At 36.9% G+C, this 144,179-nt stretch overlaps 1 protein-coding gene across 1 annotated transcript; it reads right to left on the reverse strand.

The window, feature by feature from the left end:
- Nucleotides 1-4,521: 4,521 nt before the first annotated feature.
- On the reverse strand, nucleotides 4,522-96,152 carry MDFIC (MyoD family inhibitor domain containing). The gene is made up of 5 exons (XM_050785143.1): nucleotides 96,079-96,152; nucleotides 95,588-95,785; nucleotides 75,734-75,856; nucleotides 38,040-38,315; nucleotides 4,522-7,544 (listed from the first exon to the last, which is right to left on the reverse strand). The coding sequence occupies exons 2-5, from the start codon at nucleotides 95,679-95,681 to the stop codon at nucleotides 7,297-7,299; spliced, it is 741 nt and encodes a 246-aa protein (XP_050641100.1). The 5' UTR covers nucleotides 95,682-95,785; nucleotides 96,079-96,152; the 3' UTR covers nucleotides 4,522-7,296.
- Between the last annotated feature and the right edge of the window lie 48,027 nt (nucleotides 96,153-144,179).

A 144,179-nucleotide genomic window follows, 5' to 3' on the forward strand; every position in this document is an offset into this window, starting at 1 on the left:
CTCTCCTTTCCATAGGTCCTATTAACTTCAAAGGGAGCTCCGTGCATGTAAATGATTATATTTATTGGATGCGCCAACTCTTTCTTATCCTCCGGGCACAATTAGAAATATCATAGAAAAATGAACGTCAGAGACTTGGATCCATATTTGATATTCTATGGGAAATTCCCCATAGTTACAGATGTTAAAAATCCTGCCCAATGGTCCAGTTATAAATTTATAGTATTTCCTTTTCTATATCCTTGGAATTATTTTTCTCTGATTTCCTTTTTACATTAAAGGAAAAATATTCCCTTTAGGTCCAGATAAACTAGTGATAAAACCTTGGCTTGTTGTACAGCTTGATATAGTAATACAAATTTAGACTGTGTAACCCCTCTCTTTCAAGGAACTGTTAGTGCTTCCCTGAGATTATCCCGTTAATAGTTACAGGAACTCTTCCTACTTCAAGTTCACTCTGGGAACTGCTCTTAGAGTCAGTGTCTAGGAACTCAATTCTTGGATGTTCAGCTTAATATCATATCCACTAAACCACACTGTAATTTCAGTGTTCCTTGTAAATTCAGGCCATTATCAATATTTTTGTTAGGTGGCTAATAAACTTAGCGTTCTGTAGCTGAAGTCGCCACAATAAATTAAATTTGCATGGAGCCCTGTGCTTTTCACACCACTTTGGTGTTTGTTCACTTTAAATTTAGTAGTTTCATAGCTCACAGTGGAAGCGTCCCTAGTACTGACTCTGACAAAATAATGCCCTCATTCGGTGCTATCAGTGAATATAAAGACCTTGAAAATGTTATAGACATGGCTCCTCAGCAATATTACGTATTATATATTTTATATATAATCTAAGGGTAGGTTAACTCTTTAGCTGCATATTTTTTAAAGTGACAAAAAAGGAGAAAAATAGAAGAAATCTTTCCAATTAAATATTTAGAGCTACTATAAAAGAGAACATGCTACTATTAAATGATGAAAAACATTGCTGGAAATGTACCCACATCTGATGGATGGTTGGGAAGATACAAAGGCTTTTTAAAATAATGTTTTGATAAGCAATATGACTTACAAAAGATTCATTTTAACTAGCCTTACAGACAAATAAACCATATCATATTAATTTGAACCCATTTTTAATTATTTGTAAAAAATAAGTAAGCAAGGGCAGTCTAATTGTTGTAAATATTTATAGAGCAAAACAATCCAAACTAAATATAACAATCAAATTTCTAGTGAAAATGTGTGTAAGTAGGTTTATTTTGAAAGGAAAAGTCCTACTCCCAGTGTCATAACCAATTAAATTCTCCAGGTAATGACCCCATTTGCATAGCGAGCGGAACCCACAAGTGGGAATTTTAATGGGTACACCACCTGAGTACAGTAATTGAGAGTGACACAACTTGAACTAGTTTTGTGCTTACCCCACTGAAAATTCTACTCATATTATTTTTAATGTCAAGCTACAAGTCAAATTTCAAGATGATGGATTTGTTCTTTTTTAAGCACTGAGTTTGAATAAAAGAAATGCTTTAATTCTGTTATGCACTGCATATCTTTGCTTTAACTAATCTGTACTTCTGATTCTCACCATTGCTTCATTTTCTTCAGTGATTGGAATTTAATTTTATTCATTAATTTGTGAATAATTAGATAAAAAAATAATGTCCTCAGCAGCTAAATTGCTTTTGGATTGCGATTTAATGTACTTTTACCAGAATATGTATTATAGTTAAGCTGGCATAACAGTTTACTAAAATGTAATTGTGTAAATATGCCCAGTTATTCTTTTTGATGATCTAACAAAATCTAATATAATATGTATTCATGGGTATTTTACTCCTCCTTCACCTCAGCACCAATAAAACACAGTTTCTGCAGAGCTGATCAGAGACACCTTGTCATCTAAAGATGTTACTTTTAAAAGATATTCTCCTTATCTCTCAGGCACTATTCATGTCCTTGAAAGAATTGTGCATTCTGATTGAGGGATCATATGACGTCCACATGAAATTATATAATAAAGGTGATTTCAAGACTCTAAAAGTCAAACACACACGATGAACTAGGTTTTGAGGTGACATTCTAAAACTTCTTTTGTTTCACTCTAAGATTGCTTGCGATCTAACTATTTGTAGGTGTTTGACACCACTCTGCCACATCTGTAATTGGCATAGCATCCAGCAGACAGGCTCTGTACATCTTTACACTGCAACCTACCAAGTTAAGAAATGTATTGGTTCAATATAAAACAGCAGGCTGTTTTTAGACATAGTTACTAGTGCACAAGCTTTAATATGGCTTGGCTTCATCCTATAATGAGATCTTTTGGTTCCCTGCTCAACAGGCTTTTATTCCTTTGCAAAAGGCTATGAACTATGTCAAGTGGATCAGCTGCTTTTGTACACCCTCTTTCTTGGCTTTGGAGCATAATTCCTTTGCTTCTACCCCTTTATGCATCAGACAGAACTTAAGAACCTTTTCCATTTTTCAAGCTAAACTTAGAATTTGTTTGAATTTGCTTTTCACCATTTTCCTAATAATTACATTCTCAACTAAACCTCACACAAAGACCTGCCTGGAAGTGAACACCTAATTGCAGAGCTATACTTTGTCTTTAACACACATATCTATACCCCATGTTGGTAATGTGTCAAAGGATGGTTATCTGAAATGATTTCTTCACGGTCACCTCACAGCTAAATTAATGCTTCCTTTTCAGTGAGCACTAAATGGGATGTGGTAAGGAATTGAGCGCATAAATAGACAAACAAACAATGGAAGCAGCACTACTAGCCACAGTTCAGTCAGAAGGCAGGAAGCTACTTAACTTGACATCTGGCTGCTTAAGAGTTATAGTTGAGGCTCTAGTGGAAAGTGTCATGCTATTGTGACAGTTTGGTGAAGAATGGGTGGTGCAGATTCTGTTTGCATAGAGACACTGCTTTCCAGGTGGGGCTCGGCTGTGGTTTTATTTCATTTCCAGATTGTCTATTGTCTTCATTAAAATTTGGTCATAAATATGATATTTTGAGTTATAGTGCTTTAAAAGGAGCAGTCGTGGTCCACCGAGAATTTTGCAAAGTATGTAGAAGATTTAGTCATCAATGATAGCTTTTGTAACACCCACCCTCCATGTTAGGGCTGCATTACAATAGTATCCCCTCTCCACAACTTCTTCCATTTTAAGCAAACTCTAAAAGCAATCTTAAATAAGGAAGTAAACACTGGCAGGTTCACTGTTGAAACTGTTTTCTCACGGGAGGTGCCAAACTTCTTCCCTGGGTTGAAACTTCTTAAGGGTTATGTGACTTTCTTGAGGTGCCTAGTACCAATCCAAGCACAAAGAAAACACTCATCGCGGTTTATTGTATGGGCATATTGGAGATGAAGGGTTGAAAGGATTTTGTTTTAATACCCAATGCTTGATTATAAAAACTATAAATAGTAAGTGTGGAACAAACCCTGTTAATATATTACCCATTGTTTAAAACAAAAATGATATGTTCTGCTGTATTAGTGTAAAAGAAAACAAACTGGATATTATGGTATTTGATGAAATTTTCTGTCACCAGTCAGATTAGATATAACAATCCTACAGACCTACAAATCACAAGTAATTGGAAGGGGCATAAAGGTCTTGAATAATCTGAAAAATAGTCTTATGAATAAATAACTTGGTTAATTAGGCAGTTAGGTAAATCTAAACATTTAAGTATCATTCAAGAAGGCAAGATACAGAGTCTCTGGGCTCAAGTCTTATTTATGTTAGGCAGTGATGTTTGACTCTTATAACATTAGAATCTAGGGCACTGACAGAGTTTGTATGGATAAAGAATGGAAAGTTATTACATAAGGTTGCCTTGGTTACTCCTTGAACTGCTCAGATAACATTGACTACCCAGGTGAGGAAAATGGATACAGTTGATACACTGTAAAAATGAAAAAATAACTTTCTAAATAAAAAGTCTTCTCCTAAATAAAGTCATACTGTACTGTTTTAGTTAGATGCTAACTGCAAAGCATTTACAAAAATTGTGCCACTATATGCCCTACATGGAAATTCTTCTGATTTATTTTTGAGTGAAATTCATTAAATCTAAGACTCAATTTCATAGATGTTCGAGCGTTTTTGCATTGGTTTTTAATCTCGGCACATATTGTAAAATTACCTTAGTTTTTCTAAGTGGAAATATAGTTCCAAAGTAAATAAATGAAATTAATTTACTAAAACGATGTAAAAAACTTGTATTTTGACATATTATAAATTTTTAAAAGAACACTATGTTTTGAAATCACATGTCAATGATCATTTACACCATAAACTGATGGATATTTTTCATAGTTCATTTATGGACATGAGTCATGTGATTTACATAAGAAGACTCGGAAATCTTCAGACAGGGATGAAACGGGATAAAGACAACATACAGGTTTTAACTTATGGTTGAATTCTTTCAAATATTAGTCAATATGTCAATTAGATATAAACATATGGTAAAGCAAAATAAAGAACTCATTTTAAAAAATTTTCAAAATAGTGTATTCAGGATAATACAAGTCCAGTTTTAAAACATTTTAAAAGCCTTTCCACATTTAAAAGGACACTGCCTATAACTATAAATTCTAGCACTTAGTCATGATAGCCATACAGTTCAACAAAACATTTTACATTAAGAAATCATAAGATATATTGAAACTATTTTCACATTTGCCTACTTTTCCTTTTTCTGTCTTCCTTTTAATTATACAAGATATTTTATGGAATGACTGTCTGGAGAAGACAAGAGGAAACGTACTATGAACATAAATACAAAAATAAAATTCTGGTATCCATTAACATTCTCTGTTATGGAGAAACATTATTTCAAATGTGCTAATATTTTCATCACAAATTGTGGCAGTATATGTTTAAATATTAGACTAATCACTTGGTTGAAAAACTGCATATAAAAAGCCAAATATTCTAACAATTCCAGGTCATTAGGAGGTTTCATGTGTCTATAAACAGATGATATTCTCACATCCTAACATATGAGCATAAGTTAATTTTGGGTATATGTAAATATTTAGATTGTGGCTACTGTAAAATAGTACAAAGATTTCCTTATATTTTATGTAACAAATGAATTAAGTTCTTTAGAGGAGAAAAATGAAGACAGTTATTTACCAGAATTATATTCAGATCCCCAAATTTAAAGGTTTTGTATGTGTGTATGTACGTATAAGTAGCAATAAAAGAAAGATTCAAAAGTTTGCTAAGTTTTTTCTTTTTTAAGCCCTTTAAGTAATGATATAACTAGAAACTAGGTTTCATCTCAAAGGAAAAACCACAGGTGATATTCTCATGCTTCAGGTTAAAAACCTCTCTTAAAAGGCTAGGTTTGTGAAAGGCTTCCTAAAATTATGCTTCTGTTGTTACTATCAATGTGATATTCAGCCAGAAAAATTAAAAATAATTATTAATCTCAAAGCATACTTTCAAAATTTCTACAAAGAAGTATATTAAATCAAACCAAACTACAATTTTAGAGAGATCAAACTGAGTAGGAGAGTGCATGGTATGAAAATTTACTCTCCCTTTCATCTAAGCCACACAGTCTCTACGTCTCAATAACTATATAATTAGTCTTGTAATTGACTGATTTCTTTGCACTTAAGGATCATTATAACCTGCCATATTAGTTTAATTTAACATAAAGTTGTAATACAGGAATCTGGTCACAGTAGTGGATGTCTAGATTTCTTCTGCTTTGAAAAGAATGATTTCCATTTATCTGTGTTTACAAAAAATAGCAATGCTTAAGAAACAAACCAAAGTAAACAACTAAAATGCTCTCATCCCAAAAAGACCTAAAGCTCTCAAATAAATGAGAGCCTTTGAATAACTCAGAACACTGGGATTTTAATATTAAAAATTTCCCAATTTAAATGAAATGTGTCAGAGTACTCAATCTTCTTTATTAAATAGAGCTATTTTACTAAGGCATTATGTTTTCATCAAAAAAGTATGATAACATTTAAATTATGTGTAAGAAAATGCATACTTTTATTAATTTAAACTTTATAGCTTTTTTAAAAAGCTGTATTACTGCAACTAATAACAAAGGATGCTGAAGGCACTGTTCTTTTAACTGGTTAAGTGCAGGCACGATTTAGGGTGTCCATCTAAAACTTTGTCAAAAATTGAAATAATTCATTTAAATACCAGATGAATCACTCATTCTAAGAGCGTCTTCAAATGCCACATTCTCCCTGAAGCCTTCCTGAATATTCTGGTAGCAATTTTCTGCGTATTCCAACAGCTTTTTGAGTTTATGTCTCTTATAATCCTCACTTCAGTATGCCTTGTGGTATGGTTCATTCTTTACAGACCTCCTTAGTCTGCTAAATCTCATGTTTCTGTGGACAGGAGTGGAACTGTATCTATCTCCACAGTCTGAGGAAGAGAGTCTACACAGTAGGCATTCAGCATCTGTTAAACAAGCGGAGAAGGTAAGGGAGAGAGATCAGCACTGGTTCCCAACTATTATGTGGATTTGTTTCCTAAAGTTTCTTTTAAAATAAAGACTGGTTTATTTATTTACATATTTATTTATTTATTTAGAGATGAAGTCTCGCTCTGTCACCCAGGCTGGAGTACAGTGGCACAATCTCAGCTCACTGCAACCTTCAACTCTTGGTTCAAGCAATTCTCCTGCCTCAGCCCCCCAAGTAGCTGGGATTACAGGCACCTGCCACCACATCCGGCTAATTTTTTGTATTTTAGTAGAGACGGGGTTTCACCATGTTGCCCTCGCTAGTCTCGAACTCTGAGCTCAGGCAGTCTGCACACCTTGGCCTCCCAAAGTGCCAGGATTACAGGCGTAAGCCACTATGCCTGGCCAAGACTGCTTTCTTTTAATCACGAATAGATACATATCAAATAAACTGCCAGGTTTAAATACTCACTGAAAAATAATATATTTGGAGCAAAGGGCTCCTGAGAATGGTTAGAAGAAACAGAAATACCAGTAAAAAGGAGAAGACATTTAACATTTGGGGAGGGGGGTGTCAAAATGTCCCTAAGTTATTGTAACATATTAAGAAGTTTGTAAAACTAGTTAAAGTAGTTAAAATTTCACATATTAAACCATGTAGATTCAGTTAAAGTAAAAAGGCTTTCAGAGATTATTACAATAATGAGTTAACAGTGCAAATTCCATGTTGTTTCATGAGAATCTTACAATGTGCTTTTCTTCCCCCCAAAAGTAAATTTTTAAACACTCTCCAGTTTTAACACAAACAAAAGATAAATATTTATGAAGGAAAACAAATTCCACAGCATTCCATACAGATTTCCAAGCAGTCTGATGATTCACAACAGGCATCCATGATGCCACAGTCCATATCACAAGGGCAGTTACAGTCATCCCCCATCTCATCTCCACAGCAACAGCAGCAGGCTTCTGAGGTGCAGATGCCACAAGACGCTTGTCCCAGGACAATATTGCAAAGGGTCAGGAATTCGCAGAACAAGCAAGCCAGGATACAGTGGACGCAACAATCTTCATTTTCAGTGGTAAGGAGACCATGTAGTGAGAAAAAGGAGGAACACAACATGGTTATCAATAGATTCAGTAAGAATTGAGCAAAATAGTTAAGTCATCCACAACCCAAATGAAGTTTGCTTTGTGAGCTGGAAGCTCAAAAAGGAGCTTAAGTTAAACTCTAGATGAGTGATCTTTAGAAGTAGATACTTAGTTCGAAAAAAAAAAAAAAAGTATTGTGTGTATGCACATGTGTTCACATGTGTTAATTACTCTCACAAACTGTGCAATGGCTCTTGGTCCTAGATACCACTTCTCTATGCTTCTTATCCACCTTTCTATATGCTATTGCTCTTTATAACACTGGACTAAAACAATTGCATTTTAGTTATTAAAGTCCTTCAGAAATAGAAATTTCCTTCAATTGCTCCACCCCACCTGCTCTAAAATTGAAAAAGAACAAATTTACATATGAAATATTTGATGTATTATTGAAAAATTAATTCAATAGTTAAACCAGAATCCATTAAGACTTCACTTTCCAATACAAATGATTCAATATCATGGTTTTAGGCCTTTTATTTCACAAATATTAAATAAAAACAGTGAGACTCTCTGGTTGGGTCCAACTATTGTTTCTAGAAGGGTTCTTCTGCCTACTTCTGACAAAGGAATTTATACCTTAGCAAATGTGAATAATGACACAGTAACATTGCTTTCCCACTTCCTTTGGTGGCAAAGAACTTTAACATCTCTGTTACCTCCTGACACATCTCTAATAATGCCTCTCTAAACAACAATGTTCACTAAACTTCATAAACTGATAAAGTTGAGAAATCAAACAGATTATAATTTAATAAATTTACATTCTAATGTTCTAATGTCCATTTCTTTATAATTCTGGGGCAAGTGAAAGGAGTAATGGAAGGAAATTTCTATTTCTAGATAACTTTAACACATGTAATAACATCATTTAAAACCAATGTTATAAGACAATTGCCTCATATCAGAAATAGTTGTGAATTTTTACCAGAATTAATTCTGGGTTATTTTGTGTGGGTTCCTTGTTTTTTGTTTTTGTATTTTGTATAATATAAGTTTTAATAAGAAGATTCCACTTCCTACAATAGCGATAAGGCACAACCACCCCACCCTCTTCCCATTGTCACATGTCCTTTGTGTTTCTGTATTTGGCATTAAAATTAAGTGCCTTTGATGGAGTGTCAGCAAACTGTGAAAACCAAAGATGAAGGAAAGAAAACCAGCTTGTTGCATGGCAGCCATGCTATAATACAAAATCATGCACTTCTCTATAGAATGCCATATAACTGCATGTAGATGAGAATTGACAGAATTCCTCTACTACAGATTCCTCGGCTACAAATGCTTCAGGTAAGGAAAAACCAACACCAGCGTACCTACGGCAGTCTCTTAACTCTACAGGCCTATACCTAAGCATCCCATCATAAACTCCCTAACTCCTTGAACACCTCTCTGTTTCTCTGCAGATTCTAACTTTGTAGAGAATTCAGAGGATGAAAGGAGAAAATGTGGAAACACAGTCATACACTCCACCTGCCAGATGGTGAAAAGGAGGAAGGGGCAGAGAGAACTCAAAAGGGAATTTCCAGAGTTGTGTTTGCAGAATTAAAGGCTAAAAGGACACACTGTTCTTTCCTTTTTTTTTAGTGCCAAGCCCACTTTTACATATGATGGTCCATGCAGCAATTGGAAAAACAAAAACAGAGTTGTGAGAGTTTTCAGGTTTCTCCATCTTCCCCTAATATTGATTTCTGGTAGTAACAAATCATTTCAGGGGAACTCTAAAATCAGCCTACATGAATAAAGGCCCATGACCTTACAACGTTCTGGATTTGTAGACAGTGTCCGTGGTTTCCCTTTATCAACACTATTTCCATACTTTCATCTCAGCATCTGTCTTATATGACTCAATTCAGTTGAGTTTTTCCAGAATTACATTATCATAATGATTTGTAAAATATTTGAAATGTTATAAACAGCTAGCTTCATTATGACTTAGAAGATATTGTTTAACTGGCATCAAGCCAGTTTTATTCAATGTACCTTCAAGTGAATATCCATATTATCTAATTCCAATAATACCTCACTGAGACCTTAACTTTCTATTCCACCATGCAATGCTTAAATATCAAGATTGAGAGAGGGACTCAACAAAAACCCACTTGACATTGAAGAACCTTTAACAGAATGTTTTTAAAAGCCTAAGAGTAGTTATTGATTATGTAAATTATTTATATACTAGTCATAAAATTTATCAGACATAGAACTACATATAATGGGTCTATCCATTTTAAAGGGGAAAGAATGTCTTGTCCAGTCTTAGAAATAGATGGTTACAATATTTTTGAAGCCTCCTTTAGTCCCTTCCTGAATCCACTTTCCTCTCCATAGAAGTAACCACTGTCTTAAATATTAAATATTAAATGATCTTTCCCTTGCTCTTTATTGTATTTTTCACAGCAGTACATGTGTACACACCCCTAAAAAATATACCAGAATGGAAAGTATACTTTACAAATTGCTGTGAGTAGCATCTTCTGCTCAACATCCTGCATTTGAGATTTATCTATGTTGATTCGTGTAGCTGTAGTTCACTCATTTTCCAGGTGCATAGTATTCCACTGAATTAATAGCCAATGATTGATTTATCCATTCTATTATTTTTTATTTTTCTTTTTTGAGACAGAGTCTCACTCTGTCACCCAGGCTGGAGTACAGTGGCACAATCTTGGCTCATTGCAACCTCTGCCTCCCAGATTCAAGCGATTTTCCTGCCTCAGTCTCCCCAGTAGCTGGGACTACAGGTGCCTGCCACTATGCCTGGTTAATTTTTTGTATTTTTAGTACAGACAGGGTTTTACCATGTTGGACAGGCTTATCTCAGACTCTTGACCTCAGGTGATCCACCCGCCTTGGCCTCCCAAAGTGTTGGGATTACAGGCGTGAGCCATTGTGCCCAGCCTCATTCTACTATTTATGGATATTTTGGTCATCACCAGTGTTGTTGCTGTTCCTAACATGGCTGTTCTTAACATTGCTGTTTGAAACAATCTTATCCAGGTCTCCTAACATACATGTTACGTAGCCAGCAGTAGGATGGTTGGGTCACAGGCTTGCTCATCTTTAATCTTATTAGATAATGCCAAATTTGTTCCCAAGATTGTTGCTCCAAAATTTAGTCCCACAAACTAAGTATGAGAGTGCTCATTCTCCACATTCTCACCAATCTTTGAAACCATCACAATTTAACATGTGCAAGTTGTGTGTGAAATGGTATCTCATGGTGGTTTTATTTTGCCTTTCCTTGTTTCCTAATAGGTTTGGACATTTTTTCATGTTCATCGGCCATTCATGTTTTCTCTTCTTTGAAGTGGGTGTTCGGCATGTTCATGTTTTTCCCTAACTTTTATATTGGGTTGCCTCCTTTTTCTTACTAATTTGTAAAAGTTTTTCAGATATTCAAGATACTGGTCCTTTGTTAAATATGACCGTCTTCTATCAGAATGTGACTTAATTACAATAAACTAACAAAAGGGAGATAAGTTAACTTTTGGACTCAGAGAGTTTAAGGTGAGGAAGGGAAAGCCAAATTAAATCTTGTTTGATAACACTGGATATGGGATTACATGGCTGAGGAAGTTAAGTGGCAAAGAGAAAAATCTGATAGCTGATCAGCAAAAAGGAGGAGAGGTGTTAGTAAGATTTGATAGCAGAATGAAACAAAAAAGTTTTAGTGTCTGATTCAAAACAAGGAACTCAGCTATGCCAATGACAGAAAGGGGGAAGAAACCAATAAGCAATCAGAAGAGAGAGATTGGATGTGATTGGTGTGAGATCAATAGCCTTGAGGATGAAGAGAGATGGGCGTGACATTCCAAACTAAACCACTAGTTGCCTCCCATAGGATATATTCATTTGAGAATTAATATTTCTTCCAGATTTTACACTATAATGACACATGTCATGAAGATTTTAAAAGTCTTAAGCCAAGAAATGAATCTGTTATAACTCCTACTTTAGTAAACAAGATTTACAAATTAATTTGCCTGTTAAAATATCATTTTATTTTTAGTAGACAAAGAATATTTTTTAAGTTCTTAGGTCTAAATAGATCAAACACTCCTTTGCTAACTTCTCTTCTTCAACAAAACCTGTTTTCTATAACTGATTGGTGTAAGTGGTTACTTTACTAGAATGGGAGCTCTAGCTTTAATGCAGGAGAAGTATTTACTTGCTGTTTTCAAAATTGAGAAACATATTATCTTAAAAGTAGAGATGTTTTCATCAATTTTTCATTTTTTTTTAAAATGGAAACTTACTTTGTACTAAACTCCCTTTTAAGGTCTTTATAAATATTGATTAATTTTATTCTAATAATACTCCTAAGAAGTCATACCAGTATTATGCGTATTTTACCAACACAGAGACTGATTCACAGAAAATTTAGGAAATTTTCCCAAGGTCATAGAGCGAGTGAGTAGCAGAAACAGGATCAGGACCCAGACAGTTAACCTCCTGAGACCATGCTCTCAGTCAGCAAGCTATGCTGCTGTTACAGGAGTGGGTCACTTCTGACACTGGGATAATGCTCCTTGGAGGAAGATCAGTTACAAATCCAAAATTTTCTGCTGATTTGTTTTGTTCATCTATCTGTTTGTAGCCTTGGTTCATGTTCCTTTTCTTTTTTAAAAATTATTCTGAATTTTAGTTTTAACAAAAAGTTGAAAGTAAATGTTACCCTTCAATATGTAAGAACAAAGTCATCACTAAGTTGAAGAATTAATAAACTGCCAGTTGCATTGTTAAAATAGACATAAGAGAGAAGGCAGTGTGGAGAGAGATGATGTCTCAATCAAAAGAAACAAATCTATAAATTTAAAACATAAATTTAAGGACTGTAGCTACATGATCAAGAGCTCCATATGCAATAGCTCTTCATGTAAATATTAAAACTTACAAAATGGAGACATTGTTTTAAAACATAAGTCCTTTATAATTTACTAGAAAAGTACTCTGGGTTACTCTGAAAAACCAAATCTATTAACAGGCATCTAAAGAAGCCGCAAACCAAAATGCATTTACAAGCTCATAGAGATGTTAAACAAGATGTACCAGAAACACATTCATATTCTTATTTTTTAAATAGAGAAATATCTAGAAATTACAACAAAAATTAGCCAAAAAAGGTTCCTTAAATCCTACCAAATCTTTAAATGATCTGATTGTTATTCCTTGCCAAAAATCTTTTTTTTTTTTTTTTTTTTTTTTGTGGGTCTCTTTATAAAACCCTTCTATTTGTAACCTTCTATTTCTGTCATAGTTTGACTGTGACTCAGGGTAATGAAAAGGTTAAAATAAACTAAGAAAAAACAGTTGTTATAGTTTCTATCCCTGCCACTGCCAACAGGAATCAAGAATCATAAAAGGCATGATAATGATGGTTCTATTTGAGGCAAAGAGAAGATCATAAGAATGATCAAACTTAAGAAGGCTTGAATAGAGAAACAAACTTTTTTTTAAAAAAATGGGTCCTCTGCATCCATGTGGCTTGCAGTCAGGAATCATCTTTTTCCCCGTTCTTGAGATTTCAGTTTTTATGGTTTTATTCAGTCAGTATTTACAGTTTTTGCCAAGACTGTTTAACCTCTGAGAAGTCCACTGGGTTCTGGGAAAGGTGCCTGTCCAAAACTGGGCCAAGCAAGAATTGCACAATTCAGTGTACTTAGAGGAGAACTCAGCACAAGACTGGCAGCTACTGTAAATTTAGGAAAACAAAGTAACACTTCAGAAGCCAAGTAGCTAAAAGGAGAGCATAAAAGGAAATCTTTACCATGTTTGATTTAAAAAGCAAAACAAAACCACAAAAGCTGTGATGAATTACTGAAGACACAACCCCAAACAACATCTTTGAGTGCTACAAAAGGTCATCAATGTTATGCTCAGGCAGCTGGCCTATTACCTGGAGAGCTCCTAGCTCCTCCACAGCATTAAAGTAACAATTGGAACTGACTTCAACAGCATCTTAGAAGTCTGGTGACAATGTCTGTGACTGATCCCAGGAACTCTGTGCTGCTTAAAATGAGAGTGAAGACTAGCTTTTGTAAAAACAAGTAAGTTGATAATGAAATTATCCCAAATGATACTGATACCTGATCAATATGTGGCCAAATTACACCAGGGGATATGAAGAATGCAGTTTATCAAAGTGAAAGGAACCCTGATTGAGTCACCAGAAAACTACACAATAAACTCAGCTCTCCTCTAAACAAGCCTCTTTTATCTCTTTCATTTCCTCCTTTTAAGATGTGGTATGACAGGTGCTCTGAATTTCCTGGAACAGAGATACCAAACAGCTACAGTGGAGTACAGGAAAGCACAGACAGCAGAGAATTCGGAGAATAACCCACAACCCATTTTTAAGAGAATACAGATTGAATGGGTCTTATCTCATTTCTAATAAAGTTTCCTATGAAATAAGATGCTTGAAAGTACTTTCTTAATCAAATCCCCATCATGTAAGTTACATGCTGAGAAACAATGGTTTATTAGCATTTATCAGGCCAATAATATGCCAAACAAAGACCGCGGATTAGAACATGAGCAATAAGAGTTACGTGTATTTAATAATTTAGGAAATTGCTTTGAGGTCAAACCTGACTCTGTAGCTTTAAGATCAATGCCACAGAGCACCCCCAGTTGTTCCCCATTCTTTAGCTGCTATGACTATCATCTGCCCAGTGGTGGTATAACAGGACTCTGTGCAAAAGTCTGACTAGGTGAAGGCTTTCCTCTTCCTAGATACTGCTTTACTGCGACTGTTCTTTCCCAATAGGAAAATCAAAAAGCAAGCTAGAAGCGGGCTGTGGTTATCCTGAATCACAGCCGAGATGGCTAAGTGAGCATCTAGCCTCTGTAAAAACCCAGCTGCGAGGGACCAGACACAGACATCTCTGGGGAGTTCTGCTCCTCAAGTGTGTGTGGGGGTGGGAAATGTTTACTAATACCACACGGTAGCTCAGCTCCAAGTAGCTCTGTGTCTCCAAGACAGAGGACGTACAGCACTTCTGGCCAACAGCCCTAGCCTGACCTGCTGCCTGAATAAACTGGCCTAAAGTGAGCCTCCTACACAGAACGCTCTGGCACAAAACTCTCCCGAGAGGCCACACATCTTAGCCAGAATCCAGTCAACATTTTCCTAGTGGGGAACAAAGTGAGCTGGGTCAGGAGGTAAAAAGAAAGTTAGAGAAGAGCTACGTTTTCCACTGCAAGACAAAGAAAACCATACTTTGGGAAATTGAACAATAATCTTTACTATTATCTTTCCTCTCAACAAAGTCAAAAAGAAACTAGGAAAAAACACAGCACTGCTCTCCCACACCCCACAAAGTGACTCCTCAATTAGTTTCCTACCACATGTGCAAATCCTAGAATCCATCTCCATCCTATGGGAGGTGATTTTGTATTTTAAATGACAGCAAGTGGATAGCACAGATTTTTTTCCTTCTATATGTTTACCTTGTTGCCTGATCTGTGGTTGATTCCTTAAATATTCCAAACTCTCAGAGAGATCGAATCCAGTAATTGTTGGTCATGACTTAACTCTAGCACTGGTTAAGTAGTCCTTTCTAAAGAGATGCATTTTACAAAGTCTAGGAAGCTAGACTGGGGGGAGGTAGTTCACGCCTGGAATCCCGAGGTGGGCAGAATCCCAAGGCGGGCAGACCCCTTGAGCCCAGGAGTTTGACTACCGTGGGCAACATGACAAAACTGTTTCTATCAAAAAAAAAAGAAAAAAAAATAGCTGAGTATGGTGGCGAGTATCTGTAGTCTCAGCTATTTTGGGGAGCGGGTAGGGATGGCGGGGGGTGGGGTGCTAAGGTAGGAAGATCACCTGAGCCCCAGGAGGTCGAGGCTGTAGTGAGTCATAATCATGCCACTGCACTCCAGCCTGGTGTCAGAATGAGACCCCATCTCAAAAGCAAAACAAAGTCCAGGAAATATGTATATACACACATACACTAGATAGGTAGATCTCAGAAAATATTTTAATTCTTAGAAGCTTAACACAGAAATCTGAAGAGAGGTAAAAGTTTAGTTATTGGAAGTGCTTATTTAAATTCTTTTACCTAGAAAGTCAGTTTTTGGGCAGAAAGGAGGGAAACAAAGACTAGAAAATATCAATGGTGCAAATAATATTTACATTCACTTACTGAATCTCTACATTTTAAGATCACAAGCTTAATAGCTGGTAATAACATTACTGTCCTCATAGGGTTATGATGAAGATTAAAAGAGATAATGCACATTAAGTACTTAATAAAGGATTTAACATGCAAGTGCTTACTAAATATTATTACTGTGACAGCTGTGAAGTTGATAGCAAAATATTTATTCCAGGAAAACCACACCTCTCCACCTACCTATGTTCCATTTACTCTGGTTACCACACTGACATAGGGCCATTCTATTTTAACCTAAGGAGGTTTGTAAAAGACTCTGACCACAGCTCAAACACTTGAAAGAATGAACCAAGAAGGCAACTCTAAGAAACAGAATTTGCAGAGGAGTGAAGCATCAACCTACCCAGAGAGACTTAGTAACCTTGTGTTTGGCTACAGCAGATGATTTAAAAATAATAACCTATTTTTTCCATATTTCAATTATTATCTATTTATCTTTTCCAGAGACTAGAAAGCAAAAACAGTAAAACTATACTTTACTGGAACCTATTCGGTGCTGGCTATTTTCAGTTGGCCAGTTGAAATACTTCTAATATAACAAGTTTAAATAATAACAAAGTTGAATATAATTTCTGGATAATAAAATATACTTTAGATCTTAAACACATTTTCCTAGAAAGGATCAATGTGCAACAGTTCACTCAAGTTGGTAACAATACCATTTATGGCTACGACAAAAATACATGCAAGTACATCGTCTAGTTTTAATGAAAATGCATATTGGGGTCAAAATAATCCAAAATATCTCTCCCAAATGCTTAATATATTTTCCAATTTTATTTTCCCAACTGTGTTTATTGCACAGTTCACATTTCAGCTTCATCTCTTTTTCATTTGTCCTTGGCATATACATTGTGCAAGTTACAAATGAAAATAAACCAGTTTTGTCTTGTTAACAAAACTTAAACCATAATGTACCCACTGGGTGATTCTGTAAAACGTGATGATGATGATGATGATGATGATGATGATGATGATGATGATGAGTAAAATAACACCCTGGTCATATCCAATGTTTTCCATCACTGATATTAGCCTATTATAGAGATGCACAGGGTTGGCTAGGCCACCTAGGACATAAGGTCTTTATGGCAGCATGGGAGGAAACAAATACACTAAAAGAAGGCTGACTGATGCTGACAATATTCACACGACTGGGATCATACACAACAATTCTCCAGGCACTTGACCAGCCAGGGCTCAGCAAGAGTCCAAAGGGCACTTTTGCAATCCAAAGGGCTGAGAGGTCCCCAGCAGTGACTGTTCCTGTAGGACCCCTGGAGGCAGGGGCAGCATCCCCAGCAGGAGGTGCAGACCTCACACAGGCAGGAGGAGCCTCGCCTGAGAAGACCCAGGATGCACTCCCCAGCCCCTACAGAAGAGACAGGCCCCAACCAAAGAAGCACAGCGGTCTAACAGACAGGCCAGGCAAGATGAAGCGAAGCAAGCAGAGTGAAATGTTACAGCGAAATGAGACACCAGAGCACGTTTCAAAGCAGTGCACAGGAGGTAAATCCTATTATTTATGGAATTAATTTGTGAATCAACGATGGCATTGTTACTCTTTGCACATCCCTCCCTCTCCACCCATGTTATCTACTAATACCATTTGATTTTTTTAAGGCACTATTGCAAGCCTCAGATGAACAGGACAGCATGACATTGAAATTATAAGGTATAAATACCTCCGCCTTCATTTAGTGTACAAACAATTCCAGAGCCAAAAACAATCTATGAACATGTTGTTTGCAAGTATACTCTAAAATTGTTGAAAACAGATAAACCTAGTTTTCTCATGCAATAAAAATTTTGTGGCCTGGTGTATTACTACTTTAAACTGGGGAAAATAAGATAAAAATTAAAACCCTCTTCCTGAGGTGCTTCCAAATTCCCTGCGTTTCATCTGAGCCACCCCCTAACTGAGTTATTCCTGTCACAGCTCATTACCTCCTATTACATTTAGGCAAGCTAATTCCAGAACTACAAAAAGAAAGGGTTGTAAGTGTCTGTGGTTGTTACTGCTGTTTGTTTGGTTTAAATAAGGCTATTAGCAACAGGGACACAACATAGTGGGGGCACAAAAACAAAGGTATTTCAATTAATGATCACCCTTCCATCTTCATAAGTGGCAAAGACAGCCAAGTATTAGTGTATGTATAGGGACTGTGATGCTGGAAACTTAAAACCAGCTTTTTGGTCTTGGCTCTGTCACTACTTGGCTGAGTGAGTATTTTGAACAGGTCATTTCACTTGGTGTCGACACACATACAAGGAAAGGGAAAATGCTCTCTAAGTCTGTGTCAAGCTCTAAAGTTCTAGGAATATATAATCTATTTTCTATAACCAACAGATAGTTAAATCTAGCACAGGGCATTTTCTTGGCCTTGAACAGGACCATTACTGGGTTTAATGCAATATTCAAAACAGAACGGAAAGTTAATTAATGCTGAATACAAGTTGACTGTAAGTTGGCTAAGCCCCAGGAGCAAATAGCCATACTGTGCAGAACCCCACAAAGACAGGGCCTTGCCTGCCTTGTCGTAGATACTGAATGTGGGCCTGGAAAGTAGGCGTCAGATAAATGATGGCTAATGGTCAAAGTGTAAACTGTGTACTCTGGTCCATTAAAGACATTAGAGGCACATGGAATTAGCCACAGAAGACTCTCTAAGAGTGCTGAGTTTATAGGAAGTGGAAAAAAAAATGGAATAAATACAGTCTTCATTCCTAACCAGCACAGGAGCCTGAAGACAATGCCTTCATAGTCAAATGTTCATTCAACAAGTCTTCATTGAGCATTTGACTACAAGTCAGATTCTGCCCAAACTTTAGAGACAAAGATTAAGGAACGTAAAGTGTAGGTAAATAAAAATATAGTTACGATACAGTGTGATAACTGTTGTGATTTGGACAAACACATCGTGCTGGTGGAGTAAGTAATGAGTACATTTATTTCGTTTTTTGGTCCTTTTTTTCTTTTCTCTTTGTGGAGAACAGCTTCTCACTACATTGCCCAGACAGGTCTTCAACTCCTTGGGTTCAGGCTATCCTTTTGCCTCTGCCTCCCTAAGTGCTGGGATTACAGGCATGAGCTACTAGGAGTATAGGCGTGAGCCACCATGCCCAACTGGAGTAAATAATGAGCAAGGAGTGTTACATAGTAAGTGCTTCGCAGGCATTACCTCTGCATCACAGACAATCTCATAAGGTGAACATTTGGCTCATTTTATAGGTGAGAAACCTGAGGTTCAAAATCCTTATATAGTGGCTTGAGGTGCAAAGCTACTAAGGGGAGTTCTGGTATTCAAATTTAGATCTATGTGATTCCAAAGGTTGTTCTCATCACCAATATATAGTTTCCCATATTTTATTGTATTTTTAAAATTTTTATTTAGCAACATTTTATATAGTGCTTACTATATTTCAGGCACTGCTATAAGTAGTTTATAAATATTTACTCACTAAACTCTTAGAATAATTGTATGAGATAAATGCTATTATTAACCCCATTTTACAGATGAAAGACTGAGGCACAAATGGATGGAATATCCAATATCCAATTCAGACCTGTAAGATGGACCTCTGAAAGGGGAGAGGAGAGAGCATAGGGTAGAAGGAGAAAGTAAGGGTGATTCCTGGGCTATGTCTTAAAGAAGAAGACTATGTTAGATGAAATAAAAGCAAAGATTGTTCCAGTCAGTGGGGAAGTTGTGCAAAGACACAGAGGCAAGCAGACAGTTTTAGAGATGCCAGTGGCTCCATATTTTTGTTGGATCTAAAGACACCAGGTAAACATCTTCAACTTTCCATGTCAGAAATGAGGAAGCAGGAATGGCATGCAGCGATAATACAGTACCAATGGGATCAGGCAGGAGGACTCTGAGGAAATACCAAGAAAGTGGGATTAGCATGCCTTGGTAAGACCTCAGATGAAGCAGTGATGAGAAGAGTGAAGCTTGACTCCCCTGGTTTCTGAAGCCATTTACTAAGGAAGAAATCCAGGAGGAAAAAGAGTTTGGTTTAAAATACATTGAGTGTGAGACTTGCTAAGTCTGGGGATACTCAAATGGAAATGTTCAAGAGGCAGCCAGAGACCATGATCTGGAGTTTGGAGGGTAGTTAGTCCGGGGCTAGGGGATGAAACATGGCTGAAACTGTCATAGTGAATGGGCTTATTCAGCCGCCCAGGGAGAATGTACTCAGTGATGAGGGATTCAAGGTAACAAAAGCATCTAAGGAAGGGAGGAGCTGGCAGAGGAGATAGAGGAGTAAACATGGAAGTAGAAACTCTAGGAAAGGGAGATCCCATGGAAGTGAAAGATAACAATATTTCAAGGTGGTTGTGTCAGATACTGTGTTTGGCCAGATAAATTATAGTGATGTGTTCGGGCTAGAAATGAATAGCAGTGACGTGAAGAGTACTGAAAAGTGAGGGAACAGGGACCACACATGCAGCTATCTTTCCAAGACATCTATTTGTAAACAGAGGGAGAAAACTGAGGATGCAGAGTCCATGAAGAGATACACTCCCACCTATACACACTCTCTACACATACATTTTTAGACAGGAAAGACTTACATATGTTCACTGTTCTCCAGAAGAAAGTTCAAACTGAATGCAGAAAGGGCCACTCAATGGAGTGAGTGTATGAAAAGATGGGCAGTGATGGGGTGTGTACTACAACAGGAAGAGCTGTATCTCCTCCTTTGAATGGAAGGTAAAAACAGGCTCAGAATTAGGTAAGTTTGTGGGTAGGGCCCAGGGTGGAGAGACCCTGAGGAAAAGCTGGATGGCCTCTTCTCCCCCTGGAGAGGGAGGGAAAGTTGCCAAGTGCTTCTTTAAAGAAAACAGCACCAAAATGAGATGGCCGCTGTGGAAAATGGGAGAGGGCAGGTCTGCTTGTCTTTGTAGTTCTCTGCTGTGTCCCCAAACTGTACCTAGAAGATTGTGGCACTTATCTGCCACAGAGTAAGTGCTCGAGAATGATTTGTTGCAGGAATGTGGGACATATTGAAGTTCTGTGGAGGGATTCTGAGGCTCTGTTGAGACCCAAGACCACACATGTGTAGTGATAGTGATTTTTACAGTTATCAAGGTTTTTTCAGGAATGTTTAGCTCCCTAGTATAGACAGGAGTTGAAAAGACAGATAATCCAGATTTTTGGTTCTGAAAGGATGGTATGCAGAATGACAGGGTCATAAGTAAGTCCAATGCTGGATAACGGGAAAAAAAATAACATATGGGAGGCCAGTTTTTTCTGTTTTTTTTTTTTTTTTTTTTTTTTTTTTTGAGACAGAGTCTTGCTCTGTCATCCAGGCTGGAGTGCAGTGGCACAATCTCGGCTCACTGCAACCTCCGCCTCCTGGGCTCAAGCGATTCTCCTGCCTCAGCCTCCCAAGTATCTGGGATTACAGGCATGTGCCACCACACCTGGTTAATTTTTGTATTTTTAGTAGAGACAGGGTTTCGCCATGTTGGCCAGGTTGGTCTCGAACTCCCGACCTCAGGTGATCTGCCCACCTTGGCCTCCCAAAATGCTGGGGTTACAGGCGTAAGTCAGTGTGCCGGGCTGGGAGGCCAGTTTTAAACATATTTATACACATACATATATATATTTTTTCATGATTAATTAGAGTTCAAGAGCCAGTAGCTTCATACTTATTTCTAACTAAGGGTATAATTTTTAAAAGCAACAGGAACAAAAAAACCAAAGGCACTTGATTAAGAAACAAAACAGGACTTCTCTACAAACTCCAGCACACTGGCCTGGGCATACAGCAGACCCTTAATAAACACCTGTTGACTCCATGCAATTCAGTTTTATGGCCTAAGGTAATGATGGCTTTTGGTTTTAGCTTCTCCTGTCACTCCACAGTACACATTTCCTAGGAGATATCTACCATAGATGTTAAAATGTTCTTTCTAAAATAACTACTTTTCTGTCATTCCAAAAATGCAATTTCTGCATCCTTCCCTGAGCATAATTATTAGGAAAAAAATAAACTTCAACTTCTAGTGTCAACTTCAAATTATGTTATGTTATGGTGATATTATTCCCCAAGAGGTCCAGTTCCTCCAGTTTGATTTCCCAAGAGAAGTTATAGTGGAAATTTGGGCAGGTTTAATATTTCTTTGGAAAACTAGTATATTAATCCATTTTGCTCTTTTCTTTCAATTATCTTCACATTTGCCCCAAACTCCTGGATTTCTCAGTCTTCTAAGAGACAACTACTATTTATTTGTATGAATATTTTTTCTCCTTCAAAGTGAGCAGAATGATTAATATCCTTGAGCAAACTACTTAATAATTATTCAATTTTATTCTTCTAATTGCCTCCTACATCCACTTGAGAGGATGTCTACCATCTTCAATTTTTCCCTTCAGTCAAGTATATGAGAGGAAGGAAAGCTGGTACAAATTACCAGAGTCCTGTGTTTGGATGGGGGCCTGAGGCCACACTATGTTGCATATCAATTAAAATCCCATGGGAAGATTTGCCTGAAAACCCTGAAAAATATGTGTCACCAGGTTGTTGACTTCGAAGTACTTCCTCTGTTTTCTCTTGTACTTATTCATGGAAATTTAAATTAAGACTATCTAAATTGTGGCATATAAAACCCAATAAGTTCATTTTCTCCGTTCTTCTGCATCCTGGCATTGCTGGCTATGCATTGGTAAAAGCATCACATTAAAATGCAAACATGAAAACAAGTTACTTAGGGATTTAATATTTAACACAGTTTTTTAAGGTGAGAAATTGAATATGTCCTTTATTATCATTTCAATTTAATGTAAGCAAAAAGAAGCTGTTCAAAAAAAAAAAAATCTGTGTTCTCTGCATTGTGAAAATTACATACAGAAATGCAAATTTATAAAATGTGTATGTTACAAAATAAATTACTTTTACTATAAAGAATGCTTTGGCTTCTGAGGGGCAAGAGCAGGTATTTTTAGTTTTCTGTGGTGTGCCACGGAGATAAAGTATTTTTAAATCCATAAAATAGAATACATAGGATTTTGAAGGAAACCAATTATGTTTAAATACAGGGACACATTCTGAGGAAGGAATCATTAGGTGATTTCATCATTGTATGAACATCAGAGAGTGCACTTACACAAATCTGGATGGTATAGTCAATGACATACTTAGGCTATATGGTATGGCCTATCATTCCTAGGCTACAAAGTTGTTCAGCATGTTACTGTACTGAGTACTGTAGGTACCTGTAACACAATGGTATTTGTATATGTAAACATAGAAAAGGTATGGTAAAAATACAGTGTTCTAATTTTATGGGACCACCATGCTATATGCGGTTCATAATTGAATGAAATGTTATGTGGCCCTATGACTATAGTTGACAATATTAAAGTTGACGTAGAATAAACATGTGCTTCTTTCTAAACACATTAATAACAAGTTCTAGTGGTGATCTGATAAGTACTATTTTAAAAGTAGCAATTGGTATAAATGATACTTCATGATTTCTGCAACAACTTTAATACATGAAAATGTCATCAACAAAGCCACAGGTACTATTAATACCACTGAAGTTTATTGCCTATGGGTATAATTGAGAGAAATACTAAATTTAATTTAAAGTTTATAAATTAGTGAAATTAAGTTGGTTATCTTTTCTCAGACTTAGCATTGGACCCTCCCCCAGTGCTAAGGCCCCGGAGCTGGAGGTTCATAAGTGAATCTTCCTAATACCTTCCTGGTGTATTCAACTTAAACCATCCATATTTTTAAAAATTCCCCTTACAAGAGTTTTTAAGAAATATGTCAACTTTAAACTATGAGGTTCCTTCTATACTATTTTACAATATATTAGTTGAGAATTATACCTATTAATTATAAAAGATTCTCAAAACTATAATAGTTTTAACACTATATGTAAGTAATTTAAATAGCAAAAGCATTTCTAAGAGAATTTAGTATTTCTAAGTTGCTTCAGTTAGTTTTGGGAGTCAGGATGGGTCATCTTGGAATGTAATTAAAAAAACAGCAAATAGCTAAATAAGTATGTATTTTGAAAGAATAATAATCAATTCAAATACCATGAGAATCTAATTGAATCTGGAAAGAAAAAATCATTGTTGAAAAATCCCGGGTGTTTATGGAGATTTTTGGAGCTATTTCTTTTAAGCTATGTACTTATAACTCACAAACATATAGGCTAAGAATAAAACTAAAAAAAAATTAAAATATTATTATGGAAAATGTCATTAATCACTGCCATAGGGTTTCCATAAATGGTAGTTAATAATTGAATGAAATCATGTAAAATTTGCAAGTGAAACAGGTAAGGGGAGGGGAGGGAGAGAAAGTATGAAATAGAGAAATGAGAGAAAAGAGGAAGGAGAGATGAAGAAGAGACATGGGGAACAGAGACAGTCAGACAGAGATATGGAAGGTGTACTTTGGAGTAACAACCAAAATGAGATAACCAAAACTCTGGAAGTGGCAGGCTTGATCTGCAAAGGTAGATGCTCCTCCTACTAGAGCATAAAACAGTCACGCCCCTCGACATGAGTGGTACCCTTCTGTTCTTATTCCTTCGAAATCTTCTTTTTTAAAAACTTCATGTTCAAAATTAATTTTCCCCCAATATTAGCATACTCTATTCTTAAACATTTTGGTGTCAATTCAGCCAGGCAAACAACCGATATTTTAAGTATATATAGAGATGGAAGCACACAAAAAGAAATGGAAAGAATATAGTAACAAAACGTTGGGGGAAAAACAGGTAATTTATAAAGGCACCAAAGGCAATAATGAAAAATACAGAATATAGTATCGTAAGAAGTAGTTTCAGTTAATGACAAAGAATATAAATATAATCCATCTAAGCTTGAAATTTAGAATGTTCTCCATTCTGCAGATTTCCAAAAGATCATGCGGCATTTGGACATGAATTAAGGCATGCATTACCCATCAGTATATTTCTTTAGTCCAGCTGATTTAAATATACTCACTCTTCCACCCTCAACAATGCAACTCATTTTTCTAAATGGTAAAATATTTTAGCTAAAGTAAAATTCAGGCTAAAGCAAAATGCAAAATATAAAGAAAATATTTTTATTTAACATGAGCATCTGAGATAAGGTTTTACTATAGGTGGTTATCTCAAATAACTGAAGTTGAAAGCTATATTCAATGAATAATACTCTAATACTATTTTTCTCTATGAATACCCTTTATAAACTACAAGACACTCATGAGTCATTAGACAGTTTTTGTCAGAAAATTCAAACATCCGGCACAACCTGTATTTTTCCCCAAAACTTCCTCCTCTGAATTGTAGTATTATGCAGTGTCTAGTGCTATTATTGTAACTAAGAAATAATTTATTGAAATGGTTCTAAAATGAAATGGAAACTTTTAGTGTATTTTCCTCATCCCAAATGATAAAATATTTTCTTAGGTGGAAAGTCTCCAAAACTTGTAAAACTACTATGCCATATTCTACTGGTCATTTGAAAGAGCTCCATTTAAACAAATTGAAAGTGCCTCATGTGTGTAAGACACAGAAATGAAGGAGTCACTGTAAAAAACAGTGCTCTGCAGGCATGGGCCCTTTCTTTTCTCTTTTCCTTTCCTTTCCTTTTCTTTTCTTTTCTTTCTTCCTTCCTTCCTTCCTTCCTTCCTTCCTTCCTTCCTTCCTTCCTTCCTTCCTTCCTGTCTTTTCTTTCTTTCTTTTTTTTTTTTTTTCTATTTAGATGCAGGGTCATGCTTTCCCACTCTGTTGCCCAGCCTGGAGTGCAGAGGCACAACCATAACTCACCACAGCCTCAGGCTCCTGGATTCAAGGGATGCTCCTGTCTCCGCCTCCTAAGTGAAGTAGCTAGGACCACAGGCATGCAGCACCATGTCTGCATAATTTTCTTTTTTTTTTTTTTTTTCCTGTAGAGATGAGGTCCAGACTGGTCTCGAATTCCTAACCTCAAGCCATTCTCCCGCCTTGGCCCCCCAAAGTGCCAGGATTACAGATGTGAGCCACTGCCCTGGTGACCCTTTCTTTAAAATCTGAGAGAGATAAAACACACACACACACACACACACACACACACACACACACACACACACTCCCCTACAACACCACAGGGTACTTTGTAATGAATTTCCTCCCCTCTCACCTTCTCAAAAACATCATGCTCCTGCATCGTCAGTGTCTCCTCTCCTAGTTCATTACCAATAGCACTCAACCATGTACCCCATTTCTAAAAAAATTCACTTTTATATCCCAGACTTTTTACTTACTCCCCTTTTGGAAAACTCCTTGATAGAGTAATCCAGATTTGCAATTTTCAATTTTTCTTTTCATATTTTCTCTGGAATCCATCTCAATCAGACTCTATCCCCATCACAACACCAAAAGTATGAAGGTCACCAATGACTTCTACATGACAATTTCAATGGTCACTTCTCATTCATCTTACTGGATTTCTCAGTTGCTTTTGAAACATGATCACTCCATCTGTTTTAAAATACTTCCTTCATTTGGTTTCCAAGCTGCCCCTCTTTATCCCTGCTCCATTACTAGTTACTCATCCTCACTTTTTTGATGGTTTCTCTTTGTTTTCTACTGTCTGCATAATGGCCCAGGGCTCAGTTTTTGGAGTACCTTTGCACTTTATCTATGTTCTGGGCAAGAGTTCTTAATCCTGCATTCAAATTAGAATCATATAGGGAGCTTCTAAAGGATGCTGACACCTTGGATCTACTCCATTGCAAATGAATCATAATTGTTGATTTGTATTTTACTTCCTATTCCCTTTGCCCTAAAGCTTTTTCTCCAAATATCCAGAGGCCAGGGTTGAGAACCCCAGTTGCCAGTGGTCTCATCCACTGTACATTCTGTACCTTGAAAACTCACAAAACATATCTCAAGCTGCAGACCTTTCCTTTGAACTCCAGACTCCCTTATCCAAACACCTTGTCCACATCACCACTTGTACAGATAATGGGTATCTCAAATTCAATGTATTCAAAACCAAACATGACCTTCCTCCATGAACCAAACCCCATGCTTCCTATAGTCTTCTCATCTCAGTTAACGGCCACTCCATACTTTCAAATGCTCAGGCCCATAAACTTGGAGTCATCCTTAATCCCTGTCTTTCACACCAAAGTCTCATTCTTCAGCAAATCTTGTTCTGCCTTCAAAATACAGCCAAATGCAACATCTCGTCACCTCCATCACTGTCACCCCGATCCAATCCTATTACCTCCCACGTGAATCACAGCAATAGTATCACGGCAGGTCTCCCTTTTTTGGACCTTGTGTACCTGTAGTCCACTCTCAGCACAAAAGGCAAAGTGATGTTTAAAAATGGTAAGTCAGATCGTGTCGGCCATCTGCTCATAGCCTTATGCAGTTTTCCTACCTCAAAATTAAAAACATTACAATGGCTCATTAGGCACCTCATAATCTGGTCAGTTCGTAGAGATGTTTGATTTTAGATCTGAAATTATCCAATCTCTTCAGTTACCTTCAAGAATAACACAGTGCTAACAGGATCTTGTTGTCTGTCTTTAAAACTTTGCAGGGGGAAATAATAACTCTTGTCAGATTCTCAAAGAAGCCCGTATGATCAAAAATGATCAGAATCATTGTGTAAAAGATTATCACAATTAATCAAAACTCCTTTTTATTACAGATTAAGCTTTAACCTTTTCAAGCCTTTGTTTGTGATAGTGATTCAATGATGAGTAGGGCATACTAAAGCATAAATTTACTTTAAATATATTTTAAAATTAACCTACTGTTTTCCCATTTGTACGGATTTTGCAGTGGTTTCTTTACTTATCTTTTCTTCTCTTTAACTGCTTAACTATGTTTGTTTTACTTCTTACACTATACTATGTGTAAAAGCTATGACTAAATTCAATTAAGAGCCTTATGAACATAAAGTATAAGATGCTATTGATTTTCATCAATTTGTGATCCAAAACACAAAAGTCAGAGATTTGGAACTCAGAATCATAAGGCCCTATCCATCCCCTCCATTCAAACTCGATGAATGCTCATGGAATGAGGTAGGAGTAGGGATTTGAGAAAGGCTTTTTAATTACCAAAGGTTACATGTCCTCATACCAAATCATTCCATAGAGGTTACTCAGAAGTCTTCTAAAATTAATCAACCACATAACCCCTACACAGCAGAGCCATCGAGGTTAACAATTTGGTAAATGCTTCTCTGGTTGCTCAATTCTCTTGCTTTGACAATGTAAATGCATTCATTTAGTTCAGTGTATTAAACTATAGATCTAAAGTCTAAAGACACTATATGCTGGCTTGTCAAGAAGGTATCATTATTGCCTTCTCATAATTTCAAATGTTTCTTCTCTCCTGGATCTTTTCCAGCTGAATGTAAACATACTGAAATCGTTCCTATCTTAAAACAAAATAATACACACCAAACAAACAACCCTTATGGACTTGCACTTCTGCCCTGAATTTTGGCCTTTCTAGAACTGTTTTCATATTCCACAACCCACATCATTGTGGCTTCTCCATGAAAACGACTCTTAATAAGGTCACTAAATGATGTCCACGTTGTGGACTCTTATTAAGAGTCGACAACCAACAGAAATATTTCAGTGCTCATCTTACTGAACCTGTCATCAATATCTGGTACACCTTGATATAGTTCTCTTCCTCTTTTTAAAACATTCTTTCCCTGCCTCATGATATCATTCTCTCCAGTCTGTCTCTCCTCTCACATTTCTTGTTTCCTCTCAGCCAGATAATCATCCTCTTCTCTTTGCACTGTGACCTCTCCTCTAAGCTATCTTATCAGTATGGTCTTACTCTGACTTACTGCCTATCTGATATTACCTCTGGAGAAAAATCTGAACTTTCCATGGGATTGCCTCCCAAGCACACAAGCTGAACCCACACTCCCATCCCACCAAACTGGCTGGCCTCCAGTGATTGCTGAGTCACTCAGTTCTCAGCCATCTGACCTTTTCTCTGAAATCTCTACTTTAAAAAAACTCATCCAGATTTATAGTGAAATGTCTCCTCTATGAGAACAAATATAAATAAGTATATTTGCCTCTAAATTCCTTCTCTCCAGCTCCAATTGTATATTTCCAAGTGCATTTTGGAATTATCCTCTTGAATTATGTATAATCATACACAACTAAACAGATCTAAAACTCAACTCATGATCATCTCCAAACTACATTCAGCTATTCCTCCTAATTTCCTAATCTCTATTCAATTTCCAAACTAATTGAACTAAAATGTTAATGACAGTCCTGCTCAGAATAATACATACCTGACTGCTCTTTCAAGTCTACCCAGATTTAGCTCTGGACCTCATTTAATCCTGAAACTCTAAAGCAAGTCTTCAATTCCTCTATTGCCTGCCCTTGACACAGCTCTAGGGGTTGAATCCTTCACAAACAAACTTCCATCTCCAGCCTGGCTGCTGCACCTACATATTATGTTTGACCTAAAAAAATCACCTAACATTTCATCACTGTACTAAAAAACAAAACAAAACAAAACAAAACTTTGGTGCATTAATAGAGTCATAGGATTTATTCAATTCTTTCCATTATTCTGAAGCCTGGTTTCTAAATAGTCTCCTCATCCAACTACCCCGCACCCCAAAGCTTCCTGGCCAATCTATCTGTATCTCCATTGTTTTATTTCCTCTCCACCCATCTCCTGAGTGAATGCTGAGCTAATTTAGTTTGCTAGAGCAGTGACCTAAGATAGCTTGTCTACAAACCCAAAAAACCAACAGTGAAGTCCATACATAGCTGGTAGCTTCTAGCTCTTCTTTAAGATGGCCGATAAATTGTTGGTTATTACAAAAGAAGAGCTCTGGGGCTTGAGACATATTTTGAGTTATCTCTATGTTTCAATATTAAGTTATATATTTTTCAGAACCTTGAAATTTTTTATTTGCTCCTCACCAAATACATAGGTATGAGAACAAACTAGTTAACTTATTTTCCTAAACTCTAAAGAAAAGGTACTTAAATGTTTACTTTTGACCCTACAGAAACCTACAGAAACACTTACTATTTATAAATACTTCTGATGGATAATTGCTTTATTTTTTTTAAAAAAAACAGCTAATTAAAATATTTCAAGTAAACAAAAATTAATGATTTGTATGTGCAGAATAATTTATACTTTGATATAGTCAACTTTGATCATGCCTACTCTCCACACACACACTCCTCATTGTATTACTATTTTTCCATTTAATGTGTTGGCTGAGCAGTGACATTTCTTCAAGTCCTATTTTCCAAAGAACTAGCAAATATTGCATTGGAAAGGAGAATTCTAAACCTTTCGCCCACACCATTATTGTGACATGGGATGGAAGGCACTGTGCCTGAGAAAACAGAACATAACAAAACAAAACATCATCCAAGCAAATTAAATATTTTGAGGAATGCAGTGACATATCTTGCCAAAGTCACAGAAAATTTGTTTCTGGAAGCCCTGATTATAACTTTATGGTCATATCATGAGCTCCTATTATTATCTTTGCACTAAAATACTACTGTAGTACTTCTACAATTACAGGCAAAACGGAAAAGCTTTTTATGGGAAAAAATGAATATAAGACTTTACAATACTGTAGAAACTAACAGCAAACAACTCAATTTCTTTTCTTTTTCCTTTTATTATTATTTTTTGTATTTTTAGTAGAGACAGGATCTTACCATGTTGGCCAAGCTGGTCTCGAATTCTTGACCTCAGGTGATCCACCTGCCTCAGCCTCCCAAAGTGCTGGGATCACAGGTGTGAGCCACCACACCCGGCTCAAACAACTCAATTTCAATTTTACCTTTCTAATTTCTTTTCACAGCTTCAGGATTCAAGAACATATAGTTGTTTGAAACCCATATGGAATAGTGAGAAAAGTTGATGAGCTGGGAGGTAGGACCTCTGAGTTACAGTCCTCCCTCTGCTGGGTCTCTTTTTGTATTTCTTTTAGCTCAAATATTTGCCCTTCCTTTCATTCCTTCACATTCTCTCCCTTAAGGATTACAGCCATTCCTGTCCTTTCAACCACAATGTCTATGGAGTGATAAAGAAAAAGTCTAGTTCTCCAGTTGACACTCCTAACTCACTTTTTACTGAACTTGTATAAGCCAGGCACTAGGCTGGATGCGAAACATTAAAAAATAAGTAAGATGGAATCTTGCTTTCAATGAGATTACATTTTAATACAGAAAGGAAGATTAATAGATCAACTTCAGTACAATTTTGTGCCCCAAGCATGCTGTGGAGACCAAAAAAAAGGGGCAATTTGCCCAAAATGGGGCATCAGGAGATGATGACTAAGAGGAGTTCTGAAAAAAATATGTAGAGATTAAGAATGCAAAGAGTTATGAGACCATTCCAGGCTGAGGGGAGAGAAGAAACAAAGGCACTCAGCAGTTTCACCTGACCATGTGTACAGACATGTCTATGCATTACAGTGGAGGCACAATTCCAAGTGCAAGGAGTTAGACCTGGAGTTTGCAAACGGTGAAAGGAAGGGGAAATAGTGAGGTCAAGGAAAGATATTTTTACCATTTTACCAGTGATTCACAAGGAAGGAGGGGAAATCACTTTATGAGCTTTTCTAATTGTCCTGCCCAGTTCTGGTTAATCCCTTTTTAACGCTGTGTACCCTACACAGACTGTCTCCTGGAGAATCTTGGCTATACTCCTACTGGTGGGGAGTATGCACTATCCCTCTGGTATATTCTGAAAAACTGCTCTGCTATAAATGCAAGAGAAAATGCATCAAAAAGACAAAGAAGCGAAGCCTAAAAAGAAAACAAAGAAAGGTCATAGACCTCAGAAACCACAAAATAGCTTTAAAAAAAAGAAAGCAGATAAAGCCTGTAAAATACAAACTGGGTTTCAGTCCTTCCATAGGTCCAAATGTCTCCTGTATAGCTCATTAGCATCCCAAGCTCAACACCTCTAAAATCAATTAATCATTTCCTTTTTGATAACAGTTCATTATTAACGTACAAAAAAAACTGCAAAGATAATCAGGGTGCAGATGGTAGGGCACGTTAATACATAGCAGTATTGGCTACAGGTGAGAAAGCACCCTGATTCTATATAATTCCAACCATGGAATTTTTGTATTACAGAGAGAAAAGAAAACATAATTTTTCAAAAAAGTATATATGGGATATGATGTCCTTTAGATAAATCATACAGATCTGTGTGGTATTAATAGCTGCAGAAGAATGGGGCATCACAGGCTCCATAGAATGGTTCATTCCTACTCATCTAGTATTTTCTCTACTAATTTAGCTTTTCAGCAACAGCAAACTGTTTGTGGTTCTCTGAATAAATTCAGGAATTTACATAGAGGGGAGCAACACACACTGGGAACTTTCAGAGAAGGGGGTGGTGAGAGGACGAATAACCAGTGGGCACTAGGCTTAATACCTGGGGGATGAATAATCTGTACAACAAACCCTCATAACACATGTTTACTTATCTAACAAACCTTACTTATCAAACAAACAAAAAGAGGAGCGTGCGCGCGCACACACACACACACACACACAAAAAAAAAAAAAAAAAAAAAAAAAAAAAAGAAAAGAAAAAAAAAAGAAAAACAAAATCCTTTGGCTTTGAATGCTTCCCTCTATTCTCAACTCCCTAAACTATCTTTGTCTTGTCTTTCAGGTCCCCAGCCAGGCATTGACTTTTCCAAGAAGCTAACATTCCTGACCCCTCTATGAACCTTAATACTAATGATCATAACAGCAGCTAACACATATTGAACACTTCATCTGAGCCAGTCTGTATTCTAAGCACTAAGCAGTACCAATTCAAGGCTTCTTCATAACAATCCTATGAAGTAGGTACTAATAATATCCCCATTTTAGAGATGAGACACTGATGCAAAAAGAGGCTAAGTAACCTGCCTAAAGACACATCACTGGTGAGTAGCAAAGCCAATATTTGATCCCAATCAGGCTAGTTTCAGAGTCTGTCCTCTAATTACTACACCACACTGCTTCTATGTGATTAAAAATGAGATGACTGTAGTTACTTCCATCCACATAATGCTCTGCACTGTCTTGTTCAGCATTTAGGTTCAATGATATACTAGGACTGGATACATATTTCTCTATGCATACTAAATGTAGAATATCAAGTATGGAGTGTAAATTAACTATCAAAAATTCCTAAAAAGCATAAAATCTCTTTAAAAGTATTTTGCTAGAACTTAATTTTTACAGAACTATATAGATGTAACTGGCACATGTAAAACATATTAGGATTTACCATTCCTATGATAAGAAAAGTGTCTTTGAGTCTAATGAAAACCCTTGGCAATTTGAATATTATATGATACTAAATTATACTATAATTATTTCAAAGGTCAAGAATCTTAAACATTTAGTCTTAAAACTCTCCACCTGAGTGATGCAATCAGAAAATTAAAGTATGTATGAAAATATTTAATTATATAAAACAAGTAGAAATCTACAAATTTAATAACCTTTAAATAAAATGTGCAATTTTTTTCCCACATGGATTTTTTTCCTCCATTGCAAAAATGGAACTTTTTAAAAGAACATTTTTTTGTGTGTGACCATGAGCAAACATTTTATTTTCCAGGGCTGGTTTCAAGGAAGGGTAGGATAAAATGATTTGGAATAGAGTATTGTATTACTTACTAACTCATGAGAAACTCTATGATGCTTTTATGCTGGGCACCACTGTACAATTAAAAAAAAAAAAAAAAAATTGACTCAGATTCAATCCAGCCTTTTCAGGAATTCACAGTCTAGTAGGAAAAGGAAAACAGACAGCACAGGTGTGAGAGTTGTTTTTAAAACTGTGGTAAGAAGGGCTTTAAGAGGCAAATGTATACTAAGAAGAAGATCCCTGCTTGGTCCACAGCTGTAACTTTAGTCACACAAAATAGCACAGAGGTTAGGAACATGGACTGTGGAACCAGAATTTTGAGTTTGAGTCTCAATTTTACCATGTACCAGTTGCCTTTGGTGGTTTCCTTTAACTTCTCTGTGCCTCGGTTTCCTCATTCATAATTAGATACTTTCATAGAATTCATAGAATTGCAGTGTTGTTGCAAGGACTAGATAAGTTCATGTGAGAGAAGCAAGTAGCACATAGAAGGCACTCTAATAATATGAATCAACATCGCTTAAAAAGTACCTGATGGGGAGGCTGAGGTGGGTGGATCACCTGAGGTCAGGAGTTCAAGACCAGCCTGGCCAACAGGGTGAAATCCCATCTCTACTAAAAATACAAAAAAGTTAGCTAGGCTTGATGGTGGGCACCTGTAATTCCAGCTACTCAGGAGGCTGGGGCAGGAGAATCGCCTGAATCTGGGCGGCAGAGGTTTCAGTGAGCTGAGATCACACCATTGCCCTTCAGCCTGGGCAACAGAGTAAGACGCCGCCTCAAAAAAAAAAAAAAAAAAAAAAAAAAGGACCTGATGAAGTGCAGCCTTCTTTGTTCTCAGGCTTTGGGACATTGGGACATTCACAGTTAAAGACATGTTAAAACATCTTGCCAACCCCCCACAGACCCAATTATGGCTGGTTCAAACCTTACCTCTGTATAAGCAATGGATCATGTCTTAGCAGAGTTTTTGCTATCCTGCTTAGAAAATAAGCCCTTAGTGTTCTTAATCAAACACTAGAAAATTTGTAAATATTTTATTCCATTATCTGAACCAAAAAAAAAGTTATTCCAGTTGTTGATATAATTTGTATGCAGTACAAAAATCACAACCACAAGCACCATGTACCCAGACAAACAAAACATTGTCGAAGTGGGCATGATTAGCTGCTTTGAGAATTTCAGTTAATATTATTTTGCTACTTGTTTGCTCATTTGCCCTTGGAAGAACAGGCATAGAAGATGACGATTTAACAAAAATGTGAAGCAGAACAGTCATAAAACTGAGAAAAGCCTTGTGCTATGGTTTGAATGTCACCTCTCCAAAACTCAGATGTTGAAACGTCATGGCCAGTGTGATGGTATTAAGAGGTCAATCCTTTAAGAGGTGATTTGGCCATAAGGGCTTCTCCCTCATTAATGAGATTGAGGCCATTATAAAGAGGCTTCATGCAGTTTTTGATCTCTTGCCCTTCTGCTTTCTGCCATGTGAGAACACAGTGCTCCTCCCTTTCCAAGGATGTAGCAACAAGGCATCATCTTAGAAGCAGAGAATGGTCATCACCAGAAAACCTAACCTGCCAGCACCTTGATCTTGCTCTTCCCAGCCTCCAGAACTGAGAGAAAATAAACTTCTGATCTTTATCAAATACACAGTCTCAGATGTTTTATTTATTTATTTACTTTAGAGACGGGGTCTCTGTCACCCAGGCTGGAATATAGTGGCACAATCACAGTTCACTGTAATCTCAAACTCCTGGGCTCAAATGATCCTCCCACTTCAGTCTCCTGAGTAGTTAAGACCACAGATGCATGCCACTGTGCCCAGCTATATTTTTTTTTCTTTTTTGTAGAGATGAGATCTTGCTATGTAGCCAGGCTGGTCTTGAACTCCTGGTCTCATACGATCCTCCGCAATGGCCCTTTCAAAGTGCTGGGATTACAGGTATGAGCCAACCTGACCAACCTTTAGTCTCAGGTATTTTGTTACAGCAGCACAAATAGACTAAGATACCTAGCCACTAAATCTCCTCATTCTTATTGCTTTATAAAAAATCATTTCCATCCACTTTTATTTGCACAATAAATCATGCCGCCTATTCAAGGCCTACTGTTCTGACATATGTGCCTCCTGAAATTCAGGTGCTATTTCTGTTCACCACAACTGTTTCTGCCACTGCCCCACTCTGCACATCAGGTTTTAGGTGTTTCCTCAACAAGAGATCACATATTCTATATAGCAAGAGATCTATCCTGAGAGTAAAGCAAGTGCTGTAAAAAGAGACTCATAGAATCTTGGAACCAAACTTAATTTTTAAAATTATCTAATCCAAATCTTTCATTTCACAGAAAAAGCAGGCCCATAGAAACTCAAGTACCCCAACAAGCTGGTGGCAGAATTGAGAATGTTTTTCCTTTTAATTTGCCATCTACCACTTCTGTGGATTTTTTGTTTTGGTTTGATTTTGATTTTTATTACAGTACATTGCCAGAGAATAAACATAACTTCAAAACTGATAGTCAGAAGAAACACAAAATTTTAGGGCACAACCTTAAATAGTGACAAATCATGAAGACATAGAACTTTGAGAAAAATATGGACAATGGAATTTTAATCTAGACTCAAGCAATCACAATAAAACAAACCTATACTTGTCTAAATTCTACGGTCTTACAATGAAGATATGGATAAGACTTTGCAAAATATATTTATACATTTAAATTTGTATTTTATGTTCCTCTTTTCCCCAATCCAATCTGGAACATATTTTGTGATAAAAGCAGATTACACAGATTACAAGGGACTTCCCTTATCCAGAGCTCTGTGGTAGGCCATAAGTGTGAATGTGAGCATGAGAGGAGAAGAGAAAGAAAAAGAAAAAGAGGGAGGGAAGAGGGAGAAGGAAGGAGAAGGGAGAGAAAGAGGAAGAGTAAAACTATATCGCATTCATATACTGATGATTTTCTTCCTCCTTCATATGTTACTTATGAAGCTGCATTCCTACATTACAAATAAATTCAGACATGGTATTAAAGGCAAGCAATAATAAAAAATTTTATAAACAATCCATAAGCTATTTCAAGTTAGGATTGATATGCAAATGTTACCATTCTTTAATACAAAAATAAGTAAATATCAAATGCAAAATAAGAGGTTAGGGACATAATAAGTAAATTCAAATGTATAAAACAAGTAGATTTCAATTGCATTCAATTATTTCACCCAATCACCTAGAAGCGAAGATCCTCTAAAGAAAATTGCATTGCCTTCCCAACTCCTTGGAGAGCCAGTTTAGTTAACAGCCTACCTATGCTTCAGAGATGACCATGCAGCTTACATGTCAAACTCATTTTAAAGTGTCAATCAAGTCCCTTTCAATCTAATTAGTTTGGAAAGTAGTGTCACTGACCTGGAACTATGCAGACCACTTATTATCATATCATTTGATCAACCTAACACTTTATCTCAGTTGAGTTTGAGACACCTGTAGCCAAAATGTAATATCCTTTCTCCCACTCATTACTGGTAATTCTCAATACAATTTCCTATTTACAACTCAATTTGTCTCTATGAATAAGCATGACCAACTTCAGAGGCATTCCACAGAATTTCTCTTACTTAAGATTTCATAGCAAAATAGAAAGGAAAAGGGAATAAGGAGAAATATATGTATATCAGATACATATAACAGATTCAAGACTTTAGACATCCAATAACTGCTAAAAGGAGAAAGGAGGAAAACCAGAGGACCGTGGATACATGGAAAGAAATTCAGATCCTTAAATATAGGAGGAGATTTTTATTTTTTAAATGTAATACAATGACTTATATAAAGGGAGTCTGTTTTAATTATCACCATGTGCAATTTGTTTAATAAAGAAAAACTTTCTCAGGTTCATAGTATTTAACCTGTTTTTAACCCAGCCAAGGGCAGGATGAGATATAACTAGTTCCTCAGGGGACAGAGAACACAGCCAAGTGCCTCTAAAGGAGGAGCTGAAGACCAGACCAGTGAGGCTGGAATGGGATGGGAATGAAGATGGTTGAGGTGCTGACCAACATGGCGGCTGGAAGATGCTGGTCAATCAAGCAACAGAAATCACCTGGCCTATTCCCTGGCAAGAGCATGAAAGTTACCTAATCTTTCTCTCATTTTAGCTTTGTCTATTTAAGGACTGATTTGCAAGACAAAAATACAAGCAGGTAATCTTATCTCTGAACTATAGAATAACATATTGCATCAGGGAGAGATAAAAATACACACATACACTCATGTATGCCATCAAAATGTTGTATTTATATTTTTAAATGTGGCATTAAAAAAAGAAGTATAGCAGTTATATTTAAAGTAATGACTATTCACTCTAGAAGACGATTATCTAAAAGCAGGATGTCAGCTGCCACTGCTTCCTTTTCTATCTTGTGCTTTCCTTTGGGGAAGTTAATCTGCATTTTACCAAAATTCCTGTTTGTCTGAAGGATAAGCAAGATTCTTCAATTATATTTGCTTGATCAAATAATTACCAGGAAATATTATTTTACATCTGGTCAAATAAAATCTACATATATCTCAAACTTACCTTCAGGTGAAGAGCCTGTCTTTTGGGAAAAGACAGCATTTACTTTGCTCTTCTTACTGATATCGCTGTTTACAGACAAGCTGGACTGAATTTTTCTATGCATTTTTTGCGAAACAGGTGCTGAAAGTTTGCGATTATCTGCAGATCCGTGTTTGGCCCCATGGTGAATTCCATTTCCATTGCTCAGACCTGTGTGGCCATTCTTTATCTTGCCTATTTCCTCATCACTCGACACCTGTGCTGAAGTCTGAAGCTGAGGCAAGCGCTGAGGTTGGGCTAAATTAAAAACAGGAAAAAGTCAGCCAGTTAAAGAAAAAGAAATTAATATTTTAAAATAATGAAAATACATTCAGTAGCAGAGATTTGGGGTTTTACCCATGATATTAACACTGAAGAGGCAACAAAGAAGAGAAAGAAAAATACTAACATAGACATAGAGAAAGTATAATTTACTAAAACAGAAAATGGGAACAGGGTCGTCAAAAGTGGGTTTGTGCAAGGATATAAAAAGTAGACCAGAGAAATACTGTTTTGGGAGGTTTTAAAGAAAATTTAAGTTAGAAATCTGAAAAGGTAATTTAAGACTCATTCAGAGAATGCTGATTGTTTTCTATGTGCTGAGCCCTCTTTGTGCATAGACACAACAGTGTTATTTCAATACTACTACTAATAACAAACTACTCAATTGTCTTTTCAAATAAAAGGAAAGAAATGATAAGTTCTGGTATTCAAAGCTGAACAATACAAAGAAAAATACGGTGTTTTTAAAAAAAATCCCATTGTGAATCCTGCAGAAAAAAATCTTTTCTATATTTATTCTTTAATTTGATTTTGAAATAAACCAGTTATGAAAAGTTAGGAATACAAGATAATTTCTTTAATAAAACATATCTACCAAAATTAAATGTCAGGACTTTAGAAGTACATCAAATGCCCATTCTTACGTGACTTATGTAACATTATGCAGAAGATCATAGTACAAGCAATAAACAAGACAAAGAAATGTAATAGGTCTGACTTCTAGAAGGAATATACAAAATTTTTGAGCTGTGCACAGAGTTGAATGTTCTGGGGAACATTCAAATATATAGTATACATATAATCTAAGTTTAAGACTATAAATACTGAAAGTCTAAAAATGTAGCAAGACTGATACACAACCATACAAAATCAACAATGCTCCTGTAAGCAGACAGTAAAACCAATTAAAAAATATACAAGAAAAACAACTCTTCACAATAACAAAAAAAGAAAAGAACAAGCCAACAAACAAAAAAAGACGCTATATGTATCTTGGAATTAAACTAGAAAAAAATGGACAGAGGTTTTATGGCAAAAATTACAAAACACTACTGAAATGCATAGAAGAAACCCAAATAGGTGGAGAGAACATAAATATGTTAATTATGTTAATTCTCCCCAATTTATTATTTAATGCCATTTCCATAACATTTCCAACAGGCTTGTTTATGGAACTTGACAAGCTGATCCAAAAATGTATATGGAAGAGTAATCAAGAAGGACCAAGGAAATTTTAAGAAGAAAAAGAGGGTTGTAGGATTTGACGTATGAGCCATTTCTATCACAGTACCTAAAGCAGTACGGCATTGGACCAGGCATAGACATACAAGCCAATGAAGCTTATGAAATTATTAAGCCCCAAATATGGGACTCATATATTAATATAAGGTAGACATGCACACACCTACATATTTGGGTACAATAAATTAACATGCATAATTACATTATTATATAAATTAATATAATTATATCAATATAAATATTAATGTTTTAATCAATATAATCTAAGTAATTATGTTGATTATATATATTTATATAACATATAAAATATATAAATAAAATATAATTAATTATATAAATATTAATATTTATACAATTAATATTTGGGTATCGTATGCTTAATATAATTAGTACATGTAAATTCCAAATTTATTAAATGCCCATATATAAAAAAACAAAACTTTTTATTTAAAGAGTAAATAGAAGAGACTGTTTTAATAGCATAACCACAAACAAATATGATTTTTTAGACAATGAATCATAAAACAAATGTGAATATTCACCTCTTGTGTTGTGTTGTCCAACATTTCCGGTTACACGCATGGAGTTACGTAAATTCCTCTACAACATCCCTAGGCTACTCTGGAGCTAGAGGACAAGGATGTGACCTACATTCTGCCAAACAGAAGTGTGGCTTGCATTTGGAAGTGATCAATGCAAGCTGTTAGCCACACCAGGGTGGTGGAGCCTCTCAACACAGGGAGTGAAGAGGTATTTGTTGATTTTAGCAGTGAGGGAAAACTTATGGTGTCCACCTCCTAGCAAAGAGTGGCCTAGTGCTACAGCAGTGGGGTTTTCAATAGAAAAGCCCTACTGAATGGATGGACATGATCCTTAGCTGTATAACTCTGAGATTATCTATGTGCTGCTAATAAATTTATTTTCTATTTAAATTAGCCAAGATTTTTGCAGCTAAAAGCCCTGATGCCCCCCAAAAGTTATCTGTTTACATTAAGTATTAAAATCATCATTTACCTTCATTATATAAATTTTAAGCAAAGTTATATATCACAGCTTTTCAGCAAAAAACACGAGCAACAACAAAAAACATTCATGTGAAAATTGTACTGTTATACTTCCCTGAAATTTAAAAATCTAAAACTCACTGTTTTAATTAGTCTTTTTTTCTGTTCATGATTATGAGCAATTATGAAATGTAAATTACAAAAGACTATGAAGAACTGTTCCACTTGGAAAAGTATTGCATGTAAGGATGTAACAGTTATACATTGGGTTGATAAATGTGCTAAAGAGGACTTATTATCGTTGGGGTCTACATAAGACTTGAAGCATTTTTCAGAAAAAAAAAACAGTTTGCCTCTGAGTAAGTCTTTAGTAAGCCATTGTTTACTTCAATTCTTTTTCCTACATCCTATGTATTGTGAAGAAAAACACCTTAACATGTCAAAATATTCTACTCATTTACTAGCATATTTTAAGAAAAATGATGGATTTTTTTTACCTAAATGCATACTTTCATACCAAGTCTATTAACATTAATATCTGATTTATAAAAACTAATATAGGACATCCTGTTATAGTTTTTCAGTTCTTTACTGATAAAGAGGAATAATAGTCTAAAAGTAAACATCTGTTCAGCAGTTATATATGCCCTTTTCATAACTAAAATCTACACAGCATCTGTAAAAGGATTTCTTACGGGTGTGCAATGGTTTGATTTAGAGATGAATTTGCTGCTTCTGTAACTTCTTGTATCAACTAGAATGACATGCTAATGACTGCTATTGAACATAAAGCTAGTTATGCATATGTACTTTAAAAGATGCCAAAAAAGACAGTTAAACCTAATTTGGTGTTATTTTCAGAGCACTTTCCAGTAATCTCACCAAATAAATGGAATGTTTTCGGCCACTTTTTCCTCTGGAAAGAATATTTCAAGCAATCTGAGAGCTTGATTGAGTTGAAATGGCATTGACCAAAGCTGGAGAGACTCCTTGTCAATCAAAAACGTCCTGTCATATTTCATAATTCAAAATAAATTTAGAATTACTATGCAATAAATATTTTTCATAAATAAAAATAAGAGTGGTAAAAGACACTTGTATCCTGGCTACCAAATTCTAAAATTGACATATGTGACCTTTCTCTGCTACCAAAATTGACTATTTGCAAATTACTAGGTATGGCTGGAGTGATATTCTCACGTATGCTTAATGATTTATCTATATTTCAATCTTCAAAATGATATCCATTTCTGTTGGCAGATAAACAGCAGTACATTATTTTTGTTTCACTGTCACCTAATTATTTTCACTATAGTTTGGATTATGATCAGATAACCAAGCATTATCCCTTTACACCAGTTTTTCTAACATTAAAATATTTCTTAGTTGAATGATTTTGCCAGATGTGTGTATTGTGTAAGTCAAATCAAAACTGGATAAGCCTTAAATACATTAGCTATCTCAACAGAAATTAAATTTAACTTTATTGATAATTATTTATGGATGTGACTTGAATCTTATGGTAAAATTGCAGTTAAAACCAAGTAGGAAACATGATTTTATTTTCAAATAAAGAACAAAAACGCCTGACTGATTAAACCACAACAACTTGGCTTTAAACAGATTTCCTTCCTTATTGTGTCAAAGTTGTGTATGGCTTTAAAAAAAAAAAAACAACACACGCTAATATGGAAACGACACAATGCTTCTTAAAACACAAGTGATGCCTAGGGACCCTCGCTCTCCCTTTAATGATCCACTGCTCTCATTCAGCTGTCTTTCTTTTTTCAAATCTTTACATATGTGACAGCTCTCAAAAGTAGACCATAGACCATCTGGCATTTTTCAGAGGTGTAACTTGTGCAAATTCAGCTCTATTGGGAGCGCACTGCTATCTTCTGCCTGCGTTATAAAGGGACAATAGAATGTAGAACTTATGAGTTGTTTTGAATTATTCATTTTTTTGCCTGTATATTCAAGAAATTTTACAAACTCTGCATTTTGTACTACATAATCACATGCGTTAAAGGTACAAAGAAACTTTTTGACACCTCTTTTCTACAGAAAGCTGGCATTTTGTTTGATATGTGAACATTCAGCATCTGTTATATCATTCTAAACAGGATGGGTACTTCTACAAAAGACCCCATTTTAAATTTACTCCATAATACTAGCAAAAAAAAAAAGTATTCTTGATATTCAGTAATGAATGCAATACACATCAAAATTTCAAATACCACTTATAAGAACATTCAGCGTCTTCAAACCTGGATAGCATTGGTCATCCGCTTAGCATATGTGTAAAGACGTTTTTTAAAAAAATCATTGCTGACACAATACAGCATGATTGTAATTTTAATATCCATGATGAATAGTTACAAATGTCTTAAGAAATACTGCGCTTTCTAGGTTCAAATGTTTTCAATCAGGAAGGAAACCAATAAAATTAGGTCTAGTGATTTTCAATAAGAATAATAAATATGGGAGTAAATGAGTCAATAGCATGAACTTCTTTTGATAATTTAAAAAAAAAACTGGTGATATTGTAGCTAGTAATAACTATACTGGAAACCACAGCTGCTGGAGTGGCAATATAAAGCAACATTTTGCTATAGCGTATAATCTATTAGTATGTGCAAATCATCTTCAGCCACTGGTCTCTTTACACAAGTCAGATTTAATAAAATTAAAAAGAATTCTCATGCTATTCAGCTTAAATGGTTGTTGTACACATAAAAAAAATCAAAATTAAATGCTCAGGATGTAAAATTGTTAATAACAAAATGGTCAATGTAGAATATGGAGGGAGAAAATGACTTGGTGTAAATCTAAATGATTTTTCCCAGAGATGGCAACAAAGCTTTTACTGATACCCATGACTTTGCTACTCCATAGTCACAATGGGACAAATACATACACAGATAGTAGAAGATATATATATATATATATATATATATATATATATATATATATATATATATGATATGCACAGATATACAACAGCTTTAAAAGGAAGATGAAAAGTTACTTCTATATGCACTAATATGATAAAAACTATTTTACATTTTTATTGCAATATAGTGTGAATTTAGGCTAAAATCAACTAAAATGAACATCCTAATGCCCAGTTCTTTTCATCAACTTGATCCAAATCTTCCTCAATATGGAAACCCTACATGGACCCTATATCCCAACACTGACATAGTCTAGATGTTTCTGGCACTTTCTGTATCTGTTTCTTTATTTCCCCTTCAAGGGTCTTCTAATTTTGTTTTTGTATTTACCTCTTGAGCTTCTGGACTCTTTTTTGACATAATATTTTCCATCTTTACTTTATTTGATGTGGATATTTAACATGCTGAAATACACTTTGGAATCCTGACATTTTTTGGAACACTCATCAATTTAAGGATTCCAGTCAAATTCTGTAACTACCTGGCTGGGAACTCTCAAAGGAGACAATTGTTTTATGATTACATCACATCTTACAGAATTTTTAACATGAGTTCGGTTTTAATGATTCAAAATAAATCTCCAGATGACAACAGGAAGTACAACTACCCCCATCCCCAAAGAAAGGATAAAACTTTAGAAGTTGTTTAGAGAGGCAGTAATTTTTCTGTATTTCATAAAGAACATTTAGAGAGTACTTAGATTTAAATAATGCCTGGAGTAAGAGACTCTTCTCCAAATTAATTTTCCCAATTGTCCTTAGTACGTGGTTAGTCCCATTTTTCTGCAACCCTAACCTTGCAGTTAGGTTTAGCTATGTATCTATGGTCTCTCTAAAGGAATGAGAGCAGGAATTATTTCTGCCACTTTTAGGACTGGGTCTTAAAACCTGGGTGTGCCCGCTCTATACTTTCTGTTTTGCAGTTGGCAGCAAACCAGTTTTGACCACAGCTGAGTGAAATACGTTAAGAGATGTTCCAGATACCAAACAAAAGGAATCTGTATGGCAGCAGGGAGGGGCACTTCTTGCTGACCTGGAATGCTCATTTCCTACTGTTCCATAAGGAATTAATTTTTATCCTATTTAAGCTACAGAATTAATGCTGAGACTCCATAAAACATTAATGGCTTCTATAAAGGCCTATTAACAACTATGTACTATGAATATATACATACATATATACACACACATATATTCATATATGTGTGTGTGTGTGTGTGTATACATACGATACATAAACTGCCCTTAGCCCAAATGACTCAAAATATGCCAAATTTCACAGGAAAGAAATGCTTAAATGATGATTGGCTAAAAATATACACAATCTATTAACAACATATAAACAATCTCTTAATAATAGTAGGAAGAATGCTACTAAATCCACAGCTACAGTGGATCTTAGAAAGTAGACAATCTGAGCCAGGCGCAGAGCCCAGTGCTTTGAGAGGCTGACGTCGGAGGATCACTTGAGCCCAGGATTTCGAGACCAGCCAGAACAACATAGTAAAACTCTGTTTCTACAAAAAAATAAAAAATTAGCGGGGTGTGACAGCACACGCCTGTATCCCAGCTACGTGGGAGGCTACGGTAGGAGGATGGCTTGAGCCCAGGAGGGCAAGTTTATAGTGAACCATGATCAGGCCACTGCACTCCACCCTGAGTGACAGACAGAGATCCTATCTCAAGGAAGAAAAAAAAAAGAGAGAAGAAGAGAGAGAAAAAGAAAAAGTTGACAATCTTTACAATGCAAGGTCTAATTATTAATGAGGTATAATAATGATATCATGTAGTTTTGTAGAAAAAGTATCCATCCCACCTTACTTGCCATTTGAAGACCAGTATATAAAATTTTCTTAAATTTCCATCCTAATCATGGCTAGGAGGATATCAGATAGGGTGACCCAACAATCCCAGTTTACTCAGGACTAAGGGGGTGGTGGAGTGTGGCGGGGCTTCCTGGGATGAAGAATTTTTAGTTTCAAAACCAGGTCTGTCCCTGACAATCTGGGATGAGTTGATCACCTTTGTATCAGGAGTAATTTATGTGTAACTGCTAATGACTTTCCTCAAACAAGATATTCGCAACAATAGTGGTAAGCCTATAGATTTTGAACAAGACAAACCAGGGTTTGAATGCTAGAGTAAATATTTCCCATTTCTGCTGTCTTACAAAAGTTACTTCACCCTTTACCCTCAACATTCCCTCCCTCCCCCACATTAGGACTTCACTTGCAAATGAGAGAAATGACAGATCCTCCTATGTACGGGGAGGCCTAGATTTCCAGCTCCTAACCCTTGTTTTTTCCTTTCCTTATCCTCCTCTACATAATTTTCCCCATTTATTCCTGAATTACTATTTGTCTTTTTTTTTTATTCTGTGTTATTAGCTTTTTTTCTCTGTAAATCAGCAGAAAACCTTTTTGCAAATAAACATTTTTCAAGTTAATATACAAACATTTTCTTTCATTTTTCAGAAAACTTACGATATGAGAGAAAAGTAAATCCAAATATAAACAGTTTTAAAAAGAATAATCAGCATTTTGTTTTAAGATCTGCATGTATTACTAAAACATCCCCAGATAGTAAACCAATGAAGAAAAAAAAAAATCCACTATATTTTATCCACGTACAGCTTTTCTCTAATGCTTGTTATCCAGAGAAATTAACTAGAAATTTTGATGTACAAAAGCTAGCCTGATGTAAAGCCAAATTTGTCATTCATTTGAGGATAAAAGCATAAAAGCAAGCAACAGAGGCCACAAAGCATGCAAGAAGACCTCCCATTAAGAAGCATGCAGCACTCTCAGGTTTCACCTCAATGAATGTATTGACAAACTTAGATAGATGCAGAACACTTTTCCAATATAGGTCCCAGACCCAGCCCTGCTTTTGGATCCCTTTACTCTCCTCCATGTGACTCAGGCTTTCTAACAAAACAAGGATATATATCAAAAAGTTTGAAACCAAGAACTCTGACCTAATGTAAACACCTGTATCAGAAGTAGATTGTTGAAATGTGAAGTTAGCTAAGTAAAGGCAAGAATGGGAACAATGAGATCCCTCCATCCTAACCTGAAAAAGCAGCAGTTACTATTAAAGAGCAGCTAACTGGTTAGTTAATACAAGTCTCATCAGTTCTTGGAATGTGTATACTAAGACTGGATCCTCACAGTATTCTGCAGAAAATTGCCCACGTGTTTGTATATTAGATTTTTTATGGCCTTGAGAAGTTCCTACAACAAAACAATAAACTACATTCTAACTAGTTGAAGTAAAAACCAACTAGAAAAAGTAGACAGCTTTATTAAAAGCTGTTTTTTTTTTTTTACCTACAGGTGATACAGCCATAGCCAGCAACGTGCAAATAAATTTATTATTGTGTAAACTCAAAAAGGTCCTCTCCTCTGTATAGACACATTTCAAAAAGTCATGCTTGCTGTGGTTCAAGCGCTGGTGAGTAGAGGAAGAACTGAAGTTCAGCCCCCACTTGCCTTTATGCAATTCACACATATACAAACCAAGGAACAGCCTTGGTAGCCAGGGATCTGGGACCAGTAAAGTTAAGATAATCATATACATGTTAGCTGAATTTAACAGCCACATTACTTGTTACAATTGGAATTTGGTGTGCTGACTGAAGTGCTGGAAATACTAGGGAGGAGATTGAACTGTTGAAGACTGAACTCCAGGCTCATCCAAGTGCCTCCCCTACTCACTGCCTTTAAGTCATTCAGATCATTCATTCACAAGGAGTAAATCCTGGGGGAGGCGCAGCAACGCAGGTCAAACCTCATCACTTGCAGAAGTAGAGCTAGTGACAGGAAGCTATTAAATTGATACAAAAGGAGATATGGAGAGCCCAGAGCCCAAAAACTAAAGTGGCAAAGCAAGGGACCAGAGTCAAAGATCATGACTTGACACAAATTTGGAGCCAGTGACCAGAAAATGAAATCTTCTACTGCCACCTCCAAAAAATAAGATAGATAAAGCAATCAACAAAAATCATAAAGACACTGTATTGCTAGAAACATCCCCAGCCTAGCAAATAAAGGCTTATGACTGTCCCACCCTAAGGGAATCTGAATCCAAGGCCTTGTTGCTAACAAGGAAAGAACTGCTAAGGCGTCTCCAAGGAAATCCTTCCTGAACCCCTCCTCAGAGATGGCTATGAAGGAGCCCAAACAAGGGGAATCTTCTTAATAGATAATCCTGCAGTAAACAAATCCACTGGGACAGAACCCAGACCAAGGTCAGGGAAGAAACTCAACAACAAGATGGTTATGATAGTCCCTGGCCATATTATCTTCTGTACCACCCTAACCAGGGAAATATGGTGCATTCCCTAGACCAGCACTGTACTTCAGAGTACACTGTGACTATCCTACATTCTGTCTATCCAGATGTGTTTTAAGCCATATGTTGCAGGATCATGAAGGGCTACTTCCAAATTTGATGTAGGTGAGGTTTCTGAATTACTTCAGAGGAGGAACAAACATCACCTAGAGGTCTGTGGAATAACATGACGCTAGCTCTAGATGCTTCATCTGGATGTGACTTTGATTTGTCTCCCATTAGGGAGAGAGGTACATATACATTTGTGTGAGGGATCATTGGATCTCATTAAGTAAAAACATTGTGGCATTATCTGCATGTTTATACACCCATAAGTGTGTGCTGATCAGCCAAAAACAAGACATAGTAGATAACTGTTCATGGTCTATCCAATATCACCCCTTTCTTCTGATAGCAGTATAGATACTGAGTCTGGGACCTCAATTTACTGACATGAACCCTTCACAAAAATAAAGTATTTTTAGTAATATACATTTTGTGCACAGAGTTTGACAATACCGGACATTTGCTGACTTGCCTTGATTATATAGAGTTCCTTAAGTACAAGATCCTATATTCTTAGAATTCCATCAACCTTATCAGACACATATATGCTGATAAAGAGCCTTGTACGATGTTCAGCACCCAGTGGACACCCAGTGAAAATTAACTGATGATGATGAATTATACTAGCTTTTAAGCTGTCACTTGATCCCAGCATATAACAACCTTCCTGAATAAATCAAGCAACAGTTTGGTATTCAATACCATTATAAACTTCATTCTTCACCTTCCTGAGTCTAGGGAATTGCTGTAAAAGCATAATATAAGGATGGTGGAACTGTAGCAAGGATTCAAGAAATTCACTCCGTTGTAACAAGGGAATTAAAGATTCAGTTACAGATATCATACTATGTGTGGAGAAATGCATCAAAAATACTGGTTAAGTAACCTTTTTGAAAACAGCGTCAGAAAAGTCAAAGTCAAATTATGTATCTAAAAGTTTCTTCCTCCTTGTAATAAAAGCAAACCCAACTTAATATACAAGTGAAATTGGTATCTCCTTGAGATTAGGGCAGTGGGAATGCAAATGAAGTTCCAGTTATGAGATATGGAATTAGGTAGAAGAGCATACAGATTGCTAACTGAACGCTTACAAAATTAAACTTATTTCTGGTGGTTTACACAAGGTAAATCAGAAGAAAATCAATTCTATTGTTATACATTTACAAAGCTTTAATAGTAGTGCTCATAGCCCTCAAAGTTCATTGGTGAATAGTTGTTACTAGGAGGGCTTCCATAAATTCCCTTAAAATGCAGACTGAGAAAAGGAAATCTTTGTGCTTGAATTCTAATAACAGTTCTCATTATAGATGGCCCTCTCTCTGACATAATTTGGTAATTTAGCACTGCAAGCAAAGTTCTAGGAACTGACTTAGGAAAAAACTGGGATGGTGCTAATTATCTTGTCCAACCCATATAGAAGATCCTGGTGAGTTTCTTCCATAAAGAAATAATGAACAAGCTGCTTATCTCACATAAACGAACAACAATATTCAGATAAATCGTGCAACAAAAGTTTCCAAACTTGTAGAAGTAGATTCACATATACGAATTTTAAATTCTTTTTTATATGTGAAATATAGCTTAAACATAATGAAAATTTCTAGCACATAAATGAATAAGTAAAAATGACACTATTTTCTCATTATTCTCATTTGCTTTCTCCTGAGGTTAAAATCTTGCCCATGTTTTGATTTTTAAGAGCATGATTTGGGGGGTATGAATTTTAGATTTTGTCTTCATCAAAGTAGCAAGACAATTTTAAACTCCTGGGAATAAAATGTTACTTAACATATAAGCATCTGTAAATAGCACAGAGAGACAAACTCATTAACAACATTTCGAGATTAACACAATTGAGGCTGGGCACAGTGGCTCACGCCTGTAATCCCAGCACTTTGGGAGGCTGAGGCAGGAGGATCCCTTGAGACCACAACTTTGACACCAGCCTGGGCAACATAGCGAGACTCTGTCTTTTTAAAAAGAACGGGGCATGGTGGCATGTGCCTGTGGTCTCAGCAACTCGAGAGGCTAAGGTGTTAGAATTGCTTGACACTGGGAAGTGTAGGCTACAGTAAGCTGAGATTGCACCACTCCAGCCTGGGCAACAAAAAGAGACTCCATCAAAAAAAAAAAAAAAAAAAGAAATAAAAGATTAACATGATTGAGACCATTTACACAGATGTTTTTCCTCTAATTGTGCCATTAAAACCCACTAAATCTTTCAAGGTAACTTTGGCTGCAAACTGACTTAAATACATTATTATATAATATTTGTTTTATATACTATGGTGCCAGGCACCATTCTAGAATAAGGGATGTTACAAAGAATAAACATGTAAAGACCTGGCCCTCATAGAGCTTACAATTATTTATCATCTCACATAACAGAAAATCCAAAAATAGGGCAGCTGTACTATTATTCATTTCACAGCTTTATATCATGAAAGACAAAGGTTCCATATGTTTACAGTAATCTCCAGCATGTCAACTTTCTCATCTGACTGTTGCCCTCATAGTTATGAGTCTATGATGCAGCTTCAGGCATTTCATCAAAGAATGACATCAAGCCTTGAAAAAAGGAGGCATTCTCCCTTAATGTCTTTTTCTAAAAATATTTAAAAACCCTTTTCCAGAAACCCGCCAGGAGATGTCCTCTCACATCTCATTGGTCAGCACTGAGTCACAGCCTGACCCCCAAACCAGTCACTTGCAAGGGAAACAGGATGACCGTGACTGGCTGAAACTAATCAGAATCTTTTCACCTGACTTTGGTACATCTAAACAAAATCTGTAATCTCTTAAGAAAGAAGCAAATATTCAGAGAGTAACAAGCAATTTCAACTGCATCAACACTTTTTAAAAAATTTAAACACAGAAAAGTATTGGGAATAATATATAACACCCAGAAATTTACCAGAATTTTAAAAATTTGAACTTTTTACATATTTGCTTTAAGTAGGTATACTTAATTTTTTATTAAAAAAAGATCCAATGCGCTTTTTTGAATGACTGAGTATCAGCACCTTCATCCCTTAACATCACTAAGAAGCTAAATTCTGTCCATTAACAGTCTCTTAGAATAGTCTCTCATCCATATCGTCCTATCGCTACTAACCAGGCTTCCCAGATACAACTTCTACATACATTCTACAGGCCTAACCCTGCCCTGCCACATCAAAATCTTCCAGGGAATGGAACCCAGAAACAATATTTGAAAAAAGCTTTCATGTGATCCTGATACACAACCAGATTTCAAACTATTGCTCTAGTATAAACTGTTATTCTGTAAATATTATTTTATTCTTTTATTATAGTGTTTAGTGACACAAACAACCTGTTCTTTTTGACATATTGTTGGTGGGAGCTGTAGTCATGTGACTGAGGGTTGTAAAAATCCAAGATGACGCCTTCCACTAGGACTCAACAGCCTGAAGTGCAGGTGGGTGCTTCAAAAATGTTATCTTGGTGATTTTGTCTTGAAGATAGAAAAAATAACCATATAAAAATGACATCAGCCAGTTTGGTTGTGTTTTCTTTTCTTTTTTTTTTTTTTTCCTGACTAGCATATCAGAGTGAGCACAATGAGTACAGACTCTCCCAGTCATAAATCAGAAGTAACAACAGGCTCAATTTCAACACAGCCAAGCCCAGTGGCACTCACAAATCATTCTTTACCTTTGGGAATTTACTTTGATAATGTAAAACACTATTATCGTTGACATTATAAAGAACTAATTTTGCTCCAAAAAATAAATAATATACCCTACTAAAACTAAATTTATTTTCTAAATTTATTTTTTATTTAAATTTATTTTTCTAAATTTGCTCAAAAGATTGCTTTCATTAATAAAATTCTGAAATTTAATCAATGCTTATCTTCAATGACAATGACATCTGGCAAATATGTGAAACACTAAAGTAACTTTAAAGAAATTTGAGTTTTAAACGTTCTCTCTAGAAATAGCATCCTTTTGGCATACTGTACATATATAGAAAAATTATAACCTGAAGCAACACTGTATGGAGGTGTGTTATTCTATTTTGCATGTGATACATTTTAACCAAAGTATTCTTCTAGGGGAAAACAAAAGCAAAACTAAGAAATAGTGTCATAATACAAGGATAAAATGTAAGAAAAAATGAAATAATAAAGTAGGGAAAGATACAACCAAATGAGAGATAAAGAAAATATTACTTATTCTCATACAACAAACTTTTATTGAGCACCTAATAATATCCAGAAGACTCTGTGCTAGTTAATAGAGGTCAGAGAGGGAATACATCTCAAAAACTCTCCCAGATTACAAAACTGGCCCATCCCTGCTCATCCCCCACGACCTGTCACTAACTGAATCAGTAGCCTTTGCTGTGTGCCTTGCACACAAATATCTCTCAGATGTCAATTGTGTTCCATAATCCATCCTTGCCCCTCCATCTTCCTTGCCAACATCAATTTAAGTCTTCATCATCTCTTATCTAGGTTATCTTGGTCTCCTAACCTGAACTCCCGGCCTCCAGATTTTCTCTTCCAGTCCATCTTCCATTTCACTGCCAAAAATACATTTCTAAAAAATAAAACCAAAAGCAAAACTTGTTTACACTAATGTCCTAGATGAAAGCTCCAGAATTTACCTACCGCCAGGATAAAATCACAACTCAGTAGGCTCTTCCAAACCCTTCACAGTATTGCTCCAAACTCCTATGCCATTGTTTTCTCTTATTTTCCCATGCCCTAGCTACACTGAATTTCTCCTAATTCCCAAATATCATAATCTTTTCATGCCTCTAGGCCTTGCACCTACTACTCCTCTCCTTGGAATGCCCTTCACTACTTCTTACTCTTACATTAACACCTAGGTGAGATGTCATCTACTATCTGCCTTTGCTAAGTGGTTCCCCTGGGAACCTTGTGGCTCTCTCCTCTGCTTCTATAGCAAAATTTGTTTAAAGATCTGTCCTCTCCACCAAACTGTATGCTTTTCCATAACAAGAAACATTCCACTCCTTCATTCATATAGTCACTCAACAAACATTTATTAAATGACACATGGAAGTCCACACACATACAGTGCTATTCCTCTGATCCAGCACTGAGAACAGTGGCCACATAGAAAAATGACATCAAGGGTCCAGGCGTGGTGGCTCACACCTGTAATCCCAGCACTTTGGGAGGCCTAGGCAAGTGGATAACGAGGTCACGAGTTCGAGACCAGCCTGGCCAATATGGGGAAACCCTGTCTCTGCTAAAAATACAAAAATTAGCTGGGCATGGTGTCAGGTGCCTGTAATCCCAGCTACTCAGGAGGCTGAGGCAGGAGAATCACTTGAACCTAGGAGGCGGAGGTTGCAGTGGGTCAAGATCATGCCATGGCACTCCAGCCTGAGTGACAGAGTGAGACTCTGAAAAAAAGAAAAGAAAAGAAAAGAAAGAAAGGGAGAGAGATAGAGGGAGAAAGAAAGAGAGAGAAAGAAAGAAAGAGAAAGAGAGAGAGAAAGAAAGAGAGAGAGAGAGAGAAAGAAAGAAAGAGAGAGAGAGAGAGAAAGAAAGAAAGAAAGAAAGAAAGAAAGAAAGAAAGAAAGAAAGAAAGAAAGAAAGAAAGAAAGAAAGAAAGAAAAAGAAAAGCAAGCAAGCAAGCAGGCATCAAGGAAGAATAGAAAGAAACAATAATGTTCTTGCTCCCTATTTCAATTCTTTAAATAAAATCTTAATAATTATATATTGCTTACCTAGAAAAGCAAATTAAGAAAAATAATGCAATTGCCTTATCCCTGTAGTTCCCTGATATAACGCTTCTTCTACTTAACCCTGATGATTTTTAAAACCTGTAGGAAGTGCCTGCCTCTTTCAAACCCCGATAAACCATCCCATGCACATAATTCACAATGCCAATTATTATTTCTAATTCAAATGAGTTGGAAAAATGACAATGTCATACGTATTCATCACCACAGACCTCACATTAATTCCATTAATAGTTAGAAAAATGTAACTCTGTATTCCAACAGTAGACAAAAACCCATGAATAATACATGAAGCTAATAAAAAAATAAAACAATAAAAAGATTTCAGCACTTGAAGAAAAACAGGAAGTGGAAATACCCATTATATATAGCATTATGTTTTATTTATGTTATGCATTCTTTAACCATACATTTATCTAGTAAGAACCAGACACAGTGCTAAGATGAGTTAAATAAAGGTAAAAAAAAAATACACTAAACATCTAAGTAAACAAAGCCCAGCACAGTGGCTCACACCTGTAATTCCAGCACTTTAGAAGGCCAAGGTGGGACGATCAGTTGAGGCCATGAATTCAAGACCAGCTTGGGCAACATAACAAGACCCCATCTCTACAAAAACAATAAAATTAGCCAGGCATGGTGGCACGTACCTGTACTCCTAGCTACTCGGGAGGCTGAGGCTGGTAGACGGCTGGAGCCCAGGAGGTTGAGGCTGCAGTGAGCAATGATTGTACCACTCACTGCACTCCAGCCTGGGTGACAGGCTGACACATCTTGCCTCAAAAACATACAAACAGATAATAGATACACAATTTTAAATTACAGCAACTAGTATAAAAGTACTACTGGCAGAGAGAATATCAAGGGAAATTTGTTAGTTTGGATGGCGAGGAACGGCATTTCAACAAAGATCTGAAAGGGAAGGGCCCTCACAAAGACAAGGAGCAACAGTGTCTCAGACCAGACTAACAACCTGCAAAGGTCTCAGACCAGACTAACCTGCAAAGCCCTGAAGCCGAACAAGGCTCAGCACATTTGCTGACCTGATGGGAAGCCAGTGTGGCTAGAGAATACACACACTGTCCTCTAGACTGTATATTTATTGCCTAATTCAAATTATAAACATTAACAAACATATTAGAAAAATCACAGAATGTACTTCCATAAACCATTCCTGGCAATAGTCTTCCAAATATTGTGCTTATTTACCATATAAGCCATTACCATCATAAATTATTCATTTATAAGACCACTCTCAATATAACTGACCAGAAGTTGGCTTGAATATTTACTGCAAACTAAGACACTCTCAATAAAAGGTTCTTCGAAGTTACATAAAGGGGCCTTCGACTGTATATAAATGTAAAATGCAACCATAATTTGGAATATTAGAAGACACTTATAGAAATTTTATACTTTAATTACTTTCCAAGAAAGAAACACATACATTTCATTTCTCTGAAATATACAAGCCTATTTGAAATTGAGTGAAAATTGTTCTTAGGCTAGAGAGAATAGCATGAATGATTTGATGCTCTTTAATAATGAAATGAATAGTTGTGAGGGAATCATGTTGCCATTCTTATGAATCTACTCAGATTTTAGAAAGGAGACTATTACTCTGATTTGTATCTATCTTCATATTTTAGTCTAATTTCATAAATCTGGTTCCTTTACTCAATTAAAACACATAATTCTCCAGCAGTAGTTCTCAACCTTTTTCCAACTCCACAGAGTTTATCTGAGCACCGCACATCCTTTAGTAATATCCTGTGTGGTTCAAAAAACAGACTCCTCCTCCAGAGATTCTTATGTCTCCTGCCTTACGAACTTCACTGGAGAATCATAATTCTAATACTGGAAGCAGGTATGGTTAGAATGATGACCAAGGGCAGTTTTTATCATAAAGTCAAAACCTTATGGGAGAACAAAATGGGCAACTTGACAGTGAATTAAATGTCTATATATCCGGGAACTTAAAAATTCCCATTAATATCAAGTAATTATTTTCTATTAATATAGCCTTTCAAATCCCATATCATGGTTTACAAATTGCAAGTGATTACTACATATTCTCATTGATTATCAAAGATCATTTTCAAAAGTTACAGCTCTGGCTCTGCCACTATCTGAGTATTCTTGAGCAAACTGCTTACTTCTCTGCTTCAATTCGTCAATTGAGAAACACAGAGGCTGAACACACTGATCTCTTGACCACCTTCCCTATCTTTAAATTACAAGAGTACAGATCCCTAATACATTGTCAACATGTAGAAAAACAATGTGTATATGACATGATATCAAGAAAAAAATACGGAAAGAATCAATGTAAGGACCCACTTCATTATGCCTTGCAATTCAGAATCTAAGCCATCTAAATAATATTTATCAACATCATTATTAAAATTTTCTTCTTTTTCTAGAGAAACAAGTAAGAGAAGGCAGAAGGTATATCTTCAGTAGAAACATTCAGTTACAGTGAAATTAACCTGCAGGAGTGACATGGTTTGGATTTGTGTCCCTGCCCAAAGGGAGGTAAGATTAAATCTCTTCCTTTCTTTGCTTCGAGTTAAAAAACTAGGGAATAAAAGAGAATATGAAAACTAATACATTCTCTAATTCATAATCTCTGGTTCATGGCTATCACTGATCAAGAGAGAAAGAGGTTAGGAGCGTTCATGTGTTGTTGGGGAAAAGGATTGTGTCTCATCCTTTAGATAGTCGATTTCACTGAGCACCCTGTGTTTAGTACGACACTTCCAAGCTTGCTCTGCTATGCCTAGTGCCCAGAGCGGGCAGGGGTCATGTGGAGGAAACCTGATATTCCAAATCTTGTATACTCTTTTTCTCAAGTCTAAACTTCATCCCATCTTATAGTCGATTTCACTGAGCACCCTGTGTTTAGTACGACACTTCCAAGCTTGCTCTGCTATGCCTAGTGCCCAGAGCGGGCAGGGGTCATGTGGAGGAAACCTGATATTCCAAATCTTGTATACTCTTTTTCTCAAGTCTAAACTTCATCCCATCTTCCAAGAGCCTTAGGTCCTCCAAATCTTGAGACTTTGGGGCTAGTACTGTGTTTTGTGTCATATTGACATTTAGGTTCCAGATTTTCACAACTACAAAATCAGTTATTATTTCTCCATCTACTTGCTGTCTTCAAGAAATGTCTTGACATATTTGATCCACTATTGTTTCCTTGTCTGTGCCTCTCCTTAAACGTATGTCTTTTTAAAATGTATTATTAATTTACTATAATTTAAGTGGAATTTCAAAAACCATAGACTATACATATTGAATCTGCATGTTGAACAAAATACATTCTATTTCCTAAGAGGCAAACAAAAAAACTCCAGAAAATTAGACAAAACGTTAACACTTATTAAATTTCAGTGTCTGGGACATTGGTGCTTATAATATTCTTGTGTATATTTTTCTATCTGATCAAGATCTTTCATTATATTTAAAAGTAAAAATTAACTTTGAAATAAAAGGGGTCTATTCAGTGCAGTAGCTCATTTTCTCATATGTAGAAATCCCTATTGATATGTGTTTGTGGGGTTTTTAAAGACTATATTTTTAAAAGGCCACGGTACACCTACTGGACTCTTTCCCGCTTACTCTTGGATAATCAGTGAGAGGATCCAGGGGCCAGGCTCTACTTTTCTCCCTGGTTCTCTGCTTAGCATCTCTGGATCAGCCTGAAAATGCAGTAAGGAAGAGGTTCTATGCTTTCCATGGCATAACTCACAAAGGCCCTGTACTTTTTTCTTTAACCAAGTGCTGGTTATTCTCATCACTCTGTGTAACTCATATCCATCTAGAGACTCTGAGACTTAACAAAATATTTCCATTTCGATTTTCATATTTGACCCTTCACCAACCCCATGAGGTAGTGAGGAAAGGGATTTTCTCCAAGTACATTTCACTGATGCAAAAGTTAAAGCTAAAAGACAAAGTGACTCACCCAGTGTCCCACAGTGAATACGTTTTAGTGAGGATTAGTATCCACACTTCACCTTCTCTAGGTGCACATAGTCTTTCACTATACACTGGTGTTATGTGCTGCCTGCACCTTCACAATGTCTAACTAGGAACCTCACTCCTATTAAATAGGAAGTGGCTGATGAGAAAGGTATACTTTTAATCATTCTTTTATTTTCATTTTTCTTCCAGTCGCATTATTATTATTAGTAGTAGCAGTAGTCTATTTAGAATGTGGGAGTCAAGATAATTAGCTTACCACAGGTGTGCCTTCCATTATTCTTTTTCAAAGCACCATTCTATGTTTCTGTCTATAGTCACTGACGCTTCCACTTATTCCAAAGTCTTCCTACATAATCATTATGTGTGTGAAATTTCAGCAGCTATTTCCCAAGGCACACTAGAGTGGAATGCAATAGGCCTGACTGACTGGAAACTCTCTAAGTTGAAATTAAGTTATCTGAATAATGAAACTTCTTTATGGCATTTTCCAAAAGACTAGGTTTTAATGTTGTATGCCAAAACTATCATGCAGATTTGTCAAAAGTTGAGATGCACATGATAATGAGCCTGTCTTCCAAGAGAACTTTCACAAATATTTTCACATTTGTACTAATGTAAAAAGATGTGAAAATGACACTACACCTTCGATTAAGAGGAAGAAGAATAAAACCATCCCCAAATGATTTAATGTCTTCTTTGCTCTCTGAGAAATACTATTCTAGGACTATAAACCACCCATTTTTCAATTCACTGTAATTTAGTTTTCATACACTAAAATGGACACTAAAATCTGTCATTATTACTGACCAGGCTATGATCACACCTACTCAGTCATGCCAGAGCTGTACATTCTGACTCTGAGAGCTTAGTTATCTAATTTTGTTTTTTTAGGCTCAATAAGTAATAGTTGGTCTTGTGTTTGTTCATTTTTAGTAAAAAGAAAAATCAAATTCAGAAAATGAACACTCCCACACATTTGTACTTTTTGCACGTTAAACATGTACTCTGTGAACTGTATCATTTAAATATTTTTACTTTAACACTGTAGAAGTCATAACACAAACAAATAAAATTGAAGACGTCTTCCCAGTGAGTGTTACAACAAAACCCTCATTTCCTCTAGGCTTAAAGAGGACAAGGAACTGATCATGAACCCAGTGTTTATCAAAATAAGCAAACCTGAGGAAGATGACAAACAAGGAGTGGTGAATCCTTAGCTAAGTAATGGGCTGCATATTTTAGGGAAAATCATTTTTTTGTTTGTTTGCTTGCTTGTTATTTTGTTGTTATTGTTTTTTTCTTGAGATGGAGTTTCACTCTTGTCACCCAGGCTGGAATGCAATGGCGTGATCTCAGCTCACTGCCACGTCTGCCTCCTGAGTTCAAGCAATTTTCCTGCTTCAGTCTCCCAAGTAGCTGGGATTACAGGCATGCACCATCACGCCCGGCTGATTTTTGTATTATTAGTAGAGATGGGGTTTCGCCATGTTAGCCAGGCTGGTCTCGAACTCCTGATCTCAGGTGATCCACACACCTCTGCCTCCCAAAGTGCTGGGATTACAGGTGTGAACCACCGCGCCCAGCCAGGAAAATAGTTTTAAGCATATTTAAGGTAACGGTGATAACCTTCATCAATGTCAGAGTAAAGACTTCATAGAATTGTGCAAAAAATAAAAAGAGAGAGTATTTTGTTTGTGTGTCTCCAAAAAATCCAGAGTACATGGTAAACTGTGCTTGCATGTGGTGTTATACTACATGGACTGTGTATGTTGTATCCTAGTTTCCACAGAAACACTAAAGCCATTGAAGGAACTCCCTCAACGTTAGAGTGATTAGAATTCTACTCTGCAAGAACAGTTTAGTTTATGATATTTATTCCTGGTAGCTAAATAGTTCCTTCCACAGAGGCAGTTTCTTCACTTTTAATAAAATCAACTTATTACAAGCTGTGTTCCTTCTGCTTTTTCTCAGCACATATTTATTTCACAACAAGTAATCCTACCTTGTCAGTGTTAGTTTTTCTGGAGTAAGTCCATGACTCACTTTTTAATAAAAGAGTAACTTTTAATAATTAAATGACCAAGCCCTATTAAATGCTTAAATACTGTGATACAGATTATTCTTACACAAGCAAATAATTATTATTGGCTTATTGACCACAATGGTCCCAAAAGTTGTACAGATGCAATGTTTTCCTAGCAGGCCTATAAATATTTGCTATTATCTTTGTTTTGGTAACTACTCCTAAACGAGCAAACTATGAACTTTTATACAGTAAGAATGGCTTAAAGCTGCCCCTAATAAATCTTCTTAGTCTTACGCTATATTTCCATACCATTGAAAGAAAAAGCTGATATTGCACAGTTTTGAAATACACTGTTCTCCAAAGTATTTGCTTCATCAGCGATTTATTTTAACATCCACATCTCCCTCTCAAAGGGAATTGAAACTAATTATGTATTGTCCCAAATGCCTAGATACCACTGATACCATACGAATTCATATATTATTCAAAAAGCTGATTTTTTTTTACTTATTAATATGACTCTTAGGTAAACTGTATCTCTATTATAAGAGACTTTGCTTTACACCAAGAACAAACTCTAGCTATAATAGTTAAGGAGACATTATTTCCAATATATCTACAAATACTTCATTGGAAGGCTGCTTATTTCAGAAATTTTTAGCTAAAAAACACAGCTTACTCCAATTCAGGAACAGAGGGTCAAAGGAAGATGAAAGAAGCAGGTGTCTGTAATTCTTCAGAAAAAATAGGCAAAATCGTTTTCATCCTTAAAAACTTCACTCATATATAACATAAACCTTGATTTCAATTTAATATATCAAGAATTCTAAGATAATCAAATAATTTCTTATGACTACATCTGAAGGATTTTGAAGTCCTTTCACTGTACCATTTAGCCAGACTACTTGTGCAAATTCTAATCATTCTTTTGTAATATTATAAAACTTAGGTAAAAATGTTACAGAGTAAAACTAAAAGTAAGAAGCACATTCTGAACAATGTTGACATCTCTTGAAAAAACAACTTCCCAAAAGAGCCAAGGGTTAAGCCAAGGAGCCAATACATGGACTATCCCAAACAGAGAGCCATACCTATCAGTTCCTGTGGGCCATCAGTCATAACTGTAAGAAACCACTTTCTGAAACAAGGTCTTTAAGTATTTAAATAAGTGACTAATATTCAATTTATTTTTCAAGCTTTGTTTTAGGGCAATATTTTCAGTCAAAAACCTTAATACTCGATCTGTGCTGCACTTCAGAATTACCTGGGGGCTTACAAATGCCCAAGCCCTACCCCTAATGATTCTAAGTTCACGGGCCTACGGTGGGTTCTGCACATCAGTATGTATTTTAATCCAAGATAAAGAGTTGAGAACCATTATTTCACACAAAAGGATACGACTATAGAATCATAATGCCTACCCCACCTCATATCATCAGCTTCAGTTAACAAGATTTTGCCTTACTGCAGAAGGAAAATGCATATTTATCACACATTAAAAATGGCGTATGCTAAGATTCTCTACCTGTCCATTGGAATGAGACCAAGTTCTCCAGGAGGCAATAAGTAAATGCTATTAAAGAATAAAAAAGCCTTCTTTCTAAGATGTTAAATATTTATATATATATATATATGTATTAAGCCCAAGAACTGGTTTGAATTTAGCACAACAAAGATGGTTTTCTGAAGGAGTATGGTATACTGCAATTTTTCCAACTTTGCTCTTGCCAACACAAGGGCAGAATGCAGTCTTATCAATATTAGTGGTAAAAGAGCAGTAAGTTTCAACTAGGTAAGTGTACTAGAATTGGGAGCTTGGAATAAGGTTATAACTTGGAAAAACTGTCCCCTCTCCTATGATTCCAACACTCTCTAGAGGACCATATACATCATAAAGTCCTTCCCCTACCCTTATCTCTACCCCACTGTCTATTTGAGAATCACTCTAGGGTTAAAGCTGTATGCTGAAAAAACAAGATATTAGCTGCATGGCCCTAGGCCAGTTGCTTGACTTTTCTGAGCTCAGTCTTATCGATAAATAATAATGACACTTATCCCATATGCTTGAGCTGCTGATAGGCCAGGTTAGATCAATATATGAAAAACTTCATTAACTGTAAAAAGCTATGGTAATAACATTGTTAATATTACTAATAAAAACATCCTTTAATATGCATGAACTGTGGACTGAGAAAATTAGCTCCTTAAGAGAAGCAAAGATAGTCAATCCACATTTTAAACAAATTACCATAGCTTAACTAATTGAAAGCTGTCAGTCTCCTACAGAGACGCTAAATGTAGTCAAAAGGTAAAGACTTTCATTTATTCAACAATTAACATAAATGTATTGGGGGAAAACTATGTGCATGGCCCTGGGCTGAGGGATGTGGGGGCTACAGAGCTAAATGAGACACCAATCTTACCCTTAAGGAGCCTTCAGTCCAGTAATGGAGAAGAGGGTCATAAACACCTTTATTACAATTTTGAAATTAATGAGTCCTTTAGGAGAGATACAGTTAAACACTGCAAGTCCCAGGTGAGGCGGAAATCACACGGGCCTTGCTTGTTGGGCAAGAGACATGGAGAGACAGGTAACTTGAGTGAAGCCTGGGAAATGAAAAATACTAGACAAGTGGACAGAGGCGCAAGTAACATATTTTGGCTACGGCAAAAGTTCATGAAAGGAAGTAGTAGAGAAAAAAATCAATTTATTTTAATTTTTAAAATCAGTCATCCAAATTTGTTTAATGAAAGTTTACTGTCGTCCTGGAATTATGCTGATTGCTTGGGGTACAACTTAGAGCCAGCAGACATTAGACATGTGAATTGCACAAATAAATTACGAATTGTGGCAACAGCTAAAAAGGAAAGGGTGTTGTGAGAAATAGGAAAAGCCATTGTAGACGGGGGTCTGGGAAGGCCTTTCTGAAGGGACAAACCTGAAGGAATATCTGGTATGCAAAAGACAAGAGGCAGAAAGGAACCCAGTGGCATCTGAGAGACTGAAAGGAAGTCAACATGAACTACAGAGGCAGAAAGTGGTGAGGGGAGTGGCAGGATAGGGAGGGAATTTCAAGCAGAAAACATGGCCTGTCAAATGCTACAGAAAGAATAAGGACTGAGAAAAGCCCACTGCACTAAATGAGAAACACGACCTATCAGTCTCCAACCACTATTGTAGTAGTAGTTACCAATTCTTCCAGGATACAGACCAAGATGGCTTAAGGTATCAGGCATGTAGACAAGAACTGGATTTGACTACTAAGAGCTATGCTTAAATATAAACTACAATGACCCAGAAATGAGAGGACTAGAATACAATCTGAATTCTTACAGAACAGTAAGTGTCATAAAATCAAAAGGCAAGAATGAACCAAAAATGGAAACCAACTAAAAACTGAGAAGCAGAGACATTTCAATTGAGATTAGAGAACACATATTTATTCTATAATTAATCCTTCCACTACATAACACTCTTCCTCTATGCCCCACAGGCTTGGAACCTGAAGTGAGAAGACCGATGAGTGGTCTGTTACCATAGTTTCAGCATAAGCATGGCAGAAATGCCATAAGATTATGGAATTTAGGGAGATCATGAAAGATCATTTGCAGATTCCAGCTGACCATGAAAACAGTCAGGTGAAGTTGAGAAGGGGTAAGATACCACAAAGGGAAAGAACATAATTAGCAGATTAGGCACAATTATTATTAAGGAAAAGGACAGAGAGAAATGAGAATGTGAATTTCTGGTTTCAAAACCTTAGAATGGAGCAGATTTCCATAATAAAAAATTTCAAGATATATCAATATGTTGTGTAGGGTGGAATGAGTGAAATAGGTATAGCTGTTAGACTTGAAGTCAAGAATCAATGCGATTTCAAAGAAATGAAATAAATCTCTACATCAGTCTGAGACTGGAAAGTCCTGATCTAGAAGGGCAAATAAGACACTAAAATCAACTCCCTGTGTCTATGGGTTCCAAATCTGTGGATTCAGTCAATCACAAATCAAAAATATCCAGCAGTGGGGGAAAGGTGTTTGTAACTATCCCGAACATGTGCAAACGTTTTTTAAAAATTATTCCCTAGACAATACAGTACAACAACTATTTACATAGCATTTACATTGTATTAGGTATTATAAGTAATCTAGAGATGATTTAAAGTACATTAGAAGATATGCATAAGTTATATGCAAATACCATGCCATTTTATATAAGGCACCTGAGCATCCGAATATTAGGGTATGCTCAGGGGCCCTGGAACCAAACCTCCATGGATACTGAAGGAACAACTATAGAAGAGATCACATAGCTAGAAAGTGGAGCCGAAGGCATAAAAAGTCACAGCCATATCACACTCAACACCGTTTCACACAATGACTGATTGACTAAGGTACTGCTATTTGATTGTTGTGACACCTGGGAATTAATATAATATCAACATCCCTTCACATCAACTATCCAGGACCCAGATTGGTAACTAGCTTCAAATTTAATGTTGAAATAATCAGAAGTTCTTGTAGCCTGAAATTGTTCAATCTACTATGAATTAGTCCAAACACATGTAGCCTTTATGGCAAAAATCAGTATTATTCCAATCCTCTTTTTAAAAAATATTTTATTATACATACCTATTTTTTTATTTCATTGGGGTAAAATCTTTGAAATTTAATAAATTTAAAAGACAACCTTTTATTTAGAAATCAAAAAACAACTTATATGTATTTGAATAAAAAATGCTAAATGACTTGTTCTTGTTCTTGTTCTTTAAAATATGTAAAGCTAGATTAAAAATCAACTATCACAAATTGGCTAAAATACTGAAAACTTAAATATATAAGAATATGTGTTTAATCTTCCATGTTCAGTAGTAAATATTTTTACACAAAACCATTTGATAAGACTTAAAAATCTACTGAATATGGGAGAAGCGTAATAATAAGAACTCAACTCACAAAGAATAGGAAGAAAATGGTAATTATTAATAATCACACCATTCGTTGGATGTGTTGTTGTTGCCACTGCTGACTACATTATCAGTCTCCTTTGTAATTATGACAGCGCCTTTGCAGTGCTGAAGGAATATTGTGAAGATAACCTGCAAAGACAGGCCTACACATAAATGATACATTAATATCTTTTTCATAGACAGGGAATGATGGGCAGCATCCAAAATATGATCTTATTATGATCACACTGGCATGAATCAATTATTCACGACAATTTCAGATGGTGGGAATCCTTTTTTTCTCTTAAATTTTCTAATAGGAGTTCTCACAAGTTCTCATGAACCATGGAAAATATACTTAATTAAAGAATGTTCCAAAGCAGAACAAATTTCTCTACCCACTCTCTTCTATGGTTAACTTTAATGTAATTTTCACCCTCTAAGACAGCATCTGTGTGTTTTAGAAGAGATTTCCCTTGACTTCTGGGTATCTTGCTGCAGAACTCAGGGACCTGGAAAAAATCCAGCCTTTGGTGGAAAACTGTGGAGCATGGATTTGTCACTAACTCCTTAAAGACTAGCTAAAAAAAAAAAAAAAAAAAAAAAAAAAAAAGAGCAGGGCAAATCAGGTACTGATTCTCAGCTTGCTAGAGAAGGATTTCCACCAGCCGCTCTCATTCTGATAGACCGCTACATGCTGTACTGAGCCTTGGATAAAACTGGAAGCAGGTCTTCCTGCCTTCTGCTGGCTGTGGCCAGCTAAGAGCTGAGAACCACTGCCTTCCGGAGCTTGCTCATGGCAATTGTTTCACATAGCTATACAAGTTACTCATGTTTGTGACTAGCATAGCAACTGATTTGCCCAAGCCTAGAAAAACTCCTTCTTTCCTGAATTCTTGGAATTTACTGATAAAACAATTATCAAATAGATACAGAATATTACTTTATGTTTACCAGAAATGGAGTCCCACTCCTTCAATGCCTACAGCCAGGCCCAGCATCATGGGTGTGAAACTATGCAGTTGCGGAAAGCCCTGTACTTATAAGGACTCCCATGCCTGGCTTAATGTTTTGCTGTTGTTCTCTTGAAATTCGTAATAATGTTTTAACAAGAGACCCTGCGTTCTCATTCTGCACTGCCCTCCATCTTCCAAATCATGTAGCTGGTCCTGTCTCCTACAGAACCTGAAGGAAGCTGAATGTCCTGGTCTACCCATAACCTGAAGCATCTTCTACAGGTGACTGGGCTCTAATGCTACTTTGAAGAGCTGGTATCCCATCCTGATATTTTGCCATATCATGAGATAATTTTCTTTTAAAAATATTTTTGTTTTAATATAATAAAATAATTCACTTCATGGGGGAAAAAAACACAGAAAAGAGAATACAGAATATTGAGTGGGAGTCCTCTTCACCCATATGCTTTCACTCAACTTCATATAACTCCCTAAAGGTAACTATTGTGAGGAAATGGATCTATATTTTGCATTAAGAAAAAAATAAACACACATGTATAATTTGATGTTAATCTTTCCTTCATATACATATGTCCCTATATGTACACACACACACATATACTCACGTCTTTTTTTAATTATAATTTTGTATATCTACTAGACAAATGGAGAAGACTCTTTAGAATCTTACAATAATGAAGACTCGTTCAAAAAAATCTGTATTTTTTTCCCAGTTATTTCAGGGACCTCACCTTAGGGAATATCAAACTACTATTCCATTCATCCCCAACAGGTGACTGACCTTAGGCCAAAGCAGCAAAGAACCAGAGATGACCAGACCAACTGGCTATTCTTCCTAAACCATTTGTCTTTCTTTTCTTTTCCTTTCTTTTTTTTTTTTTTCCTTTTTTAGACAGGGTCTCCCTCTGTCACCCATGCTGGAATACAGTGATGCAATCACAGTTCACTGCAGTCTCGACCTCCTAGGCTCAAGCTATCTTCCCACCTCAGCCTCCCAAGTAACTGGGACTACAGGCAGGCACCACCATGTCTAGCTAATGATTGTTTTGTGTGTTTGTTTTGTTTTATGGAGTCAGAGTTTCACTATATTGCCCTGGCTTGTCTCAAACTCCTGAAATCAAGCAATCCTCATGCCTTGGCTTCCTGAAGTGCTGGGATTACAGGTGTGAGCCACTGTGCCTGGCCCTTCCCGAACCTTTAAGGTTCAATGAGGCATCTGAAATTCAAGAAACATTGGTAAAAACCCAGCTTTACCTATTATTGGATATATTTGATTAAAAGAAACCTCTAGATCTCCTCTTCCCCGACTGTTATATATGGCAATTTTTATGCAGCCTTTTCCGAATATAGCACTTTTAGTTTGGGAGAAACTATTTCAGTCACCCATCCTCCTTATGACTATACTTTGAGCCTTTACCTTCCCTGAGGCTATTCCAACTCAGAAATTTTAAATTCATACTTCTCATTCTCATACTGCATCTTCTCTTCCCATATTTTCTATTTATCTACATATCTATACCTGTTTTATTTCTGAAACAACAGGGAACTTATGGACTATTAACCACTCTGATGTTTTTTCTTATTTGTGATGGCCTTCTTGTCTTTATTTCCTTCCCTACACATTTTACAGCCATAGCTCATCACTTCACACCCTCTTTGGACAATATCCACAAATCATTTGCCCCACTGTCATTTCATCACAACTATCACTTGTCCAAACTAAAACCTTGGTCTCACTCTCAGTACCTGTAATTCCTTTCACCCTATACGTCTCACTGGCTACATCCCATGGAAAGCTGAATCCATCTCCTCCTTGTAATCCTACCTGTCATTACCCCAGTCCAGGACACCTTCCTTTCTCAGAGGGATTACACAACAGTCTTCCAGTTGATCTCTTAATGCCTTCAGTCCTTCCCATTCCTATTTATTTTCTCAGTGTTTCAAGAGTCATCATCCTAAAATATAGCCAAACTAAAACACACTGTTGATTAGGTCACTACTCCCTTCAATACTTTCTATCTTTCCTTAGGTCTTTAACAGATTCTTTCTCTCTCATCTCTCTCCATGCCTCATCTAACATTTACATCCCAGTTTACACAAAACTTCCCCAGCTCTCCTGAAAATGGCCATGTCCTGTCTTACCTCTAGAACTGTAGGTGTGCTGTGCTTTGGGCTTTAACACCCCATCCTCAGCCCCTCCCATGAACGGCTTCAGTTGGTGGACGCCCTTTAGGTATCACAGACAACAGTTTCACTAGAAAGCTCTCTCTGGCCCCCTCTCCACATTAGGGTTTGTGTTATCCCATGAGACCTACCACAACCTGCACTTCCCCACTGGAGCACTCATAATACACATTATCATATCACAATAAATTGTCTCTCCCACAAGACTGTAAACTTTGAATGAAGAACCCACACCCGTCACTGTATCTCCAATATAATGCAGTTGGTAAACCATTAACATTCAGTCTTCATGTAATCGATTTTTAATTTTGTTTTTAAAATTATACTTTAATTCCTAATTCACAAATTTCAATATAACAACACAATCTGCAAAAACATAATTTATCTTTAAGTTCACAGAGTGTTCAGATGCAGGAAGTCTGAGGTTTGAGAACTAAAATTATCTAGACCACAGCATTTGTGGTCTTGATCATTAAATGTTATTTATTTCTTCAGTGGTTAGCATTTTTGGGATGATCTCTAAGCCAGTTCCCAAGCCTCAGCTCCTTCCTGAGGCTCAGAAACACTCTCAAATAGGAGAGGAATAAATCTACCTCCTCACTGAGCCCTTGCCCACCACTTACACTTTAATGCCATCTCATTTCCCCCAATAATGACCCAAATAATTTAGGAATAACAGGAAGAGATTAAAAACCTTTAACCAAAGAAGCAGGATATAGATTACAAATCAAATGTCATTGAATATAATAAAAGTGAAAGGTAAAGTACTAGATTAGAATAATGATATTAATGATAATAAGACAACAGTAACAACACACATTGTGCTTTATGGTATACAAAGCACTTTAAAAATATTCTTATCCAATCTTCATGAAAACAAATCCGATCACTTAAGCATAATGGAAAGCATCTAGAAAAACACAAAAAGGAGCTTTGTTTGGGGGAAACACAGAGAAGTGTACATAGAAACATCCATAAATTGCAAAGCAGTTTCCTTTTTTCTTACTTCCATAAATTGCAAAGCAGTCTCTTTCTTTCTTACACTCTGCAGATTCATTTGTATATAACTTGTTATTTCACAACTCATTAAAATCTATGAGAAAATTCCAATTTACAAAATCAGAGAAGTAGAGGTAAATATGAGAACGAATTTATTACCAATTACAATCTTTAAATAGTAATGGACTTCATTATATATACCTTTATACTGATGAACAATATCTACATATGCAGTAGGACTACACATATCTGTTAGAAAGGCAGAGAATAATATGAGAAAGAAGAAGAAAAGAGGAAAAGAAGAAAAGAGGAAGAAAAGGAAGACAAAAGAACGGGAGGGAGAGAATGAAGGATGGAAGGAAAGTCCATCCAAGCCGGAGGGAGGGACACAAAAGGCAGGGAGGGAACTAAGGTTGTCTCGAATTTTTTTTCTTATGAGTAGGCATGAAAACTAAGGAACATGGGATGCAAAAAAGGCCATAAAGAAAGTGTCATTCCTATTCACCTCCTCAGAAAATGAATGTTATACAGAGCACTACCATAAGAACTTCACTGAAAACTCTTCAAAGTAGACTTATCAGTAAATGATAGCCAAATTTAGAACTTGATTGCTTTAATATCATAAAAGTCATCTATACATACTTCAAACTTGACATGAATAAACCATGTGCAGCTTGGGAGTAAGAAGGGAGTTAGAAAGAATAAATGGAATACTGTAGTGATTTAGAATCTTCATCTCAGGACCTTAACATCTGAAATAATACAGGCAAGGTAGGTAAAGCATCTCTTCCCTCCCCCTCATTAATTCAATACACTTAAGTCATCATGCATTTATTAAGCATAAACCATGCAGCAATCAATGTGCTGGTTATTGTTGTAGACAATATCAAGGGTGTTGGAAAGACATGATCTTTTGGATCCAGCCTGTCTGGACATGTAACCCAATGGAGCCATGATGAAAAAATAAAACAAAACAAGCCTTAGAACTAATAGTTGGGCTCAAGGGTAATAATAATGAAAACCAATAAATTCAGCGTGTGCCTACTCATTTGGCTCTGTGCTAAGGAAGCATACAATATGCATTTTCTTGTATAATCATCAAAATGACAATGAGGCATAAAGTGTTAGCACCTCCCTTTTAAAAATGAGATGTTAGAGCTCACAGAGGGTAGGTAACTGGCCTAGCATTAGTAGTAATGATGCAGCCACAGTCTGACTCCTGGAAGTCAGTTTCCATTGACCTCTCAGCCCCTGAACATTAAATGCTCAAAACAAAAATCGGCTCAAAATGAAATGGTTTTCCCCAACTTCTGGGCAGAAGCCAGATTAGGATAGAATAGTGCAGCCTGAGAAGAAGTGTGTCAGGTAACTTGACCTCCACTCTAGAATACAGCCTAATGGTTGCCATTGACCAATGAGATAAATACAGGAGCCCATCAAAAATGACTTAGGATTATCCACCCAACCTTGAACTCAAACGATTAGTTTGATTTTGGAATAATTGACCATAAACATCCTCCTCTAAAACAATAATCAAAGCATGTGTACTACAGTCACATAACTGTTTGTCCAACATATTGAATAAACAGAGAATCTTTCTGAGAGCCAAATGGAGGAGGAAAAGACATTGAGCAAGGCAAAAGTCAGAATTACTTGCTTCCAATATGTGCTCCCAAAAATGAATGAGCATAAAATATTAGGGAAAAACTCCTAGATTACCCAAGAAACATAATACGATAGCTGTATCTTCCAGTCTTAACTAGGCCATAGTCATCTAAGGGCTGGTTGATGGCCTTTTCCATATAAAGTGAATTCTAAAGAAATCCAAAGTAACACTTACTGAAATGTGCCTTCAAAGGAGAGCTGTGAAATAAACTTAATACAAACCTCTCAATGCTCTTTCCTTACCAACAAAGTAAAAATGCTCTAAGTATATAAATAGAACACCTGAGTATCTGCTTTTCTTTCAGTATTTTACATAAAGGAGGCATTCCCTAAAGTGATTAAATGGTATGCATTAAAGGGTGATCCGCATTAAGTTGGCAAAGGCTAGGAAAAGAAATAATAGAGCTCCTAATAACAGAGCCTGTTGATGTTGAGAGGAAATGCAGATGATGCCAAGAGAAAGGTTTCAAGTAGCAGGATGAGTGAAAAGGCATGATACAGCAGCTCCATAAGGGTGAGCAACTGTGAGATGGAGAAGAGCTTGCATTCTACTGCCAATTAAGTGCTTACTATTATGAGAGCTAAAAACTCTTCAAAATGAATAAATGGGTTAAATAGAATGGGGATTACCATTTAAGTAGAGCATTCTAACTTTGCTTCAGATCATGGGAATTCTATAAAATCACAAAGGAGAGAATTAGCTGAACAAAATAGTTTAATTTAATGGGAAATTTATTTCAGAAGAGAAGCTAAGGAAAATTTCTGGAGTTAAGTAATGACATTTAGAATTAGGAGACGTTTATGTAAAAGCAATGTCCAAGGATAAAGTTAACTAATAAGAATTTTCAGAAAGACCTAGAAAAACCTGAGATAGAGACCTGAGGCACTTTATAAAGAGGAACAAAGAAAAATGTAAGCTCTCTATTGGAAATAATTAGAATAGTAGAATTTGACCTAAATTAAAGGAAAATATTACACATGCCTGAGTGTAAGCACAGTAACACACACACACACACACACACACACACTTCTCCCTACCTTAGAAATCCCCCCAAAGACTGAGATCGAAATGTTGCTTCTGTTGCTTCTGTTCCTTTTCTTGTCTAATTAAAACATGAAATGTTGCCTATTGCCTGTTATCAGTTTATGCATATTATTGGTTAAACAGAAAAATTAATATTAATTGATGGTGTCGCTTCACTGTAACATTTATTTTAGTAAGTCAGAGGAATAGTTTCAAATTATATTTGAAACTATTATATTTATTGTTCAAAATATATTTCAAAACTATTTGAAACTATTATATTATATTTATTGTTCAAATAATTATATTTGAACAAGGCATAGCTTCAAATTATATACGATACCATATATCCTAATCTGAGGGGAAAAGCCAAAGGCTTAGTTGGTGCTCTTATAAATTCCAAAATTTAAGCCACCTTTCAGAAATTAAATTATACACCAAAATATGTTCTAAGAATATAAAAGCCTTTTGAACTGTAAAAAGGATAAAAAGTCATAACATAAAAAAAGAATATCCAATTATAAACTTTTTTTTCATAAAACCTTTATTGTTTTTAATTCTTTACTAATTTGGTTTAGAAATTTTTAAACAAATTTAAGTGGCTGGAATTGTCTTTTTAAATTTAAATTTCGTAAGAAAGAGAACCAAAATGTGCATTCTCTGACCAGATAGTGTGGGGCCTATTTTTTCGAAATGTTTGATTCCACATGAGTTTCTTCTTTTTATTTATTACTTCCATAATGTATTCTCTGTAATAAGTTAGCAATTCAAGGGCAACCAATTTGAAATCCATACCCTGAAAAACCATAGTACCCCAGGCCTGCCACCTGCAATGTTTTCTAGGTGGACCAGGGAAAGCAGACTAAGTACAGACTTCTGTGTAGAGCATGAACCAAGTATGAGTTCAAGCAGGTAGTCTGCTAAGGTCAGGGTTAAAGTTCACAGAATAATCTGGAAATTATTCTCAGCTTGAATATCCCTTATGAGGCCTGAGAATACACCCTTTAATTAGAATACAATTTCCAAAGCAGCCACTCCCTTGACTTTCCAGAGCTCAGTTATTCTCAGCAAAGTAAAAACAGCCTTATTACACTGACAGCTAACAGTCCCCTATAAATTATGCCTTGAGTGTCCCGCAAAGAAGGCAGCAGCCACCCGGCACAACGGAGACACGAGCTGCCAAGCCCTCACCACTTTCAAGAATAAAGAAAAAGAAGTCACATTCGACCGAGTCTCTCTCCTTCACTTCTTGCGTGTGCAGCTGAGCTGCCCCATGGAAGCTTGGAAAATGTGTGGGCTGTGCATTTGAAAATGTTCCCACACCCAGCCAGCCTCGTTTTTCTGATGATCCCTCTATTCAGCCAAACTCACACTACAGTGGGAACACTAACATCAATTCCGTGAGAGCCAGCTGTCTGCCTCTTCCACGGTGCTGAGAGAGCCACACAGGACTCCTGGAATGGGAGCCAGCCCGGGCCTGACTCAACACAGATGTTCCCCTCCTCCCATGAAGCTCTGAGCTAGAGTCTCCTTTTCCAGGGCCTATTGTTATTACAAAAGAGTTTCTGGGCCCCCAAAATGTGCGAGATGCTTAAGCAAGAGGAAAATACACATTTTCCTAACTTCAGAGTTAAGACAGACAGACATTAAATTACACAGAGATGGCCAATGACTCTGTGGGGAAGGCCAAAGAAGGAAAGTTAGGCAGTTCTGAGAGTTTAGTATCAAAGGAGTTGGAATAGCAGAAGCTACCACAATACAAAACTTTCAAATGCTATCCAGAATTGAGTCAGTTTTAAAGATGATATAAAATGTTCCACTTCTGCAAATCCAGATATCAATTTTTTTCTGTTGATCCAACAAAGTAGACTTTGTCTAGAAAAGTATGACTGGGAAAATAACAAAAATGGAGTTTTTGAAATTTATAATCAAATTCAGAGTCAGATTTCACCCACCAATATTTGGAAATGCTTGCCAGCTTATGTTTCAGGCAGGAGTGGCATTGCTATCTTTGGCCGGTATCTTTTGTGTATCCATTTATCTGTCAGTTTCCCCAGCAGCCCTTTCAGAGGGGGGTTTAAATTTCTGTATCGCTTCATTCCTTCAGTGAATATTAGTAAGAAACTAGACAGTTGTTTCCTAATGTTCCAAAGTCCCATGGGACAGGGTACATCATTATCTCAATAAAGAAACTCATGCAATTTACAATATATTTGATTTGATACCCACTTAACCAATTAAACCATAGAGTAAATCATTTTAATTCATTCTTTTTAATGGTATGGATTCTATGACTAATGTGAGCTTAACCAAATAATATAAACACATTTAACACATTAGCATGACTCTCCATATTCTTATTTAATAGTGTTTTTTTGTTTGTTTGTTTTTTCTGAGACAGAGTTCGCTCTGTTGCCCAGGCTGGAGTGCAGTGTCACGATCTTGGCTCACAGCAAACTCCGCCCCCCGCCGCCCCCAGGTTCATGCTATTCTCCTGCCTCCGCCTCCCAAGTAGCTGAGACCATAGGCGCCCACTACCACGCCCAGCTAATTTTTTTGTATTTTTAGTAGAGACGGGGTTTCACAGTGTTCACCAGGAAGGTCTCAATCTCCTGACCTCATGATCCACCCGCCTCGGCCTCCCAAAGTGCTGGGATTACAGGTGTGAGCCACCGCACCCGGCCTAGTGTTTGTATATTTTATTGTTGTTGTTCGAAGAAATCTTACTCACATTTTCCTATTGTGTGCCCTAGGAAAAGAGATTAAGGAAATAAACCAATTAAATGAAGCACACACTTAAAATTGTAACAACTGAAAAAACAAAGTGAGAAAACCATTTTGCTTCCCAACAGATAGAGGTAAAATGGTCTCTAGAACTTCTTCTAGTGCTCACTAACTCTGGTTGCTAGGAAATCAGAGATAAAATAGGCCAGTTATTCCACAAAATCATGTGTTTCACAATAGCAGAGTCAATATTAGATAAAAGCTAATCAATATATGTTTTTGAGATAAATGTTTACTTGAAATCATGTTTATTTGATTCTTTGGATAAAGCTATATAAATCTTCCTCCTCACTAATTTCTGAGCCTCATTTCCTTCCTTCCTACTCCCTTCTCCAAGACGAACGTCTATAAAAGCCAAAATGGTCCTAAAATTAATATAAAACATACTCATTTTTACAGTTTTTGTTTGAAACCTGGAAATTTCCTTCAATAGTGTTTTTATTGTTGTTGTTTATTTTCCCCTAAGTTGGACACTTCCTTCTTTTTTTCTAATTTATTTTGTTTAGTTTTCAGTTAGAGACAGGTAGTGGCATTCTAGAGAGGAAAGAAATGTTCTAAGTTTCAAAGTAAGTGTAATGTGGAAGACAGTAAAGGGTCAATAGTATGAAGTTATTTAAACTAAAGAAATAAGTTTTTAAAATAAAATAAACATTTGATCCCAGAAGTAAATTCTCCTCTACCCACTCTGAAAACCTGAGAAGGAAACATGGTACTTTGGTTACTCTAAAGGGGAATATCAAAAGATTTACTCTCTGTGCTCTTCCAGGTGTGGCCTAGCAGCAATATTTACACCTACGTGTTTGCTATGTCCAATAATTCATTGTATGGCAAATTCACCTTGAACACACCTAGGGGAACTTAGTGACCAGAACGTGAGCTCCAGGAGCTCGAGAGCAGAACCTCACATGGAATCAGCATTCTGATCAGCACCCAAAAGACATGGTATTGCAGGGCATTCAAAGAGTAACATGAAAATAGACCAAAGTTTTTGTATGCAATTTTAGGAAGAAGAATATCACAAAAAATTTTTAACCAACAGTGATAAAATATTAATAAAAAAAAATTTAGAGTCAGTTAGCTAGGAGAACAGAGACCACAGTAGCATTAATCTTTTAGCTCCACCATCTTTCCCTTGTTAGTTTCTCCATCCGCATATACTTAGAGTTGTTTGACTTTCGCTTAGTTGCTACTCAAAAAGGAACTGAATTTTGACTAAATCTCTCTGAGAATAGAGTCCAACATTTACGGGTCAATTCTTCTTTTCTGAAGAAAGACAACACTGATAGCATTATGTATACCCTAGCTTTAGCTCTGTAATTTAAAATATGAATGAAACTACTTTTAGATAAACTCTGTTGATTTACGGATTTGTAGCAGAATTATCTGGGACAATTTAACGAAGAATATATTATGATAGTCATATCCCAAAATCACTCAAAGTTTTTTCTAAAAATACTTACTTCTGATGAGTTCACCATCTGAAGGATTTCCCCAAATGGACTGGTCTTGCATCTCTCCATGTGTGAAGTGGCTGTTGGTAGCTTGAGTTATATCTTGCTCAGTATTGTCTTTATCACATTTTCCTGAATTAAAAAAGATACATTTAATATAATTGAATTTATATATTTTACTCTTTTTTTAGTATATACATTTTTCTAAATGCTTCCAAGTCTGCCATACTATAAGGATATAGAACAGGTCTACCTCTATTGACTGCTGTCTATGTTATTGACTCAGTAACAGGTATTTACTGAGCACCTACTATCAGCCTGACATTAAAGAACCAGAGATGTTCATGGTAAAAATAATCTGTTAAGTTTACAGTAAACAAGTAATTTTAATACAGCAAGTGATGTGCCATGATAGAGAAATGTGGGAACGTTACAGGAAGGATGAAAGTGAGTGAGTCCATGCATGTAGAGGGTTGAGCAGCGGGGAAAGGAGTGAAAGAGAAGAAGCTCTGATGAGTGGTAGAGATGAAAGTCAGCCCGCAGCTGAATGAGGAGAGACTGAGTAGTGAGGAGGTATAGAAAGCAACTATAGCATTCTCTCTCTAGAAAGTGAAGAAAAAGTCAAGGACTGTGTAATGCATCCTCCGAGAAAGGGGTGTTTAGGAGGAGAGAATCGCAGGTGGGTTTATGGGTTCTCAGGGAGAAAACCAACATGTATGGAAACGTAAAGTCTTTGGGAAGCATAAGTCAAGCCAAAAGCGAACTGGCAATAAGGTAAAATGCATGCTATGAGAGGTCCAGATCACCAAAGAGGTTCAAAGGAAGCAAAAATACTCATCAGGATTCAGAGATCAAGAAAAGCACTGAGAAAAGGGTACATGTTGGATGGTCATTAAAAGATTATTTGGATTTCCAAAAGTCCAGATGAGAGAAAGGTGGAAGAACAGCACAGGCAAACTCCAAAAGCAGACATTGGGGCAAAGGTTCCAACTCTGGACTGTGAAGGACTATGAGTAGAAAATTAGGAGAGAAGACTGTGAAGGTTTGATTAGAGACATTGTGTGAATATTATAATGCTAAGGTGAGAAATGTGGATGAAATTCAAAAGCAAGAAAAATAAGTCAAACTAGCCACTGAAGCTTTATGAAATGCCTTATCAGAGCCACGCCTTAGGAAGATTAACAAACTTGTGCACACTTGTGATTCTCAGTTCTGGATGCACTTTAATTCACTTGGAGAGTTTTTTGTTCTGTTTTTTTTTTGTTTGTTTTGTTTTGAGACAGAGTCTCGGTCTGTCGCCCAGGCTGGAGTGCAGTGGCACGATCTCCGCTCACTGCAAGCTCCGCCTGCCGGGTTCACGCCATTCTCCTGCCTCAGCCTCGCCAGCAGCTGGGACTACAGGTGCCCGCCACCATGCCCGGCTAATTTTTTTGTATTTTTAGTAGGGACGGAGTTTCACCGTGTTAGCCAGGATGGTCTCGATCTCCTGGCCTCGTGATCTGCCCTTCTCGGCCTCCCAAAGTGCTGGGATTACAGATGTGAGCCACTGCGCCAGGCCGCTTAACATGTTCCTGGGTACCAGAATCAAAGATTCTATTTCAACTGAGGGAGAAGAGGTTGAACTCAGATGATTCCATTGGAGTATGGATCCATCTAAGAGGGAGAATACAGTAAGGGAAACTAAAGGAGAGACTTCGCAAAGCCCATATTGAAGTTGATAAGAGTATAATTAACTGGATAACAAGATGGAATAGGGAGTAAACGTGAGAAACTAACTAGAGGTTTGTAGAGATAATCAAGGAAGGTGGGGCTGGATATGACCAAGTTCTCAGTCTGGATTTGACTGGGAAAGCCTAAAAATCAGAAGACCAATTTATGCTTTCAGTAATATATATTTTTGCATAGTAGATGTTTAAGCATTTTGCTAGTTGATGAGGACACAATGAATTATGAAATGCTGCCCAGGCCTTCTTGGAGTTTACAGTCTAGTGGATGAATTAAGTATTGGACATTTGAATTTGCAAGTCAGAAAAAAGGTTATAGCTAGAAATAGTCATCTTTCTAAACTTGATTTCCAAAGCCATTCAAATTAATGACTCACTAAAAGAGCGAATATATTAAGAAATATCAAGAAGAGTACCAAGTACCAAGAAGAGTCCGTACAATTAGGAAGGAGTTAGAGAAGTAAGAAAAACTGCATGATGTTAAGCCATGGAAGCAAAGAAAGGAAAGAGATTCAAACAGAAGTTGTTAGTCAACCGTGTTAACATTTCCAGTGGAAGGAAAAAATTTCTGCACACGCAAAAATTTTTCATGTACCATGGGGATTTCACAACAATTAAAAAGTTCTGCCATGAAACAAATTTCAACACATAAAAATAGATGGACACCCACTTGGGAGGTGGCTAGTTCTAATCCCAAGCCAAAGTAAAGGACCATTGGCTTAGAAGGACAGCATTGTTGAGATAATGAAGGCCCCCTTTTAAGAGAAAATTGCTTTGGGTGGGGGAGATGTATGCCTGTTGGACATGTAAATAGTCCAGAGGCTAAGGTCTCTGAAGCAAATGGGGTCTTAAATTCCAAGGATTTTTATAAACAAAACCATATTCAAATAGTAGTAAAATATAAATTGAAAATATACTAAACCAATATGTTCTAGATTTATGTAACATTTACTCAGCATTATCATAGAGAAATGTAATCTTCATGAGATATGTTAGTTTCAATTAAAATCTTTACTTTTTTAAACAACTCCAGAAATCTTTCCACTGCTACAGTCAACTCAAGGACATTCTGAGATTATCAATAAAAGAGATTTTTCATAGAAACTCACTAGTAGACATGAACTAGCTCATCGGCAGAGTCCTAAATACTTGCTGCCATTGTTATGTAGCTGACTGCCGCCAGGTGTCATGCTAGTAGGCTTGATTCAATTAGTAACTTTAATTGAAGCTGAATGAAATTAATTATATAATTTTGAGCTGTTCAAGTTTAATTCCATTAAAATTAATTCATGAAACCAAGGCATTATGAAGCATTGCTGACTAAAAGAAAATAGGTATGAATAAAGCCTCTAGACACACTTAACTCATATTTGAATCATGTCCAATATTCGAGTGCTAAACACAGACCCTCTCAATTCTCCATTGAATAAATGAAAATGCCATGTGGTCCATATACACATAGATGTGCAACTATATAACCCACTCTAGGTAAAAAATAAAGTTCTTCCTGCTCTAAACTGTTATTAATGGACAATTTATCACATTTTTTAAAAAGTTTCCTTATCTGTGAAATTCTAGAATTAGGTGATTCCTAGTGTCCATCTCAGGTCAAAAAAGAAAAAAACTATCATTCTCTGTCTGATTATATTCAATAAATAGTAAATAATATGCAGTTACTATTAATTCACTATTCTCAGTCTATTCAACTTTACTTCTCTTGAAAACTAAATGTCTTGGCTCAAAAGCTGGTCTCAGGGTTTTGCTGTGTTCTGCAGCACCTAGCCCAAAGCAAGATTCAGAAAAGGTTCCCAACAAAAATAATTGAAATTGACTGTTGCCAATTGTCCACTTGTACAAACTAAACTTCTATGACCACTTGACTGTTCTGTGACTTTCAAATGTATGCATGTCATTTTATTAATATATTCTTACTATTTACTCATTTCAGTGAGCTACCCATATGGCAGTCTCATAAATGGTGGGCAGTTACATATAACACTGAAGAAATGCTCTGAAGAGAGATCAGGATTTATTGATAGATAATTGTAAGATGGCGACCATGATATCCAAACATGAAACCAACCTTACTAAAGCTTTCAGTTGGTTGAGTCAGCCACTACTCATTACAATAACAAAATGGAAGTTTCTAGTAACCAATTTCTATTATCAGAGTAGATTTTTTGTGTTATTTCTGAAATGAGAAACAGAGAACTCAGCCCTGGTTTAATAAATTTCACTCTGTATAATGGAGGTTTGTAGTTGCAACTCAACTAGTAGGTAGGCCTGAAAGATAACCCATAGGTAGTCAGGTGATTTTGGTCACGTATGAAATCAGTCTGTACTTTCTACAAGATTTCTATTTACATGTCCAACAGGCATACATCTCCCCCACCCAAAGCAATTTTCTCTTAAAAGGGGGCCTTCATTATCTCAACAATGCTGTCCTTCTAAGCCAATGGTCCTTTACTTTGGCTTGGGATTAGAACCGTATGTACAGTTGAAACATAAACATGCACAGGCCCAAGCTAAGAGATTTCAACTCAGGTGTGTGTGGGGCTGGGGGAGTGATGTCATCATGATATATGGCCCGGCTTGAGGGGCACTATTCTAAGTGAACTCTTATCTTGTACTACACAACTATTTATATCAAGAAAAAAAAACTTAGGTATATCAAATATTGAGATACAGACTTTGATACTCATCCCCTTGTCACAGTATTCTAAGTACTAGAAAATAGATTTGTATCTAATCATTGAATTAATATAGAGGTATTTATTTCTGTCTCCATGTAAGGATAACTATTAAGAATACAAAATCTGGCTGGGCATGGTGGCTCACGCCTATAATCCCAGCATTTTGGGAGGCTGAGAAGGGTGGATCACCTGAGGTCAGGAGTTCGAGACTAGCCTGACCAACACGGTAAAACCCCGTCTCCACTAAATACAAAAAATTAGCTGGGCATGGTGGCGCATTCCTGTAATCTCAGCTACTTGGGGGCTGAGGCAGGAGAATCGCTTGAATCCAAGAAGACAGAGGTTGCAGTGAGCCAAGATCATGCCACTGCACTCCAGCCTGGGCAACAAGACTGAAATCCCATCTCAAAAAATAAAAAAGAATGCAAAATCTGAATTATATATCATGCTAATCAATTCTACTAATAATGGGATAAAAGAAATACGTTTTAGATTTCAAAATAAAAATTGAAGATGCATTAAAAATAGTACTAGATCAAAGGATAGTTGAACACCACTGGCATCTACTTCCAAAGGCTAGCTCCTGAGCATCCTAGTATGTCTACTCTGGACAAACAAGTGACGAAGAACTACTTTTCTCTGGATGAAGAAAAAGGCTAGTTCCCTGGCAACAAATCTTCTCACTGGGGAGACCAAACACACACACATAAACAATCAAGCAACTGCAAAACAGAAGGTAGTGACAACTGCTCCAACATAATTCTGGCTCAAAGGCTGACCAGCTGTGTGACTGGGACTCATTGTCTTCATCCTCTTCATCAGGAAATTAGAGCATTGAACTGGATGAACGCAGAGGCCTTTCTGGCTCTAAAATTCTGCAAATCTGATTCTGCACAAGAACTAAACAATAGAGCCAAAAGCTCACACACACGCAGAAGAGTGTTTAAAATGGAGTCGAGGAAATCATAGAAAAGCCATTGTAGGGCATTGGATTTGAATTAATTCTCAAAGAAAGTGACGAACATGAATTGAGTGAGAGTAAATGGAAAAAGTAAGGGTTCCAAATGATCAATTTAAATACAATATGTCCTACTCAGAAATGACTGTCTATCTTACAGAATCAATACCCTTTATCTTCCTGTTTCTAAAGAAGGGCATGAATGGTAAGAAACAATCTTCTCCAATCTCAATTCTTCCTGTTGAAGGAGAATGAAAAATATTCAGGTAAATAGAATTTCTGTTTAATTTAAAATTCTATAACATTTTACTTAGTTGGCATTATCTAAATTTAAAACTTGGTAGTTTTACTTGTCTACAACAGTTGGAGGATAAAATAATAAGATGGTAATTAGCAAAAGAGAAAAATATAAGAACATTAATAATAAATTAGAAAATAACATATAAAATATGATATATGCCACATAACAGCCACTCAACTAATATGTGTTTGTTACATAAGTTTCAAAAAAAAAGTTTTCTTTGTTTGAAAGAATAATCAATGTTTGGAATTATAGTACTAATGGTTTTCAAAGGACTTAAATATATAATATTTATTTGATCTTCAGAACCATCAACAGTGTAATAAAGAGAAAAACTTAGCCCAGTTTTACTGATAAGAAAACAGAATCTCAGAGATAGATATACAGTTGGAAACAGGAGGATAAAATCCAGAGTTGGAAAAGATCTGCAGCTCAGCTAGTTTCATATCCCACTCAGTGTAGAAAAGTCTACCGTAATATTCAGCCCTTCTCCAAAATTTCAATGATTGCTACTTCACAAGGGGACACCTTGTATTCTTGGTCAGATTGGTGCATTAACAAGTTATTCTTTTTTTTTTTAACATAAATCTGCTATTAAGTCATTTATAACTATTCTTAGTTCTGCCCTTTGTAGGTAGAAATAGTAAGCTTTACCTTTTCTATAAGACAATTGTTCAAACTATTGAAGAGGGATATTTCTCCAACAATTTATAATCAAGCAATAATATTATCTCCATAACTGAATGCTTTTAACAAATAATATTATAGTAACAGAAGAACCTGAGAATGTTGCTTCAAATTTCTGTACATGCCACAGTTTTCAAAAAAATGGGGGCAATATTGCCATTTAAAAGTCCAATACTTGAAGTCTTCCTGATGAATAAAAGGATTCTCATTAGTGTCTCTGGGACAGAAGGACTCTCTCCTAATTTTACGCTGCACTAGAGAAGCGACTAAAAGCAAAGGATCTAAAATCAGGGTGCCTGCGTCCACCACTAATGATGTGGATCTTGGACAAGTTAATCTTTGCCAGTTTCTTCATCTTTAAATGGGAATAAAAACAGTCTCTACCTCGTAAGGTGGATGTGGAAATAAATGAAATCAAGCCAGGAAAGCACAGTGTCTGATATAGAATAAGAGCTCATTCACACTGGCTATTGTTATTACATTAAGTGTTATTGCAATAAGCACCTTTTTAAAACATGCTATAAATAAATCATAAGGAGGCTGGTAAGGGCAGTATCCATTCAGTAATCTCTATATGAAAAACCAGACAATAAGTATGTTTCCAGACTGAATACAAGGAAAAGTATTGTTTCCTTTGAGTAGCTGTATGTTATTTTTTTCCTTATAGACAATGAAAAGTATATCCTCCAAAAGTTTTCTTTTGAACGCACATCTATATACAAAATTGAATAACTGTGTTTGACCCCACAGCCTATACCTATACATTCTGATTTCCCCAGGCTTGGGTTTCCTAGTCTATTTATATTTACCGTTATTCTGTTTTAATCCTTTTTAAAAAGTATTCCTATAAGCCACCTCAAATATTCTACTGAACCAGGCAGAAGTGTGTGTAAACTCACAAACCAAAAAAAAAAAAACAAAAAAGAAAAATACATTTTCTACTTGTTACTCATACTTTATTTGCTTACTTCCAGAAAGACTAATATAAATTATGTTCCTTGGCAGGAATTTTTATAAAACCTCATAAAACTTAATCAGTGTAAAATATACTTCTATTCTTATAAAAAGGAGTATAACTAGCTCTCTTTGTGTTTAAATTTTGAGACTTTTGCATGTGAGCTCTCATACACTTCCATTAAATATTTGATGATAATCTATGACAGAGCATTTGTAATCTGCACATTATATATATTGTTATTGTTGATATGCAATTTATATTCATACCTCCCTTATCTATAACAAACTTGCTTTAAACAATTTCATATTTACTCTTCCATTAAAACACCAGCATTATTACAGATGATCGATATGTATTCTAGTTTATGAAATTTCAAGTAATCTGAGACTAAAATCTCTGGGAAAAGTAACCAAAAAAAAACTAGGTCTGTATTTTCCCCGTAGTTCAGAATAATGTGGAAATTCTGCAAATGTTTCCCAACTGTAACCTTTAAAAAACCAAAGATAAGGCAGCTTTCAGGAAGACCTGAGGCTCTGGAATTTTACTTCTTCACTGATCCAAAAAAAAAAAAAAAAAAAACCCTCAAGCTTAATGACCTTTAAGGAACATTGCAAAACCAACCTGCTTTGCCTAACATTCTAAAATGGATTAAAATTGCATTGTCCAAAAATACACGTTAAGATAACCAAAGCATTTAAACAGATGAGTGAATGAACATATGCATAAATTTCAAGATTTTGCAAACACAAGGAAGTTATATAATCATACACTATAACTGTTTGTTGAGTAAGTCAAATGCTTAAATCAATGTAATTTAATTAATTCATTGCTATCAGTATTTTGAAAAATAATAAGACTTCTGAGCAAGATCTAAAATATATTCCTTTGAAGGGCTTCTTATGTATTTAGAAGCATATGGTATGTTTAGACCCAAAAGAATGGCGGGCAAATTATACTGACTCAATCACTTTATAGGTTTGGGGTAGGTAAAAGGAATGGAATATGCACAAACAAAATTGGAAAACAAATTACAAAATTATATGAAAATCCAATTGAGTATAAATATGCAAAGAAATAGGTACAAAGTGCAGCAATCATTTAACATACATCTCAATAAATCAGGGCTCTAAATTCATGAAGGGAGAAGGAAGAATTGTGCGCTTTCCACTTAAGAAAATAAGCGCTTGGGACTGCGCGCGTTGACTCACGCCTGTAATCCCAGCACTTTAGGAGGCCAAGGCGGGTGGATCACGAGGTCAGGAAAACGAAACCATCCCTGGCTAACATGGTGAAACCCCGTTTCTACTAAAAATACAAAAAAAAATAGCCGGGCGTGGTTGCGGGCGCCTGTAGTTCCAGCTACTTGAGAGGCTGAGGCCGGAGAATGGTGTGAACCCGGGAGGCGGAGCTTGCAGTGAGTGGAGATCGCGCCACTGCACTCCAGCCTGGGCGACAGAGGGAGACTCCCTTTGAGAAAAAAAAAAAAAAGAAAGAAAAGAAAAGAATCCCTTGGATAACAGCAATCTGATGTGAGGACCCAGGACACATCTCAGTCATCTTAGTCTCTTGCAGCTTTTACATCTAAACCTACTTTTCCTTACCCTAAGAATAAATTTTTAGGATGATTGACCTTGAGGCACAGCAAACTCCTTCCTTCTTACATACGGGTTCAGTTATGTTTATTCAGCCAAACAATATGCTCATACTAAAGCCAAACATTCACGGGCTTATGAAATCTGGAGTTAAATGGGCTCTCAGAGGCCCCTCTGACAACCTGATAAAATAAATTCAGATGAAAACATTCGACATTCAACATTCTCAAGAATAGGCCAAGGACTGTAGGTATGAATACTTACAAGGATAGAGAAATGGCCTCAGGAAATAGCTTACTCCACTTCTGGTGTTTAAATTATTCGGACCTTCCTCACATTTGGCTAAAATCTACTTCCCTAAAATTTTCACTGATTCATCGTATTTTCCTTTTTGCAAAATCAAACAAAGTAAAAAAATCAAAGTCTAATCTTCTCTCCATTTGACAGTGCCATATTAGAAAGTATCTTATGTTCCTCTGTTTTCTCTGTGCTAAATACGCCCAGTTCATTCAATGGTTTTTCAGAGGCATCACATTCTAATCACTCTTATAGGCACAATAGCCTTCTTAATCTTGTCTAGAAAACTATCATGAAAGAGGTTGTCTGATTGCCAAAATCCAGAGACACCATATCTATAGCAGGTCCCTTAATTGGCAGTCTATTAACTCCATTATAAAAAGGAATGGAGGCTGGGCACAGTGGCTCACGCTTGTAATCCCAGCACTTTGGGAGGCCGAGGTGGGAGGATCACAAGGTCAGGAGTTCAAGACCAGCCTGACTAACATGGTGAAACCCTGTCTCTACTGAAAATACAAAAATTAGCTGGGCACAGTGGTGCACGCCTGTAATCCCAGCTACTCAAGAGGCTGAGGAAAGAGAATTGCTTGAACCTGGGAGGCGGAGGTTGCAGTGAGCCAAGATCACGCCATTGCATTCCAGCCTGGGTGACAGAGTGACACTGCATCTCAAAAGAAAAAAGAAGGAATGGAAGATTCACACCCATCTTTAGTCTTTCAGCATGGTAACTTGCATATGCACCACAGTTTAAAAACTTTTCTGTTACCTCTCAGTTACACAGAGTTATTTATCAAGAACACTTTTAGTCTCAAGCTCTCTAGTTAAGCAATGAACCCTTACTTGGCACTATTACAAGAATGAAGGCTAGTGGAAATCAAAAGTGAATCAAAGGGGGTTGTTTAATCTGTAAGAGCATTTCAGAGTTATGATTTGAGTCTGATCTTGAAATAAATAGAGGACAGGGAAGAGTTTTTCAAATAGTGGTGAAGGCACAAATAAGATAATTGTAAGTGAATTTGAAGTATATTGAAATTAATTTCTGGGACTTCAGAATGGTAGATATAGAATTGAAATCAGAAGGTGTGTCCTCTGTCAATTTTCATAAAGGCCCAAATTGGGAACTTCTTATAAACTTCACTAACTCAGCCTCTCAATTTCTGGGCCCTCCCCACCCTTCCTGTGGAGGAATTAGTTCTTTAGATTATCCTCTAAGACCACAACCTATATTCTTCTGGCTCTACCATCTTTGCAGTCTCATCAGCTTCTACAGTTTCAGTAAATTTCAGGAAGATAACTTGTAGATCCATTATCCTAGCCCTGACACCTATCCTGAGCTACAGATTTGAAGTTTTAACTCTACATAAATATATCTTTAGCAACTCAGACTCAAAATTTCCCAAAATTCATCATCACTTTTCTTCTCTTCCTGCCTGTTTCCATAACTGTTGCCTGTGTCTTAGTTAATAGTAGTCACAGAATCTCCTTCAACTCTTTATTTTCTTTTTATGTCGCCTATTCCAAAATAATCAATTACCAGATCCTGCTAGTAATAACTCCCCAATTTCTCGCAAATCTATACTTTCTTTTCCACACCCACTACCAGTGCCTCAGTCTCTTTACCCTCCAATCAAAAATACTTTCCTAACACCAAGATTAAATATGTTACTCCTTAGCTGATGTACAAATTATATCCATTTTGCATATTGATGAAAAACTGATATAGTTATTTGAACACTGTATATATTTTATGTTGTAAACTCCCATACTTTCTCATGCCTAATAATTTTCTCTTGTATCCCCATGAGAAATAAATAGTACAACCCGTCAGATCTTATGTATTGCTTGGATAATGAAAGAAATAAGAACTATGTTTATAGAGACCCAAAAGCAGTGTCTACGTTTACAAACACCAGAAAGATCAGGCTGATTCGCCATGAAAAAGAGTAGGAGGACAATGCCTCGGAGTGGCAAAAGTAAAGAGAGGAAGCTGGTTCCTTCATACTCTGCCACCTAGTTTCAGAGAGCCTGTCACCCGCTCGACCACAAGGTACCTTAGTTTCAAGGCTCAACCCAGCATAATTCTCACCAACAAACCCTACAAACTGTGTATTCTTTAACTATGGTCACTAGCAGTCCAAATTAGACACAACTGATTCCTTCTCGCCATCCTGAAATCCTCTCTCAAACTCTAAATTTACCTGCTCCAAGATGATACCAGTAGTTGGCATCTGGCCATAAATTAATCTGTCACATGGCTGTTATTCTAATCTTGAATCGATATTTCAGTAAGAGGTTGCAATTTAATTTAGTACACATTTGTGTCTCATCCTCTCTCATCCTGTTGAGAAATTCCTTGTGGACAAAACTATACATTCTTAATTTTCACAGGACCTTGTAGGCACACCGAAAAGTATTTGTGGGCAGGGTTTTCCCATTCAAATATCTCAATAGTAAAATATATGTGCTAGCATAAAAATTAATTTCAGACTTTGTTCCTGAAACTAATTGGGCATAAAAGCACGTGCATATGAATCATCTCACTTGAGATCATGTGGGTGTGAATCTGAAAACAGAAGTAGACTGTAAGTAAAAACCACAAACGAAATTAAATTCATGTTAAAATAACTCTTCTCATAGTTTCTACTTAGCAAACCCTAAGTGATTAGAAGAAGAATCTATAAAATATAACTAGACTTCAAAAACTTATGGTTAAAAAGCTTTCCTCCTACAGGACATGTAGGCTAATGTAAAAAGAAGATATTAAAAGTTTAAGTAACTTCAGTAAAGTTACTGGAAAGACAAAGAGAGAGGGAGAGGGAGGAGGAAAAGGGGAGGGAGGGAGAGAGATCAAGTATCCAAAACACTGGTGCATACACATAGCACTGTTTAAGACAGAAGGGCTGCAGCATCTTTCTTTGATGTACTCTAATGAATCACTGTAGTTAAACTGTCCAAAATCTAGAATCTAGTCAGTACATAATATATTTTCTTAATAAAAACCAAATACTTTGAGAAGTAGAAACATAGAAATCACTTGATTTATCCTCTGCCTTTGTACAAGAGAATACTTACATTGTCTCAGAAAGATAATCTGGTTGAATTTTTTTTACCTGTTTCATGTGTTGTTGTTCTAAATAACTTTGTATTTGCAAATGGCCTAACTTTTAGATTGTGTCAATTGAAGTTTCCTTGCTATCCCCAAACCTTTTATTATTATAGAAATATAATCCAGTAAAATAATCGTACACTGTTATTAGGTCTTCTTTCCATGAAATCATCTCAACAAGATCCAGGAAACGAGGTTCAAAGAAACAGGAAAAGCCTTTACACACCCAAAAATTCCACAGCTTCCCTCATAGCCCTGTAAAGGTCACTCAATCATATATATTAAATCCTTGTATGTGAACTGACCAAACAAAGCAACAGCCATAATTTTTTATCGCCAGAAGTCTTAGTCTGTCAATCGCATTTCTGGTCTCTGGATTATCTTCCCAGCCTGGAATACAAGACGAGTTAACATAAACACACTCTTCCCACACATGCGTGATACACATCCCTTGTCGTCCTCTCATCACTCCCACCCTGCCAACCTCTAACCCTGTGCTAACTGCAAAATCCATTCTATCTGTTTCCCTTCCCAAGCTCCTGCATGCTCCTTGGCTGAGAAAGACAATCAACCATGCTGATCACTTCCACTAAGAATTCATGCCATTCAGTCCTAGTTAATCTCTTTGTGTTACCCAGCAGGCACTTTATTTGCCGCAGATTGACTACCTCTTTAATTCTTCCCTCTTCCAAATCTTTTCCAGACATCTCAAATTTCTTGATTCATCATAACCTCCTTTGCTCTCAGAAATTGTTACCATTTACTTTGCCAGGATATAGGCCCTCAATATTTATTTTCATATCAAATTTTGTCTAGATTATCACCTATCCTTTTCTCCCACCTCCATCTCAAAGAGGAACATTCCCAACTTTCCAAACACTGGTCTCTTCATCCCATTCCTTCCCAGAATTTTTATCTTTCCCTTACAAATACCTACTGCACCACTTCCTCCTTCTTCCATCTCCTTTCTTCTTCAATTTCCCTCTATCTTCTGGCTTTCTTCTCATTAGTGCACAGTGAGTGTACTCAATCCACCCATCCAAGCAAGAGAAGTCTTCCATGCACCCTGTTTCTCCTTAAACAAACCAAAACTCTTTTCATCTTTTGTATCCACCAAATATCCAATGCTCCTGTGACTAAGAAGGCTCAACAGCTCTTCCTAGGCTTCCACTCAGGCTCCAAAGCAAACTTATGAATTACCTTAAATTTCTACTTTTCCACCATCTCCCATATAAAATATTTTGCCCAACCACCGGCCAGGAACGGTGGCTCACGCCTGTAATTCAGCACTTTGGGAGGCTGGGGCAGGCGGATCACAAGGTCAGGAGTTTGAGACCAACCTGGCCAATATAGTGAAACCCATCTCTACTAAAAAATACAACAAATTAGCCAGGTGTGGTGGCACACACCTGTAGTCCCAGCTACCCAGGAGGCCGAGGCAGAAGAATTGTTTGAACCTGGGAGATGGAGGTTGCAGTGAGCCGAGATCACGCCACTACACTCCAGCCTGGGCGACAGGGTAAGACTCCATCTCAAGATAGATAGATAGATAGATAGATAGATAGATAGATAGATAGATAGATAGACAGACAGACATCTATATCTATATCTTTTACCCAATCATATCAATTCATCAGAATGTGGACACTGTGCTTGGTCTCAGGAGTTTCAAAGATGAGTAAGTAAAAATCTATTCCCTCAGGGATTCTCACAGCTAAGTAAAGCTCTATCCTACTTTTGCTATTGTTCTTAAATCAGTTTCCTCAATTTTACTCCTGCTAATGCTGCCGTAAGTCCTCTAATCTTTTGTCAGCCTATTATAATCACTGCCTCCACTCTTGCTTCTTCCCCCAAAACCATTCTAGGAACTGTCACCAGAACAGTTTTCCTAAAAACACCAGTGGGTCCTGTCCTTTTCTTCTTAAGAAAAATCAGTGGTCACCAACTCCTACAGAAGAGATATGCAAGCTCCTCAGCAAGAGAATCAGGGCCCTCCTGAACTGACTTTAGCCTACCTTGTTCTGTGCCCCTTCATACAGCCCATACAATGGTCTTGGTGAAGTACCCAATATTCTGTAATCATCTCCCCCAAGCCTTCTTTGCTACCAGGTATCTCCACAGAGCTGAGTCCTACAACCATGCTATGCTTCCTGGTCCAACTCAAATCAAAACTTTTCTTGAGGCTTTTCCGAATCCCCTACTAGAGACATTTTCTCTTACCCATGTTCTGCCGTCACACTTTCTTTGTGCCTCTACTATGGCACTGATTTCCTTAATATGCCAGCCACAGGCTCAGCATGTACCATGCTATTCCTTAGAACTTTTTTTTTTCACAGTTCTCAACTAAAACAGGTCAACCTCTCCAAATGCTTTCTTAAATTTACAGATATATCTTCTTTAACCACTTCCTTCCTCCCTTTTTAGTTTTTTTCCCAGTTACATCCTTCTCTTACTCATTTAGTTCTTTTTTTAACAAAGGGAAAATGAATATGCCCAGCTGATAAGGCCTCCACTTGTATAACTAAAATCATAAAATGTACATTAGGTCCTTTAGACATAAAAAATTAGAAGTATAAGTTAAAAGACTCATTTTCTAAATTGAAAATGTTCCCAAATCCTCTTTCAAATCTACATGTCTTTCTATAGTCTTCTGATTAAGCCTGTCCTTCCTCAAGCAACTGTATTCAAAAAGTGTTTTAAACCAATTTCTATTCAGTTTAATTTTATTCTTGGTTATTTGTATTTGCTGCCAGTTTTATAATAGTATGTTTTCTGTGAGTTATTATAGGCACACACAATTTAATAAAACTTAATTCTAACAATCTTATGACATTTATTAGGGAACTAAATATAATTTATCACTCTGTTTCTATGAGAAAGTAGAATCCAGGTTCCAAAAGTCCAATTTACAATGGAACACAACTCATGCGAAAACTGGAGACTTCTTTCCTTGTTTTGCCGTATGTTGGAGTCTCCAAAGTATAGGATAGCAAGAATATCTGCTGAGATAGTAAAATAAATATTAAAATTCTATGTATTTAGTCGGTTATCCTTTTTAAATTTTACTTTTGCATTTCTTTTATAATGTTCAAAATGTATTTGTATTATACTGCATATAATTATGAAAATAAATAAGCTTTTTTGAGGATGACTATGCAGCAGTATTTTGAGGATGAATTGAAGCATACGATAAAAATCTTGGAGAGGATCATTAGAGAGTTTACATGGAGTGATAACAATTTAAACTTTGGAACTTGAAAAGCTGAACTTTTAAAAAGCTTTCTGAAGCCTTTCCCTCCAAAAAAAAGAAAAAAAGAAAAAAAAAGACTTTTTAAAAGTCTTTCAATATAACACATCTTTTTAGAGATTAAAGCCTATAAAACAATGGTTCTCAACTGGAGTTAAGAAGCACCTGAAGCTTGATTAAAATGCAAATTCTTGACTCTTACATCCAGAGATCCTAATTCTGTAAGTCTGGGATGAAGCCAAAAACGTCAGTTGCCTCAAGGATAGCAGGGTTTCTCAATCTCAACATTACTGGTGATTCTTTCTTGTAAAGGCTGTCCTATCCTATGCATTACAGAATGTTCAGAAGTGCCCCTGACCTCCACTTACTAGATGCTAGTAGCACCCCCATTATGACCATCAAACATGCCTCCAGATATTGCCAAATGTTTCCTGAAGAACAAAATTGTCCCCAGTAGAGAACCAGGATTAGAAGCTGTTCAAAGATGACACATTCTGTGAAATGCCATCCTTAGTCAAAAGGATAAAATAATATGATAAAAATAGAAGACTACAGATATGTACAAGTATACATTATGTACATTGAAATAAACTGGCTTCCCAAAAAGAAAATCTGATTAGCCTCTATAAGCTACTGACAACTCAGCTAAGCTTCTAAGTCAAAGCTCTTCTTATGTAATTTCAACTTGATTTTCTCCCCAGCTTCTATTTTAGATTATTTTTAATTAACTTCACTGGCATTTTGCATCCTGCTAAGAGAAGTCCGCCTAATAGTCTCAGAGGACTCTCCCATGAGAGAAGAGTGCATTAAATCACACATTATCACATTAAAGTATATTCCAGCACTCAGAGTCCAACGGTCTACATCTTGGCAAATGTAATGTGGCGGGGGTTGGGGGAAAGATACAGGGATGGGAACAAGCTCAAGTGATTCATGATATCCCAAGCCTGTTGTCAATGAATCCAGCCCTACAAAAAGGTTGAACTGACTCTCTACTTCAACTGCATTTATCATAATGGCATACAATTTATGTTATAATTTGTGCTTCCACCCTGATTTCTTGCTAGTGACTGAGTATAAGACCTTGGGCAAGTCACTTAAATTCTTTGGACATCCTTTCCCTTATCTAAAAAATGAGCAGGCTGGATTAAATTATTTCTAAAGACCTCTCTAGTTACAAATCTCAAACTTATGAAAGAAGCAATTAATTCAAAGGCTCTTTGGATTATAGGAGTTCTAGTACCTATTGCACCAAAGGTCAAATACCTACATTTTCAATGTTGTTTTATAACACAAATTTTAAAATACTTAATCAAAACAGGACAAATGGCAATTAGAGGGACCACATAAACAAGATCCATTCTCTCTTAAAATAAAATTAAGTATAATTCAAACGGCTTTTCACCTATCAAGACATGTATACAAGTACTTTGCATGAGAAAGTAAATCAACATTTCACAAGGTAGTCACAAATAAGAATATAGCTTTAAATTGCATGTTTACTTTCTATTTTCTGTAAGAGAGATCACAAATCAGCTGCTCAGAGGCCACATCCAGCCTACAGTGGTGGTTGTTTAGTTTGGCCCGGACAAAATTTGTGTTTAATTAGTTGCAAACCCTTAAAAATGGAGAGATAATACATACAGATCTGGATTTCCAGTATCACTTGAAATATCTGAAGATACTAACCCACATGGCAACAATTAGCTAAAACTGAGGAATGTTGTTTCCTGGTCCATGAGCTCTCCAGTTCCCTAAACTCCCCATTGCTCCATACTGTTTGACATCTATCCTGGTTCTCTCTTACAGCCTGGAGCATGTAAGCTTGTGTCCCTGCTCTGTAACTATTTTCAAAACACATGGGAAAGATTTGTAATGCTTTTTAATGCTTTCAAAACAATAGAAAAGCTTGCAGAACCACAGCAAAAAGGCAGAAATTTTAAGGAGGGAGAGTATGCGCTTAATATGGACAACCTTTCTAATTCTTAATGTTAATACTAGAATGGGCTGCACTACAGGTTTTTTTAACAAAACACCTAAAAGGATGTAGAACTGAATTTTAGACTTGATGTGGAGTTCAGATTAGAGAATCCCTAAAATTACTTTCAACTGTAATGTTCCATGCCTTTGGTTAACAGTATGGATAGCTCATCACAATATAGTACAGTAATAAATGTAGAGCTTGTAAATGTCATTATTAACCTATATATGTATATTTAACTTTGCAGAGATAGACTTGATCATATCCTTCATGTTCTGAAATAATTTTTTTTCTGTTAATTTGTATTTAAAATTCCACCTTTCTTACTGACTTTAATATAAAGAATTTAAAAATTGGGTTTCTATTAACTAAGCAGCCATATCCTACTGAAGAATTATTAAGCTATTCTTCAGAAAGGATGACAAAGAATCCAAGGACAGAAGCAAGAGGATAAAAGAACTTGAGAAAGGGCTTAAGAGTAGAGTGGCCTTCGAGCAAAGCTTCTTCACAAATGTCTTTATCAATAAAACCAACCTAACCAAGCTTCCCTTGAAGCTTTCCTCTACCCATTTGCTCCAAGAATTTCTTTCTTTAAATACACCTTATGAGATCGCCTGTTTAAAATACAGTATTTTAACAAGATTCTGCAGATTCTGTTTTTAAAAATCAACTTTATGTTTAAATTACATTGATTCCCATTTAAAGAAAGTTTTCAATCAAAGTTAAACTAATAATAATTTTTAAAAATGTCTAACTATGTTGCTAAAGCTAAGGCAATTTTCAGGTAAAACCCAAGAGTTTCAGGTAGAAACCCAAGAGTTTCTACACTGATAATGTGTGTTGTACCCAACAAATGTGCTACTTCAGGCCATTCTAGATGCTCTGGTTCTTAAGGTCAGATCACATGACACAATCCAGCATTCTAATGCACAGATACAAGTACCACTGCACATTCTCCCAGATGATTTTAAAAATGCAAACTATTAAAGTTGGATATTGTAGATATTAGCTATTTCCAAATCAAATTATTTTCCTTGGGTGTTTGATGTTGATTTTTGACATAAGCCTAGTTTAACAATAGTGATTAGCAGCTCAAGTGTGAGCATAAATAGCCCATCAACGAGTCGATATGACTACTAACAGCATGCCTAATGACAGGAAAATGATTGTGCTGACAATACAATGTGGAGAACATGGGCTGCTTCTGAGAAAACATATGTTTATCATTCTAGTTCTCTGATTTTCTGCACTTCATCATTTTTATTTTCTCTGTTTAGAAAACGGAGTCACTCATTTAGAGGCAAAAATTAATGATAAATATAATTCAGTTTAACAGCCCTGGGTACCAGAACATTTTAATTTAACCACAGACATTTTCTGCTTTTACCTATTATGGCTTGAAAGTTAACTCCTTTCCCAATTTTGCTGCCTTAAAAAAGTCTCCCTAAGATTCACTACATTAGTACTAGAAGTGGGAAATAAAGCTATCAGATATGCCTAAAATCAAGGGTATATGGTAGGTTTTTGAGCACTGGAAAAATTACTTAGTTCTGATATATCAGTGACAGAATTATGTAGCTCAAAACCATCCTTAGAGTAAAATGCATTAGAAGTTTAAGAACTTTCCTCTCTGTCACCAATGGAAACCTGAAGTATATGGCCTTCAAGAGAAGAAAAGTTCAACTCGTTTAGAAGCTTGTTATGGAAGTTCCCCAGACGCAAGAGTATTTTATAGGCTGTGTGTGTTTACACTTTGGAAGAACACAAAGAAGCTAATTCATTCCTGGAAAGTGTTTCTTATAAACCTTGTTTATTTCAAAACAAACCAGTTATTGAAAACATGCATAAGCCATTCCAAAGCCATTGGTCACAGAAAACAGAACTATCAACTGGGTCGTAGAGGAGCCAACAAGAAACAGAAAGATGAAACGGAGTGAGCGCATGCTTGTTCAGAGAGCTAGGGCAGTCCTGGATCTGCTGAAGTGACCTAGAGGAGAAGCGCTTCAGAACCTACACATTGAGTCTTAGGCCCAAACATGCATATGCTTAAGAAAGAAGCAATGCTGTCATCCTGTTTCTTCGCAACCAAACGAAGGGGGAGTGGAGGGACCAACGGATCCCGCCCTCTTACCCGGTTGTTGATCTAGGGCAAGGATCCTGAAGAACTTGCCTGAGTAACGCGAACTGTGCAAAAGTTCTCAACTATGAGGCGGGAGCCCCTCCTCACAGCACTCCACCTACCCCCATCTGTACACGTGTGAGCAAACTGAAAAAGGCAACAATGACAAAGAAGCTTGCCACTGGCAAGCGCGCACTCACCCTGGGCTGTGGAGCCCAGCCGGCCGCCGCCCGCCTCGGCCGCGCGCTGCGGCCCCGCTGGCCCGGGAGCGAGGGTTTCGCCCGCGCCGGACATGGGCCGCTCCGCCAAGCCCGCGCCGCGCCGCTGCTGCCTAGCTCGCCGCCCCGCAGGGCGCCCGGAGGAAGGGCTGTGAGGTGCTGGGTGCAGGGAACTGACTGCTTCTGGCGGAAAAATATACAAAAATTTTAAAAAAAATGTTTTTAGAGAAGAGCACACCACCCCTGCGGGACGTTCCCTCCGCCTCCACTTCCCTCCCTCAAACTCCACCCCGGGGAAGTTTTGATTTGAAACTAGCGAGGAAAACTGCTACAACGCAAGTTGACAGCGGCGGGGTCCCGGGGGTCCGAGGTGGACCCAGCGGGGAGGGGCTGGAAAGAGAGATCGGGTTTGGGAGAAGCCCGGGGATAAGGATCAAACCCCTCCTCTTCCCGGCCCGGAGACGACCACCTACCTCCGCATCCCCCCGAGTCGCTCCAAGCCCCTTCCTCCTCCTCCTCCTCTTCCGCCTCGGAAAGTTAGCGAGGCTCCGGCAGCGGCCGCATTTTCGCCCCGGTGGCCTGACGACGGCAGCGGCCGCCCCTGCGCGTCCCTCCCGCCTCCCTCAGGCTCAGCCCAGACGCCGCAGTGGCGGCAACTGCGGCAGCGGTGGCGGCTGTGACTCCGCGCACTCCGCCCCCTCTTTCCAGCCAGCTCACTCCAGCCGGCTCCCCTGCAAGGGGGCCTTCCCCCTCTCTGCCTCTCTTTCCCCCCTTCCACTCCTACACTCCTGAAACACTTCTCCCTCTGTTGCTCCTTTTCATCACATCCGGATCGGGGAGGCCTCGAACTCTCGGCTGGTGGCCCCGAGGCTGAGGGCGGCGCGACCCGAGCTCGGCCGAGCGATCCCTAGCGCCCTGCGCTGTCTGGGTCAGGAGGCCAGAGCCGGCCTGGGCTGGCGCGGGCTCCCCACCCGGGCGCTGCGCCCTCCCGGGGCTGGGAAAGAGGAGTGAATGGGCAGGTCCCTGGCTGCCCAGACGTCCCCCTACCCCGTCCAAAAAGTCACCTCATCCCTTCTCCTTATTCCTGCCCCCAGACCGACGGAGGCTTTGGGACTATCCTGAGGAAAACCTTTAGGGGGGACAAGGAGAAACGAAAACACTATTACAGTATCGAACTTTTTTGGTGGGATAGACAAAGTGTGCGTTTGAAACCTTTACCCGTGGGTTGAACTCACTTCATCTCTGGCTTCTAAATTACTCTTCGGTCAAACAGGATTCCTGATCAGGTAAAACCAGTTGCAGCTGCACGAATCCGCTGGAGGAATCCAGGCAAACAAGGTTGGCACCCTTGTGGATGCCCTGGTACTGGCCCCAGCCTGGCCTATGGCAAGCTGAATGCCTCAATGGATCAGTGGTATCTGAGGGGAGATAAACTTGTGGTCGGAAGTAAAAAGCTGATCAACTTTCCGTTTATAAATGACACATTCTGATTGTAGCTTAATCTGATGAGCTGAGAATAGCAAGTGTAAAGTAATTTACAGATATATAGTACTTTAATGGTATACTCAGATAATTTTGCTCTTTATTTCATTTTGAGTGAAATGCAGAATTCATTTGTAGAAAGCTAGAACGAACTGATTCTTCGATTCTCTTGGACAAGCGAGGAATCACAGTAACGTTATCAAAATTGAAGAAAATGTACATTGGATTCACTATCTTTCTAGGTGCATCGTTAATAATATGCCAGAAATTTCATTTCTTCAGAAAGCGCATTGGAATTGATTCCAATTGTTGACAATGATTTGTTACCTATGAAGAGACAGTGCACTCTAACTTGATTTCAATGATCATAAAAAAGCCAGCCTTCGCCGGGCGCGATGGTTCACGCCTGTAATCCCCGCATTTTGGGAGGGTGAGGCGGGTGGATCACCTGAGGTCAAGAGTTCGAGACCAGCCTGGCCAACATGATGAAACCCCATCTCTACTAAAAATAGAAAAATTAGCTGGGCATTGTGGCGGGCACTGGTAATTCTAGCTACTGGGAGGCTGAAGCAGGAGAATCGCTTGAACCCAGGAGGCAAAGGTTGCAGTGAGCTGAAATCGTGCCATTGCACTCCAGCCTGGGCGATAAGAGCAAGACTCCACCACAGGAAAAAAAAAAAAAAAAAAAAAAAAAAAAAAAAAAAAAAAAACAGCCTTCAAAGTTGCTGATGACAGTCATTCAGACCATACTCCCCAAAAAGACAAATGACACTTTGCCCCACGACCCATAACTAACATTTTTTTTTTCATGTGGAGATTTCCGAAATGGTATGAATTCAAGTGCATTAACTCTCTTGAAAACTTGTCTAGGAGCCTGGACTATTTGGAATTTGTCTGATGGAAGCAGATCAATTCTGAAGATGACTTCATCACCACCAGAGAACAAACATTTAGGACGTCTCAGAGCCAACTGCAGCATCATCTGCACTCAAAATTTACCTGCTCTGGAAATTCTGTTTTATCCCTGTACCATTCCTTGCCCTATTTTTAAATTCTCTCACAAAGATGTTAAGGTGCAATAATATAAAGAAGTTACAGCTTTCTTCTAGAAAGTCATAATCAATGATAAATATTTGTTCACTTAATTTCACACAGTCCTTAATAATGCACACGTGGTGATTGATTCCATAGATATTCCTTAAATTAAATTTTAAAATCTTACTCTTTAATGGAGAAGACACAAAACTAAAATAACATTAGGAGCAAATGAGAAGCTGTAGGGTAGAATCACCAAGGTTGTCAAATACTGTACCTCGTTCAGCTGTGTGACTTCGGACAGTTAGTCACCCACTCTATACCTTGCTTGCCTCATAATATGAGAATGAAATTCTTCATAGAGTTTTTTTTTGAGCACTAAGTAAGGTAGTTTTCCTATAGAATTTGGAAGACTGTCAAATAAGGGAAAAAGTGTTCAAAAGTATCAACTATTATTACTATTTACACAGAAGCATCTTGAGGGGTAAAGCTTAGCATGGCATAATGACTGTATCAAAAGGGTCATATCAAAATACCAGGTTGTCATGCCATGCACCTGACGCAAATGAACTCAATGAATTCTTTTATCTGTCCATCTGCCCTATAAGTAAATTGCCAAGATTGTACCTTCAGGATTAGAACTCAGATCTGTCTCTCTTGCAGGCTATCCTGCATCCCTAGGTAACTCAGGTCTTCCTTCTGGAGGATCTAGAAGTGGTCTTAATGCCATTATCCTGGTGTCTGATATGCCAGGAGTTAAGTGTGGGCTCCTGAGTGTCCCTTACACCTCCCATTTCCCACATCCCTGGCTGCACTTGCTTATTCTGATTGCTTAGTTTGTTTCCTGACAAGCACTCCCGTACGTTCATCTCTCATTCTTTCACTCAGTGTCATGAACTAAGTTTGTGTTTCCCCAAAATTCATATGCTGAAATCTTAGCCCCTGATGTCACGGTGTTAGTAAGTGGGGCCTTTGGGAAGTAGCTAGGTCATAAGAGTGGAGCCCTCATGAATGGAATTAATGTCCTAACAAAAAGACACAAGAGGCCAGGTGTGGTGGCTCACACTAAGGCAGGGAGATCTTTTGAGGCAAGCACTCTAGGACCAGCCTGGGCAACATACAAAGACCCCATCTCTACAAAATTGTTTTTAAAAAATTAGCAGGGCATAGTGGCATACTCCTGTAGCCAGTCACTCTAGAGGCTGAAGCGGGAGGATCACTCAATCCCAAGAGTTGGAAGTTACCGTGAGCTATATGGGATACTGCACTCCAGTTTGGCAACAAAGCAAGATCCTGTCTCAAAAAAAACAGACACACAAGAGTTTCCCAAGGCACCACCTTCTAATACTATCACCTTGATGATTAGGATTCAACATATGAATGTTGGGGGACTACAAACATTCAGACTCTAGAAGGGGGAGACATATTTTCTAAGTTACTATTTATAAAAGCCACTCTGGTATTATGCATAAAATTGTTTGGAGGACTGAGAGTGGATCTAGGGAGTCCAATTTGGAGGCAAGGGCTGATGCTGGCAGAGGGAATGGAGCCAAGTAGATAGGGATAAAGGATGAGGAAGCTAGAGGAATCGAGAGCAACTGCCAGCTTTCTGCATCTAGGTCAATGACGGTGGTATGACCTACAGAGATGAAAACATTCAGGAGAGACAGTTTTTGGGGAAAGCTCCTGAGCTAACCATGTAAATGATGCAGCACGTGTGAGACACCTAATTGGAACTGTCCTACATAGGCTGCTGGACACGGGACTGGATTATAAGCATATAAATAGTACTTCACTAACTAGCAGGTTATCAGAGTGCAAAAGGCAACTGTGCACAGTAAAAAGTGCCCTGGAACTCAATCCACATGTATCCTTAGTTGCCTCTCTCACTTTCTCCACATCCTTCCCAGTGACATAATACCATTATCTGCTTGGTTTGGAGAACCACTACTGTTTAAGTACTACTACTGTCAGTGCTCCACTTGCTACCCCAGATCCCCCTGGGTTGTCTTTATTAAGCTAGATTTTTCCATGTCTTACGCTATCTTAATCTGGGGGGGTGGAAATTCTCCAGGGGTATCAGCTTGCTGGTGAAACTCAATGCCCTACCCTGGATCAATCCCCCTGCCTTTGAAATTCTTGTGTGCCTTACAACCATTCCTGCCTAGTGGTGTGCACACTAATGATTATATAATAGTATGTGAACACATTGTGAAAGAGGTCTGATGAGCTAAGCAAATGAAATAAAGAACTAATTAAAAGAGTTTATAAAGCATCCTTATGGACTACTTAATCTTCATCATTCATTCATTAAACATTCATCAAACATTTATTGTGCATCTACTATATAGTAGGCCACATATTAGGCTCTGGAGATAAAGAAATTTGATTTGATGTCTTGAAAAGCAGCTAAATTAGTTTTCACTTGCGCAGAGGCTTATTTGCCTAGTAAAGTCAAAATTAATCTCCTTACATAGGTATCTAAACCAGAGGTCTACAACTGGGGTGTGTAATTGTAAGGGCATTCCAAGGGATGCATAAGGCAATCTACTGAAATGTGGGCAGAAAATATTAGAGTGAGCATTTATATATGTTTTTATGTTATAATTTTTAATTTCTATTTTTGAGTATCTTTTTATACAGTGTATTGCACATTTGTACAAAAGTACTTGGGTATGATTTATAAGCAAACATACATTAAGAGTTTACATTCAAATACCCTCTTTGTTTAAAAAAAAAACATTTTAACTTTAAAGAGTCATTCCCAGATTATATCAAGGGTAGTTTTTCTGGAAAATATATTTACCTCATTTATGTTAGAAGCAGGACTTTAGCAATCTCCAAACCCAATGACCTAGAAACCAGGAAATAACAGCAACATACTAAATACCTAAAATAACCTTCACGATGTTCAGAAAGTGCCAACACAAAAGACATAATCCTTCTCAAATCTTACTTGTTCTTTTGTGAATACACACCTCTAATCAAACTTTATTTTCTGTTGTTTCAGCTCACAGTGTTTTAGAAGAAGAAAACTTAGGGCGCAGGGACATGGAGGGGAAGGCATTAGCTAAGGGAGCTATTAGGTCAGAAAAACTGACAGCAGGAGAGATGACAGCTGACAGACAACGAAGGTACAGGAAAATAAACATGTTGTAACAACGCCTTTGTGAATTCAGCTTCGTGAAATAGTCTATGCTCCTAATGAGAGCCTGAGTCATTAAGAGTCAGTTAGTTATATGAGTGCTATATTCTGTTTTTAGGGGATCAGGTCAATCTTTTTACATTCCAGGAAAAACTCTTTCAAACATGTTCAAAAATTCCTTTAAAAAAAGGTTGCTACTTGAAAGAGTAAATTCCACAGAATGACAATTTTACAGCTGCAAGGGGAATTAGCAATCATAATTTCAGGCCAAGCTGTCTTGATCGCATTGCTCCACCTCCTAGTACTGTGTCAGGTGCAATCAGGTGCAGGGGAGGTCAGGTGCGCAGGTTTCTGGAAGCCTGCTCTTAGAGTAGAGCACTTTCTTCCTTTTCTCCATAACGTATTAGTCCTTCTCTTAAATTTTAACTGAAACAACTGGTTCTTCTGCTTTTTAAAAGTTTAAAAATCACCAGTTTTGCCCAACTCCTTCATTTGATGTATAAAAAAAAAATACAAAGACATAAAGTTTACTCACTAGGATCAACAAACATATATTGAATGTTTACTATATGTCAAACCACATGCCAGACACTAGAGTTTCAAGTGTAGAAGAAATACTGTTTTAGTCTTTTGAGAATTCATGGTCTGTAAGGCCAGAGGCAGAAGAAGGCGCAATGTAGCAGCAGAACAGTCACCCAAATACTTACCATACTGCAGGAGCAAAAAGGAAGTAGCACCTACGTAACTCAGCTCAGGCATAGGTGGGGAGAGTCAGGGTACATTTTAGAAAGAAGATAATACCAAATTGAGTATTGTGGATGAGTAAGTTTGCCTGTCAAAGAAGTTAGGGAATTCCAGATAGAAGTAACACTTACAAAGACAAAGAAATATGAAAGCCCCAGAGAAGTTAAATGACTTGGCAAAGGTCAGTTCCTGGATTAATTACAGAGCCAGTCTTGGGAGCCTAAATTTCTTGTCATCGAGGCTTCTTGCTCCAGCTATCTGGATAATGCATGTAAATGAATCCATCATTTCTAAGTGATGGCAAAGTAAGGTCATGCCTGTTGTTGTATTTTTAAGTTCCAAAGATTTTCTGTTGTGAATGGGTAACCGAAGAACCCGGCATAAAGTCTCTTGTTGCTGAATTAGTCCTCTCCAAGGTCTCAGTTAGTGTCCCTTTCAGTTGGCTGACTTCTCTGGCCTGGGGCACTGGCTTTCAGGGTCTCTCCTTGCTGTCACTGTACTTTCCTTCTTGTGTTTTAAAGGAAGGGAGGGAGATGTTAAGGCATACAGTGGCACTTGTCAGATAAAAGCAACATGACTGAAGACAGAAATGAAAATGGTCATAACATACGCAGTAGACAGTAAGTAGAAATTTGTTTCATACTTAGAAACTGAACCTAGATATACCAGGAGAATAAAAATTGTGAAAAGTTTTCAATACAAGGAGCTCCTGAAAATAATGACCGATCTGCTGAAACTGCAGTTGAAAATAATGTCAGCATGATGATCATGACAAAAATGTTTAAAATGGTGTAGAAGATGAGGATTCTTTTGTCACTATAACCCCTAAACTCATTTAAATTCTCAAGTAAAGAAAGAAAATACTATCTCTGACATTTGAATCAGTGCCCCTATTTCTCCAAGTTTTGTATTAAGAAATACATGCTAAATTTAAAAAGCAGGATTGCAACAAAACTACAGTCATGAGCAACATAACAATGTTTCAGTCAGCAATGGATGACATATATGACAGCGGTCCCATAAGATTGTAACAGAACTGCTTTATGCAGGTATACCAGTTTTTATCTTTTATGCCATATTTTTACTCTACCTTTTTGTTGTTGTTGTTTAGATATATGGATACTGACCATTGTGTTACAATAGCCCACAGTTCTCAGTAGAGTAGCATGTTGTACAGGTTTTTTTTCTTTCCTTCCCTTTTCCTTCCTTCCTTCCTTCCTCCTCTTTCTTTCTTTCTCTTTCTTTCTTTTCTTTCTTTCTTTCTTTCTTTCTTTCTTTCTTTCTTTCTTTCTTTTTCTTTCTTGCTTTCTTTCCTTCCTTCTTTCTTTCTTTCTTTCTTTTCATATGGAGTCTTGCTCAGTCCCCCAGGTTGGAGGGCAGTGGCATGATCTCGGCTCACTGCAACCTCTGCCTCCCAGGTTCAAGCAATTCCCTGCCTCAACCTTCCAAGTAGCTAAGATTATAGGTGTCTGCCACCACGCCTAGCAAATTTTTGTATTTTTTAGTAGAGACGGGATTTTACCATCTTGGCCAGCTGGTCTTGAACTCCTGACCTCGTGATCCACTTGCCTCAGCCTCCCAAAGTGCTGGGATTACAGGCGTGAGCCACCATGCCTGGCCTGTCATAGAGGTGTATAGCCTAGGATCAGTAGAGTATACCATACCACATAAAGGTGTAGCAGGCTATATCATCTAGGTTTGTGGAAGTACACTCTAATGTTCACACAACAATGAAATCAACCAGTGACACATTTCTCAGGACATACCCCCATCAATTAAGCTATGCATGACTGTATATTGTTCACCCAAGCATGGGACCTATAATGAACTCTAGGAAAAAGTCAAGGTTTCCTAAATATCCTTCCACCTCCCATCCTTCTTCTCTCTCCTACTTCGAACAGCACCTGTCTGTCACTCCGGCACCTGCAGCTCTATATTCTTTTCTTGCTACCATAAGTTCTCAACTTTAGACAGTGTGCAAATCTGGGCCAAGTATTATAAGGAATAAATTTGATTTTACATGTTAAATACAAATATATGAATAACTCATGATCTTCTTAATTCTACCAGCAACAGTTATGTCTCTATCTTCATAGACCCTCAAAAATGAACTTAGGCCCACAAGGAGACATGGAGAGGTTATTTATTGCCACACTACTTGTGTGGCAGGGAGTTGAAGTCAACCTAGGCAGTCATCCTTGGGAAAGCAGGAAGTTGATTATGTAGATGAAGAGCATGGGGTATTGTGTAGCTATTAGAAGGAACAGATGATAAACACATGTAGAAACAAAGTAGATCTAAAAATGATACTTAGTGAAATGTGCAAGAAGCAGAATGTAATTTTTGTTCAGCACCAATTAATAACTAAAAATATGTGCAGGGAAAACAGAGCACATTTTATAAGAACACACACAAACAAGGATGTGCATAAACATCTGAGAATGCTAACCTATGAGGAGACAAAGAAGAGAGTGGAGACTGGAAATTAGAGAGAGCAAATAAATACATGCAGACAAACATAGGTATAAAAAGGGAGGCCTTGCACAGACCAGTGAAGATAATGTACCATATACGAAGGTGCTGATTAACTCAACTGTGCTCTAGGGGTTCAAAATAATGACTATGACCATCATTATGACAACTTTTACTACTACTGCTACCACCATCACCGCTAAAAATAATCATCATCATAATAAAAGTATTACATCAATTTGTGTTGATAGATTATCAGGTAATGTAATAAAATTATCAGAATAAATGAAGATGTTGTAGGGATATATATTGGGGGAGGAGTACTTTACACATATCCCTAAAATACCTAAAATTAGGTAGAAGCAACTACTTAGTTTGGCTTTGTTTCAGATCAGCAGCACTAGCAAATTTTGGTTGAAACAGCAAATCCATACAAAGGTTTTGTTTGTTTGTTTGTTTGTATTTGTTTTTGTTTTTGTTTTTTACCGAAGCTCCCCCAAGTTGAGCATCCCTAATCCAAAAATTTGAAATCTAAAATGCTCCAAAATCCAAAGAACTGACATGATACCACAGTGGAAAATTTCACACCTGACCTCATGTGACAGGTCACATATATTATTAAAACTATTACATAAAATTCTCTTCAGGCTACATGTATGAGGTCTTTATAAAATATAAATGAATTTCATATTAAGACTCAGGTCCCAGCCCCAAGATATCCATGATGTATATGCAAATATTCCAATATCTGAAAAAATCCAAAATTCAAACTGTTTTTGGTCCCATACGTTTTGAATAAGGGATACTCAACCTGTTTAGACTGTGGTAGTGAGCTGAATGGTGGCTTATTAAAAGATATGTCCATGTCCTCAGAACCTGTGAATGTTACCTGTTTGGGTAAAGAGTCTTTGCAGATGTAATTAAGTTAAATATTGTGAGATGAAGAGATACTCCTGCTTTCCCAAGGATGGCTGCCTAGGTTGACTTCAACTCCCTGCCACACAAGTAGTGTGGCAATAAATAACCTCTCCATGTCTCCTTGTGGGCCTAAGTTCATTTTTGAGGGTCTATGAAGATAGAGACATAACTGTTGCTGGTAGAATTAAGAAGATCATGAGTTATTCATATATTTGTATTTAACATGTAAAATCAAATTTATTCCTTATAATACTTGGCCCAGATTTGCACACTGTCTAAAGTTGAGAACTTATGGTAGCAAGAAAAGAATATAGAGCTGCAGGTGCCGGGGTGACAGACAGGTGCTGTTCAAAGTAGGAGAGAGAAGAAGGATGGGAGGTGGAAGGATATTTAGGAAACCTTGACTTTTTCCTAGAGTTCAGGAAATCCAGGTAGGCCCTAATTTCAGTGGCAAATATCCTTATAGGGGACACACAGAGGAGAAGACAGACATAGAGGAGAAGGTGATATAAAGATGGACACAGAGGTTAAAGTTAAATGGCCACAAGCAGAAGAAGCTGTCTCACCATTAGAAATCAGAAGAGTCATGGAGTGGATTCTCCCCTAGGACCTCAAGATGGAGGATGGACTTACAACACCTCAATTTCAGGCTTCTGGTCTCTATGATTGTGAGAATAATTTTTTGTTCTTTTAAGCTACAAATTTAGGGGTAATTTGGTACAGTGGCCACAGGAAACCAATACAACTTGTCTTCAGGAATAGTGAAATTGAGACTATTTAGACTCAATGTGCTAATGTTAACTATTCAAATTTTTCTGTTCTTTCCCTATCAAGAAGAAAAGTCATCTTACTCTTGAATTCCTGAAGGAACGCAGTCCTTTCATCAAAAAAAACTTTTTTTGAGGCTGACATATGTCTGTCCCAATACCTCTGCAGCTCCAGCCCATCTCTTAGCATTCATTGTAATCACTCCCATGTACAAAGTCCCTTAAAATGTACACTTTTTTTAACCACACATCATTCAATTTTATCCTTGGGATAACTCTATGTAACTGGTATTAATGTATTGTCATCTCCACTCTATAAGTTAAAAAGCTTGGACTTTAATTGAAATTCACATCTAATTATTCATCAGATATTATATATTGAGTGCATACTGTACAGCAGACTTCCTGTTAGGTCCTAGCAATACAGAATTCATTTGGTCAACAACAGAGATTCGTTGCTTTGCAAACACTGGAATAAAGTGGGAAAGAAAGCTGATGTTTTCTGGCTCTATAAAGTTTAGTCATGAGGCAGATAGACATTAATCAAGTAATCATACATGTAAATATATAAGCACGAATAGTGTTCAGTGATGAAAATGATGAAATGCTATGAGAGTGTGTAGGAGGCACATAGAATTAGAGACAAAGGACCAGGCACTGTAGCTCATGCCTGTAATCCCAGCACTTTGGGAGGCTGAGATGGATGGATCACTTGGGGTCAGGAGTTTGAGACGAGACTGGCCAACATGGTGAAACCCCGTCTCTACCAAAAATACAAAAATTAGCCAGGTGTGCTGGCACGTGCCTGTAATCCCAGCTACTCAGGAGGCAGAGTCATCAGAATCATTTGAACCTGGGAGGCAGAGGTTGCAGTGAGCCGAGATCGCACCACCGCACTCTGACCTGGGTGAGAATGAGACTCTGTCTCAAACATACATACATACATACATACATACATACATACATACATACATACATAAAGAGACAAAGTCCCTGCTCTAACAGAACTTAAAAGTAGAGTAGGGGAAAGGGCCAAGTAAAGAGAAGATTAAGATATAAAGAGAAGATTAAAATAAGATTTTCATCTTAAAAAAGATCTTCATGGAAGATTCATACAATGAGGTAGGAGTCAGTTTCTGTGGAAGGAAGGAAGAGACAGCACGAAATCCAACCTGAAGACAAAGGAATTTGAGAAATAAAATGGGTTTGGAGAAGACATCGTGGTTGAGTGGGAGTTAATCATGGAAAGAAGGAAAGGAAGGGAAAAGAATGCAGTGTATGCAAAGATACAGGAGAAGACAGAACTAAGACATTCAGAGAACAAATCTCATGCCTGCTCTGTTGTATTTCTTAAAACACGTATCAAAATAAGGCATTTATACATTCCAGAAGTTTTAAGTTCATCTCAGAATTCTATTATAGGGCTTTACTCTCTAACAATGAGACCATTCATGCAATTTCCCCCTAAGTGATCAGACAAAAACCCATTTGAAGTATGTCCAAGATACCCTTGGCTGCATGTTGCTGGCAAAAATTCACATGACAGAAAAAAAGAAACCAAAAAAAAACTAGTATTCTTAGAAAGCTTACATGCATTAACATCATAAACTGAACCACCAATAATAGAATAGTGTTGCTTCACTTCATAGGTTCCATAGTGTTGTTAAACTGTGACCTCGGCTAGAGGCCCTTGGTCCATCTCTTTTTGTCCTATACTTTTATCTTTTAGTTTCTGAAGAACAGACAAATCTCTCCTGGGTCTCTCAGTAACCAGGAAGCTGGTATTTTGAAAGCCCACTAGTGAGTAAGAGATAATTTTTTTAACAAAAGAAGGAGAGTGGTGCTTATAAAGGTATAATTATTAAACTACGTCAAAAGAAATATATAAGCCATGTAAAACATAAACATAAATGCCAAAGATTATAAAAAGGCAAGGTTAAAACTAACCATTACAAAATGAAACCATTTGATTTACAGTTGCTGGAATGACTTTAGAATATCTCATTTGGTATGCACTCAGACCCACAGTACTCTTCTCTTAGATACTGACCGACGGACATTGTCTATGATTGCTCAGTGTTACAGAGACTAAATCTCTTTCATACAAAGGAGCGGATGCCTTCCACATCAGACAGAAGCAACTTCTTAGAGCCACCCAGATTTTTGCCTTCTGATAAATCAGTCCTTGTAGAGGGTCTGAGATTTTCTCAATTTCACTTTTGTAAAGGCATTTTAAAAATTAAGTGTAATTTTCAAAAGTAAGCATAACTACCTTCAAAACAAGGCTATTGAGGATTCTTCAACTCAAATTATGATTCTGCTTTTTAGGTCAGCATAAGGAACATAAATCACTTTCTTTCTTCAGCTTTGCTAAAGTCATGCTTTCCAAGACTCAATGGTTCTTATATCAAGGAGCCACATCCCTCTCCCAGTCCCACTCCTCACTCAGTATAAACAATGGGACAACAGGGAAAGACAAGACTTTTGATTAATTAGAGAATCCTAAACCTTAATCCAAGGGTAAACTGAAATATTATAGCAAAACAACCAGCAGTTTGAGATACTTCCTTAGTGGCATTGGACCCAAAGCAACAGATATATGAAAAGTAGCACATATTTAACTGAGACAAAATGAAGAAAATTCATCTTTTCATCTTGGTGAATATAATGTCATTCTTTCGATTTCTTAAAATTCTTCCAAAAAATGATAAACTCTACTTAAAAGAATCTTGCTTTCAGGATTATGGATAATATGAAAGCTTAACTCATACAATATATTAACAAAAACATTTACCTATCTATGAACATGTAGTTTCATGATTTCAATAGAAGACAAATGGAAATTTCCAAATATTGTGTAAAATATATATATTTTTTAAATTAGAAAAATTTTTCAAATTATTTTGTTATCCTACATGTTTTAAGTGCATAATAATAGTAGTGTAATTAATAAATTCCTTAAAATCAATACCTTTTAAAAATCTTCTTTAAATTAAATAATTCTTTTTGGTGTTCTGAGATGAGCTCTTTCATTGACATATCATGCCAATAAGTAATTAATTTTTCATACAATCAAATTATATCTATACAAACTATTAAAATACACAATACACAAATTTACATTTCTGAAAATGATACCATCAACATAAAAAATCTAGTTAATTCACAGTAGCCAAGATTTAAAAGCAAACTAAGTGTCCAACAGACAAATGGATAAAAGATAATTTAGTACTCCATATACAAAATGGAGTACTAATGAGTCATAAGGAACATGAGATCCAGTCACTTGCAACAACATGGATGAAACTGGGGGATTATGTTAAGTGAAATAAGTCAGGCACAGAAACTCAAACTTCACATGTACTCACTTATTTATGGGAGCTAAAAATTAAAACTATTGAACTCATGAAGATAGAGAGTAGAAGGATGGTTACCAGAGGCTGGGAAGGGTAGTGGTGGGGGTGAAGGGATAGGGCATGGTTAATAGATATGAAAATATAGATAAAATGAATAAGATCTAGTATTTGATTGCACAGCAAGGTGACTACAGTCAACAATAATTTATTGCATGTTTATAAATAACTAAGAGTAAATTGGATTTGTTTATAACACAAAGAAAGAACAAATGCTTGAGATAATGAATGCCCCATTTATCCTGATGTGCTTATTACACATTGTATGCCTGTTTCAGAATATTTCATGTACTCCATGAATATACACCCCCACTATGTACCTACAAAAATTAAAAATTAAATAAATAAAATGCACTGTATTCCTTCTTAAGTAAAAAAAAAAAAAAAAATCAAGTTAAATTACTTTATGGAGGTCATATTACCTTTAGTACTTAATTTTACAAATTTCAGTGGAAATGTAGTAATTTATGACTCTGAAAGATTTTCTTCCCATATCAACGTTTGTATTATACAACTATCTGAGATATATATATATAAAACAACTATGTAATATGAAGATATATTTAAAGATTGCTGTATTTTCTCTATAGCATCATACAAATTTCTCAACATTAAGGTAAAATAACTCATACTGAAGTCCAGAAAATATAATTCTCCTTGAAACAGTATATTACACTTACTATCTCCTTACCTAGACACATTATTAAGTATCTTACCAGGTAGCATTCCAAGACAATCTTTAATGATCCTCACCTCCTATGTAGCTAAACCCAGTGACTTACTTCTAATGAGTACAATAAGGCAAAATCATGAAATATTTCTTCTAGGATTAGGTTACAAAAGCCTGAACGTTTCGTCTTGTATGCTTGTGCTCTCTTGCACTCTCTTGCTCTCTCTCTCTCTATCTCTCTCTCTATCTCTCTCCCCCTCATGTTGGCACTTACTCTCTGTCTTCTTTACAGCAAGGAACTGAGGGTGACTTTCAGCCAATAGCCCTTGAAGAAGTGAATTCTGTTGAAAACCCTATGAGTAAGTTTAGAAGAAAATCCTTCCCTAGTTGAGCCTTCAAATGAGACCACAGCCTGCTGACAACTTGATTTTGGCCTGTGAGAAACCCTGAAGTAGAGAACCTAGCTAAACCTTGCTTAGATTCCAGACCCACTGAATCTATGGAATATCAAATGGGTGTTGTTTTAAGCCACTAAATTTTGGAGTAATTTGTAATGCAACAATAGATAACCAATATAATCATTTAGTCACTTGTCTCTATCTAAATCTGCAGTGTACGATAGAACACCATTCAGAACTATAAGGAGAGAGCTTTAGCCTTGGCAACTGTCTTATTGCCCAGCACTTATGCTAACATTTCCAAAGCAGAGGACCATTGTTCCTTTACTTCTAAATCCAGATAAATACAGGAGTTATCTTTCAGTCTATTTCATGATAAATGTGTACCTACTTTACTAGGGTCTGAATATTTTCCATCATACCTATGAATAAATAAGTGAATTTTTCAACCCCCATAAAACATCAGATATTCTGATATTTTAACTGAGATATGAGTAATATGTAAGAAAATGAACAGAGCATAAATGTTTAGTTTGATACGTTTTGAACAATTGTATATATCTATTTAACCACCACCCAAAATGCCATGGAATATTTCCATTACCCTAGAAAATTTATTCTTGCATTTTTTTGTCTGTCACTATTTCTTTCCACTCAACTCTCTAACTATAAATTATCTAATTTCTATCAACATATATTAGCTTGCCTTAAGTAGATTTTATATGAATGCATTTAAACACACTGTGTAGTGTTTTGTGTCTGGATCACTGAGCTTAACATTATAATTTTTATATTTATTCATGTTGCTGCATGTATTAGTAGTTTCGTTTTTTATTGCTGAGATTATTTCATTTAAGTGGATATACTACTATTTGTTTATTCATTCATCTGCTGTTGGGCATTTGGGTTATTTAAAGTTTTGCTTATTATGAATAAATCTACTATAAATATTTGAGTACAAGTCTTTGTGTAAATATATGTTTTTATTTGTGCTTGGTAAGTACCTGGGGGCTGATTTCTTTGTAAGCATATAGATAACTTTTTGAAAAATTGTCAGTTGTTTTCCATTTTATAACCACATTAGAAATTTCGGAGAGTTCCAGTTGCTTGACATCCGTGGTAACATTGCATCTTTTCAGTATTATTTATCTTAGCCATCATAGTAGGTAAAAGTGATGTCTCGCTGTGGTATTAATTTGAATTTCTTTGATAGATAATGAGGTTAAGCACTTTTTCATGTGTTTATTGACCATTCATATGTATCTTGCTGATTTTTAAGTTGAGTTGCTTGGAGTTTTATTGCCATATATGTATGTGTGTATTATATATGAAATATTGGATATAATATTGTAATTATATAGTATATGTCTTTTATTTCGATGTATATGCTGTGAATATTTTTCCCAGATAGTAGCTTCCTTATTGATTTCTTGACAAAGTCTTTTGATGAGCCAAAATATTAAGTTTTGATAATGTCCAATTATCTCTTTTTTAATGTTATGGTTTATGCTTATCTTAGCCTGTCCAAGAAATTTTTGTCAGCTTTGAGGTTGCGAATTTTCTTTGAGAACTTCATGGTTCTGATTTTTAAATTTAGGTTTATGATCTATCTCAATTGTTCTTTCTGGGCATGTTAATTGAGATAGGAGTGTCGATTAACTTTTTTTATATATATAGACATTCAGTGGTTCCAGCAAAATGTGTTAAATACATCTCTTTCCCTCATCCAGTGAATTTGCCAGTTTTGTCAAACCTCAGCTATAAATCCCTGGGTCTGTTTCTGGACTCTAGCCTGTTCCATCAATTATTTTTCATTACATGAATTCATTACGTGTGGAATTCATTACATGAATACCACACCATATCTCTAGTTTTACTATAAGCATTAAAGTCATATAGTTCAAGTCTCCCAGTATTTTTTTCCAAAATTGATTTAACTGTTTTAAGTGCTCTAACTTTTCATATGAATTTTAGAATGATTTTGTGTATTATGTATTTCTTGAAAACAGACTTTAGAATGATCTTGCGTATTATGTATTTCTTGAAAACAGCCTTGTGTATTAACTTACACAATCGCAAGTTGGTGACAAAGAAATTTGGGGAAGAGATATATATGGATGGATCTCTCTGAGTGGCCAAAAACTGTGAAGATATTTATATCCTATGTGAGTGCTCACCAACGGGTGACCTCAGCAGAGGAGAATTTTAATAATCAAGTGGATAGAATGACTTGTTCTGTAGACATCAGTTGCCCTCTTTCCCCAGCCACCCCTGTCATTGCCCAGTGGGCCCATGAAAAAAGTGGTCATGATGGCAGGGATGGAGGTTACACATGGGCTTAGCAACATGGGCTTCCACTCACCAAAGCTGATCTGGCTACAGCCACTGCTGAGTGCCCAATTTCCCAGCAGCAGAGACCAACACTGAGCCCTCGATATGGCACCATTCCTCGGGGTGATCAGCCAGCTACCTGGTGGCAGGTTGATTGTATTGGACCTCTTCTAACATGGAAAGGGCAGAAGTTTGTCTTTACTTGAATAGACAATTACTACTCCAGATGTGGGTTTGCCTATCCTGAACACAATGCTTCTGCCAAGACTACCATCCATGGACTCACGAAATGTCTTATCCACCATCATGGTATTCCACACAGCATTGGCTCTGACCAAGGCACTCATTTTATGACTAAAGAAGTGCAGCAGTGGGCTCATGCTTATGGAATTCACTGGTCTTACCATGTTCCCCATGATCCTGAAGCAGCCAGATTGCTAGAACAGTGGAATGGCCTTTTGAACTCACAATTACAATACCAACTAGGTGACAATACTTTGCAGGACTGGGGCAAAGTTATCTAGAAGGCCATGCATGCACTAAATCAGCGTCCAATATATGGTACTCTTACTCTCATAGCCAGGATTAATGGATCCAGGAATCAAGGGGTGGAAGTGGAAGTGGCAGCACTCACCATCGCCCCTAGTGATCTACTAACAAAATTGTGTGCTTCCTGCTCCCACAACATTACGTTCTGCTGGCCTAGAGGTCTTAGCTCCAGAGGGAGGAATGCTGCCACCAGGAGATACAACAATGATTCCATTAAACTGGAAGTTAAGATTGCCACCTGGACACTTTGGGCTCCTCCTATGTTTAAGTCAACAGACTGAGAAGGGAGTTACAGTGTTGGCTGGGGTGATTGACCCGGACTATCAAGATGAAATCAGTCTACTACTCCATAACAAAGGTAAGGAAGAGTATTCATGGAATACAGAAGATCCATTAAGGCATCTCTTAGTATTACCATGTCCTATGGTTAAGGTCAATGGGAAACTACAACAGCCCAATCCAGGAAGGACTACAGACGGTCCAGACCCCTCAGGATTGAAGGTTTGGGTCACTCCACCAGGAAAAAAACCATGACCTGCTGAGGTGCTTGTTGAGGGCAAAGGGAATACAGAATGGGTAGTAAAAGAAGGTAGTCATCAATACCAACTATGATCACGTGACCAGCTGCAGAACCGAGGACTGTAACTGTCATGAGTATTTCCACCTTCTTTTGTTAAAAACATGTTTGTGCATGTATACACTTGTACTAAGAAAACATCTTTATTTCATTTCCTTTTCCTTTATCATGTGACATAAGATTTATTGACTTCATAAAAGCATTTAAGTGTTGTTAACTTTATGTAATAGCATTTGGGTTGGGGATTGGTCCATTTCTGGTTGTACGAAGGATACTTGTACTTTGTTAGGCATAATTATGAACTTATTATTGTCTTTATTTGAAGATTATGTATGATCTAAGGACTTGTGTATGGGTTCAAGTTGAAGAGGGTGGACTTGGCTGGGCACAGTGACTTATGCCTGTAATCGCAGCATTTTGGGAGGCCGAGGTAGAAGGATCACCTGAGGTCAAGAGTTCGAGACTAGTGTGGCCAACGTGGGGAAACCCTGTCTCTGCTAAAAATACAAAAATTAGCTCAGTGTGGTGTCTGATGCCTGTAATCCTAGCTACTCAGGGGGCTGAGGCAGGAGAATTGCTTGAACCTGGGAGGCAGAGGTTGCAGTGAGCCGAGATCATGCTATGGCACTCCAACCTGGATGACAAGAGTGAGACTCCATCTCAAAAAACAAAAAAGAAAGAAAAAGAAAAAGAAAAAGAAAAGGAAGAAAGAAAGAAAAAGAAAAGGGGTGGACTTGTTATGGTTAATACTGAGTGTCAACTTGATTGGATTGAAGGATGCAAAGTATTGATCTAGGGTGTGTCTGTGAGGGTGTTGATTAACTGGAGATTAACATTTGAGTCAGTGGACTGGGGAAGGCAGACCCTCCCTTAATCTTGTGGGCACAATCTAATCAGCTGCCAGTGAATATAAAGCTGGCAGAAAAATGTGAAAAGGTTAGACTGGCCTAGCCACCCAGCATATATCTTTCTCCCATGCTGGATGCTTCCTGCCCTCAAACATCGGACTCCAAGTTCTTCAGTTTTGAGACTCAGACTGGCTCTCCTTGCTCTTCAAGTTTGCAGACAGCCTATTGTGGAAACTTGTGATCATGTAAGTTAATAATAAACTCCTATATATATGATATATGATATATATATCATATATATGATATATATATACACAACAGTAGGATATATACATGTATACAACAATAGGATATATATATATATATCCTATTAGTTCTGTCCCTCTAGGGAATCCTTACTAATACACTCACCTATGAGACTGTTGACATAATTATTTTTCGTATGCATAGTTTGACTAAGGTGCCAGTTTTTCATAAGTTATTGATCACAGGCCTCATGCCATTTCTTGCTATATGTACCTCTCTATAAAATATCACAACGTGGCACCTAGCTTCATCAGAGCAAGTGAGAAAGTGAGCAAGAGAGTGCCAGAAATAGTGTGAGCAAGGGAGAAGACACCTGATGACTCAAGTGATATCTCATCACTTTTGTCATATTTGTTGGTTTGAAGCATGTGTAGCATACCCTAAAGAAGAGTAGATCGATGAGTGGGTAAATAGTAACTGGTGGGGATCACTGGGAACCATGTCAGAAGCTTCCTACCACAGTGGGTTTAATCATCATAACCTTTCTATGATATTCTCTAGTGTTTTCCTAATGCATATATTTAAAGCTCTATAGTTAGAAAACAAATATAATACCAAGAATCTACTTCCCAAGTCTGCATTTTATTCAACAACTCTATTGAATTGTTACTGTATATTTTTTTGTCCTTTCTAAGAAATCTTTGTCTGTACTGAGATCACAGATTTTCTGTTTTGTCTGGTGTCAGTTCTGGTAAACTGTATTTCAAGAAGTTAAAATTTTTGGCACAATGTTATTGTTAACATTCTCCTGTCATTCTTTTAATATGTACAGGATATGACATGAAAATCCATCATTTGTTCTTGATGTTACCCACACTCTCTCTTTCTGTATTTTCTTATTCTGTCTAGTAGAAGCTTATCAATTTTATTGGTTCTTTCAAATAATCCACTTTTTAACTCTAAAATTTTCTTGGTTGCTTGTCTATATCATTGATTTCTACTCTATATATTTCTTTTTTTTTTCTATGCAAAATGGATTTAATTTGCTCTAAGTTTTCTAGGTTCTTAAAGTGCATCATTGATTTGGAACTTTCTTCTTTTCACATAGAAATATTTAAAGCTATTACTTTCCCTCTAAATACTGCTTTAGCTCTGTATCACCAAGTTTGACATATTGTATTTTCAATATCACTGTTAAAAATGTTATCTAATTTTCATGGCAATGTCTTCTAAGACCCATGAATTATTTATCAGTGAGTTGTTATTTTACAAATGTTTAAGGTTTTCCTGGATATCTGTGATGGCTAATATTGAGTTCCAACTCCATTAGATTGAAGAATGCAAAGTATTGTTCCTAGGTGTGTCTGTGAGGGTGTTGCCAAAGGGGATTAACATTTGAGTCACTGGATTGAGAGAGGCAGACCCACCCTCAATCTGGATGGGCACCATCTAATCAGCTGCCAGCACAGCTAAGATTAAAGCAGACAGAGGAATGTGGAAGAACTAGACTGTCTGAGTCTTCTGGCCTCAATCTTTCTCCCTCACTGGATGATTCATGCCTTGAACATCAGTCTCCAAGTTCCTCAGCTTTTTGAATCTTGGATTTACACCAGTGGTTTTCCAGGGGCTCTCAAGCCTTTGGACACAGACTGAAGGCTGCACTGTTGGTTTTCCTACTTTTGAGGTTTTGGGACTCAGACTGTCTTCCTTGCTCCTCAGCTTGCAAATGGCCTATTGTGGGACTTCACCTTATGACTATGTGAGTCGATATTCCTTAATAAACTCCCTTTCGTATCTGTATCTATTCTATTAGTCCTGTCCCTCTAGAGAACCCTGACAAAAATATCTTATTTTTACAAATTTCTAACTTGATTTTACTCTGGTCAGAGAATATACCTTGCATAATTTAATTTCTTTTAAATATATTGTGATTTGCTTAATTGCCCTGCAAATGCTCTCTCTTAGTAAATATACCATGAATGTTATACTTAATATTTTGTACTGTAAATATCAGTTGGTTCAAATTTTATAATATTTTTCAGATCTTCTTTGTGTTTACTGATATTTTGTCTAGTTTTTTCTATAAATTGCTGAGAAGGTGGTGCTAAAAATATCTTTTGTGAGATACAGTTCTCCTTGGACTTCTTGCCTTCCTATGTGTTTTGCTGGGTGTGCCAATAGTGCAAAGCTCTGATCCCTCTTTCACTTGGGCCATTTCTTGGGGTTGTTAATGTCACTGACAGCATTGAGAGAAAAAGTGGCATCTCCCAGCCTTCAGAAAAACTGTGTACTCGGCCGGGCGCGGTGGCTCAAGCCTGTAATCCCAGCACTTTGGGAGGCCGAGATGGGCGGATCACGAGGTCAGGAGATCGAGACCATCCTGGCTAACACGGTGAAACCCCGTCTCTACTAAAAAATACAAAAAACTAGCCGGGCGCGGTGGCCGGTGCCTGTAGTCCCAGCTACTCAGGAGGCTGAGGCAGGAGAATGGCGTGAACCCGGGAGGCGGAGCTTGCAGTAAGCTGAGATCCGGCCACTGCACTCCAGCCTGGGCGGCAGAGCGAGACTCCGTCTCAAAAAAAAAAAAAAAAAAAAAAAAAAAAAAAAGAAAAACTGTGTACTCACTTACTGCTTGTAATAAAAGCAGTAGCTTCCCCAGTCTGAATTTCTTAGATACATTATGTACCCATCTGAGCTCATCTTGTTTGCCCCATGAGACTTGGGGGCAAAGAGAACTAATGTACGTATGCTAATGCTTATGCTGCTTGCCATGAAAAATAATACCTTTTATTCTGACCCAAGAGCCTTGTATTTTCAGTCAGCATCCATGAAACTGTAGTTGGCTAATTTAATGTCTCATAAGTACAGTAAATTCAAATACCAGGTCTAATATTCTACTATGAATATAGATTTATTTCTCCTTATAATTCTATACATTCTTGATGAAGTAAAAAGCTATACTGTATAAGCCCATGTGGCGAGGAGTGGCAGGTGGCCTCCAAGAACTATTAGAAGCCTCCAGGAATTGAGAGTGGCCTCCTGTTGATAGTTAGTACAAAGTTGGAGCCTTCTGATATAGTTTGGATATTTGTTCCCCCAAATCTCATGTTAAAATGTAATTGCCAATGTTGGAGGTGGGTCCTGGTGGGAGGTGTTTGGGTTATGGGACAGATCTCTCATATCTTGTTACTGTTCTTTGATAGTGAGTTCTTATAAGATCTGGTTATTAAAAAGTGTGTGGCACCCTCCCCACCACTCTCACTCTTGATATGCCTCCATGTGATACCTCCATGTGATATGCCCACTCCCCCTTTATCTTCTACCATGATTGGGAGCTTCCTGAGGCCCTCACTAGAAGCAGAGGCCAGCACCATGCTTCTTGCACAGCCTGCAGAACTGTAAGCCAGTTAAACCTCTTTTCTTTATAAATTACCCAGTCTTAGGTATAGCAACACAAGAACAGCTTAACAGGCCCACAGTCATACAGATAAATTCTGCAAACAATTGGAAGGAAGTAGAGAAACAGGTTCTTCCCCAGTAAAGCTTCTAGATGAGAACTTGGCACAGCTGAACACCTTGATTATATCCTTTTAACTCTGAACAGAGGGATTTAGTTAAGCTGTGCCTAGTTTCCTGGGCATGGGAACTAAGAAATAATGAAAATATGTTGTTTTACGCTGTTAGATTTCTATAATATGTTATGCAGCAATAGGAAACTAATACAGTCTCTGTTGATTGTCTTTCTCTTGAGAATATCACAGTTTCCAGGTTCTTTGTATGTCAAGTGATTTTAGATTATATTCGGGATATCGTGAATGTTATGTTGTGGAAACTCTAGATTCTATCATATTCCTTTGAATAGTGTTGATATTTTTGTTTTGGTAGGCAATTAACATGATTTGATTTTGAAACTGCAAGCACTGCCTCACCTGTGGCATTCCAAATCTTAGTTCAGCTTTTTTTTTTTTTTTTTTTTTTTTGGTCCTGATGCATGGTTCAGAAACGTAGGCAGAATTAATACCCCTGCAAGGTGTATCAGTTTTGTGAGGAATTGGTCTTTCACTTCTCTGGTTCTTTTATTTTCAGGATTATCCCTCGTTTTCTTATGGCAGTGACCACTTGAGCTCTGCGTTTTTATTTTTTAGTCCAGAAAGACCACGAGCTTTTTCTTGGGGTTTCAACTTCCCACCTTCAGTCCAAAGTTTGTAAAATCCAGGAACTCATACCATGCCCTTTTCCTAATTCAACTTTTGACTCACTTCCAAAATCTCTCAGCCTTTGTCCATAGTTTTTATTCATATCCTTCAGGTAGTTGTTCTGTATTTTCTCTAAAATTTTTGGCTATAATCTCTGGAATGATCAGTCTCTTAGAGGTTTATTCCTCTATAACAGAAACAGACTTACCAAGCCTATGCATCGATCAATAGATTACAGGTGTACATATTTTTCAAGTATTTCATTTTATTAAAAAGTGAGTTATATTATTCAATCTATATAACTTCTATGTTTATAGACTAGTTAATCATCTGTAATAAAATACTACTCATCGCATTACTGTGCAGTATCGATGAAGTCAAGAAGACTTGCTAAGTTTGTGCTGTATATTCAATATGTATTCAGACTTATACCATAATATATCTCTTTTTGTTGCTTCAGTATTTTTAGTGAATGAGGATTAACAACCATGTATTCTGCCTTTGGACCATTACTATATATTGAACCCATAACATGTGTGTATTATTATTCATACATATTCAGAGCATATCTTATAACAGTTCCTTTGGAACCATTATCCACATATGCTGTGAATACATATTAACAGCAGAATACATTTACATATTATGAGTTCATCATATTGAATGCATAGTAAAAATCTTTATAAGAATATAGTTATAATATTAAAAAGCTATTTACTTAAACATGTTACTATTCTACCATTCATTAAATGTTATTTCTAAATTTTTAGTGGATATTTGCAGAAATCCCATGTTTCCAGAGGACTACATTATCAAATAAAAGTTTGTCTCTCTTTTTTCTAACAGGAAGCTTCCTGCTCATCTTCTCAACAACAGAATATAGTCTACATAGGTAAAAGAATTAGCAACTTTAGTTGTAATGAACACATTTTCATTATGAGTTCATTGCAGAGCTCTTATTTTTAATGGCCCTGTAATACAAGCAAAAGTTTTGATAAACTTCTGAAAGTCTCCAAATTCTATAAGTTGTAAATGAAATGAAATTTGGAGCCATTTGACAAATTATGTTATTATATCTAGCTAGTTGTACATCAACCAAATAACCTAAACTCCTAATATGAACCCAACATGACTTTGTTTTCTGAGGAATCTTTGAGGTTCAACTGGTTGCTACAAGAGCTATGAATTTTTGTGTGATTTTTAAGTGCCTTGGATAGTGTTATAGGGTCATAGGGTGAAGTCTGAGTGACTTTAAGCCGCCAAAAAATGCTCTCTAGAAGAGCAGGATATTTATGTCTCAGTACTACAATGAAATCAACTTTTGCAATAGCAGAAAACAAAAGAGACAGACCTCTGCATTTAGGTAGCATTAATAACATGACCATTAAATCTAAGCTATCTAGTCAGAAGACTCCAACTGAGTACTGTGCTCTAAAGTCACGTCATAATCTAGAACATATTGCTCCAGCCAGTAGTCATTCATTCCACTCACTTGATTAATTCAAAATGCCAAATAACAAATGTTTAATTTTGTAAGTGAATATAATATTGTATCAACTGCAAAATAAAATTATCACATCACTCCAAGAATAAACATTTTTTAAAGGCAAAACCTTCATATTTATAATGAAGTAGCTGTTTTTCAACATGATGATCAGGTTAGTATCAAAATTATTAAAATTATAAAAAATATATGTGGGGATAAACAATGAAAATGGGAACAGATAAAGAAATAAGAAATTTGTTTACAATACATTTACATTTTGGAGAAAACAATATTTATTATAGCAGATGCATGATGATATATATATTCCCCTTTTATCCCAAATACAGTTTTTTTGTTTTCTGTGCATTAGTCAATTCAACTGGGCTAGATTTAGAACTCTTTCTTCAAGTGAAATTCTCCCTAAGACCATGTGTGAAACAGATAAATGTCAATAAATGAATCACTTTAAATTTTTTTTATGGGTCTGTGGAAACTTCTTCAGTTTTAGGCATGATCTTTGATGCATTTCCATGGAGCTGGAGGGTGTAAAAACAGTGCACAAGCTTCTCAGCTCTTAGAGGTCAGGGCCATGTCTGTCTTACATTTCAGGATACTTTCTGTATCTTCCATGGTGCCTGGCCCAGAGTAGGTGTTCTGAATGTCTCTGAATGAATGAAATAAATGACTATCTTAAAATGTTGTTCCTTTTTGTAACCTCAACTAGTGCAGGTAGACAAAGCTGTATTTATCCAATTGTGTTAAAATTGCTGTGACAATAAAGATATATGGCATATACAATGAAATAGTAAAATACATTACATAGCATGTTTAGAAGCATAGCACAATACAAAGATCCCCAGACTAGATGAGAGTCATGAATTTGGGGTTCTGTTCAAAGTTCTTCTTTCACCTCGCAAATGATCTTTGTTATCACTGGGGCTTGTGACAGTGTTACCTCATCTGTAACATGGTACTATCTGACCAGAATCTGTTAGCTTTTAACATCTTTACAATAGTAAAATTCATAGAGTAATACAACCTCAAATGTGATGAGATATTTCTTAATTGATGACAAAGTGGATATTCCAAATTGTTTCTTCAAACTGTTAATAATGTTAGGTACAGAAATGGCACAAACCCACACAACAAACATTCTTGGATGTTCACATTTTAGGCAGGTATTAGGGATTGTCATATCCTCCATCTCTTCTTCTGAATTTTTTTCATTCTACTTTTCATGTTAGTGTTTAAAGATATAATTTAATTGCATCTTTATTTTAAATAGACAGAGATTAAGTAAAGAATGAAAGTAGAAATGACAGATGGAGGCAAATGTTTCAATTCTGACAAAAAAAATTGTCAGATTTCTATTCTTTATAGAGAATGAAATTACTGTGAAAAACTAGATATAGACAAATAATCTTTCTAAGTAGAAACCCACCAGGCAAATAAAATTGATATAGGGTTGACATTATGTGACATGAAAGTTATTTTTTTTAAACCAGTACCAGCCACTGCAAAAACACACCGAACTATAAAGACCAATGAAACTATGAAGAAACTGCATCAACTAACAGGCAAAATAACCAGCTAGCATCATGATGACAGGATCAAATTCACACATAACAATATTAACCTTAAATGTAAATGGGCTAAAGGTCCCAATTAAAAGACATAGAATGGCAAATTGGATAAAATGACAAGACCTGTCAGTGTGCTGTATTCAGGAGACCCCTCTCACATGCAAAGACACACGCAGGCTCAAAATAAAGGGAAAATTTACCATACAAATAGAAAGCAGACAAAAGTGGGGGTTGTGATCCTAGTCTCTGACATAACATCCTTTAAACCAACAAAGATCAAAAAAGACAACAGGCATTACATAATGGAAAAGGGATCAATTCAACAAGAAGAGCTAGCTATCCTAAATATATATACAACAAATACAGGAGCACTCACATTCATAAAACAAGTTCTTAGAGACCTGCAAAGAGACTTAAACTCCCAAAGAATAGTAGTGGGAGACCATAACACCCCATTGTCAATATTAGATCAATGAGACAGAAAATTAACAAGGATGTTCAGGACTTGAACTCAGCTCTGGATCAAGTGGACCTAACAGATATCTACAGAGCTCTCCACCCCAAATCAACAGAATATATATTCTTCTCAGTCCCACATGGCACTTAAAATAGCCTTAAAATCGACCACATAATTGGAAGTAAAACACTCCTCAGCAAATACAAAAGAACTGAAATAATAACAGTCTCTCAGACCACAGTGCAATCAAATTAGAACTCAATTTTAAGAAACTCACTCAAAATCATACAACTATGTGGAAATTGAACAGCCTGCTCCTGAATGACTCTAGGGTAAATAATGAAATTAAGACGGAAATCAAGACGTTCCTTGAAACCAATGAGAAAAAAGAGACAACATACCAGAATCTCTGGGGTACAACTAAAGCAGTGTTAAAAGGGAAATTTAGCTGGACACGGTGGGTCACGACTGTAATCCCAGCACTTTGGGAGGCTGAGGTGGGCGGATTGCCCGAGTTCAGAAGTTTGAGACCAGCCTAGACAACAAAGTGAAGCTCCATCTCTACTAAAATACAAAAACGTAGCCAGGCATGGTGGCGTGAGCCTATAATCCCAGCTACTCAGGAGGCCGAGGCAGTAGAATCGCTTGAACCTGGGAGGCAGAGGTTTTAGTGATCCGAGATTGTGCCACTGCACTCCAGCCTGGGCGACAGAGCAAGACTCTGTCAAAAAAAAAAAAAAAAAAAAAAAAGGAAATTTATAGCACTAAATACCCATCAGAAAGCTAAAAAGATCTCAAATCTACACTCCAACATCACAATTAAAAGAACTAGAGAAGCAAGAGCAAACAAATCCAAAAACTAGCAGAAGACAAGAAATAACAAGATTAGAATGGCGCTAAAGGAGGTAGAGATAGGAAAAACCCTTCAAAAGAATCAATGAATCCAGGAGCTATTGTTTTTGAAAAAATTAATAAAATAGACCACTAGCTAGACTAATAAAGAATAAAAAAGAGAAGAATCAAATAGACATAAAAAAATGATAAAGGGGATATTACCACTGACCCCACAGAAATATAAACTACCATCAGAGAATACTGTAAATACCTCTACACAAATAAATTAGAAAATATGAAAGAAATGGATAAATTCCTGGACACATATACCCTCCCAAGACTAAACCAGGAAGAGTTGAATCCCTGAATAGACCAATAGCAAGTTCTAAAATCGAGACAATAATAAATAGCCTACCAACCAAAAAAAAAAAAAAAAAAAAAAGCCCAGGACCAGACAGATTCACAACCAAATTCTACCAGAGGTACAAAGAGGAGCTGGTACCATTCCTTCTGAAACTATTCCAAACAATTGAAGGAGGGACTCCTCCCTAACTCATTTTATGAAGCCAGCATCATCCTGATACCAAAACCTGGAAGAGACACAACAAAAAGAAAAAACTTCAGGCCAATATCCCTGATGAACATCAATGCAAAAATCCTCAACAAAATACTGGCAAATCGAATCCAGCAGCACATCAAAAAGCTTATCCACCACAATCAAGTTGGCTTCATCCCTGGGATCTGAGGCTGATTCAACATGTGAAAATTAATAAATATAATCCATCACATAAACAGAACCAAAGACAAAAACCACATGATTATTTCAATAGATGCAGAAAAGGCCTTTGATAAAGTCAATATCCCTTCATGTTAAAAACTCTCAATAAACTAGATATTGATGGAACATATCTCAAAATAATAAGAGCTACTTATAACAAACCCACAGCCAACATCATACTGAATGGGCAAAAGCTGGAAATATTCCCTTGGAAAACCAGCACAAGACAAGGATGCCCTCTCTCACCATTCCTATTCAACATAGTATTGGAAGTTCTGGCCAGGGCAATCAGGTAAGAGAAAGAAATAAAGCATATGCAAATAGGAAGAGAGGAAGTCAAATTGTCTGTTTGTGGTCAACATGATTCTATATTTAAAAACTCCATCATCTCAGCCCAAAAGCTCCTTAAGCTGATAAGCAACTTCAATGAAGTCTCGGGATACAAAATCAACTTGCAAAAGTCACAAGCATTCCTATACACCAATAATAGACAAACAGAGAATCAAATCATGAGTGAACTCCCATTCACAATTGCTACAAAGAGAATAAAATACCTAGGAATACAACTTTGTAAGTTGTAAGAGGGATGCGAAGGACCTCTTCAGGGAGAACTGCAGACAACTACTAAAGGAAATAAGAGAGGACACAAGCAAATGGAAAAGCATTCCATGCTCACGGAGAGGAAGAATCAATATCGTGAAAATGGCCATACTGCCCAAAGTAATTTATAGATTCAATGCTATCCTCATCAAGCAACCATTGACTTTCTTTACAGAATTAGAAAAAAACTACTTTAAAATTCATATGGAACCAAAAAAGAGCCTGTATAGCCAAGACAATCCTAAGCAAAAAACCAAAAAAACAAACAAAAAAAACACAGCTGCACAGCTGGAGGCATCACACTACCTGACTTCAAAGTATTCTGCAAGGCTGCAGTAATCAAAACAGCATGGTACTGGAACCAAAACAGACATATAGACTAACGCAATAGAATAGAGATCTCAGAAATAACACCATACATCTACAACCATCTGATTTTCAACAAACCTGACAAAAACAAGCAACGGGAAAAGGATTCTCTATTTAATAAATGGTGCTGGGAAAACTGATTAGCCATATGCAGAAAACTAAAACTGGACCCCTCCCTTACACTTCATACAAAAATTAACTCAAGATGGATCAAGGACTTAAATGTAAAATCCAAAACCATAAAAACCCTAGTAGAAAATCTAGGTGATACCTTTCAGGACATAGGTATGGGCACAGATTTTAAGATGAAATCACCAAAAGCAATTGCAGCAAAAGCAAAAATTGACAAATGGGATCTAAGAGCTTCTGCACAGCAAAAGACACTATCATCAGAGTGAACAGGCAACCTACACAATGTGAGAAAATTTTTGCAATCTACCCATCTGACAAAGGTCTAATAGCCAGAATGTACAAGGAACTTAAACGGCTGGGCGCGGTGGCTCAAGCCTGTAGTCCCAGCACTTTGGGAGGCCGAGACGGGTGGATCACGAGGTCAGGAGATGGAGACCATCCTGGCTAACATGGTGAAACCCCGTCTCTACTAAAAAATACAAAAAAGTAGCCGGGCGAGGTGGCGGGCGCCTGTAGTCCCAGCTATTCCAGAAGCTGAAGCAGAATGGCATAAACCCGGGAGGCGGAGCTTGCTGTGAGCTGAGATCCGGCCACTGCACTCCAGCCTGGGCGACAGAGTCAGACTCCGTCTCAAAAAAAAAAAAAAAGGAACTTAAACAAATTTACAAGAAAAAAGAAAAAAAAATCAAAAAGTGGGCAAAGAACATAAACAGACACTTTTCAAAAGAAGACACTTATGCAACCAACAAACATATGAAAAAAGCTCAACATCACTGAAAATGCAAATGAAAACTACAATGAGATACCCATCTCATGCCAGTTAGAATGCCAATCAGTAAAATGTCAGGGAACAACAGATGCTGGTGAGGCTGTGGAAAAATAGAAATGCTTTTACACTGTTGGTGGAAATGTAAATTAGTTCAAACATTGTGGAAGACAGTGTGGTGATTCCTCAGGGATCTAGAACCAGAAATACCATTTGACATGGCAATCCCATTACTGGGTATATACCCAAAGGATTATAAATCATTCTACTATGAATACGCATGCACACATATGTTTATTGCAGCACTATTTACAGTAGCAAAGACTTGGAACTAACCCAAGTGCCCATCAGTGATAGTCTGGATAAAATAAATGTGGCACATATACACCATGGATTACTATGCAGCCATAAAAAGGCATGAGATCATGTCCTTTGCAGGGACATGAATGAAGCTGGAAGCCATCATCCTCAGCAAACTAACACAGGAAGAGAAAACCAAACACCGCATGTTATCACTCATAAGTGGGATATGAACAATGAAAACGGATGGACACAGAGAGGGGAACAACACACCAGGGCTTGTTGGGGCAGGAGTGAGGGGAGGGAGAGCATCAGGACAAATAGCTAATGCATGCAGGGCTTAAAACCTAGATGATAGGTTGATAGGTGCAGCACACCACACATATACCTATGTAAAAAACCTGCACATTCTGCACATGTATCCCAGAATTTAAAGTAAAATTTAAAAAAGAAAAGAAAAGAGGCCGGGCGCGGTGGCTCAAGCCTGTAATCCCAGCACTTTGGGAGGCCGAGACGGGCGGATCACAAGGTCAGGAGATCGAGACCATCCTGGCTAACATGGTGAAACCCCGTCTCTACTAAAAATACAAAAAAAAAAACTAGCCGGGCGAGGTGGCGGGCGCCTGTAGTCCCAGCTACTCGGGAGGCTGAGGCAGGAGAATGGCGTAAACCCGGGAGGCGGAGCTTGCAGTGAGCTGAGATCCGGCCACTGCACTCCAGCCTGGGCGACAGAGCGAGACTCTGTCTCAAAAAAAAAAAAAAAAAAAAAAAAAAAAAAAAAAAAAGAAAGTTATTTCCTTGAGAGTAGTTACCATGTTTTGGTGAGTTTTTAAAATATTTTTTCAGTCATTTTTCGAAATTTCTAACACTGATCTCAGTGTTGGAGAAATGTAGTCAGTACCTGTTGATCAAAAGCAATGAAAAGAAGAAAAGAAACAGAAAATGTGCAAACTTTTGATAGGTCATATATGGAATGTATATACTTCATATAAAATTTAATTTATACACCATTGGTTCATTTAACTCAACTCGGTTTACTTAATATATAAAAATAGCTCCTGTAGTCTAGGGATTCAGCTAAATACTGCTCAGAACTTCAAAACAAATAAGACATGATTCTGCCTTAAATTATTTAACAGTAAGTGAGATAATACACAATAGAGTGCATAAAAGAGACAAACTGTGCAACATCAAATGGTATCTATATACACAGAAAATATGAAGCTGTTTCATGAATATAACTGTCCTTCCATAACTGCATTCTGCATTTGAGGACTCAAACAACAGCAGATCAAAGTATTAAATATACTTATATAAATTTTAGAGCTAACATTTACACAGCATTTGCATTGTGTTAGGTATTATAAATAATCTAGAGGTGAGTTAAAGTATATAGGAGGATGTGTAGGTTATTTGCAAATACGACCCCATTTTATTTAAGGGACTTGAGCATTCAAGATTTGGGTATCCTCAGGGATCCTAGAACGGATTCCATTTAGATGTCAAGGACCAACTGTACTCACAAATAAATAGAACTGGGTGGCTGTAGTGCTTTAGAAAGATGCTATAGTTCACTCACCCCAACAACTCAGCTCCAACTCATTGTCAGTGTCTCTTGACTGAAGCATCAGTTCTACAGAAAATGATTTATCACTTCATCATCAGCTTCATTTCTGATAAAACAACACTATGTTGCTCAAGGAGGAATCTTCTTATGTCCGGAGCTAGCAAAAGGCAACAGAAAGACTGTCATTTCTCTAACATTGTCAATACCATAGATATACGCAAACACTTTAAAAATAAAACATTCATAATAGATAATTTCTCAGTCTTTTACCAGACAGGTGCCCTGTGTGGTAATACACATTGTAGTGTATTAACTGAGTATGTGTAATTCATACTAATTATTAGTCAAGTTTTCTTTTCTATTTGACCACATGTATATGTGTGTGTATATTTATGTATATGTATATATGTATATATATATACACATACCTGCATTTCCCTACATACAAGTTCTTTTTCTCTTTCTCTTCCTTCCTTTTCTCCATCTCTTTCTAAAAACTTTTGAGAAGCTGCCCTAAAAGTCTGGCTTCCAGGTGTAAATACTCTCCCCGAGGACTCAAAACTTAACGGTAGTGACCGCAATTATGCATCGAACTAAGAAAAAATGTGTAATAAAGAAATAATCAAAAGAAATAATTAAAGAGAATTAATTACTTCTGTCTGGAGAAGAGTGGGAGATGGCCTGAGTCTAAGTAAAGTCCTTATTTTCCCAAGTTAGGAATTGTGAACACAGAGCTTATACCTTATGTAACTAAGCATCTGAAAATACATGAAATCCCTATTGCATGAAACCCCATAATTCTCCTTCTACTATTTTGTTCCCCCTCAGTGAATAGTCAGGGAAGAGTAGTAAGGGCTGGAAAAAATCAGAATCAAGTAATCCATGATTGCGTAGAGGTCAACCCTCAAAAATATGCTTGTATACCTGGACAACAAGGATGGTGACATTACAAAAATTAATAAAGTCACCATTCTCATTACAATATTACAAAAGACAATCTACATTTCAGAGTAAGAACCAAAGTTAACAGGGACATCGTAGTACAAAGCTCCTCACTTGTTGGTAACCCACTAAGAGAAAAACACTTTAAAGAAGCACGTAGAGTTGACCAACCTAAGTGGATGTGAGTCACTATTTCCCAATCATCTTGACTTTAACCTATGACTCATCAAGCTACTTACTGTCTTCCTCCAAGTGCTTTGTGAATCAACACAGTTTTTTTTTTTCATTCTCCCCACTAACACCACATTTCAAGCCCTCATTACTCCATACTTGGATTGCTATGATAGATTCTCCACTAGTTTTTCTGGCTCTGTTTTTCTCTTTTAATCAATTATAGATACTACCCAAATATGGATTAATTCTTCCTTAAACTTTGAATTATTATTTGTGACTTTTCTAATATTTTACTTTTAACAGCTTCATTCACGATAAAAGTCAAGGCCAGGCATGGTGGCTCATGCCTGTAATCCTGGCATTTTGAGAGGTTGTGGTGGGAAGATCACTTGAAGCCAGGAGTTTGAGACCAGCCTAGACAACAGAGGAAGGCCTGGTGCCTACGAAAAAAAAAAAAAAAAAAAAAAAAAAAAGCCAGGCATGGTGGTGGCTTCTTCCAGTTCTAGCTACTCAGGAGGCTGAGGCAGGTAGATCGCTTGAGCCCAGGGGTTTGAGGTCACAGTGAACTCTGTTAACATCACTGCACTCCAGCCTGAGTGACAGAGCAAGACTGCTGAAAGAAAGACGGAAGGAAGGAAGGAAGGAAGGAAGGAAGGAAGGAAGGAAGGAAGGAAGGAAGGAAGGAAGGAAGGAAGGAAAGAAGGAAGGAAGGAAGGAAGGAAGGAAGGAAGGAAGGAAGGAAGGAATCAAAATCCACATTCTGTCAAAATCTCTGAAAGAAGGAAAGAAAGAAAAGAAAGAAAAGAAAAGAAAAGAGAGAAAAAGAAAAGAAAGATCAAAACCTACAACCTGTCAAAATCTCCTGTCTTGCTGGTTTTCTCCAGCGTGGAGGGGTGGTCCCCACCATTCCTCTGGCACTCCACATTCACTCCTGGGTTGTACCCGGACTTGTGACATACCTCTGCATAATAGGTTATATTTCTTCTCTTCGCCTTTCCAAACTCTGACTATCTTATTATTTTCAAAACTCCTTGCAGCTCACATAGAAGTTTCCATTTTTGGAATCATATATCTCTGGGCAAGATGTTGTATTTGAACACTGAGGTTAAGACAAGATTATTAATGAGCATAGTGTTCAGAAAGCTCTTTCCTAAAAATTTGAGACTGGAAATAGTTTTCAGGTGATGGGCAGAAGTCGGACAAAGAGGGAATGGGCACAACTGTTTCTCTTCTTATGAAAAGAGGAAGCTTAGATGGCTGGGCACTGTGGCTCACGCTTATAATCCCAGCACTTTGGGAGGCTTAGGCAGGCGGATCACAAAGTAAGGAGTTGGAGAGCAGCCTGGCCAATATAGTGTAACCCCGTCCCTATGGAAGGAAGAATGGCCATTATTTTTGTAAAAATACAAAACTTAGCCAGGCATGAGGGTGAGCACCTATAGTCTCAGCTACTCGGGAGACTGAGGCAGGAGAATCACTTGAACCTGGAAGGCAGACGTTGCAGTAAGCCGAGATGGTGCCATTGCACTCCAGCCTGGGTGACAGAGCAAGACTCTCTCTCGAAAAAAGAAAAGGCAGCTTAGGAAGGTGGGAAGGACTGGAGGAACCAATTTCAGATTTTCTTGATTCAAATTCTTTCTGTGTCACTTATTCTGTGTCACCATGGGCCAGTTACTTGCTATGAATTTGGTTCAATTTTCTCCTTACAGGTTGGTGGCAAGGATTATTTGGTCAGCACTTAGTAAATGTAAGCTATGCACAATACTATTAATAATAAACCAAAGCCATATCAATGATATCAGATACTTCAGAAGTGCTAGCCAATAGAGAGGGTTTAAAATACAAAAGTGAAGAAATGGGTATCCTGGGGGATGAAGAAAGAGTCAGGACAGGGTGATAAATAGCCAGTGAATGTAGTGATCAAGATAGTTTCCTACAGTGGTCCTTTCTATTAAATTCTCTTTCTTGACAACTTCATTTCCTCTTATCAGAAGATCAGCCTTTTGAGCCTGACACAGAGCCAAGTGCACTATAATGGCAATTAGGATACTGATAACAATGGCTGGCTGGTTGATAAGAACTGGGTAAAGAAATTTTCCTATGTAGATTCATAATCCTCATCAAAACATCTTAATAATTAGATATTATCTTCCCCATTATGAAGTTAGGGAAATCAGGATGTGAGAAATTATTTGCTCAGTAACACAGCTAAACATTTGTAGAATTTCATGTAATTAGATGACTCCCGCCTTTCAGTCTCTAGTAGAAAACTCTGCCCTGAATCCTAGATTCCAATTTTCAACTTCTAGATGGATGCTTTTAAACTTAAAATTGAAAACATCCAACATTTCACATATCTTTTTCCCAAATTTGTGTTTCTGTCTACTTTGTTCCTTCAAAAAATAATCTCTCCTTTTTCTCTACTCTCATAATCCTTGCTTCCTCTCTTTGGTACTTGCTACACTATGTTCCTGCTGCCCTATAATGGGTGACACAGATAGAACAATGTACAGTTGACTACTTTAAGCAACACGAACGCATTCTTCCTTCCCCAGTGGTGGTCCATTGTCCAGCAGACATGTTGTGAGCAACACCTGTAGTAGAACACAGATAAGCTAACTTCTCACAGTTATGTTTTGCTGTGATGCCTTAAAAGGGATTTTCTGGTGGCTTCTAGAGTACGTTATATATTGTGTAGGAAGGAAAGAACTGAAGAGGTGACTAACATATACAGTTGGACAGAGGGACTCAAGTCTGTGCATTTAGTAGAGTTCTGGACATGAGGAAATTGTATAAACTATCATAACATATAATACATTGCAAAGGTTTATCTTTCAAAGGATGTGTGCTTTCCAGATGTTTCTGCATAAGTACATGCATTTGATATTCCTGATATGTGAAAATCAGTACTTTCTATTAATTACATTCCTTAGTTAACTTTATCGGTAAGAATGTCAATTCTATATTTAAGTCTCAGGGGTGCTGGGAAAGAGCAAAAAGTGGTTCTTAACAATTTTCTACTAAGATTTAAGAAATCAGTGCAAAATTAACCATATTACGGCCATTGTATGTTTGTGTATCTTCTATACTGTATAATCTTGAGAATGGGTAAATGTGTAACTCATACTTCGCTCTTGTGTGACAACTAGATATTGATGAAACTGATATCTAAAGATAGAAACAATGCTTTTGCATAGACACACTAGTTGTGACTGTATGTTAAGAAGAGCTATTTCTGGAAGAGATGTAAATTTCTAAAAGAGTAGAATGTTAGAGAATGTCTAAATGAGAGGCAGGGGATAAGAAGAGGATGAGCAGCCAATGCAGTAGTTGGGAAAAATAAAGCAGAGATGTCAAAGGGCAATCCGGAGAAATAAAATGCATCCTTAAACCCTTCCTCTTCTTCCCTCTCCTGCATCATTTGGAGATTAACACCCCCTGTCCCCAACTTGGCAAGATTCTATTGGTGTTTCCAATGATTGTGCATAGCCTCATGGTCCCAGGGATGGATGTGGTCCCAAGGATGGATATGGCCTTGACCTGAGTAATCATGATGGAACAAAGTTGATCCCAACTAGAGTCATTCCCAGAGATTTACAGTTACTGGAAAAGATAAATTCTCTTTTTCCATGATTCATAAACTGTAAAAATGACTCAAGCTCCAAATAACCGTTCATTCTGTGCCAAATGAAGTGTATCTATTTGTTGTATGAGAAAAAAATCCTAATACACAGAAAGAAACAGAAGGAGAGATGGAGATGACAAGAGTTCCATTAGTCCATGGCTTCAGTGACCAGGAATATCCATTTTCTTCCTAGTTCTGTGAGCCAATACATTCTCTTTTCACTTAAGCAAGTTGGAGTTGGGCTTTTTATAATTTGTGACCCAAAGTTCTGATTGATATAGGAAACAGATGCCAAAAATGTCATATATGTTACTGTGAAATCAAGGAGATTGAAGACAGAAAAACGATCATTTCCTTTGACTTTTAATCTTTAATAGTAATCTCTGAAAATGTAACCTCAGTATATTACTATGGATAAAAGCTAGCTTTCAAGCAATTTATTAAATAACGTTTAGGACTATAGTAACATTTTAGACATGTTTTCTTGATCCTCACCACCACCTCCCCCAAAACACACACGCTCAACAGAATTTCTAGCTTTGTTCACAAATAATAAACTAAATTCCAAGTATTATAGTCCATCTAATTTAAAGTTTAGAAAGGAAATTGTGAATATGAAGTACACAGCAAATTTAACTTTTGTTCAGTGTAAGTATTCAGTTCAGTGACTAGGAAAGCAGTTCTGACTTATACACTCAAGAATATATTGCTTTGGAAGTAAGATACTTAAAATAAAACTTCCATATGGGAAACATACATTCTTAGGACCCAAAACAGCACTAGAAATTACCCTTTCTAACAGACCAAATAATCGTGAATTAAATACAGAGAGAGGTGAATGGCTCAGGTTGATGTTTGTTAAGATTTTTAAAGTACTCTAAATATGAAAGATAATTCATGTAGCATGAATGGTTCAATAATATGGAGACTAGAAAACTTTTATATTGTGCGAAACAAAACATATTAAAGAACATGGAAAGAAACTATTTTTCTCAGTTGGGATTGTCATGTAGAAGGCAGATCTTTGCTCCGAGTTCTTTTGCTTCAGGTGGTAGAATTAATCACTGCATTGCTCTCTGGGGTAAAGCTGGAATCCCTTTCTCACTCTTAGGACATTTTTTGCTAAAGAAACTTATTATGACTCAAAAGTAGGCTAATGTGCAAATTTAATAATTTCTTCACATAAAATACATTGCAGCCTGGATCTAAATCTAGATCAGCGGGCATGATATGCTTGCAATTTGTAAGTGAGAGTTAATCGTTCCCTTCCTTTTTTTTTTTTTTTTTTTCCCCCCTATGGCTGGTGACCTCCCTGAGCCAGCCTCTCATAATGTTACAGTTTGGTACATTCTTATTCTCTGGCCATGAGCACTCAGGTTATACACTTTTAATATAGAACACTCCATGTCAGAGCCAGAGAGAATACTTTTTTATTCTTCACTAGAATTGTTACTTGTTTGAAGAAATTACAAATTTTGATTGAGTTCTCTGATATGAACATATATCATAGCAATGTACTTGTTAAACGGAAGGTTACTCGGCACCAGGACATATATTTTAAAATATCCACTGTCTGAATTCTAAATGCTTAATTTGCTATTAAAACGATATCCAGTTAGATTGGTCATGGTTCATCCAAATGAAGTGAGAGAAAATAATTAGAGACAAACACAACCTAAAAAAGTCTCATTTGTAGCAGTTATTCCTGGAAAGCCTTCTAGCTTTCTATAAATATGTCAATTATTATTTAAGAACTGTTTGCTTTTGTAACCCCTTTCCCAGAAACACTCCATTTGCAAAAAGCACAACATACACACTGGTGTCATTGCACTAAAGGGAGAAAGAACAATGCTTCTGCATGAGAGGTTGAATATAATTGGAAAAACAGAATCCATAAATCACTTTGCAGCTTAAAAACTGACAAAAAATTAAAAAGCATTACCTACTATTTTATTAAAGGCATGTGATACAGATAAAGTACATTTTATATCAACCAGTATCTCAAATGCTAAAGAGTCCAACAATGAAGTCATCTCAGCACCTTGCCAAAAGGATAGAATATGACAAAATAATAAAAAATAAGTTAGCCTAGAAAATAAAATATTGTTTATATATGCCTATTAACAAAATATAAAACTAGATTAAATTTAACAAATGTTTAAGGTCAAATAATTTAGTAGTATCTAGAAGGGGTAAATCTAATTTTTATTAACTTTGAAAAATGTCTACGGCACATTGCTGGGTAAAAGATGCAAGATACAGAATAACACATATAAGTGGAAAAATAAATTCATTAAAATGTAATGGTTGAAACACATCTAATCTATTAACAGTGCTTCTGATGTTATCTCAGGAGAAGTAAATGGAAAAAAGGAGCTGGGAACAAAAGAATTTTTCTGTTTTACCCTGTGTTTCTTGTTTGTTTGTTGCAATATATTAAATCTTTTATTTATTTATTTATTTTTTGAGATGGAGTCTCGCTCTGTCGCCCAGGCTGGAGTGCAGTGGTGCGATCTCGGCTCACTGCAAGCTCCACTTCCCAGATTCACGCCATTCTCATGCCTCAGCCTCCCGCGTAGCTGGGACTTCAGGCGCCCGCCACTGCACCCGGCTAATTTTTTGTATTTTTAGTAGAGACGGGGTTTCACCGTGTTAGCCAGGATGGTCTTGATCTCCTGACCTCGTGATCTGCCCGTCTCGGCCTCCCAAATAAAAGGTATTCACTAGCCAGGGTCATTCAAAGTCGAGAAAGATATAGGACACATCAGAGTTTTAGTCTCTAATATAATGAAATACCAGAAGATAAACCAGGATTACAAAATTTTGATATATTTAGACTACTTATATATAACGAATTAACCCTTTTAGGACACACAGAAATCTCATTTGAAATAAGAATGTCAAAAGTCTAAGTTTGATGACCTTCATCCACGTTGACCTTTACCTTTTAAGCTGGGCGTGGAGCAAATGTCTAGAGCATATAAATCCTCACCCCATTCATCAGGAAAATAAATATCATTGATGTTATTCTTAGTGATAATTTTGTGAATTATGCAGAAATGTTCTATAGGTTGCCATTTCTTATAGCCATTCTCAATAAAAGTGAAGGACACATTAAATTTGGTTCCTATAAGGTAATTTTACAAATTAGAGCGTTCTAAAGAAACAAGTAGATATTTTGCTCTTCAAACCAGCTGGTTCCAAATACAAAACCATGCCCACAGGGATTCTAATTCAACGGATATAAGATGGAGTCTGAGCAAATTGTCTTTTAACGTTTTAGGTAATCCTAATGAAAGAATAGGTTTAGTAATCACTGTCTTTGACTAAAGCTCCTCAGTATACATTGTTTCACTAGGCTGATATTCTACTACTCATATTTTGGCATATTCTTCTGTTCTTTTTTTCCTGAAGCATAGATTATATTTTACCTAATCACCATCACAGTGTGATTAATTTTCTTTTCTATGTATTTTCTTTTTTGAAGTTAAAATGCACCAATTTTTAATATTCTCAAAACCGTAAGTCAGTTTATACATCAAAAGGCAATATATGTAAGTGATTTACTAAATAAAAATTACATTTATAAACTAAAACATATAAGGGTGGTACCAAGTTGCAATAAACTATATTAACTAAGACATAATAGTTTGAGATTTTTTAGATTAATGAAAATTCTGAAAACGATAGTCATTTAAATTTTTTTTTTTTTTTTTTTTTTTTTTTTTTTTTTTTTGAGACAAAGTCTCACTCTGTCACTCAGGCTGGAGTGCAGTAGCGCAATCTAGGCTCACTGCAAGCTCCAAGCTCCACCTCCCGGGTTCATGCCGTTCTCCTGCCTCAGCCTGCCAAGTAGCTGAGACTATAGGTGCCTGCTACCATGGCCAGCTAATTTTTTGTATTTTTTATTAGAGACAGGGTTTCACCGTGTTAGCCAGGATGGTCTCGATCTCCTGACCTCATGATCCGCCTGCCTCGGCCTCCCAAAGCACTGGGATTACAGGCATGAGCCACCACGCGTGGCCCATTTAAAGATTTTTTAAGAAGCTTACCAAATTAAATAAAGAGACAGAATTCCAACTGCTTTTCTGTATTGTAGGTGAAAGAAGTTTTAGACTGACCATAAAGACTTAGCAAACACAATTCACAAATATGAGAAAGTGATTGGTCATCTTTTACAGAAATGCTGAAGTGGGATGGCTAAGGAGTTCTATGTTGGGAACAAATTTAAATACTAAAGAGAATAGGGAAGATGTGATCGTAAGTCTTTTTTTCTTACCTAATACTATAAAATAATTATTCCATATTTTATAAGGAAACAACTATTCTTCCATTTTATTACAATCTGTATAAATACGATTTGTTAAATTTAATTCCTAAACAACTGGAGAAAACACTATCGCTTGTTCCATCACATATTTCAATTGATTAGTTACCAGCCACTAAAATGAGTGCTGTCTAAAATGAATGTGGTTAATATGAGGAGTAAAGACCTCTTAAATTACTGTAAGATATTTCAGATGGTGGTAGGTTCCTTGAACCGACTACTGTTTACAGAATTTTTTTTGAAGCAGGAACAGAGACAGAAACACCAGGATGAGACATTCAGCTAGGCTTTTATATGACTTTTACAACAAATAAGAAACCCGGGACAGAGCACTGTTCGCCTCCTCCCCCACCACCCACCACCTATCCCCACCCCCGCCACTGGAACACCAACTTTTAACTGCTGTCTATACACAAAAAAGCACCATCACCAAAAGCATAAATCATGTACCAGCTAGGCCACAGTGAGGTAGAGTTATAAGCAGGCTCTTGGGGTCCCTGAATCCAAGCCTAGGATCTCAGACAGTATTTCAGGGCCTGCCCTGGGCCAGGGTGGAGCTCACTGCCCTGAAGAGTGAGGCCCAGGCCTGGCAGCATTCAATCCAAGCTGATGGAAGAGCCCTTGAGCTTTAAGCAAACATTGACAGTGGCCTGGCAGAACCCCTTGTGGACTGATGGTGGTGGAGGTGGCCACAGGGAGAGACTCTTCTGCTCATGGAAAGGGGAGGAAAGAGTGGGAAGGGCTTTGCATTATGGTTTGAGTGCCAGCTTAGCTACAGTAGAATAGAACATCAGGTAAATTGCTAAAGTTTTTGACTCCAATTCCTGGCTCTCAGACAGTATCTCTGGACAGACTCAGGACTAGGGGATCTCACCATTATAAAGGAAAGGGCCTTGGGCAGGGCCCAGTACTGTACTGCTTCAGGTCGGACCCAGAGCAGTCCCAGTGGTGATGGCCACAGGGGTGCTTGCATCACCCTCAGTTCCAGGTGGCTCATCACAGAGAAAGAGACTCCATATGTTTGGGAAAAAGTAAGAGAAAAGAATAAGAGTCTCTACCTAGTAATCCAGACACTTCTTCCAGGTCTTATCCAAGACCACCAAAGCAGTACCTCTTCAAGTCTGCAAAAACCACAGCGTTATTAGGCTTGGATTTGTCTATGTGGAAAGCCTTCCTAAAAAGGACAGGCACAAACAAGTCCAAACTGTGAAGACTACAAGAAATAGCTAACTCTTCAATGCCCAGACACTGAAAAATATCTATAAGCATCAGCAACACCCAGGAAAACATGACCTCACCAAATGAACTGAATAAAGCACCAAGGACCAATCCTGGACAAACAGATATGTGACATTTCAGACAGAGAATTCAAAATAGTTGTTTTGAGGAAACTCAAAAAAATTCAAGATAATACAGAGAAGGAATTCAGAATTGTGTCAGATAAATTTAACAAAGAGACTGAATTAATTCAAAAGAATCAAGCAGAAATTACAGAGTTGAAAAAATGCAATTGACATGCTAAACAATGAGTTGGAGTCTCTTAATAGCAGAACCAATTAGAGAAGAAAGAATTAGTGAACCTGAAGACAGGCTATTTGAAAATACACAGTCAGAGAAGACAAAAGAAAAAAGAATTTAAAAACATGAAGCACAACTCAAGATCTCAAAAATAGCCTAAAAAGGGCAAATATAAAAGTTATTGGATTTAAAAGGGAAGTAGAGGAAGAGATAAGGGTGGAAAGTATATTCAAAGGGCTAATAAGAAATTCCCAAACCTAGAGAAAGACATTCAAGTACAAGAAGCCTATAGAACAGCAAGTAGATTTTACCCAGAGAAGTCTACCTCAAGGCATTTATGAATCAAACTCCCAAAGATCAAGGATAAAGAAAGGATGCTAAAAGCAGCAAGAGAAAAGAAACAAGTAACATACAGTGGAGCACCAGTATGTCTGGCAGCAGACTTGTCAGTGGAAGCTTTACAGGCCAGGAGAGAGTGACAGGACATATTTAAAGTGCTGGAAAAACAAAAAAACAAAAAAACAAAAAACCACACTTCTACCCTAGAATAATATATCTAGTGAAATCCATTAAACTTGAAGAAGAAATAAAAAACTTTCCAGATAAACAAAAGCTGAGGGATTTTATCAACACCAGACCTGTCCTGCAAGAAATGTTAAAGGGAGTTCTTCAGCCTGAAAGAAAAGGATCTTAGTGAGCAAGAAGAAATAATCTAAAGGTATAAAACTCATTGGTAATAGTAAGCACACAGAAAAACACAGAATAGTATAACAATGTAATTGTGGTGCAGAAACTTTTCTTGACTTAAGTACAAAGACTAAATGATGACCCAATCAAAAATAACAACTACAACAACTTGTCATGACATAGACAGTACAATAAGACATAAAGAGAGACAAAAAAAGTTAAAAAGTGGGGTGGGGGCTGAGTTAAAGTATAGAGTTTATATTAGTTCTCTTTGCATGTTTGTTTATGCAACCAGTGTTATCAGTTTAAAATAATGGATTATAAGATAGTATTTGCAAGCCTCACGGTGACCTCAAATTGAAAAATATACAATGGGTACTCAAAAGCAAGAAATTAAAGCCTACTACCAGAGAAAACCACCCTCACTAAAAAAGAGGACAGGAAAGAAGGAAGAGAAGACTGCAAAACCACCAGAAAACAAATAACAAAATGACAGAAGTCCCTACTTACCTTGAATGTAAATGGACTAAACTCTCCAATTAAAAGACATGGAGTGGTTGAATGGATTAAAAAAAAACAACAACAAAAAAAAAAAAAAAAAAACAGGACCCAGTGATTTGTTGCCTACAAGAAACACACTTCACCTTTAAAGACACACATAGACCGAAAATAACAAGCTGGAAGAAAATATTCCACATAAATGGAAACCAAAACAGAGCAGAAGTAGCTATACTTAAATGAAACAAAATAGATTTTAAGACAAAAACTATAAAAAGAGACCAAGAATATCATTATATAATGATAAAGGGGTCAATTCAGCAAGAAGATATAGCAATTTTAAATATATACGCACCCAACACTGGCACACCCAGATACACAAAGCAAATGTTATCTCTCCTAAACAGGAAGATAGACACCAATACAATAATAGCTGCATACTTCAACACCCCACTTTCAGCATTGGACAGATCTCCCAAACAGAAAATCAACAAAGAAACATTAATCTGTACTAAGGAACAGATGGACCTAATAGATGTTTATAGAACATCTCATCCAATGGCTACAGAATACACATTTTTCTCCTCAGTACATGGTTCATTCTCATGAATAAAGTATATGTTAGGTCACAAAACAAGTCCTAAACTATTCAAAATAGGCCGGGCACGGTGGCTCATGCCTGTAATCCCAGCACTTTGGGAGGCTGAGGCGGGTGGATCACAAGGTCAGGAGATCGAGACCATCCTGGCTAACACGGTGAAACACCGTCTCCACAAAAAATACAAAAAATTAGCTGGGGCGTGGTGGCGGGCGCCTGTAGTCCCAGCTACTTGGGAGGCTGAGGCAGGAGAATGGCGTGAACCTGGGAGGCGGAGTTTGCAGTGAGCCGAGATTGTGCCACTGCACTCCAGCCTGGGCGACAGAATGAGACTCCATCTCAAAAAACAAAACAAAACAAAACAAATATTCAAAATAGTTGAAATAACACCATCTTCTCTGACCACAATAGACTAAAACTACAAGTTAATAACAAGAAGAATTTTGGAAACCATAAAAACACATGGAAATTAAACAATATGCTCCTGAATGACTAATGGATCAAGGAAAAAATAAAGAAGGACATTGAAAAATTTCTTGAAAAAAATCATAATGGGAACACAACATACGAAAACCTGTTGGATACAGGGAAAACCGTATGAAGAGGGAAATGTATAGCTGCAAGTGCTTATGTCAGAAAAGAAGAAAAGCTTCTGATAAATAATCTAATGATGCATCTTAAAGTAATAGGAAAGCAAGAGAAAACCAAACCCAAAATTAGTAGGAGAAAATAAACAATAAAGATCAGAGCAGAAATAAATGAATTTGAAATGAAGATAACAATACGAAAGATCAATGAAACAAAAGTTGTTTTTTTTAAAGATAAACAAAATTCACACACCTTTATCCAGACTAAGAAAAAAGGAGAGAAGACCCAAATAAATAAAATCAGAGATGAAAAAGGAGACATTACAACTGATACTGCAGAAATTCAAAGGATCATTAGTGGCAACTATGAGCAACTGTATGCCAATAAACTGGAATTTTTTTTTAATGGATAAATTCCTAGACATATAAAACCTACCAAGACTGAACCTTGAAGAAATATAAAACCTCAATGGACCAGTAACAATGACCAAGATTGAAGCTGTAATAAAAGGTTTACTAGTAGAGAAAAGCCTGGGACCCAATGGATTCACTGCTGAGTTCTATCAAACATTTAAAGGACTAATACTAATCATACTCAACTGTTCTGAAAAAAGGAGGGTGAGGGAATACTTCCAAACTCATTCTATAAGGCCAATGTCACCCTGATATCAAAACCAGACAAAGGCACATCAAAAAATAAAACTACAGGCCAATATCTATGATGAATATTGATGCAAAAATCCTCAACACAATGCTAGCAAACCAAATTCAACAATACATTAAAAAGATCTTTCATCGTGACCAAGTTAGATTTATTCCAGGGATGCAAAGATGGTTCATCATATGCAAATCAATCAATGTGATACATCATATCAACAGAATTAAGTACAAAAACTATATGATTATTTCAATTGATGCTGGAAACACATTTGATAAAGCTCATCATCCCTTCATGATAACCATCCTAAAAAAAATGGGTATAGAAGGAACATACATCAACAAAATGAAAGCCATATATGACAGACCCACCTCTAGTATCATAGTGAATGGGGAAAAACTGAAAGCTTTTCCTCTAAGATTTGGAACATAACGAGGATATCCACTGACACCACTGTTATTCAATATAGTACTGAAAGGCTTAGTTAGAGCAATCAGACAAGAGAAGAAATAAAGGGCATCCAAATTGAAAAGGAAGAAGTTAAATTATCCATCCTTGTTTGCAGATGATATGATCTTATATTTGGAGAAACCTAAAGACTCCACTAAAAAGTTATTAGAACTGAGAAACAGCGTTAGTAAAGTTGCAGAATACAAAATCAACCTGTGAAAATCAGTAGCATTTCCGTATGACAACAGTGAACACTCTGAAAAACAAATCAGAAAAGTAATCCCATTTACAGTAGCCACAAATTAAATTAAATACCTAGGAATTAACTGAAGAAGTGAAAGATCTTCACAATGAAAACTGTAAAACACTGATGAAAGAATTTGAAGAGAACACAAAAAAATGGAAAGGTATTTCATGTTTATAGATTGGAAGAATCAACATTTAACATTGTTAAAATGTTCGTACTACCCAATCTACAAATTTGATGCAATCTATATCAAAATACCAACGACATTCTTCACAGAAAGAGAAGAAACCAATCCTGAAATTTGTATGGAATCACATAAGACCTAAAAGAGCCAAAGCTATCCTAAACAAAAAGAACAAAACTGGAGTTATCACATTACCTGACCGCAAATTGTAGTATAAAGCTATTGTAAACCAAATAGCATGGTACTGGCATAAAAACAGACACATAGACCAATGGAACAGAACACAGTACAGAAATAAATCCATACACATACAGTGAATTTTTTTTTTTGACAAAGACGCCTAGAACATACACTAGGGAAAAGACAGCCTCTTCAATAAATGGGGCTGGGAAAACTTGATAGCCAAGTGCAGAAGAAGGAAACTTGATCTTTATCTCTTACCTTATGCAAAAATCAAATCAAAATGAGTTAAATACTTAATCTATGACCTCAAACTATGAAACTACTTCAAGAAAACATTGAAGGAACTCTCCAGGACGTTGGTCTGGGCAAAAATTTCTTGAGTAATACCCCATTCGCACAGGCAACCAAAGGAAAATGGACAAATGAAATGACATCAAGTTAAAAAGCTTCTGCACAACGGAGGAAACAATCAACAAAGTAAAGAGACAACCCATAGAATGGAAGAAAATATTTGCAAACTACCCATGTGACAAGAGATTAATAACCAGAAAATAACTAGCTCAAACAACTCTATAGAAAAAAAATCTAATAATCTGATTTAAATATGGGTAAAAGACTTGAATAGACATTCCTCAAAGAAAGACATACAAATGGCAAATAGGCGTATGGAAAGGGGCTCACCATGAATGATCATCAGAGAAATGCAAATCAAAACTGCGATGAAATATCATCTCACCCTAATCAAAATAGCTCTATCCCAAAGACAGGCAATAACAAATGCTGGTGAGGATTTAGAGAAAAAGGAACCCTTGTACGCTGTTGGTGAGAATGTAAATTATTACAACCACTACGGAAAGCAGTTTGTAGGTTCCTCAAAAAACTGAAAATAGAGCTATAGTATGATCCAGCAATCCCACTGTTGGTTATATACCCTGCCCCCTCCTCCCCAAAATCAGTATGTTGAAGAGATATCTGCTCTCCCATGTTTGTTGCAGCACTGATCACAATAGCCAAGATTTGGAAGCAACGTAAGTGTCCATCAGCAGATGAACAGGTAAATAAAATGTGGCACTTATACACAATGGAGTACTATCCAGAATCTCATTCTAAAAAGGAATGGATTCTGCCATTTGCAGCAACATGGATGGAACTGAAGGTCACTATGTTAAGTGAAATAATCGAGGCACTGAAAGACAAACTTGGTATGTTCTCACTTATGTATGGGATCTGAAA

Source organism: Macaca thibetana, chromosome 3 (genome assembly GCF_024542745.1).
Source record: "Macaca thibetana thibetana isolate TM-01 chromosome 3, ASM2454274v1, whole genome shotgun sequence".
Lineage (NCBI taxonomy): Eukaryota > Metazoa > Chordata > Mammalia > Primates > Cercopithecidae > Macaca > Macaca thibetana.

What these genes read in the sequence shown, in the direction of transcription:
- MDFIC (XM_050785143.1), bottom strand. Translation starts at nt 95,681, where the DNA reads ATGTCCGGCGCGGGCGAAACCCTCGCTCCCGGGCCAGCGGGGCCGCAG. An exon ending in GCTGGGCTCCACAGCCCAGG is followed by an intron (nt 75,857 to 95,587) that starts GTGAGTGCGCGC and finishes TTTTTAATTCAG; the next exon opens with GAAAATGTGATAAAGACAAT. An exon ending in AGATGGTGAACTCATCAGAA is followed by an intron (nt 38,316 to 75,733) that starts GTAAGTATTTTT and finishes TTTTTAATTTAG; the next exon opens with CCCAACCTCAGCGCTTGCCT.